Source organism: Triturus cristatus, chromosome 8 (assembly GCF_964204655.1).
Source record: "Triturus cristatus chromosome 8, aTriCri1.1, whole genome shotgun sequence".
Taxonomy (NCBI): domain Eukaryota; kingdom Metazoa; phylum Chordata; class Amphibia; order Caudata; family Salamandridae; genus Triturus; species Triturus cristatus.
In genome coordinates, this window is record NC_140591.1 from 1270229110 (window position 1) to 1270373288 (window position 144179).

Consider the following 144179-nt stretch of genomic DNA (forward strand, 5'->3'; position numbering starts at 1 on the left):
GTGAGCACATCGAGCTTGGCGTCAATTGCAGTCAGGCTGCCCTGCAGGCCCTTCTCCATCGCCACCAGCATCGCCTTGATGTCCGCGCCTGCCGAGGCCTCCTCATCTGCCTCGCCAACCGGAGTCTCCTTCGCCATGCCAGTACCAGCGGTACCCTTCGGTCTGCGCGGGTCAAAAGAGAGTTTGGGCTGCGTTTTGTCGCCTTTCCCCATGGCTACACCTCTCCAACGCCGCTCCGCCAGGTCCACGTCCACCAGTCAGGGCGCCGCTGCGCGACCCAGGCACCCCAGGACAGCTAAAGTAGAGGAAGGTCCCCAGACCCGGGGACCAGTTCGCCTCCGGTGCCGACCACACCAGCCGCTTCCGTATGCAGGGCAAGGCGCCTCCAAGTCTCTGCGCCGTGAGGCGCTCCACGCTCTCCACGTCGCTCCAGACGGCCCCCGAGGGCGCCGCAACTCGAGCCGGGCTCACCGGCACCTCAGGCCCAAGTAAGGCGTGGCACCACCACCATCCGTCCTGCAAGCGACCCCACGCCCGGTGACTGGCGCAGTCCCGCACTCCCAGGCTCCCTCGTCAGGGTAATCCTGTCCCCGGGAGGCACAGCAAAACACACAGTCCGATCTGCCGCCAGGACCTCCCAGGGCTCCTCCAGTCACGCTGGATGCCAGCAGGTCGTCACAAGGGCCGTTACCGGGAGCTCCGTAGCACGTAGCTGTCTCCGGCATCCAAAAGGTTCGCACACCACCGGGAGGGCGCAGGCCACCCGCACCACGCAGGGAAGGCCACTGTCTCCAGCGCTGCAAGGCACGGGGCAGGGGGGGGGTCAGGACGCCCACCGCTGCTCAAGAGGGGGCACCCCCGGGCCGTCCCCGCCTCCGCTGGTCGAGCCGCCGCCCCTCCGCTTAAGTCGCCGGGGGACCGGGCCCACGTCCCACGGTGCGGCCGCACGTCGGACCACGCAGCACGGGCAGCCTCCAACTCCAGCCCGGGGATCGAGGCCTGGCCTGGCGTGCGTCTCGCCGCTCCAAACCGGCACTCCGGCCGTCGCCACCGAAGCCTGCAGGGGGCCGCAACACCGGCCACAAGTATCGGTAGGGATTCCCCCACCTGCAAAGCACCACAGCTCGGCAGCAAAGGATAGTTGGGCGGATAATTCAAGGAGCGGGACGGAGAGCTCTGCGCTCACACGTCCGCCATCAACGCCAGCAAGCTCCCATAATTTTTAAACTAATAGGGAAGGGATCCATGGGCATTAATAGGGGGAGGAAAGGGAGTTACTATTTAATCCCAGTAGGGTTGTTTTCTTTGACATACACTGTGCATTGCATTGTTACTGAGTGTTAATGCTTGACTCAATGACCCGTTCTTACAATACTCTGTACTGATGTTTGCACACTTATACGCTGACGAAACCACCTGGAATGTGTTTGTATTATTTTAAATGTTAATAAAAAATTTTTTTTTTAAAAAGCAAGGAAGCTAGTCATGGCGAAACAAACCTTCGTAGCTTAGCCACCCTCGCGATGTTATCGAGAATGTGATGCTAACACATCTCAAACTCGCGTTTACATTTATACATTTGTTTCACATAGTCAATGAGTCTGAGTCACATGACAGAAAATGAAACTACTGATAAAAGGAGCTACAGCAGGTGCCCCTTGTTCTTATGAGAAACAGTCGAAAAGATACACAGCAGAAGCTTCTTTGCTGAGCTAATAAGAATCTAATTTTCTTGCTCACGAGTACCAAGGTTAAAACGTGTCATATTTATTTATTTATGTAGCGCCTGAATCGACCCCCGAAGGGGTATCTCTGCGCAGCGGACATGGTTACAGGGTTAGCTGAAGAGCAGGATCAAAACAGAATGGTCTTAAGGTGCTTCCTGAACTGAAGATGATCCGAACATAGTCTCAGGTCAATGGGAAGCTGATTCCAGTAGAGGGGGGCCAGGTGGGAGAAAGCTTTACCACCCAACCTGGCTCTTCTGACTCAGGGAACTATGAGCATGGATTGAGTTCCCGAGCGGAGGGATCTGGAGGGCACATAGAGAGTGAATTTCTCTGCAAGGTACGAAGGGCTGATATTATATAGGGCCTTATGTACAGTTCAGCAGATTTTTAATTTAACCCGCTTCCGAACTGGGAGCCAATGCAGTTGGCGAAGGAGGGGAAGGAAGGAAGTATTTGGGGGGGGGGGGCATTTAAGACCAGGCGTGCCGCAGTGTTCTGGACCACCTGCAATCTACATAACAAGGACTCATTGGCTGAGACCAGTAAGGCATTGCAGTAATCCAGGCGGCTCAGTATAAGTGTTTGCGTCAGAGTTTTATGGGTAGAATCCGGAAACAAGGAAAAGACCCAGCGCAAGCGCTAGCATAAGAGAAGACCTGCACATCTTGGTACCACATAGGAGTGCATTGCGAATGCGGTTTCTAAACAGCTGATGCAAGCAACATTTTAATACATTTAGTTCTAGTCTTTTACACTCCCTTTTCCGGTTTGCCCTGTTCCTATAGTAAACTGCTGATTATTACCGCATTAACAATGCCTTAACTAAAGTAGATGTATCACCCATCTGCTCACTTGAGCATAGAAGTGGATAGAGCACTCCTTCTGACGCCTGAGGACTGGGTAGAGCCTGGAGTAAAACCATGGGCGTAACCCAGGCCCCATTAACCCCTGCGGAACAGCCCCCCCGTCCCCAAACCTTAAGGGGACGTCATTGAGCACAAGACCAATGAATAGCCTTGAGTTAAACTGTTGAATGTTAAGTGCACTTCATTGGCTCTTTATCTTGTTATGGGTGTAGTAACGGATGACTCATTAAGCTTTCATAAGTGCAAGCACACTGTCAGTAGAAGCTTAAACCCCATTGCCTCCAGACAGATAACACATGTGGGTGATCTAAAAGTAGCTTCCCTGTTTTTGAAGTGATTACTGGTAAGAAATGTCACTTATGTAAAGAAATACACAGAATGTCCTAAAACAATGTCGAGCATGATTGTGGTAGGGTAAAAAGAAAAACATGATTTAGACACAGGAGCTCAGTAGCAAAGTGAGTAAAGATCTTCACGCCGGGACACTCTGCCGGGTATTTGGGCGCTCTATAAATTGATTTAACATAACATAACAATCTGTAGTGTGGTGAATCATCTAAAAAATATCTTAAGGAGGTACACAGTTTCTCCTGCAGAGCTGATCCTGCAACGAAGGAAGGGACATTCCCCATATTTAGCAGCACTAACCACATACCTACATGCCTCATGTACCATGTTCCTATGGCTTATTTATTGATTGTTTAAAAAGCTTTGTAAAGCTACCAAGTGTGCCTTACCGCCACTGCGGAGAGCATGGCTAGCCACTTGTGGTAAAGGACAACCGCATTATGGACGCCACAAAGAAGCACTGCCTATTGTCACAAGGCAGAATACCTGGCTGAAAATTGTTGTCTCCAGAAGTGTTCTGTTCCAAATTGTTAGGTCAGGCCTAGAGACTGCTTGAGTTGAGATATCTTACCAGTCTCCTGTATTAAAAAAGGTAACATAAAAAAAATCAAAAAACCACAAAGAACGGCATTTGGTCAGCCATCTTCACCCGTTGGTCTGTTCCACTGTGATTCGCATTTTGCTTCCACTTAAGTAAGTCAGCCCACTTCAGACATTGGACCTCTTGCACTGCGAATGAGTTGCATTTTGCTTGATCACACTCCAGGTGTTAAAAGTTGTTTAATGCTGAATAGCCTGCTCTCAGACATTGCATATTCTAAGAAGTATAATGCTCACCTTTCAAAAGGTGCTTCATTCTGATTGCTAGAACCGTTGAAAGATTTTGCATCAGATCTCACCTACAGCGTTATAAATATATATTTGAATGAGAGTGGTGTACCATAAAAACCTCCTTTTAAGCTCCCCAGCCATAGTTAATTTTATCTTCAATTTGGACAAGAAGACTTAATGAAATCATATCAAACCCCTGCTGTGTACAAACCCCTGGGCCTGCAATCATCCTACACTACTATGGACAGTAGCCTCATCTGCTCTGGCAGTGAAAATAGGGCACTTCCTGTTTCTATAAGAAAAAATAATTTAAATCCTTATAATTGGCCACTACACTGTTCTTGAATTCTGTATAGCAAGTGCTACAGTACAGCAAGTGCCAGTATTAAGTGTGTTTTAAGCCTCAAACACAATGATGTATTTGGGACTTTTTGGTGCTTTACTTCCATATAGAATATGCAGGATTCTACTTCTGATCTTGCTTTTATAGGGACAGGGGTAGATGACCTAGGTTCTAGAATGCTGCGTTTTGATCTCTGACAATGTGTTTTATCTTTATGAACCAATATAAGACACACAACCGTGGCAAGGGGGCTTTGACGCATGACAAACAAATGCTTTTTTTTTTGTAAAACCGCCCCATGGCGCGATTTCACTTTGATAACCTCCGCGCACCTTTCTATAGACGTGGCTTGTCTGGGGAAAGGGGTGCGGCCTCAAATAATGTGAAAGCACTGCATAGGCGCTAGTAAACAAAAAAAATCAATAAATAAGCCCGGACACTATTCTTAAAGCAGACCGCGCTGCTAAAATAAATAAAAACAGCTGTATAGCTAAAGCGGACTGCCATTAGTAATTAAAATAAAAGTGGGCAGCGTGCTGCGACGTAGTTGGTGTAATAGGGGCAAGTCATTGAACAAAATAGTGCTCACAGCCAAGATAAAGCAGACTGTGTAACAAGACAAGTAAAAGGCCACGTCGTTATGGGAGGTTACAAATGCAGACAAGGTGGTACCAAGACGGGACTAACAAGTCTATTCAGGAATGAAAAGCAATGATTTCGCAAGGACAGTAACAGGAGCCAATTGAAAAGATGCGCCGGATATGGGTGGAAATCAAGTCCTTACCTCAATACAGCTTGCCTCGCAGAGCAGCGCATGCACTGCCCAGGCTCGACCTAAAAAATTTACCAGGTGTTGCTATGGTCATCCTAACGAGGCAGCCGTCTTGAATAGTGACTCCAGTTATGTCTTGGATGTGCACAGAAACTACAAAGGTTTAGTTTGCCTTTTTGTTTCTTTTTTATCTGGTACTGGGGTGTGCCAGATCCACTTAGAAGTGGTGGGTGCTTTGTTGGCGACCCTTATCAGTGCCTAAAACAGTGGGCACATAATCTGTTTAGCCTGTCCTCAAAACTTTGCTTTCGAAGCTTTTGTCTACCGACAGCTGACAAATCTGTTACACTTGCAGGCAGTTGAGGGCAGGTCTAGTTTCTGTTTTTAGATCAGGCTGTAGGGTTTCTAAGTGGTCTTTAAAAAAAAATCAATGATATACTGCAAGATTTATTGGCCCATGGGTCGGCTCCATTTCGCCTTTGATTTTCATATGTTTTCATGGTTTGCTTCAACACCCCATTAGGGGCAACAAGAGCCATATAAATGCAAAACTTTTTTCCCCTCTTCTATCCCTCCGCTATCCTTCTCAATCCAAATAACTGACTAATATTCAACACTCAAATTACTTTCATATTTCACTATACTAATTCACCACTAATCCTTATAAATATATCTCTTTGCAGCGCATTCCATTGCAGTGCGTTATTGCAGCGCGAGCCGTTGCATCGCGGGTCTTTGCAGCGACTTGCTGTAGGGGGTGCGCTGGATTTAGGAATAGTATAATTTACTATTCCTACTCCAGTTTGTGCAACAGCAGGGAAGGTGTTGGGTTGTAAATCCAGCACCTTCTGCCCCCTAAAGCAAGTCGTTATGACGACTTGCGGTGTGCTGGTTCGTGTTGTGGCGGCGCAGTCGTTGCGTTGTGACGCATTCGTTGTAAACTATGTCTCCCATCCTTATGGGTTCCGGAGTAGCGTGGTACTCGCCAAGAAAGTGCTTCAACACCCTATTAGGGGTAACAAGCGCTATATAAATGCAAACCTTTTTTCCCTCTTCTATCCCTCCGCTATCCTTCTCAATCCAAATAACTGACTAACCTATCCACCACTCAAAATACTTTCATATTTCTCTATACTAATTCACCACTAACCGTTTATGGGTTCCGGAGTAGCGTGCTACTTGCCGAAAAAAGCGCTTTAACACCTCATCAGGGGTAACAAGCGCTATATAAATCAAAACCTTTTTCCCTCTTCTATCCCTCCGCTATCCTTCAGAATCCAAATAACTGACTAACCTATCCACCACTCAAAATACTTTCATATTTCGCTATACTAACTCAACACTAATCCATTATGGGTTCCAGAGTAGCGTGCTACTCGCCGAAAAAGTGCTTTGTCGCCTCATCAGGGGTAGTAAACGTTGTATAAATGCAATTACAATACAATACAGTACAAGGGTTTCTATCCTTTCATTTTGGTAATTGGGAAAAAGGCACATTTGAAAGGATTGGTGCCAGCGCATGTACACAGCATGCTGTAAGATGGATGTTTTTTGTCTTCTTCTTTCAGGAAATTGAGTGTTTTTTCTGCAGTCTGGTTTCATTATAACTAGCTTTTATAACGAAGCAGAATACCACACCCAAAGCATGCTTACTTATTGCAGTTTCTGCCATTGAGCACAATTCGGTCATGGCTTGCAACCTTAAGCCACAATTTCCTATTTTCACATCCATCTTGTGTGAGTAAAGAAAGTGGAGACAGACAAATAGACTAAGCAAAGGTTATGTTCAGGTAAAACGAAACAATGCAGTTCCCAGTGGCATTTGAACAGATCAGGAATGGACTAGGTATTACATTGAGAGGTAGGGTTATTGTCTCTGAAACACACTAGAACAGCCTAACTCAAAAGAAAATGTTGAGCTGTCTCAGTTTTAATCCATGCCGTTCCTGTGCACTGAGTAATCAGACCGTTACTTCCTACCCTACTTCTTGTATGTAAATCCATCTAATGCCAAATGTATGATGCGTTCACGTTATATAAAAGTGTTAAGTAAATAAAACTGCCCTCTTTACTTTTAAAGACTAGAAGCAAAATAGATTTTTTGGCAATCATGCATTTCCATTGAAAATCCTAAGTGGGTATGCAACGTGCATTCACACCACTGAATAACAAGTATTGGTAAAGCCAAACAGTTTAGCTTTGCCAGTGCTTGTTTGCTGCTATCCTGAAAGCACAGAAAGAAACATTCTGAGATTACTGCCCACTGCTATTGGCTTCGCCAATGCTGGCACAATTCCCCAAGCGTTAAAAATGCAATAGATTCCCACTGCTGTGGGCAGCAGCCGGCGAGTTTGTAGGGAAAGGAATAGGCCCTGAGTCGCAGCAGTCCTCACTATCAGTGGGAGAGAGGGTGTAACCAAGGATGACTTGGTATGGAGAGACCTGAAGATGGCAGGGGAGTTTGCGGTTGAAAGCGAGAGAAGGTGGAAGGAGCAGGACCTGCTCTCCCTTCCAGTACCACAGCTCAGATGGCATGGCAAAATGTAAATAGAAAAGTACTTCCCTGATAGCAATGGGAGAATACACTCAACCAGTCAAAAATCAGTGAGTAATCTAAATGTTTCAGAGATATGTCAAACACAAGACTAGAGAGGAAATCATAAAAATGCAATTGAAAAGGACAAGAAAACTATCCAGGCATGAGGATGGGGCATACCCAGAACCCACCCCACGAATATGCAAAAGTATCAGTTACAATGCTGTCTGTGATACCCACAAAACGCTTGCATTACTGGTTGCTGCTGTGAGGAAATGTACCCGGTATCTCCAAATGCCCCGGCTGTCCAGAAGTGTGCAGCCATCTCTTTTTAGGTCGAGCCTGGGCAGCACATGCGCTGCTCTGCGAGGCATGCTGTATTTGAGTATGGAGTTGAAGCTCCGCCCACTCTCTGCCCATAGTTATTATGGGCGTGTGTCATTGTCCTTTGTAAATGCTGGCTTCAGATTCGTTAATAGTCTTGTTAGTCCCTTCTTAGTACCTACCGGCTTGTCTTCATTTGTAACCTCCCATGAGGACTGGCCCTTTTACTCTGTTGTTACACAGAATGTCTTATTTTGTCTGTAGGCACTATTTTCTTTAATGAGTTTCTCCTACAGCAGGCATGACATGCTTTCCTGCAATATTCAGCGCGCCATGCGTGCTTTCACTTTCCAAGCAACCCGGGGTAATGGCGGCCGCCTCTTTGAAATGTAATAGGTCTTGCATTCACAAGAGTTTCAGCTATTGGCATTGTAAATTGGCATTGTAAATGACAATGCTTTTTATTTATGTGTTAATTATCAAAACAGATAAATTAAAGGCATTGTCATTTACAATGCCAATAGCTTAAACTCTCGCAAATGCAAGACCTATTGCATTGCAAATGCTTGTTTTGTGAGTAGTCCTGGTCCATAACCATATAGTGCATTTGTCCTTCAGATTGTCCCTTCAACATAATTTCTTACTCTCTGGCTTTTCACTAAAACACGGTCTACATATACTTTTTTTTAACAATTAGTACTCAGTGTGTGAAAAAGCCTTTTTTGCAACAGTGTGTGAAGGAAAAGCATTTGTTTCCCAAGATGTTGACGAGAGCAGGTCCTTCGAATTACACATGTGTAAAACATAATTGCTACACATTAGAAAAAACAAAGGTTAAAGTGACATTCTAGTTGGATATGTTAATAAGATTTGGGTTTACTTTAATACAACCCTAGAAATGAATTAAAAAAAATAAAGGTTTGAAGTGACTTAATAGTAAGGTGTTGAAATAACACAATAGCTTATTGTTTGACTTGACCCTTTTTGCAGGGTCATCCCAGAACTTGTTGCCTTCCTCCTGTATTTTTTCTGACCTGTTGTTGGTGGTTTTATGACTATGGGCACTTTACCACTGCTGATCAGTGCTAAAGTGCATATGCTCTCTTTTGTAAATTGTGTTATGGATTAGTGTTTCCATGATTGGCTATTTGATTTACCTGTCAGACCCTAGTACAGTGCACTATGTGTGCAGGGCCTGTAAATCAAATGCTGCTGGTGGGCTTGCAGCATTGATTGTGCCACTCACAGAAGCAGCTTGTAAAATGTGACTCAGGCCTGCCATTGCAGAGCCTGTGTGCAGTCTGGGACTGCCATGTCGACTTGGCAAGTGAACACACTTGCTAGTCCCTAAACCTTCCATTTCCTACATATTAGTCACCCCTAAGGTAGGCCCAAGGTACCCCTGTGGGCAGGGTGCATTGTATGTGAAAGGTAGTACATGCCCTGATGTGTCTGGCATGTCCTGATAGTGAAATACTGCCAATTTCGTTTTTCAAAATTGCAAGGCTATCTGTTCCCATAGGGCAGAATGGGGAATTTGTTTATAAAATCTTATAAACATAACTGACCCTAGGAATAAGATAGAAAATAAAGTTGAGTATGCCTGAACTCAGAATGTTAAAGCGCATCTTTTAGTGAGGGTGGTTTTTGCATTCTGTGTTTGAAAATACCACTTCTAGAAAGTAGGTATTTTCTTGCCTAACCATCGAGTGTGCCTCTGCTAGGTTTGTGTATTGCATGTCTGGCTTTTGGATGACAGGGGCTGGAGAGGGGCAGCGGCTTCAGAAGTCTGATGAGTCAGTCAGGGCTGGGCTGAATAGGCCTGGTCTGCATTTGGAGTGGTGGGAGGAGTAGCACCTTCACCTGAATAGGGCTGTGCCTTCCACAATGATGGCTCCGCCCTCCTGTGGTGTGTCTGGAGCCAGGGCTTACACTGACAATGGATGTTGTTGTGCTCTTGCAAAGTGCCCCACAGAACTGGTTTTGGCTGGGTAGAGACACTCTCTGCCTTCAGAGAACAAAGGATTTTTGTGTATAAAAAGGGGGGCCTAGACCCCAGACTTTTAGATCACTTCTGAGAATCAAGAGAAACCTTTGCCAAGGAGAAGAGCCGGAGAAGCGGAGGAGGAATACTGGCCTGAGCTGTTTGCTGTCTGGGGTTGGCCTGCAATGGATACTTGCTGCCAAGGAAAGGAGAAAATGACTTTGCTGTTTGCTGTGTCCCCTGCTTGAGGAAGATCTCCAAGGGCTTGAAACTGAGCTTTGCTCCTGTTCTGAAGTCTCAGGGACACAAAGACTTCACCACCAGCTCCCCTGGACGTCCTTGCTGGGAGTTCTGACCTGCAAAGAGGTGCCTGCTGGGTTTTTTTACCTCTAGAGACTGTTTTCCGCTGGGAGTTGGAAGAATCCACGCATCGTCCCGGAACGCCGCATCGATGTGCCAAGTTTGTCGCATCATTGGGGGACGCAGTAAGAAACTGATACATCAAATCCCCACGCAGTACGAAACCGGCGCATCACCTCCTCTCCGGTAAGGAACCGACGCATCACCTCCCCAGAGCAGCAGTAAGGAACTTACGCATCACCTCCCCCGGGGCAAGGAACCGATGCATCGCTTTCCCTGAGCGTATGGAACTGACGCATCACCTTCCCTGCGGCCCGTTTTGTTTGTTTGCGTGACGCATCCCAGGCACTTTGTGTGAAAAGTGTTGCATCTGCAATTTGCTTTGAACTGAACTAATTCTACCATCTGAAAGTCATATTTTTATTACTGTATTGTGGATTTTTGTAGTTTGGTCTTGTTTTGGTTTAGATAAAGATTACCTATTTTTCTAAACTGGTGTGGTGTCCATTTGGAGTGTTTTCACTGTATTACTGTATGTGTTCACAAATGCTTTACATACTGCCTCTGAGATAAGCCTGACTGCTCGTGCCAAGCTACCAAGGGGGGGAGCTGGGGTTATTTTAGGAGTGTATACCCCTTACCCTGACTAGAAGCAAGGGTCCCTGTTTGGACAAAGGTACCTACCTCTGCCAACTAGAGACCCTCATTTCTAACACTTATGTTAAAAAACCAAACAAACGCTGAAATCCACCAGTTATTGCTCACTTAGCTCCCTATAACTTGCGCCACTGTCATGTACCGCGTATGACCTCACATATTCCATCACTAATGACATGGCAAATAACATCATTGATGGCATGACTTTTGACATCGCAAACATCTCTGAAGCTTACACGGTCCCGTGGGACAACTCACAAGAGGGTCGCGCTGCGTCCCATGTGATGGAGGAGCGGCATCATGTCCTACCTGGTGCACCACGGCAGATGGTGCAATTGTAATTTGAAAACAATCGGCTGCTACCTGACCCATGATAGCTGCCGCATAAATACCTTCCCTACGTTACCCATGGCTGGAGTTCCACACACATGGGAGGCATACTAGAGATCCACAATGAGGGCTCCCCAAATGTGGGACACTTTTCTCCTGCTCAGTTTTCAAATGGGATGCCACTTTTAATTTGATGTCCTGGCCTCTTTTTCGCCCCAGTCTGACCCTGACTAACCACAATCAGTTCAAGAGCCAGAACGGAGAGTAACTAGTACTGACGTTGGAGTGCGATTCTGTGCCCCGTGGAGTGTGGCATCTGGATGAATTATTTGGCTGCAATGTAAAACTTTAAAATAGTGAGCTGAAAGATTCCTTTCAGATGGTAATGTGGAGGTTTTGACACATTGTATTGTTGAATTACTAATGCACTAAAATACATGTTTATTGTTTTGTAACTATGACTTATTTCCATGTTTAATGGTTTCAAAATTAAAATGCAAAGCAGGCATTCCTTATAATGTATTTATAGAAAATCTTACATTCCATAGTATTATCTCTCCAGTAACTGTTGCTGATCCGCTATGTGTAAGGGTTTTTCACTTGGGACTATTGAATACTTGCTATTTTGTCACCAGAGGCATACCGTAGACCCTCAACCCACGAGACTGTGATTAACTGGAGGTGTTGGAATGTGTGGGGATCTTCTTCCTGATGAGTTTAATACGGGTCTAAATGGTTAAACTCTGTCCAGTGTGTCTTTACACGACCAAGTGGACCTGGTCAGTGTGTGTTCGTAATTTCAATGTTAGATTTGTCGTCCTGCAGAATGCAAGGAAGTCTTTGAAATTCAGATCTGTAAAATAGCTATACTGTTTGCCATAGCCACTGAAAGATCTTTAATCCTTGAACTAAGGGTCATGGATTTCTGCGTGGGACTCCTGGCAGTGTGGAACCTGAGCGTGTTTGCTATCTGAAGAAGTGTCACTAGCAAAAATTGTACCTAGAGTTTACAGTGCATGAATGAATAATTACCTATGTGTGAATGCTGTTGACACAGAGGTGCTGACAAAGTGTTACCTCCTGACTTGCTTACAGCTTCTCTCTGCCAACTAATGTTAATAATTTACCACTTGGAATTTGGCTTGCACAACTCCACAGTACTGTGGGAAACTAAGGGCTAACTGGAAATACACTGATTATGCAAAAAGGGGAGAGGCATTCGTGCCAAAGTCAAATGATCGTGTAATACATTGCATTTTCTTTCGATATGTGCGTCTAACAGTAGGCAGAAGATTTGTTTTGCTAGGTTGCCAGTTTGGGGCTTTTCGGGGTGCATATCTGACTGTCCTAGTAAAACCCTATGAGGAATCTTTCTAAAACACTGGTGGAAGTGGCATAACGTGTGGTCTCGATTAAATCTAGCCAAAATAAAGGGTTTATGCATTTTGTTAATCTTTTCATTATCGCTATATGTGTGACATTATATTTCACCAAGTACTATTCTTTCAAACCATCGACAGCATATTGATATATATGGAGCCTGTCATGTCTGGCTCTGCACTGCTCAAGTTGGAGTCTTGGTGATTGAGAGTTGTACCACAGGGCACTGATGAACCAGAGCTCCACAGATGTTCTCCTATAGATGACACAGAAGTGTCTGGTAAGCGAGAAACAGGATTAGGGAGGGATGGGGACTCTTAAAGTTCATTGAAAGGTTCCACGCCATTCAGATTGCAACGAAAACACAAAGCAACAGGCCCGAGGCATAATCTGAGAAACCGGCCCTCGTTTGGGGACAGTTGAAGGGGTTTTCTAACTCACTGGGTGAATGTATTAATCTTTCCAAACACAATACTTTGTTTTAGATTTTTTTTACATAAAAGGGAAATACCTGGCAAACAGTCAAAATCGTGTTGTTGGAACTACTTCATGACTGTTTAAAAACGAATTGAAACATAGTATGTTAACAATATTGTTTCATACAGAGGTGGTAGTGTTTTTCATATTCTCAGTGTCAAAGAGCCTAATTACGAAATAGGTGGATTAAGGAGCAAGAATACAGTGGGTCAGAAATTCAGTTTTCAGACAGTGACCCTATACCTAAATCCTCTATTCCGAGTTAATTCCCACAGACTATTTTTTCCAGGGTCAGATTCTCCACGGATTTCGCATTTTTGTGGAGATTAACGTTCCCATTTACAACCTGCTCAAATCAGGTGGTAAATGAGAGCAGGAGATCTGTAGAGGGCGAGGATCTGGAACAGAGTCAGCGGCAGAAGATTCTGTGGACTGGCAAGAGGCGGCGTCATCAGCTCCTTCATGCTGCAGCAGGGATTTCAGGCGTGGCCAGAGCCCAGGGCGCTTGCCGCCCAAGCCTCATGTGATTTTTACCAGACAGATTTCATACCATGTAAAATCGGGGAATGTGCTCTTGTACCTGGGAAATCTCTGTGCGGGAACATTTGGCCAGGTATAACCAGGCAAAACATTATCCCACCCGGGGATACTCTTTCAACCAACCTTGGTTCCTAAGTGTGGTAGTCAATGTGTGCTATTGAAATCATAAGTGTTTTCGACTATGTAACAACTAGCAACCAGGCACCTGTTTCGTCCTGATAAGGGCTCATCAGCCAGGTATAGCTAGATTCCTGTGGCGCAGTGAGCACAGGACTCACATATGGGCCTACCCTTGCCTGTTAGGGCTGTACATCAAACAAAACCGTTCCTAGGTTGCCTGTGTTCTGGTTCAGTGAGGACCTGGCCTGGCAGTTTGGGCTGGACTGTGTCTATGAGGAGCACGGTCAAGGCTGATTTGCATATGGTTAGGTTACCTCAGAAGTACTATGGTGAGCAAAAGAATGATGGGTTGGGATGCTACCCTGAACAATTGCCAGTGGTTAGACATACTGCAAGTATTTCTCCCATCCCCTTTTGTGTGTTTGATGTTCTGCCCTAAGAGGCAGGGGTATGTCCAGACATTGGTCCCATGCTCACTATACCACTGGAGCCAACAGTGTAATACAGTCAAACAGACATGGAACACTGTTTTCTAGAAAAATAAGTGAATTGCATAGGAGTAAAAACCTGCAAATGAGAAGTCAGATTTACTATATATTTGTATACATTTACTTTATAGGAAATAGCTCGCCACCTGCGGCCTAAAACCCTGCGTGCTCGCTACGGAAAAAGCAAAGTTCGAAATGCTGTTCACTGTACAGATCTACCTGAAGATGGGCTTTTGGAGGTAAAGAGAATATTTTTGTTAGAATTCATTACAGTACTTTAAAGACATATATTTTTGCTGAGATCGTCGTGAACATTTTGTTAAGGTGTGAATCTGAGCCTAGCCATAATTACTTATTTCAAATTTTACAATTGCTCATTTATACCATCTGCACAGATGTAATTATTTTAAAGAGGTTTTTCTCACATATGTCTGCGGCTATTGAAGAGCTTTCTGGGTCTGCCGTAGATTTTCATTGCTGTATTTGCTGCACTCTCTTCCTTATAATTTTACATTGGATGCATACTTTGTAAATTCTAATCAATACTTCTAACCACAGAGTCCTCACCTTTAGAATATTCCCCAAGGGCCAGACTGGATCCATAAGTTTTCACAGCAGAGCTCCCACATGCCACTAGGTGGCGCAGTGTGGGTCTGCATTAGCCTCGCAGGAAGAGATGGAGCAGAGCCGCATTTAAGCGCCACCTCTGACTGTTGACATCAGTTCCTTTTGTTTCACCACATCGATTGTGGATCCTGAGCACCGATCAGTTTTTCATTGGTTGACGATTTTCTCCATGTTGCATTCCAGTGCACAAAGGCAACGATGCCCCCACACAGGGTTCAAACCATGTCATCACTGTCGGTAACCTACTTTCACAAGGTGTACTTTTGGTGTTGTGGCTTGTGGCATGACTCCAACTTGTGTGATGAATGTACCCTTATTCATCTGAAGGCAATCCAGGACCCTGAAGCGAATTGGTACGTCACCCAACATTGAAGTCGAGTACTTCACGTAACTCCCAACCCACGCATGAAGTCGAGAGCACAGACCCATTCCCGGTCTCAAGAGGGTTGGTAAGTCTCTGGTATATCAAAGTCCAAGTTGAAGAGGAAGCATAAGCCACCTAAGCGGGATTTGAGTGCAACCCGCCACTCTCATTCTAAAGAGCAGTTTTGGGGTCATGAAAGTGCCAATCAATATTGCTCCTGATACCCAGCTAATTAGCTTATTCTCCAACTAGTCCCAATGTGCCCTGCATTCCCCGGGTCATCGGTGACTCTGAAGCAGGTTAAGGCAGTTAAGGAGACCATGCTGCATATTTCTGGCTCTCTTCTTGCTCCCTCTTTTGTGCCTTTGGATCCCAAGGATCCACAGGGACCTGCAGTGGTGCTACCACAAGCAGGTCCGCCCTTTGCACTATCTGAGCCGTTCTGACCCACATTGGCTCCCGCACCAACTCTGCTTCGGCTTCCACTCTGGGTCTAAGACCTGCGTCTGTCATTGCTCATGTTCTTGATCGAGTCACACCTGACTCCTTCACAGAGTTTTCCTTTTATAGGAGCTTTCTTGGACACGGTGCAGCTCAGGGCCTTTCCTCCACCACAATGAACCAGGACATTCAGGCTATGATCCCCATGTTTCAGTTTCAGTCCTGGATCTTAGTGAAAGCAGCTCTGAGACTTCTTGGCAAGGAGGTGTCATGCATCCTGCTTGTTCACTTCTCCAGCTGACATTTGCAGACTCTGCAGGGGGGTCTGAAGTCTTAGTGGGCCCAGCAACAACGTAACCAGTCAGATGTCATCAATGTTTCAGAGGAGACTGCACAAGATCTGTAGTGGTGGCTGCACAACCACAACCTGACCAGCAGCAGACCCCTCACTCATCCCCATGTAGAGTTGACATATGCATTACTGCTGGGTTGGGGAGCTCACCTGCGACAATTGGGGATTAGAGGGATCTGGTCTCTGGCAGAAACCCGGCGACACACAAGAGTCTGTTGAGGTTGCAGTCCATTTGTCTGGAGCCGAAAGCCTTTTTGCCGTCCATCAAGGGAATGGTGGTCTAGGTTCTCACGGACAACACTACTGCCATGTGCTATTGCAACAAGCATGGTGGAGTGAGGTCCTGGGTCATATTTTCACAAGAGGCCCTCTGCCTCTGGAGTTGTTTGGAGAGTCAGGACATCTGCTGACTGGATCTTTGAATGCCAGGGCAGACAAACCCAGCTGGTAGCTCCTAGTCGATCACCAATGGTGATTGCACCTGAAGTGGTGCAGGGCATCTTCCGACAATGGGGAAAACCCTGGCTGGTCCTTTTCACTAACCGTGAGAATATGCTGTGTCAAAACGTCTACACATTGGAGTCCCAAGAAAGCTATCTCTCGGAGACTCATTCCAGGTAGGTTGGAGCACAGGACTCTTGTACACCTTTCAGGAACAACTGGGACCAAGCCATTCTAGTGGCTCTGGACTAAGCCAGGAGAGTATTGTAGGCGGACCATCTAGACATGAGCATTTGTCCTCCGTTCAGGCTATTGCTTCAGGAGGATTTTCTGTCACAGCAGCAGAACAGGGTTTTACACCAGAACCCCAGGAATCTACACCCCAATGCACAGAAAATGAGCAGCGCTAGTTGACTTAATTTGATCTACCACCTGAGGTTGTGGATGTTATACCTGTGTCCGGGCATCCCGCTACAAAGTCCATTCACGCTGAATGCTGGGACTAAATTTCTTAAATTCTCCCACTCATTCTTCCTTGCACTTAGATATCCATGCACATAGGTGCTCACCCATTCATTCTTCTATGTTCTCCCTCGTTCACCCCTCCATGCACTAACTCATTCATCTAGTCAAACATCCATCGACTCATTCTAGTATTCTCTAACTTACGCTTCTATTCAGACACGCACTCACACACACACACACACACACACACACACACTAAGAGAGACTCTCATATGTATAAAAAAGCTTGACTTGATGCTTTTGTTAATGCTTGTTTTTGTACCACGGCTAACCTATTTTTGAATTCACCCTCAAACTCTTCCTAGTCCGGTCACTACCACTCTCAACCTTGGCTTAAGCACAGCGGTTCCTTAGGAGTTATCCTTTGCTCCCATATGCCTCTCCTGTATCATTTTGGAGGTTGTAGCAACTACTAGAAAGTCCACCAAAAGCGTAACTTGCAAGAGATAATGGTTGTGGTTTTTCTACTGAATGTTGGCCAAAGGCATCATACTTCTCATCTGCTATGTGAACGAAGTCCTGTATTTTACCAAGCAGCTGTGTTGGACCAAGACATATTTAAATGCCACTGAAATGCGCTGGGCCAGTCTTTTATCATTGTCCATAATGTTATCAAACATCATCCGAATGGCCTCTTGCAACCTTTTTCCCCATCAGGAAGCCTATTGGGAGCCCGGATCTCTGCATTGTCTTATCTTGAATCATGAACAAACCTTGCAAACCAATGGCTTCTGTGAAAGTAAGCTGCTTTCCAGACTAAAATAATATCTACGAGATGTATTAGTGAGCAGGCAGTCTTGTGAACTTCCAAACCATGCAGTTGCCTAGGACATACCCCTCAAGCATTGTGACAAATGAATTTACAGGATTTTATTAAATTAGGCTTTTCCAGTCTTCTTTTTTCTCCCATGCTCCTCTTCATGTGAGCATGCGTTGCACAACTTTGCTGTTAAACAAGCTCTCAGATTTTCTCTTAACAGAAAAAGTGATATGCAATTTAATGACCGACTTACCTTTGGCTGCAAGGATGCAGAAAAAAATAATCTAATATCCCTTTTCCAGATGATTCATCAGCCAAATAAATGGTTTGAGAATTTTTGTTTTAAAATGAAAAGCACTTAATTTGAATAGCAATTGCTTTGAAAAATTAATTAGATTAAAACATTTGGTTAAAAAATATTTTGAAAACATTTAGTTTGAGAAAAAACAGTTTGACATTTGACCTTTGGTAATTAGCACAACTCGCCATTATCACGATTTGACCACTTGAAGTAATGGCAGGGTAACTTATTTTCCAAGAGGGAATTTGTGTCAAAATTGAGGTTGTGAAAAATAAAAACAGTTTTAAATCTTTGTTTTTTAAATTAAGAGTTCTGACCTAACTGTTCTCTCTAAATGTTTCTAACAAAATGTCTTCAGTTTCTCACTTCTCACCTTGTTTTTAGTACCATCTTAAGTATTACATGTATGACTTATTTTCGGCGAATCCAACCCTATTTGATGCCGAACAATATTAAATTATAGGCAAAACTTTCAAAACAGGGTAAAGCAAAGAAGACAAAAGATCAGGTTCCCCAGCCTTTGCCAGACAAATACTACCAAAAAGCTTGTCAAGCCAATTCTTTTCACACTGAGATCAGCGGCGGCTCCTCCACTATGGCGAAGGAGTGTCGCCTCCCCTGCCAGCACTCTCAAAAACGTGATTTTTTAAAATAATAAAACAGGTTTTTCTTGTGCCGAGTCTTGGAGGCAGGGCCATGGTGATGACAGGCTGGAGTGGGAGGGGGGGGGGAGAACTGCTTTCACTGTGCATCTGGGTTTGGCCGTCCGTCTCAGACTGGTCGAACCCACATGCATAGTGAAGCTCCCTCCAACCCCAGCTCCATTGCCAGTTTAGAGAGCTTAGGCACAGGGTCCCAGCCTGTCTGGGAGCGCAAATCATCGGCGCTCAGGCCAATACTGAAGCTGCTCTCATGCATAAGAGCAGGTTCATGATTGGCCGCAGGGCAGTCTGGGAGCTCTGCCTAATTGCATTGTAGAGGAGAGCAGCAGAAGAGCGTGATCCTGGAGGGCGTCCGGAAAGTTCTTTTTTATTTTACTTTTATTTGTCTCAGTCGTCCCCTCCCTGACTCCCTCCCCGCCTCTTTTCCAGACACGACCCACTCCTGACTGAGATATAGGGTTTTTTATGGGTCTTGCAGCAAGAATGTTTACTATGGAATTTAATGTCTAACCAGTCTGTGCCTCCCAGTGTAAGGGTGACGTCATGGATATTTAGGGAACTATTGGACAATATATTAAAATGAAATACATATACCCAGTGATTGAAACTGTAGCTTTGATTACCAGATATCCATAATCCACTTTCACAACTGGCACGCTTGCTGCACCAGGAAAACGGGGAAATCACAGCACTGAACTGTTCAATCCACCATTCCATCGGGTGAAATCTGATACTTTCTCCCTAGTTAATTTCCCTGTATTGTCCCTCCTTTCTTCTTTCAGTAAATATACTTCTCTGGTTAGGCAGTGCACTCTAGCTGTGCTCAGTAAGAGAAATCAGTGAAGATAGAATACAGGAGAAGAACATAGAGGTGACAAGAAAGTAGTATAGCGAGAGATGTAAACTAGAGAAAGAAAGGAGGTAGAGATAGGGATGAAATAGAGAGACAGACGATGTAGGGAAATATGTAATATAAAGAGAGAAAATGTGAGATAACCAGAAAGAAAATTACAGTGAGGTAGGTAGAAAGCAATAGTTAGACTGATATTTATGGTTTTAGAGTGAGGTAGAGAGAGCTAAACATCGGAAAGTTGAAATGTAGAGTGAGGAAGAGGGGTTTGGTATACTGAGGGGTGAGTTAGAGGGAGAGGCAGAGAGAGGTAGAAGGTGATAGAAAGAGGTGTCATAGAGGTAGCTACAGGAGAAGCATAAGTTAGAGAGTAGGGCAAGGATTTAGTGATTGAGGAGGTAGACAGATGAGATACAATAAGACGGAGATATGAGGTACGGAAAGGTGAAGGAGACAGAGAGGTACAGACCGAGAGAGGCAAGGTAGACAGATGTAGGTATGCGTAAGTCAGAGGGAGGTAGACAGAAGTCTATAGAGATGTAAATAGGGGTGATGCATAGCAAGATGGGGAGAGACATTATAGATGAGAGGTAGGTGTGGTAGAGAAAGAGGTAAATATAAAAGTAGAGAATGGTGAGACAGGGATAGGTGGGAGGAACTTAGTCAGAGGTTGATGGCGGCAAAGAGGGAGAAAGGTTGAGATCGAGAAAAACAGAGGTGGAGAGAGTCTTTTACTGTCTACCTTGGAAGGTGTGAATGCTGGGCAATTGCCCTCTTAGCCTATGCCTTAAAACCTGTCTGCTAGACTTGTTGATGACCACCTCATACATCTCCTATTATTTTGCCCAGCAAAGCAAATCTCTTCAATGAAATGCGTGTGTGCATTCTAGCAGAGCTACGGCACCATCACAGGTATTCTCCAGACGTGCTCCTATCAGAGATATTTGCACAGTAGCTTCATATGCACCACCTTTTCCAGAGGCAATGCGCTCGATGATCCTAAGGAACATCTGTACGTATTTCTCTGTCTCTCCAGTGCTGCTTTGTATACACCCAGTGCAAGACAGATGTGATAGGTCCTCATTACACAGTTAGATAATGTTGCTTCAAGTGCAAATGGGTTTTTGCACCTGATTCTGATTTAACATTTATGGAGAAATGTCACAGTGTTTATCTCCACACATGGAGACATTTTTGCATTTAAAATTGTGCGGTCAGCAATATGTAAGATGTGTAGTTATAGCATTTTCTGAAATATTTTATTTTATTCAGACATACAGCCTTACAGGAATGAGCACTAGACAATCAATACATTTACGAATCACATTCTGGAAAGAAAAGGTTTTAGAAACAAAACTAATGTAAAAAGTGTCACAATCAAGAAATGCATTAAACAAAACTAGTCCATACTTTATGAAATGTATCCAGCGTGTCCAATCTCTTGTTGGGAAACTTTGATAATTTTTACATACCAATTTTGAAATGCTGGTGCCCTAGGTGATTTCTATTGAGAGGTTATATTTGAATGACCACTCAACATAATAGCAAATACAAATATTTACGTTGAACTTCTAGAATCAAGAATGCCAACAATTATGATTTATGGGGTGGGAGTAATAGACATGGGTAATCTCAGAGCATATGTTGCCAACTGCTCACTTTCTTTTTTGGGCATCTAGGATAATGTCTCAGAATGTGTGGACAGATTTTGTTAGACTATACAGGTATATAATATAAAATCCATCTATTAAAAAACATAATCTGTTGAAAATTGGAACCTCTAACCACAGGGCAAGTAAGAGAGCTTACTTTACTCCGTTTGTCATCCTCAATCGCTAATCTCGCTTGGTCTGCCGATCTAACTTTTATTTGGGTATATTTTGTAGAAGAATATACCTCAAATGTTTTGTTAGTTGCATATATGAAAAATGGAACCAACTGATATTTGGCTGAAAATTTAAATGCATCCAATTTGTTTATAGGATCCCCAGCAATTAAATCACCAATATTAATGACAACTATTTCTTCCCACCAATGAGCTCAAATTGTATTGATTACCTCCAATACATCCTGCAGGGTTACCTGTGGTGTTTCATCATGAGCAGAGGGAATTTTAAATGTGTTATTCACAATGTTACAATTTTTTATTATATTTCGTAAGATATTTTTATTGGATTATTTTTTTCAAACTTTGATCCAGTTAACGAAACTATGTAAACCGGGAATTTGAGTCTTAAATCATTATGAGAAAAAAGGAATTATCATAGGTGGGAATACTTAGATGGGACTACAAGTTACCCATTTTCGAATTTGGATAAAAACTGCAGCTATATAATATCTAGATAGATCTGGTAGAGCTAAGCAGCTATTTACTTTTAATAGTTTTTGTTAACAACAAATTTTTATTTATTTTGCAAAGTACCATACAGGCAAAGCCCTGCAAAGATAATACAAATAGTGAGCGTGGCATACAATTTCTAGGTACATCATACAAAAACCATATGATCTGCTGAACACCAGATCCAGAAATACATCAAACAACACCGAACACACCCAGAGAGTATTACATGCACATTATAAACCGATATTCGACCACAGAAAGTCAAGGTCATCAGACTAAACAGGTGAGTTTCTAACCACCAATTGTTCAATAGGATCGTGGGAGGCGGACTGTAATAGTGGGGGCGAATCGATACCTCTCTTTGTGGCCCAGCGGGCCCAGATCTTCTTGTGTTTCTGCGGGCACCCTCTCACCTGAAAAACCACAATCTCCGCAATCATACATCTGTCCATCGCCTTTTTCCATCCAGCAACGCTAGGTGGGGATGAAGCCTTCCAATGTTGTGCGATATCCCGCTTGGCTAGGATAAGACCTAAGAATAGGAGGTGCTGCTTGTAGCGGTTCCCCCCTATATCATCCGTGCTATGTAGGAGCAACAATATGGGGTCGAGCGGGATGGTCCAGCTATACTGGTCAGGGTGAATAAGTTCCTGGATGCATGAACGGAGGCGGTCTGCCAGGACCCTTGCCAGGAGCTTGGGCTCGAAATTGAGCAATGAGATAGGACGATACGAGGCTGGGTCCTCAGGAGGACGGCCAGGCTTGAGGAACACTACGATCTCAGCATGCCGCCAGTCCATGGGCAAGATATGCTGCTCTAGGGCTTCATGTAGTGCCTCCAACAGATGCGGACCCAAGATCGTCATATGCGGACGCAGGAAATCGCTTGGAAAGCCATTCGGACCCGGGGCCCTACCTGGATGAATGCTCGCTAATGCCGCCTTCAATTCATCTATTGAAATAGGGCTATTCAACAAGTCCCGCACTGGATCAGATAGCTTACGAGGGGGAATATCTGATAGAAATTCACCTATGAGAGGCTCCGATATCAGCTCCCGCTGTTGATAGAGATCGGCATCAAAGGATGCAAAAGCTTGGACCACTGTTTCGGGGGAAGTGCAGAGCGTACCGTCTAGGTCCTTCAGGAGGGGTACCTGCACAGGGGTTAACCAAGCCTGACAGAGCCGATGAAGCATTTTGCTGGACTTATTGCCCCATTGGTAGATCCTATGCTGGGTCGCCAGCCACACTTCTTTTGCCTCATAAGTAAGGAGCTGATGAATTTGTTGTTGAGTAAGTAGAAGGTTTCGCCGAGAGCTTGGGTCCGACCCTCCTAGCATTTGCAGCTCCTCCAGTTCAAGTATCTGAGTCAGGTGTCTGCGTTTCTCGCCTGTATGGAAGCTTATGTCTGCCCCCCCAATCATTGGCTTTAGGGCCTCCCATAGTCTGATACGCAACTGGGATGAATCTACGTTAAACCAAAGATATTATTCAATGGCGAGTTGTAAAGCCTCCTGATACTGAGCATCCCGAAGGAGCCATGGGAACATACGCCAGCTGCATGGGGCCCGATGAACCTGCAGGTGTAACTTAATGTGAACGGACGAGTGGTCAGAGAGACCCCTAGGTAGGCTGGAGGTATACGCTAGTCTGTGCACGAAGCTGTGTGGAAGGAATATGTAGTCCAACCGCGATGATGTATGGTGCACGGCCGATGTATATGAGAACCCGGGCGTCATAGGGTGAAACGCGCGCCATGTGTCTGATCATCCCAATGTGTGTGCCAGGACATTCAGCTTGGATGTAGAGGGGGGTTTGTCCGGTCGCACTGCACGCCACCTATCTAAGGGAGTTATCACGCTGTTCCAGTCACTACCCTGGATCGTCAGACCGTCAGGAAAGTCACCCCAAAGTTGTGTCATTTTGTCTATGAATGTTTGTCCCAGTGGGGTAGGGACATAAATACTCCCAATCGTTATCTGTTCACCCGCGACTGTGCCAGAGACTTTGGTAAATCGCCCACCCGGGTCTTAACAATGTTTAGAAATGAGGATTGGCACGCGGCGGTGTATCAGGATTGCTGTGCCCCTTGCACCTCGTGTAAACCCGGATTCATAGACCGTGGCATAACCAAATCTACTAAGGCATGGAGTTTTATTGCCCAAGAGATGGGTCTCCTGCAACAGAAGAATGTCTGCATCATATCGTTTTGCTAAATGAAGAACCACCCCTCGCTTATTTAATTCAGTAGACCACGTACATTCCACAATATAATGTTCAGATCTTCCAACAAAGAGTTACTCGTTCGGTGTGTCATCATTCCGTGTCATAGTCCAGGTCTGTGATCCCCATATTGGTAGCATGAGATGTATCAGTGTTTTCGGTGCTAAAAACTGTGATAACAATTAAAAACCAGCAATACCCCACCCATTCACCCTCTCCCCAATACATCCAAAAACAAGGAGTACCTGTCGCAGTAAAGACGTTACTCGGGCCCCAAACCAGAAGTCCTAAGCAGTCCCACCAAAAGAACCCACCCAACCCCACATTATACAACATAACACTAAATGTCCAGGGGCGTGGACTGTCCATTCATCGCCTAGAGCCACAGGTGGGACCCCAGTATATAGTGTTCAAAGCCCAGCTAAGCGGTCAGCGGCTGCAACATCGGACCACATGTCTGGCTGAACAGGATCACTCGGTTGTCTTGGCCTGATCGTGAGCTCTCCAGTTGGAACAGGATCTGTGCCGCCGGCTTGACGTTCCTTACTTTTAATAGTTTTACATTTTTAATTTACTGGTTGGTAATGGATCAGATACATTCAGAAATTATAAAAAAACAATTCAGCAACAAAGCTTTAGTCAAAAACAGGGAAAAGTAAAAAACAAAAATTCCAAACTGACCAGGTCAAGCGCCCTCTTTGCATCCAACAGATTAACTGCTGCTGAGATCTTGGCTGCATTGAAAATCTAAGAGGCTTCTACTTGGTAACACATATTAGACAAACATTGTCTACCAGACAAGAACCCGTTTTGATTCTTGAAAATTAAAAATGGAGCTAAATGCAGCAAATGATTAGTTATTACGTGAGTAAGAGTTTTATAATCTCTGGTTAATACAGTAATTGGTGATAAGACTCCAGCTCTGATGCAATTTTCCGGGCTTTAAAAAGCTGAGCACTACCCCTTTACCAAAGAACCCAGATCAGCAGTTCTTAACCATTTGACTTTTGGGGATCTCTAATGAATGACAGCTGGGCACTCGGCACCCCCACCTAAGCAATTTCTATGATGTAAATGCAGCAATTGATTAGTTATTATGTGAGCCAATATTTTATCATCTGTGGGTAATAAATAAATTGCTGATAGGACCCCAGTTCTGATGTAACTTTTCCTGGGTTTATAAAGCTGAGTACTACCCCTTTACCAAAAAAAAAAAAAACATCAGTTCATACCCATTTGACTTTTGGGCGCCCCCACTGAATGACTACTGGGCACTGGGGACCCCCACCTAAGCAATTTCTAGGATTTGAACCTCAATACAATACACAAAACTACAGAAGCAAGTATACATTTAACAAGTACATAAATTATAAAATATTCTGTTTAATATACAGACAAAATATATCCAAAATTCAAAATGTAAATTTTATTGAGACGGTTGGAGTATTTCAAAATTTGGATTTATTTCTTAAACACAAAGCTACATGATAGGCTCTAGCATATTACTTTGTCTTTTTGCTCCTAATGTATGCTGTCTTTTTGTCTGTGTGTATTAGTGTTTAATTGATGTCAACAGTTGTCCATACTACTGCTTCCAATTTCAAATCCCTTCACATTTATAGAATATTTTTACATTTTCAAATTAATATTATTTTTTAAGTGTATATACTTTATTATTCCTCTAATATCATTTAGTATTTCAAACTGTTGCGGACCCCTTGGGTACATGTCACATACCGCCTGTGGTTCATGAGACCCCAGGTTAAGACCCACTGATTTAGACTGCAGTGAACCTTGCTCAAGCAGCTGGAGGTTCAAGCACATTAATGCAGATCACTCACTATGGGATCAGCCAATCTGAAAGTTTAAGTATGGTGTAGAATTGTCATGTGTACTTTTTATATGGTAAAAGACACACAATTGATGGACGGAATGCAGAACAAATCAAAACATTCACCCCCAGTCAAGAGATCTGTGTTAAATCCATCATTCTTTGGCTCACCATGCCACCCCAGTTTACACTTGGCCATATGCAAATCAGTCTTGACCCTGTGCCTCAAGGGAACAGTCCAGCTCGAACTGCCAGGCCAGGTCCTCCCTTTTTATTATGGTAACAGTGGTACAGAATGTGACTCAATTTGGCATTTTTCTGTTTGCTGTAAACCCAGATAAGAAGCCAACTCAAATATCTTTTGCAGGAGACAATAAATGAAAATAGTAATGACGCAATGGCATTGAACGCGGCACACTGATCACTTTTGAGGAAATAAATCGAATTGGTGGTAGCCATAGGCAGAAACACCATTGTTGCCTGGCACTGTTCTAGAGTTTCGAAAGGGTGTGTCTGAAAAGCTCTACGCTCCACACTTAGCCCCGCAGGCAGCCTGTACAATGAGATAACATATTATCAACTCAGCTGCTGAAAGAATTCAGCCCGAAACCTCACCAGCTGGACCGACCTATTTCAGAATCTGGTGACGCGCGTAAAAACATGGTCGCCAATGTTTGCCGGCAGGTGGCCTAACACCCAGCTGGTGTAACAGACCGCACACATTGTCTGCATTCATTTCATGTTTTGTATCAAAGAGAAACGCCACTCCTATGTACTCATAACATCTGTTTGTGGTGACCAATGCAACTTGGGGACACTGTAGTCAGAGATTTGCAAGTGTGACGCTGTACCCTTATCGCCAAAGACAAATATTATCCCCTCATGTTCATGCTGCTCATGTTGCAATCAGTTTGAAAGAATGTCTCAGTTGCTAACCCGCCTGGAGTACTGTTTTCATCTAATGAGTTTTTTTAAATGAAGTTTGGTTGGGAAGGTTCTTTTCATTTTTACCCACACTTTTTAGCAAGAAGCTGTCGGTTTTTTGAGTTATTCAAACATGCATTCATATTGAATTAGAATTTTTAATCGGCGGATTCCATCATAATGTCATACTATTAAATGGCATCTTGTATTCTAGCCAAAGACCTATACCATAGTTTGATTTAAGGTTGGCACAGTGCCATCTCTTAAATACATTTTCAAACAGTAATAGTACTTTACAGCTACGCTGTTTTCCAACATGAAGTCTGCGCATGTTTACATGTTAACCTGACAGCCATCCATCCATGGAACTTTAACCATCACTGATACTATTAATGCCAGTTAGATGGTGCCAGTTAGACATGACATCCTTGACGCGGTATTCCCCCAAACGCTTTGCCTTCACTCCCTTACTTTGCTGAATTAGTTCTTTTTTGTCATTAGGACTCTTAAACCTGCTAACCAGAGCTAAAGTGCTGGTGCTGTCGCCCTAAAATATGCTACTATAGGCCTGCACCTAATTGGCATATATAATTTACTTATAAATCCTTAGTAAATGGTACTACCCGTACCTAGGGCCTGTAAATCAAAATCTACTAGTAGGCCTGCAGTACTCATTGTGTCACCCACTACAGTAACCCCCTAAAACCTGCCTCTATAGGGCAGTTTTAAACTGCCATTTCGACCGGGCAAAATAAACCTTTTTAAAAGCTATAAAGTACCGCTAGGGTAGGCTCTTACCACTCATAGGGCAGGATGTGTGGTATTCAAGAAACAGGACATTTGAGTTTGTTTTACATGTGTTGACAATGAATAATTACTAAAGTCATTTGTAACGATTGTAAGGGCTATGTCACTCCTAGGCTAACACTCGGTTACCTTATTATATGTAATATGTGCTAACTTCAGATTAAAGCAGATGGAGATATGCTGCTTGCACTCAAATTATTATTATTTTTTTTTAAAGAAACCTTTATTACACAATAAAATACATACAAGGGCCTACAACCACCAAGGCCGGCCGCTACAGAGCCCGAGGGCCCGCAATGAAACGCCACACATTCAAATAAACCAGAAGCGAAGCTCCCGGCTGTTCGTGAGCACATGCAACAGGCCGTGGCCATAGGCCAAGAGCAATCGGAAAAAACAGTTTCATTTTCTGTTAAATGCAAAACACACTCAAGGCAATGAGAGTCCGAAATAGCAGCGTGCGCTTCCCAGGACGGGGGACAACGTAGAGTATCAGAAGCAGTTCTTGACAGGAAGTGGCAGCGGGGGGCAACGGGAAGACAAAACATGGAACACACTTCACACAATCCCGCAGAATGCGTGGCTAGGGGGACAAAGCAATATCGACCTCTAACGGCAGAGGCGGGGTGCAGATATGTCCACGATATGAATTCCATGGACCCCATACCTTCGTCCACTTCCCAGGCTTGCCTCTCGCCACATACACCGTCTTTTCCCTAAACATACACCAGTCCATATTCTCCTTCCATACCGCGATCGTGGGCGGCCTCAGGGAGCCCCACAGCTGTGCTATGTTACGCTTAGCCACCATGTACCCCAGAGTCACCCACTGCGTCTGTGCCACATTATAGTCATTCGGTTCCCAGACATTCAACAAACACCTCCTAGCCTCTGGCAACAGAGCAACGTGCGTGACCTCCTCCATTACGGCGTGGATACCGTTCCAAAATCGCACAACCTCCGAACATTCCCATAGGATATGAAGAAAGGTACCCGACAGGCCACATCCACGCTTGCACATTCCATCCCTCGAGTAACCCATACGTAGCAAACCGGGCCCCGTGACATACACTCTATGAAGGATCTTCAGCTGTACGAATCGTAAGCGGGCCGGGATCGCCACCTCTTTCGGGGAGGCCACTGCCGATACCCAGTCCTCATCGTCCAGTTCCAAGCCGTCGCCCGTCCATGCCTCCCGCAGACGGATCAGCAAGTCCGCGCGATCATTAATACGTTTTTTGTAGATCAGAGAAATAGTGCTGTCGGGCACATAGCCATCCAACACTCTATCCTCCAGCGGGGAATATTCAGGGATAGCAGCAACGTCCGGAAAGACCGAACACAGCGCATGGTAGACTTGTGCATACCGGAAGTACTCTCTATCATTTAATTTGTATTCAGTTTTAAGCATTTCAAACGTTTTGAAAGACCCCTTCGCCCACAGATCACCCACCTTACATATACCAATCATATCCCATTTCTCAAAGCCTTTCGTTTTCCACAAACAACCCAGCCGCCCGAGTCAAGCGATCCCTCCACCCCATCGCAGCATTTGCCGCATGCCACACACGTACCGCGACCTGCGTGGGTCCTGTCAACCGCGCATCCGGGGTCACCGAATACAGCGCCCTATTATAATCTTCTCCCGGGAGCAGTAATTTATCCATCTCGAAGGCCGGATTTAAGGCAGGACCGTATATCCCGTGGTTCACCGCCGCCAATTGAGACGCCCAATAGTATCTTTTAATATCGGGGAGGGCGACCCCCCCATCATACCAAGGGAGCGTCAACTTGGCGAGAGCGATCCGCGGCCGCCCGTCCCAAAACAGTTGGCGCTGAAGACCCTCCACCTCACGAAAATAACGGGCTGGCACGACATCTAGAGTGTTTTGCAAAGCGTACAAGAAGCGAGGTAGCGACATCATTTTAAACAATGCCGCCCGTCCGAGCGGCGAGAGCGGCAGTCGTCGCCACCTCGCGACGTCGGCCTTCAATCGCTGGAGGGGAGGGAGAAGGTTTCGCTCATAGCGGACCGCGGGATCCAGAGAGATAAAGATTCCCAAATATTTGAACCCCAGTGTAGCAATCTGGATAGGGCAATCCCGCGGCAGGAGGGGGGCCTCGCCCGAGAGGACGTAAACACATGACTTGGCCCAATTGATAACCAGGCCAGAGTTGCGACAAAAGGAATTCAATACATCCACCAATACAATTAGCGACTGTCGGGGAGAGGTAAGATACAGAAGGATGTCATCCGCGTAAAGGGAGACACGGTCCTCGAACTCCGGCGTCCATCTAATACCCCGCAGCGACGGCTCCCAACGCAACCAAGCGGCGAGCGGCTCCAAAGAAAGTGCAAAAAGAAGGGGTGATAACGGACAACCCTGCCGCGTACCTTTCCCCAGTGCGAAGGGAGCCGACACCCTACCATTCACCGCAACCAGAGCCAATGGGTCAGTATACAGTAATTTTACCCAACCAATAAACTCAGGGCCGAACCCGAATTTCGCCAACACGGCCCAAATATACGGCCACTCCAAAGTGTCGAACGCCATAGTAGCATCTAAAGATGCCAAGATGGCCGGCTCACGTATAAACTCCGCTCTAGCAAGCACGCCGTGCAACCGCCTCAAATTCAGGGCGGTATTCCGATGGGGTATAAAACCGGACTGATCCTGATGAATCAGGTCGCCCACGACCCGAACCAGCCGATTAGCCAATACCTTAGCCAGGATTTGGGGTTCTGCGTTCAACAGCGAAATGGGCCTATAGGAGGCGCAGCGATCTCGCGGCTTCCCCTCTTTGTGTATCACCACTATAGTGGCGAGACGTTGGTCAGGGGGAAGGAAACCCGCCGCACGTGCCGCGAAAAACATGTCCCGAAGATACGGCGCTATCTTATCGGGACGCAACTTATATAGTTCAATGGCAAGACCATTGGGACCCACAGCCTTACCAGACGCGATCAAGCGAGTGGCCAAAGCGATCTCATCTGACGACAACTTCGCCTCCATCAGTGTTGCATCAGCCTCCGATAGGGTTGGCAGTGCGATGTCTCTAAGCAACAGATGAGAATCCTCCTCCGAACGCACAAACCGGAGAGTATACCCCGCGGAAGTAATCCGCGAAGCAGTCAACAATCTCCACGGGGTCAGTCACACGGACTCCATCCATTCTCTCCACCACGGGCACCACCCTGCTCGCTCTCTCCTTCTTATCCAACCAAGCAATCAGCTTTCCGGCCTTATCCCCCACATCATACAGTCGTCCTTGCTGCTCTCTACTCATCCCTTTAGCGGCATCCGTGACTAACGCTCTATAATCTGATTGTTTGAGGCTGAGAACGTGCAATTTCTCGTCAGTGACCCCCCGCGCCAAGTCCTCCTCCATTTCAGCTATTTCAGTTTCCAGGCGAACCACCTCTGCTCTCCCGCACCTCTTAACATAGGAGATAAGTGACAAGGCCTGCCCTCTGACCACCGCTTTATAACCCTCCCATAGGGAGACAGCTGACGATACCGACCCCACATTATCGTGGAAGTAGTGGTCGGTGGATTTGACCATCTCCGCGCGGATCTTAGGGTTACGTAAATACCAGGGGTTAATGGGCACTACTCTCCCCTCTGTCTCAGGGACAACCTTCAGTTGCAACCATATAGGGGATTGGTCAGAAATACCTCAGGCCAAATGACGCACCTCCCCAATCATCCCAGCTTGGGTCGCCGGCATGAGCATGTAATCGAGTCTCGAGAGACTCCCATGGGCCCCCGAGACAAAGGTGTACTGCGCCTGTCCCGGGTGCATCAATCTCCAGCAATCCACAAGCCCCAAAGTGTCCAGAAAGCCACCCAACCAGGCCTGAGCCCTAGGGAGATCCCTGGGGGGGCGACGGTCCGGATACAACAGCGTTAAAGTCACCCCCCAACACCAGAACCCCCCCCCAGGGAGTCCCAGGACCAGACGCCCCAAATCAGCAAATGTAGCCGTCTGTAACCCTGGAGGCACATAAACAGCAACGAGCTAAACAGTCCTACCCTCCCATCTCCCCACCAGTGCCACATAACGCCCCCTATCATCGTGAAGCACCTCGTCCACCTCCAGTGGAAGAGAGGCCCTAACCAAAATGCCCACTCCCCTAGAGCCTTAAGTGAAACCAGAGTGAGCAGCAAGGCGATTGCCCCTCCTATTTAGGGCATGGAAGGAGTTCCCAATCAAATGTGTCTCCTGCAGGAAAACAATGTCGGGTGAAATCCATTTCAAAAACTGCAACACCACCCCGCGCTTGATCCTGTCCCCCAATCCATTCACATTCCACGAAAGGATTCTCAATCCCCTACCCCCCACCCCACTCCAGTGCATGATACCCACATCCCGGAGAGCACAACCCGGACAAGTCAGCAGAGAACTTCACATTGCCTTGCGAAACAAACAAACAGTCCCCAACAACCCCCCTCCCCCACAATCCCCAAACCACAACTCCCCCCTCCCTGCACCCCTGCTTGAGCCCAAACAGCCCCCCCAACTCGCAGTGTGCCTGTCGCCCTAACATATACCACGAAAAGAACCCCAGAAGGAGGAAAGGGCCCCAATAAGCTCCCCACAACCTCCAGGCATTTGAAGGGCATATTGTGTCTAACTAGTGTCCAGTTGAGCCAAGGTACAAAATGTCACCAGTCTAGTCCATCACCAGGAATCAAGTTCTAGTCCTGCTCCACCAAATCCTCTCCGCTCTCCGCCATCCGAGTGTCTCGATCCTGTCCCCGAGGCAGGGCATCCAACCAGTCTCCAACCGCCTCCGGCCGATCGAAGAAGTGTGAGCGACCCCGGAACTCAACCCGCAGCCTAGCCGGGAATAACATTGCGTATTTCAGCTCCATGTCCCTCAAGCGCCGTTTGACGCCCAAAAATCCCAGCCGTTGTTTTTGAACCGCTTGCGTGAAGTCCGGGTAAAAGCTGACATTAGAGTTCTCAAACTTCAGCGGCCCGGCCACCCTCGACGCCTGAAGGATAGCATCCCTATCCCGAAAGTTAAAGAGTCGGGCAATTATAGGCCGCGGGGGAGCACCCACATTGGGCGCACCACCCGGAATCCTGTGGGCCCGTTCCACCGCAAAGAACTTGCTCAGTCCCTTGGGCGCGAGACTATTGAGCACCAGATCCTCAACAAAAAGATCAGCAGCAGATTCCTCCGATCTTTCCGGCACCCCAATAATACGAACATTGTTCCGTCTAGCCCTGCTTTCGGAGTCCTCAAGTCGACGATCCGTCAGGTCACTGGCTAGCCGCAACCTACGGACCTCCGTCTGCAGGGCGGCCACATCCACAGTTAGGCCCGACGCCGCTTGAGTCAAGGAGTCGACCCGTTCGTTAGTTTTGGACAGGTCTGCCCTGACCAAATTCACATCGATCAGGACCGCGTCCAATTTATGAGCCAGGGTATCAAACTGCTGACCCACAGCAGCCTTCATCTCCTCAATGGCGCCCATGACGTCCTGCAAGGTCAATTCAGACGATGGGCCCGAGACCTCTTTGGACCTCTCAGGCGATTTATTCGAGCCACTAGGGGATCCCTTTGGCTGCGCATAACGATCCATGTTGTTAACCTGTGTATAGGCGCCCCTCCGGGTTGACTTAGGTTTCGACTTGTCTCCGTCTAGTCTCGCCGCCATCGTCCGGAGGCCACCAAGGCCGGCACCCGCCAGCACCAGGGACAAGGACCAGGTAGTTAATTCAATGGAACACAGCAGTCGCAGACAGGAAGCCCGTGTATAGTCTGAAAGTCATGCCAGACACGCCACCATCCGCGCTTCTCTGAAACACCAAAATCCCTCAGCCGGTATCAGAAGACAAACTTGAAAACTAAAGTGAAAGTGCGGGGTACGTGGCAGGTCAAGCCCAGCATGCCGCTGTTGTTCACTTCGTACCCGGGCACCTCACCAACTCGAGATCGGGACCAAGGCAATAGCAGGCCGCAAACTTCGGGGCGCAACCATTCGGGTTCCCGGCGTCCGATCTGAATTTGGAAAACGGGTGGCACCTCAGCGCAAGTTCATCAGCAAAAGCCCGTCAAATTAACCAGGATTTAGTCAGGATAGACGTGGGAGGTTGCGGAGGCCCTCGAGAGCCGTAAGCCGACGCGGCCATCTTGGTTGCGCGCTAGGCTCCTCCCCCTCAAAATATTTTTAATTTAAAATCTTCTTTAATAGTAAAGTCTGATTTTAAGTTATAATTCTGAAAATGCCACTTTTACAAAGTTTGCATTGTTTGTCTCAATCAACTGTGCCTTTCTGGCAGTGGTGTGTGTCACATGACTGTGACTGTCACTGATGTTGGTGTTTGTGTATTGCTTCTAGAGAGTGAGTCAAAGGGGGTTTAGGTGTTGACAGGAGGGTCCATCCTGGCAGCATGGCTGGGGAGAGGCTGTACCCAGCCCCACTTACACTTCAAAGGGCTTTGCATATAGCACACAAAAAGGTACAGGTAGAAAACAAGTTTTTTTGGCAATTGTCCATAAAACATTCTAAAAAACATAAAACAGTTACAGTGTAAAATTTATTTAAAACTCGTTTGGCCATCCCATCACCCCCCAACCCCCCCCCCCCCCACACTGTAATCCATCTATAAAACTCTGTTTGACAGAATGTAAAACCCCAGCAATTCCTACTGACACATCTAAATAATTCATTTCTGACCGCAACACTACAACCGTCATCCTTTGTATAATTCAATATTTAAAAAAACAAGGGTCTTAAAAACTAAATGCGACTTGAAAGGTAAAAATCACAGTCCATAAGTATTTGCAGTAAAAAGCATTTTACATTCAGGGGGCAGGGACAAAAACTGTTGTTATCCTGGACCCTGGCCCAACAAGAGCAAAATGAATGGATTGGATTACATACCACTCTTGTCCTTAAAATTTTATTCTGCAGGCCAGGATCAGGTACCTGCGTCAGGTAGGGAAAAACAATATCTTGGCCTAGAGTGGATATGGAAAAACTGATCAAAGGTTTCTGACTCAGGTATGCCAGGTCGAGAGTCCCAGGCACCTTTGCCACAGACTCTTTCAATACTTGTTTACCTGGAAAAGAGGACTAGAACGTATTGTACCACAATCAGAATGGAGCTTCTTGATACAACTTAATCCATTTCTTACTTCCCTTGCCCACCTTCTTTCACTTCCTTGAATCTCTTCCTAACAAAGTTTGTAGACCTTTATCACTTCATCGTCCTCCGAGAGTCTATTAAAGAATTTTAAAGCACGAGTAAATGCCAACAAATTCTAGGATGTAAGATTGAACTCCCTCCTTATGCCCAGGGCCATGGTGCCAAGTGGAAGCGACAAAAGTCTTGTAAGAACTGCCCCTTCTAATTGGTCCCATTCATAGGAGGAATCGAGGGAAAATACCTCTCCACCTTACAAGCCCAAGAGAGGTTTCTTCCCTTCATAGGCCCTCAATAAATGAATATGAGACAACCCTCCATATTTCCAATTAAAAATGACAAACAGCTGGCCTGCAGCAATGACTTCTGCTTAATACAATCCAGGTGTGTGTCCCATTTTAAGTTTCTTCTAAATGACAAACCTAAATATTTATAATGGTCAACTGACTCCACCTCCCGGGAGTTTAAATACCAGCTGGATTTTTTAATTGTTTTTACCAAAGACCAATACCTTGGTCTGCTCTAGATTAGTTTAAAGTTGGTTTTGCTTACTAAATGATTCGAGGGCATATAATTTCCTCTGCAGACCAGTTGGGGTACAATCTAACAATACCAGGTCATCTGTATAAAGAAATATGTTGTTTCCTGACTTTAGGGGAGAAGGACTTTGTTTGGGATATAAAAGAAGGGAGGTCGGCTAAAAATAAACTAAAAAGCAGGGGTGCTAAAACAGACCCCTGCCGAAGGCAGTTCTTAATGGGGACTCCCTGGGATAGCCTGCCTGATTTATCTAGCTCCACCTGAGCCCAATTTGTGGAGTGTAAGGATTGTAATGCACTAAGGACGTTCGGAGGGAGCTCCCAGGCGGCAGGTTTTCTCCATAGGGTGTCCCTGTCCACCGAATCAAAGGCTCTCCTGAAGTCAACAAAACAACAGCACAGCCTTTGATTCACTTCTAGAGCTTTCTGAATGATGGCCTATAGTGCGAAACAATGATCTATGGTGGAATGGCCCTGCCGGAAGTCCCCCTGCTCATTTGGGATTCTCTTGGACTCGAAGGCCCAGTCTTTCCATCTTAGATAGAATCATTTTGGAGAATATCTTAATGGAAATATCCAAAAGGCTTATTGACCTATAATGTGTAGGATCTGAACCATTCCCTTTTTTTAAGATAGGTGTAACTATAGACCCTTTCCACGATGGAGGCCAGTTGAAGCAATCCAGCTAAACAAGATTGAGTATACCGTTGCCCACCAATAGCTGTTCGCTTTAATTGTTACCGCTGGAATGTTGTTTGGGCCGGCGGCTCTTGAAAGCTTTATTCTGTCAGTAACTGCTCTTACCTCCTTTATTGAGAACCACGTGAGGGGGAGCTTTTTATCGAGAGTTCCCTGGGGTCTAGATGAAACAGAAGGGCCGCCATGAGAATCTGCCAGATAGGTTGCCCACATGTCTTCAGGAATACTAGAGTCCCCTAAGTTTGGCTACTGGACTCGTTGACCTCTGCCCAGAACTTTGGTTGATCCTCAGAGAGAATAATTTCCTGCATCTCATCCCACTTACTATGATAAAAGGATGCCTTTTTCTCCTTAACCAGCTGCTTATATTGCGACTTAAGCTAAACAAGCTCCTGGGATACTACAGTATCTGGGTATCTCCTAGCTCTCTTGGAGGCCCATCTCACCAAATCTTTCAATTCTTGACAGGCTAAATTAAAACAGCCCTTCCCCTTTGTGTGAAGGTCAGCTTGTGATCCCCACTCCCATACATGTATAAGAATGCAGCCCAGCATTTTGAGAACAATTTCATAGAACCACACAATTCTGTTCTCGGGAAAGCCTTGATATTTTCCTTTAATTGGAATGCAGCTGGGCGTTAGAGATAAATAGGGTCTAATTAAGTTGAGAGCCTCTGCAGATAGGATACTTTCAAGGGCAATACCCTCTCTACAGCCACCAGCTCACAGAGACTAAGAACCGCTGAGGTAGCCCAATGGTGGCTACCCTTGTATTTTGCCACTTCAAAATCTATAAAGAGACCAAAGTGCTAAACAGCTGTGAACTTATAATCAATCAGGCCTGTCGACAGGCCCTGCCGGAACATTGCAGCTGCAGGCGTATCACTTTTAAAACGGCCATTTAAAGAGATCAATCCATTATTCACCAACCATTGACTCAAGGCATTGTCCTCCTTTTTAATAGCACCAGGGGGAAATTTAGCTGGAGTGATGTTGCAAAAATCCAGGGCATCCTCCAACTATAAGCCAACCTGGGCAGGAAAAAGACGGGCATTGATGTCCCGGACCGTTATTATGATTGCTTCCGGAAATTTTGCGCCCAAATTCTGAAAGGTTTGCTGGAAGGATTCCAACCAGCCTTTTATTCTTCGGTACTCTTCTTTATGAATATATACATTTATAAGAAGAAAGAACCTACAAATAATATTACTCAGACCGATTTCAACCACTGAAAGCTGTAAACCACTGGACACATTCATAACATGTAATGATTTCTTAATCACTTTAGTAGATATTAAGGTTAGAACTCCTGCAGATGCTCTCCCCTTCCCTCGACTCTGGCCTTTACTATTCAGTACCATGAAGCCTTCTATGGTTTTTTCCTCTCTCAACCAAGACTCATGAAGGAACACCAAATGGTAGGGTTTCAATCTTCCTTCCAGTTTATAACTATTCCTGAGGCGCTGAAACGTGTGCATATTCCAACTCAGGACTCTCCGGTTTGGAGAGGAACCCTCGCTCACTGCAAAATTGAGCCAGGCGTCCTGACCACCGACATCCGAGAGTTGCAGCAGGGGAGTGAATCTGTTACCCTGCCCCCATACAGCGGCTTCAGTCTTCTAAGTTGGTCTGTCATTTACTAACCCCACCTTCAACCTTTTGGGCGGCTGACTATCTTGCCATGATCTTCCAGGCCTTGAGAGCGGCCTGTTATAGGAATAAGGTGTAAGTCGCTCACATTGGCTGACAGATAACCTATCATACACTTAAAAATGAGAATGGATAAACTCAGACTGGGGAGGCAAGCATGGTGAGTGGTGTCCTTATAGGGGAGGGCTGGAGGCTTGTAAGCCTTCATTGGCCAAATCCTTTACCGCCTTTAGTACTAACTGCGTAATGCAGGGGTAAATAAAAGAAACTCTGGACACTTCACTTCCTTGCTCCTCAGGCTGGAAACCACAATCCTTCATGGAAATTCTAGAAAGTGAAGGGATTTGATGAAATATATGATGAATTTTTTGAATGATTCAAGGGCCGTAATTTCTTTGTTTTTTTTCCCCCGGCGGGTAATATCTAGCAGTAGTTCTGAGGACCCCAGATCGAACTTAGGTGGAGATTCGGAACTGATGAAGGATTCTTTACAAGACTTATTGGAGCTCGCGGGCTTGGACACCTTACCCCTGACTAATGTTGAAGGCTTTTTACTTGACATGGAGCAAACACTTGAGGGTGGGGAAATGGTAACTTGTCAAGTTTTAACCCGAGTTTTTGTTTTAGCCTCAATACAAGTGTGCTAAAATGCTGCTAGGCGGCATGGGAGGCCTTAAATACTGGTCTGGACAGGGGACATCCTGAGAGGACCTTGCCTTCGTATTCAGCAATTGGATTGAGAGATCCTGCAAATCTACTCCGGGATTAAGCCCTCTGGGAAAGGTGAAAACTTGAGGAGAATTTAAGGGGGCCCAAAAAGTTTTTTCTTTTCCTCACAAGCATTGGGCGTTTAGAGAGGTAAACGGAACCTTCCAGGGCTGATTGGGCCTCACATTTTCCTGTTGTTCTACGACTTTTATCCCACTGCGACTCCGGGAAAGGGACTTTGGAACCTATAGCTTCACATACATTTAATACCTTACTATTAGAATTACAGTGTTCACACCAAATGTCTTTCAGAAGCTTTAATTTGTCCAGATGATTTGATCTCACAGACACAAAAGATTCTAAAATACAGTGCAAAGTCTTTTCCATAAGCACCATTACGTCCAATAGGGATGAAGAAGGGGTCGGCTGGATATTTATGGACCCTCCTAGGGATCCAAAGGTAGAGGTTAGCTCCCCGGTCAAGGAGGCCTTCTGATATGGTAAGATATTTTGATTCAGGAAGCCTTTGCTACAATCTAGCCGTGGGGACTCAAGTCATTCCGATAACAAAGAGGATAATGAGATATCAAGGCGAGGTGAAGAAGACAGTCTTGGACCTCTGCTTGGGGTCTAGCTCCTGGGTTGCAATTGGGCTTCTGAAGAATTGACTAATTGGGCGCAACCTGTTGCTGAACACGCTGCCTCTTTCACTGAACAGGAAGCACTGGCTAACTCACTGGGTATTTCGCACTCCCGATCTGATGAAATAAGGGAGCCTGTATTGAAGTGTTTGAAGGCAAAGTTCCTTATTGACGTGAGGAGGTGGGCGCTGTGCTTTCCCATTTGATTGGGAGCTTAAGTCAGGCTCAAAGGTTGCCTTTTTCCCTCCTGTCTTCCCTTTTTGCAGGCCCCCCTTGGATTCTTCCCTTTGAAACACCGGAAGGACTCTCTTATGGCGAAGCATGGGAGGAGAGACGCAAGAGGAAGTATCCATTGCTGGCAACATCAAGATCAAAAGAGAGCTCCAAACAGAGAGAACAAAAGTGACACCTCCTCCTTAAGCACGCCCCCAGGTTGCCGCTGCCACCACCGCCCCCTCCTCCGCACATACCAACCAAAAGCCACTTAGTACTACTTCTTAGACTATACAGCCGGGAAGAAGGGAAAATCAACTTCTCTCAATGAACTCCTGATTTAGGATGCTGATGGAGACCAGGGGAAGAAAGGGAGGGCAACAACACTGTTGAATGTGGGCACACAGGTCTTCACTGGGCTCACTAGGATTCAATGGGCTCCATGTGTTTGGCTGAGAACAAAAAACCCACCCTGGCGCACATCTAAGGCCCCCGGCTCCCCGATGGGGTAGGACGCGGTGGGGGAGGGGAGTCTATAGTAGCCAACTGCCCTGAAGCCCTTGTTACCTCTTGTTGCCCTCCTTCACATTCTGCCTGTGCCCGCATAGCCTCCTTAGGCTACCTTTAAGGAGGACGGGGCAAGCCAAACAGGTGGCCACACACCCAAAGGCATGACTTATCCTGATGCCGCAGGTCAGCAAACAGTCCTGGCATCATTGAGATGTCTAACCAAGCAGCCCAACTCATCCAGCTGCGGTGTTCCCCCCTTCAGCCAGGCGATGGTACGCTGCAGGGCCGGCCGACAGTAGAAGCATAAGTGAGAAGCAGAAAGTTGGTGGGCTGGCAGGCAGAGCGGAGCTGAGCGAGCAAGAAAGGGGTTCACAGAAAATTGGGCACTAGGCCTGCGCTGCCTTTTGTCACCCCTGACAGTTTGGAGGCAGGACCAGGGGAAGACCTTTCTAGAACCAGTTTTGAGGTAGGACAGGGAGTTCCCCGCACAAAGGCTGGCAGCAGGCACACATATTTGACCTTCAAAACCACCCATCAGAACATTTCTAGACCTGTGGAAGATTCATCAGGGTCAGATTCATTGAAGACTTGGCTTTTTAGCCAAAGCTAGAATCTTGGTAGTCCCGCTCTCCTGCTCGCCTGCTAAAGCGCCGGGCCACCTCTGTTTGAGGTAGCTGTTGCGCTCTATAAATGCTGATCATTATAATAATAATAAATTCAGACAAAGGACTGCCCTGCTGCTTAAACGATTACCTTTCTGTCTGATGGAGTTAGATTGGGCCTGCTTGTCTTGATCCCAGGCTACCCAGAATGATCCAAGAGTCAGTTGTCTGATCTGTGTGAGCTACAGGGGCAAACCAAGCTTCAGAGGCCTCCCGGCAACTGCCCAGCTGAACAGCTGCATCTGATACTGCCTTGTGGCTTTTGCTGGCCGAAGTCCTGATTGTTAAGAGGTGCCCCTCATGTCCTAGACCCTTGCCTGGCATCAGTGGAAGTTCCTTGAAGAAGAAAAGGCAAAAAGCCTGTAGTTTGGACAGCCGTGCACTATTTGCTCTTGGAGATCTCTCAATGGGTCCACAATGTACTCTGCCTTGTAGAATACTACTTAACATTCGTATATTATTTATAAAACCCCTGTACTCACCCAGAATAGTGGTATCTTTATATTTAAAGATTAATGTACTTATTAGGTGAGAACACGGAAAAGAAAAGATGCGCATGCCATCATATAGGCCGGTTATGTTGATGTAATTAAACAGTATAATTAAAGGTACATTGAAATTTGAAGGCATTTGAAAATCATGTTCTGCCTACAACTTGAGCAATTTGTCCAACAAATAATCCCCTAGAAAACGTATTTGTATGCACAAGTGAGATATGATAAACATTGCTCAAGGCTTTCATGGTTAACAAAAAAAAACATTTCCGTCCTTCTTTAATCAGTTGTTTAACGTAGGCTTATCCATAGAACACAATAAAAGGGAAACAGCTCCAAGCTGTTTGCACAAAATGTAACTTGAATATAGAATAACTTTGGACCACGGGCTTCATAAATGGTGAAAAATGATTGAACATTGAAGAAGCCAAGCCTGCAGTTTAAGCGTAACCGCCAGAGACGCTCTAAGGCATGGGCAAAGAGGGCAATGTCCCAGAGCCCCCACCTTCCAAGGGGCCCATGAGAAAGGGAACTCTCTCTCTGGCTCACTTCTTTGTATTTGTATCTTAACCTTTAAGCTATAATTCAATATTGTTGGCGAACATGTCGTCGAATTAGCACAAAATAGGTCATTAAATTAAAAGTTGCTCCAAACAGGGCCCCCCAAAATATTTCTTGCCTGGGGCCCCCATAATCCTTAATATGACACTGGTAACCGCTGCTCCATCGCTGCCCCGTCGGTGTCAGGTTGGGGTTGGATACTAGACTAAGCTAACCCCTGTCCCTGCATCTTAAACTGTTGCCAAACGGTTAGATTGATTCCTGCATTATTCCGGTAGGCAGTAAAATATCTTGCTAGAAAGGTAGAATACAATTTTATTCACAGTTTTTATTACTGAAATTCCAAAAAAGCGGCGGAATAGAAAGTATGGTTTAGTTTTGCGTGTGCCATTTTGGTCAGATTCACATAAACATTATTGTAATTCCCAGACATTACACACTCAAGAAGGGGAAACGTGAGGGCCCATTTTACTGAGAGCTGCAAATCATATGGGCCACCAGTTCAAAGATCTGTTTACCACATAAAGCACTTTTTAAAAACATTTGCATACGAATTAGCAGTAGATCGATGCTTCCTGCGTTAGTTCTACAGTGAATACACCACAGCTCTGCAAGGACTGCTTCATGTTCCATTCATACGGCATCACTGGCTGCGCATGTGCGCGCCCTGCGAGCTTAAAAAACTGGATCAATTCTAAGAAGGTTAAAATTGTATAAAGAAATTGTCAGCTCAACTAATTGCCATAAGGCACTATAAACTAAGCGCTATCAATATTAATGACAAGAACGATTGGCAAGTAATCAGAACAGGGGCTGCAGCGATCTGTGAGCGCCCAGTTGCAAGGCGAGCCCGTCCGCCATTTCCGGCCTGTTGTCATGGTGAATTTCCTGCATTCATACCTGGACTTTTGTTATTTGCTTCAATGCACTTTTAGATTAACGGCATCGGAAATGTTGACCGTGTTTCTGAACTCTAATTATAATAGAGTGGTGAATATTTGTTGGTGAAGTTTTCACGTGCCTTTCGCACCCACAATTCCCTTCCCCATCTACCATGTTTGCAAAAGGAGCAGAGGTGAGATAGGTTCCAAAAGTACATTTACAAACAGCCCTGATAACATTGCAAACCGGCCAGACCCTCGTTTTTTTTCCTAAAATGACAATGCACCCTTTGGCCCAAATGCTGAAAAAATGTTTTATATATCAAGAGTGACACTTGATGTGTGTGTTAAGAGGTTCTCCATCTGAAGTACAATATACTTCTCAGTCATACATAAATAAAGAGCAGGGCTGGACAGGCCTTTAATGCCACTGGGCATTTCCCCAGTGGGCTGGAACCCTGAAAGGCCATTTTAGACAGCACAGGTCCACTCCTGGTGACTCTGTCACTTTCCACAGCTCTCCAAGATTAATTGCAGCAGGCACGGGGAGGCTATACGTGAGAGAGAGAGAAAGAGAGGTAGAGAGAAAGTGATCAGAGAAGGAGGAGTGAAAAAAAAGGAGAGATAGAGATTGAGCGAGAAGACGAAGGAAGCAGGGACGGTTTGAGCATTTTTGCTGCGGCTGCTTTTGGTTCCCCAGTCCAACCCTTTAAAGACTCCTAAACATCTACCCCCAAATGGTTTACAAAAAACTTATGGTAGAGCTACGCAAGAGAAAGATGAATTGCCAGGTTCATAGTGTTCTTATTCCAGTTAATAAAGTTGGAAATTATGCGAGATAATTCACTAAAATGGTAAGTATAATCATGCACCCTTTGCACCTCCCTTGTCACACTATAGACCACTTGTCCCATGTTTATACCCTAAATGGCCTTCTATTTGCTTCTCAGAGACTGCAGTACAGGCAAAGAACAGAATAACAACAATGAAATGAAAACATGGACGTGACAGTCATGTCTACCTTCTGTTCCTGCTTCATAGACTCTGAGACCAGGGATACAAGGGCGTTGCCTAGAAGACTCCAGGCATAGCAGTTGATACCCACTGGTTACCCCTAATTGACGTCCATGCTGGGGTTCTGGCTAGTGCTGTCAGAAATAGCATTCTGATGGATACATCTGCCAGTGGATTCCTCACCTTGTGAATATCCCCTGCGCCAGCAACATTCGGAAATTTTTCGTAGCTCTCCACGCCGGCGAGAACAACATCACAATAGCATGGCTCCGCACGCGGCTCCGCTAACTTCACTGGAACCATAAGAGAGCCTTGTCGGCGTGATGACGTCAGTTCCCTTTTTTCCACGCCATCGACGCTAACGGTTTTCTGGGACTCTCCGTAGTTTCATTGTATTTCTGGATTGTGTTTCTGGTCTTCTCTTGCTTCTTTCCTGAAGATGTCGTCGATGACGTCGGGGTTCAAGCCCTGTAGAGAGTGCGGAGGACATATGTTCATCACGGATCCTCACGAAGATTGTGTCTGGTGCCTGTCGTCGGATCACGACGTCGAGGGGTGCTCTTGCTGCCGTAAGATGAACCCGAAGGCTTTAAAGGAGAGAGAGAGAGGCCAAGCTGTTCATCGCGAAGATGAGGAAGGAGAAGAGAGGTCGAAGGCGATCGAGGTCCAGGTCGAGGTCGGGTTTGAAGTCGACCTTGGGTCATGCTTCCAAATCAAAGAAGCATAAAAAGAAGAGGAGGCACGGCTCTCGATGCCGTTCAGATAAGGAGACGGCCCTGAAATCGACTTCTCCAGTTCCTCGGCGTCGTAAGGACTATGTTTCTCCTTCGGTTTCGAATCCAGCTTCACCTGTTCGTCCGGCTTCTCCTGCAGCCTCTCCGGAGCGTTCTCCAGCTCCGGCTCCATCTCCGACGCTGACGCATTCTCCGGCTCCGATGGAAGAGGCTCCGGTACCTGATGAGTCGTCGAATCCATTGGCTCCACCGTCGGCGCCAATTGGCCCGAGTCCAGTAATACCTCAGCCTGAGCCTTCATTGGGCCGTTACCCACCTTTCCCTGGCCAAGACCCATCACATTACTTAAATGCCATGTATGGTGTCTTTATGAGAGCAATGTACCCCTCTGGAGCACCTTCGGGTCCCATGGGTCCAATGGCCTTTAATTTGGGGGTTCCTCAGGCCTATGCTCAGGCTCCCTTTATTCCATTCCTTCCAGCGGCGCCATCCTGGCATTTCCCGGCGCCGAAGAGGTCGACGCCGTTCCCTTCATCTCCGGCTGCGCCAGCTCGACCTCGTTCGACTCAAGATGTGCCTCCGGATCCATGTTCGACGCCGGCTCCGGCTCCGTCGGAGTCGTGTGTGGCGCCGCCGACGCCGGTTCCAAGGATAAGATCCAGGCGGGAGGCGCAGAGGATTTTGGAGGAGCAGAGGTATCGGGCAGAAGAATTGGAGGAGGGTGAGCTTCAAGAGTCAGATGATTTATTTGAAGACTTAAGGGAGGCAAGTGGCCTTGACATGTCTCCAGAATGGGAGCTTTCTCCTCCTTCAGACGCTCCCTGTAAGGATGGGGTTGCTTACCACGCAGTTATAAGGAAGGCAGCGGAGCTCTTAGACTTGCTGCTCCCATCGGCTGAATGTAAGTCTAATATCTTGACGGAGGTTCTTAATTCTCCCTCCACTGTAGTAGAACCTTTGCTTCCTTTCAATTATGCCATCACTGAGCCAGTTATAGAAGTTTGGCGTAAGCCCTTTTCTGCTCCGGCAGTGTCAAAATCTGTTGCTAGGAGGTACAGGGCGGCTCCAGGAGATCCCGACTTCCTAACATCCCATCCTTCTCCTGAGAGTCTGGTGGTTCAAGCTGCATGTCCGAAGAAGTCTTCTGGAGCATTTCCTCAGGTTCCTGGTGATAGAGAGTAAAAAATGCTTGACCAGTCAGCCATTAAGGTGTTCTCCTCGGCAAGTATGGCCTTTAAGTCCACAAATTCCACCTGTCTTTTGGGCCGTTACATCCACATCCTAATGGACTCTGCAAAACAGCTGGCTCCTAAATTGCCTGAGGAGGACAGGCAGAATTTTAATGAGGACTTGTCGGATACTCAAGCAGCTGCACGTTAAGTTATTCAGAGTGGTTTGGACACTGCGGACTCTGTTGCCAGGATCATGGGCTCCTCGGTTGCCACGAGAAGAAGTGCTTGGCTTAAGTTGTCTGAGTTCTGTACAGGCAACACTTCTAGACCTACCCTTTGATGGTTCTGGACTGTTTGGGAAGAAAGCAGATGCAGCCTTGGAAAGGTTCAAGCACAGCAAAGCCACAGCTCAGTCTCTGGGTCTGCAGGCGCAGCCTAGAGGTTCCTCTTACAGAAGGTACAGAGGTTTTGGGAGGTCGTCCTTTTGGACCTACAGGCAGCCTCAGTAGCAGCAGCAGCAAAATACCCTGTATAAGGCCTACAGGGGCAAGAACAGAGGTCGTCCACGAGGTCGTCAGCCCTCCTCCTCCTCTTCCTCCCTCCCTCTTCCCACAGCAAAGCAGCCCTAGATCCACCATTCTGGATCATGTTGGTCCTTTGGGGGGTCGGCTTACCCATTTTCTACAAGATTGGGAATCGGTCACTACAGACCTTTGGGTTCTAAATCTTGTGGAAAATGGGTATGCTCTTCCCTTTCGGGAATTCCCTCCAAATTACCCTCCTTGCCAAGGTGCTTGCTCAGAGGCCCACCTTCTTCTCCTGCAGGAGGAAGTTCTGACATTACTGAAAAAAGGTGCAATAGAGGTGGTTCCAGAGCGGGAAAGGGGTCAGGGATGCTACTCCCGGTATTTCCTCATACCCAAGAAGGATGGCAGGCTACGTCCAATCCTGGATCTCAGGATCTGGAACCTTTTTCTGAAGCGGGAGAAGTTCAAGATGCTCACCCTTGCGCAAATTCTTCAAGTGCTGCAACAGGAGGACTGTAAGGTGTCGATCGACTTGCAGGATGCGTATTTTCATATTCCGATCCTGGAGTCGCACAGTAAGTATCTCCATTTTATGGTAGGGTCACAACATTATCAGTTTGCGGTTCTCCCGTTTGGTCTTACTACTGCACCTAGAGTCTTCACCAAGGTGATGGCAGTGGTGGCAGCCCATCTCAGAAGGTCGGGGATTCCAGTTTTCCCCGAATCGCCAGAGAAGGTGCTTCATCATCTGCAGGTTACAACTCAGCTGTTGTACAAATTGGGTTTCTCAATAAACGTGTCCAAATCTCACCTCGTGCCCTCTCAGTGCAACCTGTTCATAGTGGCGGTACTGGACACTACTGTGTGTCGAGCATTCCCGCCTCCACAAAGGATTCTCGACATACAGGAAATGATTCCCTTGTTTAACAATGGAGCGGTCGTTCCTGTCCTGAAGGTCCTTCGTCTGCTCGGTCTGTTTGCTTCCTGCATTCTGTTAGTCAACCATGCACGCTGGCACATGAGGGCGCTCCAGTGGTGCCTCCGCAGGCAGTGGTATCAGCACAGCGGAGATCTCAGGGAGTCTGTGAGGATCTCCAGAGAAGTTGCAGCTGATCTGTCTTGGTGGAGCGTGGAGGGCAATCTGTCTCAAGGAAAGCCCTTCCATCTACCTCCATCGGTGGCCACAGTGATAACGGATGCATCCACTTAAGGGTGGGGTGCGCATCTGGGGGATCTGGAGATCAAGGGTCTTTGGTCTCTGGAGGAAAGGTTGCTTCACATCAACCTTTTGGAGTTGCGGGCGATACGTTTGGCACTCAAGTCCTACCTCCCTTCCTTTCGCAGTCAGCCGGTTCAAGTCCTGACGGACAACACTACCGCGATGTGGTATGTCAACAAGCAGTGAGGAGTGGGGTCGCATTGTCTCTGAAGAGAGGCTCTGCGTCTCTGGCCCTGGGTTCAGGAACATCAGATTTGTCTGATGGCAAATCATCTGGCCGGAGTTCTGAACATGCGTGCAGACAGTCTCAGTCGGCAGTTCTCTGCTGACCACGAGTGGAGGCTCCATCCGGAGGTGGTTCGTCACGTCTTTCGGAGGTGGAGAACTCCTCGGGTGGACCTGTTTGCTACTCACGAGAATGCTCACTGCCCGTCATTCTGCAGTCTCCAGTATCCGATGCAGGGAGCTTTGGGGGACGCGTTTCAGTTGATATGGGACTCACATCTCCTTTACGTGTTTCCTCCCATACCCTTGATTCCTCAGGTTCTGAGGAAGATCGCCAAGACTGGGCCCAAGTCATATTGATCGCCCCGGATTGGCCAAGAAGGGTGTGGTATACAGATCTTCTCCACCTCTCCTCGTGCCCTCCGCTCCGTCTCCCTCTCAGGGCAAACTTCCTCTCGCAATCGCAGGGGCAGGTTTTACACCCCCTCCTCCAGAGCTTACACCTTCATGCCTGGAGATTGAACGGGGCAACCTGAATTCTTTTTCTCTCCCGCCTGACGTGGTGGACGTGATTTTGTCTGCCAGGCGTCTCTCCACCAAGTCTATCTATTCCTATAGGTGGTCCAAATTTGTCCATTGGTGTGGGGAGAAGTCTATTGACCCTTTGAGAGCTCGTTTATCCAACATCCTTCAGTTTGCTCTCTCTCTAGCTCAGCAAGGTTTTGCTGTAGCTACTGTGAAGGGTTATTTATCGGCTTTGTTGGCATTCCTTTGCTTGCCGGATCAGCCGTCCTTGTTTAAATCACCTATTGTGTTACCGTTCATTAAGGGTCTTACCAACAAATTTCCGCCCACTCTATTTATTGTACCTCAATGGGACTTAAATCTTGTCTTAACTTACTTGATGGGTTCTCCCTTTGAACCCTTGCACAAGTGTCCCTTAAGGCTTTTGTCTTTTAAACAGTTTTCTCATTGACATTACCTCGGCAAGGAGGGTAAGTGAGCTTCAAGCTCTGGGTTCGAAACCCCCGTGCTTGACCATTCATGCTGAAAGAATGGTACTCAGGACCAGGGCTGCTTTTCTGCCTAAGGTGGTAACTCCTTTCCATCTGGGGCAGTCCATTACCCTTCCTACCTTCTATCCTCCCCCTCACCCTTCCAAGGAGGAGGAGCGGCTTCACCGCTTGGACCCTAAAAGGGCGGCGAGTTTTTTCCTCGATAGAACTAAAGACTTTCGAGTGGATGACCAGCTCTTTGTGGGCTTCATTGGCTGCAGGAAAGGCAAAGCGGTGCACAAGCGCACCCTTTCCAGATGGATTATCTTGTGCATCAAGATCTGTTACTCTTTGGCCGGTAAGGAACCTCCAGAGGGTATAAGGGCTCACTCTACCAGGGCAAAGTCTTCTACGTCTGCCTTATCTAGAGGTGTTCCTGTGGAGGACATTTGTAGAGCGGCAACTTGGGCCTCCCTCCACACTTTCGCGAAGCATTATGCTTAGATTCCGAGGTGAGGAGGGATGGACACTTTGCGCGTTCCGTCCCTCAGGACTTTTTGGTATAGAAGGGTGGACACCCTCTTCCGGGAGTGGGGACTGCTGTGGGACTCTATTCACAAGGTGAGGAATCCACTGGCAGATGTATCCATCATAAGAACAAGTTACTTACCTTCGGTAACGCTTTTTCTGGTGGATACAGTATCTGCCTGTGGATTCCTCACTGACCCGCCCACCTCCCCGTTGTCCACCCTTGTATACCTACAATAGTGATAATGTGATAAAATCTATCTGTTACTGTTAAAGGAAGTGTTATTTCTTTTGCTTTTCTGCATTGACTTCACACTGTGTATACTGTATATATATTGGTGTCGGTCTGTCCGTGTGCCTCGAAGGCACGGGAAAAAAGGGCGGAACTGACGTCATCATGCCGACGAGGCTCTCTTATGGCTCCAGTGACGTCAGCGGAGCCGCGTGCGGAGTCATGCTATTGTGACGTCGTCCTCATCAGCGTGGAGAGCTACGAAAAATTTCCGAATGTTGCTGGCGCAGGGGATATTCACAAGGTGAGGAATCCACAGGCAGATACTGTATCCACCAGAAAAAGCGGGGTTCTGGCAAGTGTCTTGCTGTCAAGAATAGTGTTCTGGGTCATTTAAACCCATGTTTGTGTTCAGTGAACTAGTATATATGATTTAATTTTATTTATTGGTTTCAAGAGCAAACATACCGGGTATAACAATGAGTAATGAAGCATGTGCAATCTTGAGGCAATAATTACAGTCCTTCATAGTTACTGCAAGCATTGTAAAGATGGCACAACAGTGCCTTGCATTGTGCCCCACCTGGCCCCCATCTCTGGTGCTCCCCCACCTTTGGTTGGTCTAGGTAAGTGAATGTCCCTTTCAAGTATGAAGGCTCAGGTCCGGATCACCCCATACTTCAGTACTAGTGCTTAGTTCTCAAGTAAGTCTCTGCTTTTGTACAGTCTCACCCAGTGCTTAATTTGAGCCGGTGGCTGCTGATATGGTCCATCAGCACTCCGTTTTGGGGACCATCTCTTATTTTAACTCCTCAGACCTTTACTGAGAGCAAGAGAGGTGAAACACAGAAAGGAGAGAGAAGGAGGAAAAGAAGGAAAAAAGGTCACACAGGGAGAAAGCATGAACCTGCAAGAGTGAGATAAAGGGGCAGGCAAGTGTATGTCAGTGTATTAAAGAGGCATGTGGTGGATTCAAGACTATGTAGCCTTGGTACTCTGTGCAGCAAAGCTTAATAGCACTAAGCAGAGCTTTGAGCACTGGCACTCATTCTTTTACAAACTAAGCTCTCACCACAGCGCCAGTTTCAGAGTCCATTTCCCAGCATCTGCTGATGACCTACAGTACAAATGTTTGCTTCACTCTAACTTCTGCAAGGAGACGTGCTGCCCAGAGACTCGACCTGCAGTTTGGGAGAGGGAGGTAGCAGTACGACAGTGGGAGCCGGTGGCAGTATGGTGTGCCTAGGGACAACTTCTGGATGGTAGCACACTCCACCTCAGCACACGTGTTTCAGTGACGCACTCCACCTCAGGCACAAACTTCTCAGTGCACACTCCAGCTCAGCAGAAGCATCTCAGCGATACACTCAACCTCTGGCACAAACTTCTCTGTGGTGCACTCCCCCCTGAGACTCAAACTTCTTAAGAGCGGCAAGCTCGTCCTTGGACACAACTTTTCCCAAGGCAGTGGCAAAGACCCCTTACCCCATCTCCCTTGGAATTAATTTCACAGAGAGACTACTGCTCACAAGCACCAGGACACACAATTCATTCTCCCCAGTCCGCATACCCACGCAGAAATAGGGGTCAAGCTGCTCTGCTGGTTCAAGTCAACCACACCTCTGCAGGGTTGGCAGGCTCCTTCCCTCTCTCGACAGCAAGTTGGCTTCAAGCAAGAGACCCCACTTCTTTCCACCAAGGCCAGACTACAGGTGATGTTTCCTCATTACTGCGAAGCTGGCTATCAGGCAGACACCATCTCTGGTTACACAGTTGTCCTTTGAGTACTCGGTAGAGAACTGCTTTCCTTGGTTGGAGAGAACTTGAAACTGGAACAACCAATTTTTCAAGAACAAAACCAGTTCTGAAAATGCAGATAGGGCATCCTCATCCCTTGTTTGCTTAACCTATATTAAAATGTTATACAGGTTAAGCAAACAAAGGATGAGGATGCCCTATCTGCATTTTCAGAACTGGTTCCATGTGCCCTTTCGAGGCTGTTCTACAGACACATCCTTCGCACAGTGATGCACCTTACAGCTGAATAGTCTGCACCCAAATGTATCCACAACAGGCACACAAAGAGTTGAGCCTTCTGCGCCTCGCTTATCAACAGCCAAACTTACAGTGATCAGGAAAGAAACAAAAGACTCACCTAACCTAAAAGACCCATCTCATCCTGAACAACAAAGGCAGCAGTCCCATTTTTCACCCCTACTATCAATCAAATGGCAGTGATACAGAAAGGTTAATCAGCAGCTCTTCTCAGCAAAAGGACTGCATTGAATGTCTATAGAAGCTGTGTCTATTCTTTCCCCAGTTCAGAATGTAGATCTCCTTCCTTCACCTTCAAGAATACCACCAATACACTTCTACAGTCTGGGGAACAACCTTACCACCATCTTATGGACAGGAACAGACTATGGGCTTCACAAATGGAACGTGCAGGGCTCCATTACTGTGGTTTACTCCTACACAAGCTGTGTGCAACATACAAGCCACTTAGGTGTACATGGATAACACACACTTGAGATATTCACGCCTAGAGGTGCTACTTTACATGAATGGACTAGTAGGAGTCCACTTTAGTGACACAGATAAAAAGATTCTTGTCACAACTCCTGATTCACAAAACATGGCGGCCACCACCTCTCTACATGCTAAAGCCATGTCAGAGACAATAGTCCACTGTGAGCCTAATGAGAGCATGTTTGATGCGCCCCTCCAGTTCACAAGACCTCATTTATGTCAATGGACAGGCCTAGGTCTTCACGCACAGTAGATGGCCTGGTCCCCCACAATGTGAAAGTTTTCCTGCAAGTTTTGGTAGTACTGCTACCTTGAAGAAAACTCCTTATATCTTCATGACTGACTTCTGGGACTCCTGTCCTCTTTTCCCATTTACATACTGGTTCCCACAACTCTGCTTCCCGGTCCTCAAGAAATGTCCACTTCTACTACACTGGAAATTTTCCAGTTGGGCTACATCTTTCTCAGTGCCTCCTTTATGCTCTAGTCACAAGGGCGTAGTATACTGCAGAGGCAAGTAGGCTTCTCTGGCCCCTTTAGCCAGTTTGGTCTTCAGGAGATCGAAACCACAAGTTGTGGAGCAAAGTGCTGGAGTGGAAGTTAAAAACATAGCTGGAGGCAACGCTCTGCTATAACAGGAAGGAATGTTTCAGTGCAATAGACAATTAAGTCTTCTCCCCTCTTTTGTTCTGGATTCTCTCACTGGAGCGGTCAGGTATGGTATCGCCAAGGGTAAACCTGTCATTCATTGTTGGCGTTGCCTCTCAAATCATAATATAATCCCCAGGCTTCATTTCGGCAGTTTTTCAGCAAAGTGATACACTTACTTTCCTGAGTATTTGCTTTGTGGCAACATAACTCTCTCTAAGCTTCAGCACCCAACTTCCAAAATCGTTAATCCCTTTCTCAGTTGTTTGGCGCAGTCTCCTGCCTCGCGACTCCAGTGCTGGCCCTCCCAGTTCAGTAGACAAGAAAATAAATCTCCTCCCCTGAACTAACACTTGATCAACCCTGGTTCTGCTGGGCTTCGTGGGACCCTCTTTTGAATGGGGAAGATGCTACAAGAATCTGTAAGATGTCCTTCTGACAGCCTGTAGGAGTTTAACTTCCATTTGTTACCATTATTGTGCCCGTGGCATTCTGTTGAAACAGCAGTTTGCAATTTCAGGACTAATCTATTCCATCAATTTTATAAAGAAATAATGAATTTAATTTCACCACTTGTTCTGAGAGTACTTTCAAATCAACGGTTACATATTGTAGTTGTTATTACATTTTGTACAGCAGTAATATGTGCACCTGCAGGTGCATGGGAGTAAAAAAGTAAAGTACAAACAAATGGCACATATTAGAATTAAGCAATATAAATACTTCCTGCAAGCCTTCTCCTTCTCCTCATATCTGTGCTACAGGCAACTGTTTCAGGGCTGTACACAGCCATTTGCCTCACCACAGTAACAGTTATGGTGATTTGGAAATATATACACCAATCCTTTTAAACAGAACCGATCTTGATGGGACTTTTTACCAGCATCCATTACAGAGGCTAAACCATTAGATTTCCCTAGCTGGAATTTGATGAGAGGACAACAAAAAGCTAGATTTTTTTAAAGGAATTATACACTGTCATAATCTGGTCTCCATGTAAAAGCCTTCCTCGAGGCCTGTATGTAAGTAAAGACAATGTAATTACAGGTTATTCCGCATGCTCTGCTATTCATATTACACTAGACGTAAACATAATTAAATGTGTACGCAGTCGCAGGGTTTACAACTGCTGTGCATCACTGAAACTTCCATGCTACAAATAAAAGGTGATTATTTGGGCATCTTGGGTAATGGTGATGTCTGCCTTTTCATCCTTCCGCATCAATCAGCTCTGCTTTGTCCTGTTGATCAGAGGCCTGGGCTGCCCGTTTTCCCACAGGGCATTCCCCAGTGGGATGAACCCTTTTAGAGCAGGTTTTTCGTGCCGGGGGCGCAGCTTGTGCTTCTGTCACTTTCTCCAGCTTCCCCGGAAAATTAGAGCAGGCCCAGGAGTTGTGACCAAGGAAAGCGAGAGGCAAGAGAGCGAGGAGGAAAGGAGCAGGGCTGGTTTGAACATTTTTTGCCAAAGCTATTTTTGGTTCGCAGTCTGGTCCTGACTCATCACCAAACCGCTGTTAAGCATTCTCATAGAATGCATGGTAATGGATTGTACAGTCCTGAGCTAGTTTTGTTTTCTTTTTACCTAAATAATCTTATCCGGCTAACAAAATATAGGATACCATATATAAGCCATTTCTTGTAAACCAGGCTCGACCAGTGATCACTTCAGGCCCTGGCCTATTACATTAGTTCCCTTCTTAATCATTTGAAGATCTCTTAGCATGTGTATGCTGATGATACTCAGCTCTACCTGGAAGTGTTCTCCACCAAACATCTCACCGATGGTTCATATTATGGATGTTATACAAGCCTGGATGGCTGTTCACCACCTCAAATGTAAACGCCGAGAGCCCCTTTTGAGGGTGATTCATTGCGCCCAAGAAATATCAATAATAATAGTGAACCTCTACAATCAGTGCTACTGCTCTTCCAGTATCCATCCTCTTACTTTCCCTACTGGTTCCGTCTTGGCTGGACTTGCTCAAAATTCGAGACTCGAAAGCGGTCTTTTCTTGACTCCACCTTATCCCCCGCCCAAAAAAAAATCTTTAGAGAAATGCGCCCCCCCCACCAGCTCATTCTTGTGATTCGGTTATGATTAAAGACTACTTGGCAGAATCGGGCTTCAGTTTGGTAGTTCATACTCAGTCCTCTAGTCATGACTGAGGGAACTCTACTATCTGAGAATGCTCTATTTCACACTGTGCCCCTGAAAGCAGCATTACCCATTTCACACTGTGCCACTGAAAGCAGCATTACCCATTTCACACTGTGTCACTGAAAGCAGCATTACCCATTTTACACTGTGCCACTGAAAGCGGCATTACCCATTGCTGCTAGTCTGGTGCCAGGAACATTCTGAAAATATCAGATCCTCTCTCACCAGAGTTCAGTGGCTCCAATTACAGCCTGGAGTATTTTCGAGCCGGCTGTATGGTACGCTCATTTCCAGTTTGGGACACCTTAAAAAACCTGCCACAAAAGCTCGCAATCTCTGTGGGTCTTCATTCACAACCGAGTTGCTCCTTCTTGAAATACTGATCTTCAAAAAAACAATGCTTTCACGGCCTTTCTCCAGAAGTATCTGACGATCTGGAAAAGTATTTTTTCTAAGATCTGGATGAACCCCCTCACAGGGAGTGCCAAAAAAGATCTGAAATGCCTTAGTCCAGTTCAAGTTCCTCCATTTTTAGGGCGAGCCGAGAGTCAGAGCGCATGCGCTGCTCGGCTAGACCTGTTGTACTGGAGTATAGAATAAAAGCTCCACCCATATTGGTCATTGTCCTTTCGTAAATGCTGGCTTCTAATTTGTAAAGAGGTCTCTCCTTAGTACCGCCTTGTCTTCATCTGTTACCTCCCATGGCAACTTGCCGTTTTACTTCAGTTGTTACATGGCACGTGTTCTTAGGTCTGTAAGGACTATTTTCTTTATTGAGTTTCTCTTACTGCAGGCACTACGTGCTTTGCATACATTCAGCGTGCCATGCATCTTTTGAAGCAGCTGGGACAATGGTGGCCACTTCTTTCCAATGCCGTAGGTCTCACATTTAGATGCAAGACCTATTCAATTGCAAATATTTTTTTAATCTTTATTTACTTATGTTAAAATTGCTGCACTCGCGCTTTAACTGTAAACATCTTAAGCTAAAGCGCCGGTGCTTCGATGGCTTTAAAAGTAAAGAAATAGAAAAAAAATGTTTTTCAATTTCTTTTCTTTTGAAACAATCGTGTCATTGCGCTTTAGCTTAAAATATATAGTTAAAGTGCGAGTGCGGCAAGTGTAACCAAAGTAAATAAAGAGGGGGGAAAACGTGTGGTTGCCATTTTTTTCTCTTTATTTACTTTTGTTACAATCGCGGCATGCGTGCTTTGGCTGTAAACATCTGAAGCTAAAGCGCAGTGCCACGATTTTTCACAAGTAAAGAAATAGAAAAAAGTGGTTTTCTATATCCTTGCTTTTGAAGCAATCAGGGCACCCACGCTCTAGCTTAACCCCTTCGCCGCGGCACGAATTCCGCCGCGGCGCTGGGGGGGGTTGGGGTCAGCACGGCGCCGCCATGCTCATGACGGAACCACGCCGTCATGAGTCACCGGCGAGCTGTGCTCATGACGGCGTGGTTCCGTCATGACTCCGCCCACTTGCATTGATCGCCCGCACAGGCGGGGAATCAGTGCCGCGTGGGCGGAGCGGCCGCCAACGGTCGCAGCATGACGGAACCACTCCGTCATGAGCACACGACGCCCGTGGCTCATGACGGAGTGGTTCCGTCATGAGCAGGGAACGGGTTAAGATGCTTACAGCTAAGGCACAAGTGCCGCTATTGCATTCAAATGCTTGTATTATTGAGCACATAAGATCAAGCGTCACCTAAAAAGCCATACCCAGAGCACCTCGATTAGTGCATTAAAGCATACACAAAGGAAGAGGCACAGGAAGTCTAATGAGAAATTAAACATTAGTGCACAACAACAAAGATGTAAGAAAAATAATTAGGAAGTAAGATAACAGGTCAAGAAATTGGCACGGCAACATAAACGCTGTTGTGTATAGGTGCGTAAACTTGTCAAACCATATCGGGGGGGGGAAAAAACAAAGGCGGTGTTAAGAACTGTACTATACCCTGCATCAAGTCAATGACACAATATTTACATATTTCCAGTCCCAGCATGATAATAGTCCATTATCATGTCTGTCAGTTCGTAGCGCTTCCCGAAAGAATCCCTTTCTGCAGCTCGCAAAGTGACTTGGGGGATGCCCCGGAACAGACAGTCACAAACCACTCAACTAGTGCAGATGGAATACTGCAGTGCCGCAAATGCAGCAGATTTAATCCAAAACAAATGCAAGATGGGACCGACAGGGAGCAGCCGAGCCTGCACAGCAACAACCCAGGTGCATCATGTTCAAGTCTCCGGGGGAACCATTAAGTCATTTACGTCCCCATTCATGTCAGAAGGAGTTCTGTCATGCACCAGTTGCCTGTGATCAGTTGTGCACGAGATGCCCTGCTGACTGAATTACCATACGTATGTGCAATTATTTACTTGTGTGAGAATGTTAACGTGTCTACTGTAATCCCCTAATAATTGGAATGGACAGCAGGGTATAAAACCACGCACGTACCTTTGTGCCTAGAAAGCTGAATACGGACACCTCCATTCAGAGAGAGGTGGCATAGTTCAACGTACCTTTGACAGACCTTGATCAAATTCATTTTTAACAGGAGGAATAGATTACCATTATTAACAACTCAAAACAACAAGCTTCCAATAGCACTACTGAACTAGCTCAACACCGAATTGCTTGATACAGCAAGACGTTAAGCTAGTGACAGATTACAGTAAATGATACAGAACTCCCTGGGTGTAGGAGGGTTATTGCGTAATATATGATGTAGCCGACATTGCTGCCCTTAGGGATAGGCAAGGCAAGGATTTTTTTTTTTATTTACTTTTTGAAACTGCACTTTTTTAAACATTAAGGGGCAGATTTACAAGCCCCTTGCGCCACTTTTGCGTCACTTTTCCCCATGTTAAAAGTGACGTAAAATTGGCGCAAGGGGCTTGTAAATCTGCCCCTAAATCTTTAAAAATGTACTTTTTAAATTATTGCTATGCTGATGTGTTGGAGCTGACGCTGGCATTGCTGTGCCTACTGGATCCAAGCTATTGCGCTAATGTTAAAACCTCTGACCTATTTCTATACGTGATTGTTAGAAATGGGGGTCTCTAGTTGGCAGAGGTAGGTACCTTTGTCCAAGTAGGGACCCTTCTTCCTGGTAAGGGGGATACACTTATAAAATAACCCCTGCTCATCCCCTTGGTAGTTTGGCATGAGCAGACAGGCTTATCTCAGAGGCAGTGCGTAAAGCATTTGTGCACGCATACAGTAACAGTGAAAACATTACAAATGAACACCACACCAGTTTAGAAAAATAAGCAAAACTTTATCTAAACCAACAAGACCAAAAACGACATAAAATCCAACATGCAATACTGTAAAAATAGTTATTGTGCAAAATAACCTTTAAAAATTGCAGGAATAATGTGAAAACATAGGGGCATATTATCAAGCCAGGCGATAAAATTATCGCCGTTTTAGCGGCAGAAAACTGCTGCTAAAACGGCGATAATGAGCTTGATAATATGCTCTATGGAATTCCAATTGAAGCTCAGGTTAGATGTCCTTCACATCTAACATGGGCTTCAATTGGAATTCCTTAGAGCATATTATCAAGCCCCTTATCACCGTTTTAGCTGCAGTTGGCTGCCGCTAAAGCAGCGATAATATGCCACACAGTTCCTCTGACTCGGTAGCCCTGTTCGGGGCTACTGTGATACTGAACATGACAGAGTAACAATTCCAGCTAACCTCGTTGGTACGGGTCAGCTAAAGCGCGACAGACTTGGACTTGGAGACAGTACCTTTCTTGTTGTGGCCGCCGATGCGAGTCGGTCGGGGCAACCATTGCGGTTGCGATCTGCGATGGAAGCGTTGCAGCGTGCGGTGTCCTCAAGACTCAGTGCAGGCAGCGGCTCGTTGACGGAGTCGGGTTGACCAAGGCTTGCGTTGCAGGGTGAGGCAGTGCTAGCAGGTCATGGTGCGGCGATGGAGCCGGTTGATGTTTTAGTCAGGCAGCGACGGAGTCGGTGAGGTCTGTGTAGCGAAGCAGTGGGGAGTGCGGTGCCCACAGGACGCCGTGCAAGCAGCGGCTCGTTGACTTGAGTCGGTGAGACCAGGGTTGCGTTGCAAAGCAAGGTGGTGCCTTCAGGACAGAGTCTACGACAGACTCGGTGACAGAGGTGGCTGCTCTTTTCTACTGCGGCGACTGGAACCAGAGACAGTGCCCAGAAGGATGGGGAGGTCTTAGCTGTTCCTGGGATCTCTTGAACAGGGGGCAAGCTCCACTTCAAGCCCTTGGAGATACATTCTCAAGCAGAATGCACACATTTCCTCTCCTTGGCAGAAACAGCCACTGCAGCCAACCCCAGACAGCACACAGCAAAGGTTTCTCCAGCTCTTCTCCGTGTCAGAGGTTTCTCTTGAAGTCCAAAAGTGATCTGTAAAGTATTTTCTATCCCTTAGACTTCCAACAGGAGGCAAGCTCTACTTCAAGCCTTTGGAGAAAACTCCAACAGCAGGATGATGAAAGCACAGTCCAGTCCTTTCCCTGCCAAGGAAGAAGCAAGCGCAGCACACAGTTCAGGGGCAGCACTCCTTCTCCAGCTTTCCCAGTTCTTCTTCCTGGCAGGTTCCTTAGTTTAGCAGTGGTCTAAATTTCATGGGTCTGGGCCCACTCTTTATAGTACAAAGTCCTTTGTTCTCTGGTGGCTTTGAAGCTCTTTGCCTAGCCAAAATCAGTTCTGTCCTCTCTGGTGCAGCTGCTCAGAAGGAGGTGGAGACAGCATTGTGTAAGGCAGACAGGGCATATACAGGTGCAAGGGAAATCTCCTCCCACCACTCTAAATTCAGATTGGGCCTATTCAGGTGCTAGTGAGAAATCCTCCTCTGAATGCAGCCCAGGTCTATTCAGCCGAGCCCTGACTCATTCAGGAAAGGGCGGACACACACATCACCCCCGTGGCTGTCTGAGAGAATGCTTATCCCCAGCCCCTGTCACTCCAAAGCCAGACAGTCAATACACAAACCAGCAGAGGCACACAGGATGGCTAAGCAAGAAAATACCCACTTTCTAAAATTGGTATTTTCAAACACACAATATAATTGAGGGAATCTGAGGGGCACTACGTGCTATTACTTTAATTTTAGGAAAACAGTTCCCCTACTTTTTGTCAAAAGTCAACCGTCTGGAGATGAAAAGCTTCAGCTGAAGTGTCATTCAGGGAGCCTCATGATCTGTGAAACCGAGGGAGGGGCAGAGAGCGCTAAACAAGCCTTCTTGGCAGGGTGCCAGATTGCTTGAAAGAAGTGTAAATGTAAAGGGTGCCTGGAAGCTGGTATTGGCTTTAACTAATGTAGTCACTTGGAAGCTTCCGGATGACGCACATTTATTCTTTTTTAGAGGTATTGTAAGGGAGCTACAAGTTAAGCTCTGAAGTTTGTGCTTTTAAAAGAGTTGTTTAAAAAAAAAAAATAACCTTCATTATATACAGCCTGCAAAAAAATCTACATTTTGGAAACACTTTATCTTAAACCTTTTTGTGAACTCTGTAGCAGCCTATCTTATACTGTGTGTAATGCAAGTTTAAATTAATGACTTGCATGTTCACAGTGCTTTTGGTCACAGACTGGGACCGTGTAGCACTAAACATACACAAGTCACTATTCTCCACTGCACCAACCAGGATTTGGTGTGGTGCATTAACGAATAGTGATTTCATAATGTACTATAGTGTATTTACCACTGATTAACATTAATTTTCATTTAAGCTGTGTGTTAATTTACATGTAGTTACCAGAAGGTGAGAGACTGAAAAAAGTTACAGAACATGGTTTTTTAGCCACGCACTTCAATGGCAATGCCTTGTCGATTCTTAGAGCCTCTGTTCCTGTCGGGAAAGGGGCAAGTGTTGCAACTTTGTGACTCTAGCAGTACAGAACAGCCTTGATGGATATGTCATGTAAGAACAAAAAGACCGGATGTTTCAGTGGCTCGCAGGGTCTTGATCCCAGAAATGGTAGGACTGCAGGGTAGCATGGTGATCTGCATCCCATAATCACATTAATTTAATTTTGCTCATATCCACACCCCACTAGCCACACAAAATATGCTGGAAGGTGGGTGATCGGCGCCTTGATTATTCGGTTATTACTGGTCATTACCATAGCTTAGCAATTTGAGTAAATTGGCCATTTTCACATAAAGCTTTCCACAGTAGGTTACAGCAGTATTAATATGTTGCACTGCACAAAATATCTTTACATTAAAAAAAAGTTTGCAGTCTTTTCTTCTATCTTACTGAGGTAGCGCTTTATGGTTATGTATAGTATACTAGTCTCATTTAAGTTTCAGTTGCTATGGAATGGCTCCGTTTCCACCAGAAAGGTCTTCCTCACCTCTCGGATACGTGGGATATAGTATCCTCTGGTGTACTGTATAAGGATATTGCAAGTCAATGAGGAGTTGTGTGACCATTTAGAGGAGTGAGGCCCAAGGCTTTGTTCCTATACAAAGTCATGGAACTCCAAGGGGACAAGCAATATCCGTTTAAAACATGTTGGAGGGCATTTTATGCCTTATAATACATGCTTACTCGATCACTTATCCCACAATCTGCTTAACTTCATGGGATCTCTCTCGTACATATGAAGGAAATAATATTGTTGAGACATGAATAATAAAAGTAGAACCAGAATCCTAGTCAGGGAAAGTCACAAAACACCCTAAATTATCCTGTGCTCACCCTCTGGTAGCTTGGCACAGACCAGTCAGGCTTAACTTCAGAGGCAATGCGTGAAGTATTTGTGCAACACAAACAGTAACAGCGAAAACGCCACAAAAAGACTCCACACCAGTTTAGAGAAATGGAGAATAATTTTATAAATAAAACAAGACCAAAACGACAAAAGTCCAATTAGTAGAAGTAAAGAAATGCATTTCAAAGATCAAATGTAAAAATTGCTCTTAGAAGCAGCTCGCGCTTAAAGAGGTAATTGATCACGCTGGACCGGAACAAAGTAAAGAGCTCAGGCCAGCATGATGGGAGCAGGGGTTGGATACAGGACCCACGCAGGGCCTGCCGAGCTAAAGTACTTTGATCCTGGTCGCACCGAGATGTACGGTGCAGCTGAGCAATGCATTGGCGAACCCCACACAGTTGGGGTGATGGGCTTGGATTTCCCCATGCAACGCCGGTGATGCATCGGTTCCACAAGCGATAAGCCAGCTTTGGGGTGCGACAGTTCCCAAATGCGATGTGCCGGGCTTCTCCATGCTGTACAGGTGATATGTCAATCTTCTCTACACAGTGGCAGTGATGCTTTGGTTCCGAAGCGGCGGTTCTGAAGGTGAAGGGTTGGTTCCAAGTGCGATACATCAATCTGGTTCCCACAATGGCTCAATGCGTCGGTACCGATCGGCACAACTATGTCGATGCGTGGGTTCAGGCAGATGCAGCACTTCATACTCCCTTCCAAGGGCCTAGGACTGGGTTGTCACCACTTAGCAGAGCAAGACTTGCAGCAAGCAAAGTCCAGGTGCTGTTTGTAGGCTTAAGAGAAATCTTTGAAATCCCAGAGACTTCAGAACAGGAGGCAAGCCAACAAGCCCTTGGAGATACTTTAGTTCTGGGATGTAGAGATGCAGATCAACTTCTCACTCCCAGGCAAGAGGGCAGCAGGCCAGTACAACAAAGCAGTCCAGCAGTGTGGAAGTCCCTCCAGCAGCACCCCAGTCCTTCTTCCTGGTAGAATGTCCTAAGTTGCACAGTTTCAAAAATTGATGCAACCCTGTATTCAGGACCCAACTAATGATACTTAGTATTATAAAGTCAACCGAAAAACATGTGGACGTTTCGCCCCCAAAAGTGCAACTTAAATGGAGTCTTCATCAAGACAATGCAAGTACACACCTTTTTGAGGTTGACTTTACAATACTATGTGCCATTTGGTGGGCTCCGAATTCAGGACTACATCAATGTTTGAAACTGCAATTATAAGTCAACTGTATATGCTTTTTATCTCACAGCGCATTCCTTGTTCACTGTATTTCTTACTAGCCACTACACTACGCCGTTTACCAAGAGCACCTACGTTCTTGTGTTTCACACTGTTCTGTGAAGTATTTGAAGAATTGTGCAAAATACTTTTAATATGTTAACATTCTGCACAGGATTGTGCCGAACTGGATAGTTGGGTATCCAATAAACCGATGGTCTAATTCAAATCAAACTCATGACGACACCTCTCTTTGCCTAGGAAGCACAGGCTTCGCCCAAGAGAACCATTGTTTTTGTCGAGACAAATTTTCTAAAAGTGGCATTTTCAGAATTGCAATTTAAAATCTAACTTCACCATAGGTTGCGTTTTAAAATTGTGATTCTAGGGACACCAAATTGGGGGGTCCCATCTCTTCCCAATTGAAAATTACACTTAAAAAATGTAACAAGGCAATCCCAAACTGATCCTATGAAAGAGATAGGACTTGCAGCAGTGAAAAACAAATGTAAGAGTATTTCACTAGCAGGACATGTAAAACTTAAAAAGTGCATGTCCTACTTTTTAAATACACTGCACCCTGCCCATGGGATGTCCAGGGCCTATTTTAGGGGTAACTTATATGTAATAAAAGGGAAGGTACGAGACTGACAAGTGAGTTAACTTGCCAGGACGACACTGCAGTTTAAGATGCACACACAGGCTCTGCAGTGGCAGACCTGATACTTGTTTAAAGGGCTACTTAAGTGTGTGACAACAAGTACTGCAGGCCCACTAGTAGCATTTGATTTACAGGCCCTGGGCACATGTAGTGCACTTTACTAGGAACATAAGTAAATTAAATATGCCAATTGGGGATAAGCCAATGTTACTATGTTTAAAGTGTAGAACAAATGCACTTTAGCACTGGTTAGCAGTGGTAAAATGCCCAGAGTCCTAAAGCCAACAAAACAAATTCAGCAAAAAGGGGAGGAGGAAGGCAAGAAGCTTGGAGGTGACCTTGCAGAAAGCCATTTCCAACATGTATAAGAATCCGTTTAATGCAAGTTTGATTTTTAAAAAAAAGCTGTAGTTCAATGTGTAAAGGCATGTTAAATATAGTCTGAATTTCCTGTAATGACTTGTAGCACCCAAACTAATCATGTTGCCATAAGTATCTCATTTCTGCTGCCTACTGTTCATTTTAGAAAAACAGATCAGAAGGAAATACAGTTTTTATTTTCATTAAAGCTGGGGCTGTATTTATATTATGTGTTCTGCCTTTCTTCTTGGCTTCTGACTTAGGCGGTAGGGATGTTGATGTCAGAACTCAACTGTAAATACTTATTAAGGTTGAGCAGGTATATAGTTACATTATTACAGGTGACAATAGACATCACAACTCAATTAGAGATGTGATTTTATACAAGGATTTTAAGCTTCCTTGTATTATAATAATCTTCATTAAAGATTGATATTTACCCTTTCATAGTTTAAAGCAGGGTTGTCCAATGCAGGACCATAAGGCAGATTCAATGCCAGATTTTCATGGGGACCGGTGACTTTTTAAATGATTTCCAACCGAATTAATTGGATGTAAAAGAGAATATTTGAAGTCTTGGTCTGGATATGGCCCTCCTGAATCTACATTAAACTGATTTATTTTGTAACAAGTTTTTTTCTCTTTTTTTAGGAGCTCTGGATCTCTGAAATGAGATAAACAGTTGTATTGCTTTATGCCCATGTTGTGCCCTTTTTCAATTTAACCAGCATGAAAGATGAACTACCATTCTAAAACAATATACATTTTCTTCTTTTGCAGGTCCAGTACTTTTTCAAGATCCTTGACAATTAAAAACCTAAGACTTAACTGAAGTGTGTTGCCATTTCCTACTCAGTCGGGAGAATAACAGACAAACGAAAGGCCTTAACTGTGTTCATTCATTTATTGTCCAATGTCTTAACCTGACTGGAAACAAGACAGAGCACGGTACTCCTGGCAAATATTACAGATGTTTTAACATTGAGTTTGCACACTAGACAACATTTAACGCCATCCTATGGGGTACTGCATTGCTTTTGTAAAGTTCAAAATAAAGATTTATTTTTAACAAGTGACTTTGGTTTTTTCATACATTACACTTTCTTGCAGAAAAAAATAAAAATTGTACAACTGCATAAATATAAAATTCTTCCACCATGAAAATGTTTAAAAACATTCATAAAGACAGCACCAGAGTGTGATGCCTCCAGGAACAAAATATATAAAGAAAAGCGATTAGCCCTATCACTGACATTCTGACTCAGACCTCAAACAACTTCGGAACATACAGAAGGACTAGGAGCAGAAATGTGATGCAAAAAGCGCAACCCGTCACCACTTGCATTTTAGTGAATCTAAAAATAAAATAAAAGCCCCTCTCCGTAAAGGAAACTAACACCACGGGATAAGGGGCTTTGTGGAGTGTTAAGATATCAATTAGTGGGCTATAAACTTTAAAAGAGCAACAAAACGAACAAAAAAATAGGTACCTTGCCAGTTTTATTCCCATTACTGAGTATTTACACCTTAGACTGCAATCCTTGAACTAAGTAGAAAACAGATACAATAAAACATGGCTTGAAAAAAAATGACCGGAGTAAGCACCTATGGTACTGTACACTAAAACATAAAAATACACAAGGCAGCAATACTTGGGGGCCGGCAACACTGCTTACTACAAGTCAGTCATGGAATCATAATTTACAGTAGAACTGGGCGTGTCCCAAGGCTCAAGTAATTTAGTTCTTTTTTAATTTACAATAGAATAAATATTTGTTGCTATTGCTACACTTTAAATTTACATTCTAATCTAGTAAATGCAGGAAGCTAGTGTAAAGCATATAGATTAAGTGTAGGTCCCATACGTATGACAGTTTGTTCAAGACTAGTAGTTTATTTTAGGTGGGTTGTGCTTCTGATCAGCTCTTTATCTCGAATTTCACATCAAAACGTCCCATAAAGCGGTCCTTGTCGTCGTAGTGAATGTTATCGCCATACGCTTTGCACTCAATGCGTACTTCGATTTCGCGGGTGATATTAGTGAATTGCACGGCCAAAAGGGGTTGAAGATATTTGGGCTGTAGAAGCACTCCATAGTATGGATAGTACTGCAGTGGGAATCCGACGTAGTTGCCCATACCAAAGTATTCCACATTTCCAATTTTATCAGCATCTTCAGGTTTCTGATTAAAGAAAAAACACATAATTATTAATATTCTGTCAAGTACGTTTAATAGTTGTCAACTCGGGGGTCATAACAGAAACTTGTAGGCAACTCAAAAGGGTGCCGCATTTAAATAAGTATTTGAATTCACAACTTAATACACATAGTAAAATTCATTGGTTTTTGTACAGTACACTTGGACCAATATCAGCAACATAGGCAGCCAAATGATATTGCTTAATAGAGTACATGAGGACCATATGTCTCTTTAGGGAGTTATGGTATGATGGGACAAAAGCAACACGTAACATTGAATTTGCATTTCAGGAGAGAATTAATAATTCATCCCAGGTAAGCGCATTGAACTTTGTTGGTCTGTTCTTGGTTACATATGCTGCCACACACGCAGGCCGCAGAAGAAGCACTGGCGCTGGTTTAGTAGGTCATTAGCTCATTAGTCATGGACCACTGTCATAATGATATACCTAAATATTAGAAGCGCCAACTCCCTCTTACACGCGTCACACAATTTACAATACTTTAGGCAAGCACTGGCAAACTGATTTAATTGTGCTAAGGCCAGGTTTTAAAGATAACCACTGGCAAGGTTAAGGATTCCTTTTAAATTAATGGTCTGTTCTTGTATACCACATGGACATCCTGAAAATCTGGCATGGATATGACCATCAAGAAGCGTTGTATAACACCCAAGCATTCGACCCATTACCCTCCTCGTATTTCTATATGCAAAGGCTCTCCAGTGGTGCCATCTTTCATCCCACTGTTCCAGAACATTAATTTGATTATTGGACGTTTAAGGTAATCCACATGCACCAAATAAACACACTCACAGCTGAGCCCCTCGCCTCAATTTTCTCATGGTTTTATTTTTTACAGTTCAATGGACAAAATCTTTCAGCATTCTATACCTGCCTAAACATACTCAAACTGGATCAAACGCTTAGCCAAAACTCGTTCCAAAATGTTATTTCACTTTTATTAGACTCACGATGGCCCTGTCCTTTCCACTACAGGGCTAACCAAAAGATGCGGGAAATTTATCCACTGCAAGGTAGCAATGACTTGTATTTTTAGTTGGACGTGTGGAGTTCTGTTCGGACATGAATTTAACGAAAAATTATTTACAGTTTTCAAATCATGCTTTGCAGGAGTTTTAGTGGTCACTTCATCAAGCAAGACAAGGATGGGTATTTATGCGCAGGATTTCTTTTCATAAAAGTATTCCTTTAATAACTTGGCCTACAGTGTCAAACAGCACACATTCTTTCAAGCAGGATTGGCAAATAGTTAACAGATTTTAAAACCACCAGGCTTATTTACAAAGAAATGACGCAGCGCTGCAAGCAATTTAGTAGCGCCTCATTTAAAAAACGCAGGTATACACAATTTCACATGAATGACGCACCCCCTGTTTTCTCTCTTTCGCCGCCGGTATAAAAGCTGCCTAGCACCAAAGCAGACACTTGCGCCATGATGCCACTGTTGCAGGGATGATGGTTTATGTGCAGGAAGGCACACCTTCCTGCACATAAACAATCTTTAATTGTGATTTGCTCCTTCTGTGTGTGCTGCAGGATTCAGCTCACATAAAAGGTGCAAAAAATATGGATAAATAAAAATATTTCTCCTTATTGCGCATTCGAACGCCACCCTTTCAATGGTGTTAGTTTTTGCAGATGTGTTAGATTTACCATATCTTTTAAATCTGGGGCAGTGTCAAAAGGCAATGGGTGTTGCGTGGGTTCGCCCACAGCAACACCCCTCTCCCACCCCACTTTGAGGCAGAAAACTGCATCAATGGGTAGGATATTTACAAGATGGCGCTAGGCTATGCAAAGTGGGTTAGTGCCACCTTGTAAATATGGAGAAGGGCATTGTGCGAGCAGAGCGTCGTAAAAAGTGACGCTATGGCGGTGCAATTCCCTTGTAAACCTATCCCCGTGTGTGTAGAGGGGTAAATGTGGAGCGCTGGGAGACGTGCTATACAAACGGCCTCGGCATATAGTTATTAGGTTCAGAAAATGGCATAAAGCAGTCATTTCCTGGCAACCAATGCCTGCACACCTGAGATTGCAACCACAAGAGTCCACTAAAGTTCCAAAGTTCTTCTTTCACACTGACTGAAAAATACAGGATTGCTAGTTGGAAATGTCACTGAGGAATGTTCTCTTTATAGAACACCACGGCAGTATAATCGTCCAAAGCACTACTGCATCATTACCCTAGTAAAGATAGATATACAGGGCCTCATGCACTATTATTCCATTCGCAAAAAGTGGTCACAAATCGTGCAATGACTTTGGTAATGGAACAGAATTTTGCACACTGATCTATGTACAAATAAGTGGGTTCTGAAAAGCAGGTCGCAGAATGACCTACCTAATTAATATACATTAGGCAGGGACCACTGCGATGGGCCGCAATTGCAGGGAAGGTGCTCTGTAAGGGTCAGCAGACCACTATGTCTGTGATTGCATTTGAATAAAGATTTTTTTATTTAAATGCAGTCAGTTTTCTGTAAAGGAAACGGGACTGCTCAAAGAATATATATATATTTTTATGTTTCACTGAGTTGGTACTGGTCCCGTGGTCGGCTGTCAACTCTCCCTGAAAGTTTTTTTCATGATTCAAAAAGAGAAATTGGTCCAAAGGGCTCCTCCAACCCCTTTGTTAATTAGATACCAATCTTTTTGAGGTATTGATTTCTGATCAATTGTTTGCGACTGCCATTGCCGTCACAAACCAATGATCCATTCCTCTCGGACTCAAATAGGAGGGGAACTTCTTTCACGCCCCCTCAAATTGGTGATTCAGACAGGGTCGCAAAAGCCCTTTTACGAGTCAGAAGAATTTACCAACTCCTAAAAGGGCTTTTGTACATTTTAAAGAAAGCACTTTTACTGTTGCAACCCCTGTGATTTTATAAATTGCACGGTTTGCGATCTCAAAAGGGCTTGTGTATGAGGCTCCTAAGAAATCCATCACCAGCTTTTTCAGTTCTCAACACACTGCTCTTCTACCATCTATTAGAAACTCCAAGATAGTGAGGCTGGCTTTGAGTTTAGGCAGGTCATAGGTGCTAAGCCTGCTCTCTAAACCTCTGTTTATGGCCAAACGTGGCTCCATTTACTTCGATCAGGTATCCACAATAGAATACCTGGTAGATGTAACTTTTCTTGCCATTGTGGAACTGTATGCCCCAGCCATGTAGAATTTGGCAGTAGTAAACCCCACACAGGGAGTGGGAGGATGAAAGCTTGTGAACCACCACCTACAAAAACTTGAGTTTGGTGGCAGCCATAAACTCCTTTCCAACCCTGGGATTGGCGGGAGATTTACCCCAGCAAAGGGCTGGAGTAACTTACTTCTCAGGTGGGAAAGGCAGCTATAGACAACCAAAAACTTCCTAGGGGGTGTAGAGGAAGTGATTTCGCAAAAGGAAAAAGGATTTGTCCATGGAGAGAATATATGGGGTGCGAGGGTGCATTTTGCCCATATGTTGCCTTTCCTCGATGTGGAGTTGTACTGTGCTGTGGGTGTTAATTGGGAGTTCACATTCAGCTACCCAGGGTTATTCATGCAAAGCCATATCGACTGCTAACATTTGCATATTTAGCTTAGCACCAAAAAATGACACTTCCTTGAATCCGACACAAAGAAGGAGAAGAGTTTTGTTTTCTTCAAACACTGTCCAGCTTTGCAGGTGTATTTTACATTAGAGCCCACATACAAAGTGGGAAATGTTTAAAAGTAACTTGAAGCATAGTATTTTGTACTGGAAGAGAAATCGTGCTGTAGAAAAAATAGGCAAGACTCACACAGACACCTTTGCAATATGTTGCAAAGGCATGTGCGAGGTGCTTCAGAAGATAGGTGCAGAATCATAAATTCAGTGATAGCGTCTTTACGGAGATTGCCAGTGTGCAGAAATGTCCTCTCAGCCTCTCCAGGCTCCACCGCCAATGACGCAAGACCGGGCCCTGAAGGGCTGAAACACAATCCATCTAGTGATGTTTAAAATCAAGGTAATCTGTAGGTGGATGGTTGGATTGGCATCTGCGAGGGCATACTTCAGGTACATCCCAGCTCGCAGGCACAATATTATTTAGCAGATATGCTGCTCATGCCTCGGGCAACACATCATATCAGATACAACTGAGTTGTCGAGGCACTTATCTATGCATCCATGTGCCCATTCAGGAGCCACACAGAGCAGTAGGGGCGGGATCTCAAGCCCTGTCCCAGCTTTGCACAGAGCTGTACCGCTAGCCCCCTCATAAGCTGGGAGAGGGCTCGAGGTAGGTCTCTCTTGTTTATTCTGCCCGGCTTCCTTGCCTGGCTCCTCGTTACAGCATGGGATTCCTGCCTTGCTGTTGCTCAGTGCGTTGTGTGAGTGGGACTGAATGTGTGACTGACAGAGGGAGGAGTGCAAGTGAGAACCGAGTGATTGTGAATGTGTAGGTTAGGCTTGGGAGGCTGCTGCGGGGGGGGGGGGGGGGGGGGGATACGCCAACTCCTGGGGAATATCAGACTTCGACATGCCATGAAACTACTTAAACATGTCATGAGTGCTGTTAGTATCCAGTGGATTTCAAATGGTTTTCCAGCTAAATTGTTTATGCTTTGACTTGGGTCTGTAGTACTGCCGAGGCTCCTGCAGTGATGCTACATCCTTCAAAGGACCACTATTTGCACAAGGCCTTTGTATATCTGAGAGGCAGTCAGACTAAGTAATGTCGCAGTCTCTGTAAGCACTTAACCAGAGACAACCTTGTGAACCCTGGCTAAAGTTAAGTAGTATATTTCTCATAGGATCAAACGCAGTCAATGAGGAATACAACTTTAAGGTTACGTAGTACATTTCTCATGAGAACGCACTCAGCCACTGAGGAATAAACCTTTTGTTACATCAACAAATGTAAACACTGGCAAAGCCAATAGGTCTCACTTTTTTTATAAGTGATTGGCGAATTTGTGTGAATGAGTACATGAATTTGGGAAGGAGTCATAGATCAAGGGGAAGTGAAGAACTCTATTTCAAGGGGAAGTGAAGAACTCTATTGAAGAGTGACTAAACAGATTTCATAGAGAGCAAGTAACCTCCTCCCTAAAAATGAACCGCCTCTCACCCCGATCAGGTCCACTGTTGGAACGGTCTCACATGGCTTGGGGAGAAGGGGGTTTCCCTCCTTGCCTGTCTGTTGGAGTACATTTTGAGTGCATCCACAATGTGTCCCACTAATGAGCCAATTCTCGAGTGGACCCTAAGATGCAAGCCACCGGAGTACACAAACACAATCAGATGATGAATACCACATAAAGGGTGCAAGGTGGCATAGCAGAAAGCACAATCAGGAACTTACATCCTTCTACTCTTCCATCTCCAGATCCTGAAGGTCAATGGAAACTCTGAAAGACTTGTAGGTAAAAGTGTCAATGAATGAATCAAATGACTGACAAGGAATTGCATAAGGTGTCAAAGCCTGCCTGCCTTTTACCAAATTTCCCTCTACAGACCTCCCCCAAAGTTCCCTCTGTGTTACTCAGCAGGTTCTCTAGCAATATTGGCTCCATCACCCTAAACCCTATACCGCAGTGACGACTTCGGTGCTTCTGGTTGGCAAAGGAGATCTCCCAGAAGTTAGAAAATGGGTGTCAGTGTACTGGAAGTCTGAGTGTACTGGATGTAGGAGTGTAGGGACGGAAAAGTACTCTGCATGGTTACGGACTTGTGCCCCTGCCAGAGTGCCCAAATGTACTGTTGTCTGGATCCCTAGTGCTTATTTTTGTTGTCATAGGTAAAAACAGATCATGTGTGTGCACCAGGACATTGGCCTGTCTCCAGAATTGCAGTCTTGTTGAACCAGAAGAGACGCCCAAAGCACTATCCTCATAGTGGTGGAAGGATCCTGCCATCACCTGGAGTTAAGCAGCACAAGCGTGATGGTGGCACACTGTGTACTGACCGTCCGTCTCTGGAGAGAGGCATATGGCTCACTCACCTTTTTAAAGTTTCCCTGCTGTGTGTTAAATCACCCATTGGCCTACATCAGTTAGATGCAAAGTGCCGTGCAGCGCAGGAGTTGTGACTGTGCTGAATGCGTGTATGCCTGGGATGGGTACAGTACAGGGAAAGAACAGTGATGTGCAGTGCATGCATGGCGAGTGCGTGTATGTATACCAGAGAAGAATACTTTACGTGAGAGATGTAGTGTTGTGCAGCGTGTGCAAAGCAAAAGTATGTGCTGGGTGTATATTTGCTTACGAAAAGTACAATTTATTAAGTGTGTGGTGCATGCATGGTGTGTATGTTGTAGCAGAGTATGTGTTAGCAAGTAGCACACACTGGCATAATACAGAAAGGCTACAGTACTGAGCAGTGTGCGCAGAGTGAATGTGTGTGCTGAATGTATGTGTGCCTGGGGTAGGTAGGACAATATATGGAAGTAACACCACTGGTTAGCGTGTGTGCATACACTGAGTGCCAGTGTGCCTGTAACGGTACATCACATGGAAGACACTTGGTTCCATTTTGGAAGCCTAGGCCTGCATGGTGAAGACATGAAGAGTAGAACTCAAACATAAAACTTTAAACTTCCAGATCTTAAATCACATTTGGCGTCTGGAAATTGACTATAAGAAGGGGAGGTTGAGACCCTTAAAATTAGGCATCTTCAAACAGCCAGTCAGGCTCTGTGAGGAGAAGCTCTGCAAGATGTATGCCTGATCAGGACTGAGGACAAAGGCCTGCTGGGTGGGGGCATATCACCCTGGGGTCGAAGGCCATCTGCCCTGGAACACCAGCGCCTGCCTGCTTGCCAAGACCAGTGTGCCCTGTGTGGCATTGGAGGGAGCATGGTCAAGTTGGGAATTCTGTAGAGTGGACTCCCTAAGCGAAGTGTGAGGAATGGCTGCTGCACCTATCGGTCACTGCCTGTGTGCAGTTTCTAGTCGGCGCCCCCCATATGCCAGGAGAGTGCCACCATAAAGATAGCCATGAGTGGAGTGCTGTGAAAGGCCAGTGAATCCTGCACAGTGCTCGTTCCGGCGCCTGTAGGCCAGGAAGGGCCGATGTGAAAGTATTGCTGGGTACAAGAGGTGAGGCCTGTGCGGAGTCTAGGAGTGACACCATTTGCCAGAAGGCGCCACCATGGTATGGACTACTGTGTGGTGAGAATGAGACAAAATGTCGGGTATACAATTGCTTTGTCGTTGTTGAATAAGAAGCAAGGGTAAATAAACAAATGCGGGACAGCAATTAATGCAAATCATTTTTGGGGAGGGAGAAAAAACACAAAGACACACCAATCATGATTCAATCAAAAGGTTTTTTTGTATTAAAGAGAAAGAATCACTTATTATACTCTTAACATTGTGTACATGACACTAAGGGGCTGTCACAAACAAAAAGCGGCGCAAGTTTTGAAGTGACAAAGTGCAACGAAGTGCTGGTGTTGAACAAAATATATACAGTGCAGTATTGCTGGGTAAAAAGGGTCAATCAAATGGCATCCATCCCTAGGTGAATCTCTGATCCGCTGGGAAGTTAAAACTCCTTTTTGACGTGGAGCAGAGAGAATAGGGTCAGGATTTAGACTAGCACGTCGACGTTTCAACCCCAAAGATGTGCTGATTGTTGGTAGTCACCGGGGGTCTTTCTCAGGACGAAATGCACAAAGGGACAGCCTGTACAATTAAAATGGGGGGGGGGGGGGGAATTTAGAATGATGTGTTGGATAAATGGAAGTACCATTAAGGTAGGTAGAAAGAAACCTACCCGGACAAGGATTAATTGAGAATGGGGGATGTCTTCAAAGTCCACTGGGAGTCGGATTCAAACAGGAAATGAATCATGTGGGGTCCTGGTGTTGGTGATTCTGGAACCAAGATGGGGTTGTATGCAAATGTGCATAGTCAAAACGAATTGCGGCACGGGGGCAAGCTGCAGAATAAAAATCAGCAAAAATGGAAAATGCCTTAAAAATTTAATCCATCTACCCAAAGCGAAGATGCTCATTCGCCCGGGTGAAGGTATGTGACGGCAACCCCCGTATGCCAGGAGGAGCTGCCATGATCAAGGATTGCTGAGGATCGGTCCGTCACCCAAGAACTGTGAATTGCATGACCCGTGGGTCACCACTGAGCATCAAGGAATGTGCTAGACTCCCCTGTGAGCTGAGGAGGATACCATGAGTGGAAAGAGGGGACCTCCTAAGAGTGCTGCAGTGCCTCCCCCATGCAGCCGACTCTTCCACCAGGATCGAAGCAGTGTGTGTGGCCCTGACTAGCTGCTAAGCCTAGATACTTTTGACTACTTTGCTAAGAGTTGGAGTGGACTCTTGCCTATTCGTAATCATTCCTTGAATGCAGCCATCAGTGAATGGAAAACGACTCCTACCACACCAAGAAGAACGGGTGGGACAGGGATTTGTCAGCAGAACATTAGAGCCCCAGCCTCAAGAGGAATGTGTCATTGTTCATGTATGTCGTAATTCTACTTTGTGTACAGTTAGAAATAAAGTACTTATGTAATATAAAAGATAAGTATTTGACTGGACATCAATTTATTGACACTGTTGCACACTCCAGAGTTATGAGTTGTGTTCACTAACCTGTATTCACTCCCCTGAGGGGGGTCTTGGACTACTCAATCATAGCTACCACTCAGAGTAAAGTGTAGAAGGGGTACTTGGCCCAGTTGCTCATGATCCAGAATAGGTCGGGCCCCGGGACATCAGGAGTAAATGACCTCAACCCCTACGGTTGGGCCTAGTAACCCCTGCATGCAATGTGGCCCTCTGAAAGGGGTTTTGGCAAGTCCAAGCAACAAAATCAGTGTTTCACAGGTCAAGGATTCCGGTACAGGGTTGCCAAAGGAAGCGTTATCTTGCAGCACGCAAACAAGTGTTTATTCATTTTAGGACCTGCACATTGGCTTCCATTAGCCATAGTCCAGATTTTGCCATGCCCCAGAATTTTAAGGGCACGCTTGAGTACAAGTACAGTGAGGATGCGCAAGGCCTTTTTCTGGGATCCATAACAGTCCAGAATTACTGGATATTATCTGTGGTGGTACCATCATTTACTACGGGCGTACCTGGACTTACCAACTTTCAGTACTGCCAAGGAAACCTAACGCATAAGGACCTTAAAGTCTGCATGATGTTCTATAATAACAGGAGTCTGAGGAGGCAGGCACGTAATAAAGGGACGTTTTCTTCATAGGTTCTGTTTCTCAGAGGACAGGTAGATATCAGAGCAATGTAAGTGAGACTGCTGCATGCTGTTGAATGCTGCAAAGAGCAAGAGAAGGGCAAAGAGCAGCAGCTGCAGTACAGTGAAGTTGAATGTTGCAGAGCGTGGGACACAGATAAGGAAGCGGGATGCTGTAGAAAGTAGGAAAAAAACTAAAAGGGATGAGTAGCGCTGTGTGCCTAGGTTCGGCCCCTAGGTCAAGGGAGGTTCAGGGATTGCCTTTTGCTTCTTATGGATCTCTAAATCGGCGACGTCAACACCATTCTTTTTCCGCAGATATCAAAGATCTGCATGTTATTTTGCTTAGGAACAACCAAGCAATATGCATGGGAGAACTGAGCTCTACGACTGAGGAAATGACATGTAGTCCCTCAAACCTCGCCCTTTCAATCTAATCTGTGGCACCCTCATCTTTTTTAATTTCCTAAACATACCTATGCATACATCTATATTTACCAGGATACGGATGGTGGGGTAGCCTAAAGGCAAGTCTGGGACCATGTATGATAGCACTTGAAAATAGATCCTGGACAACTATTTCTAGCTTAATGCTAGGAAAACTCTGGTCCACTTACCATGAGGAGACCCACAGCTAAGAACCAACTTCCTCAGTATTATTATTCACATCTGACCACCAGTGGGCTCATGAACAACTGGGACTCCACTGTGTATCCTACTCTAATGTGGCTAGATCCCTCTAATCAAGTACTTGTACCATCTGTGGTATCTCATTATGCATTCACGAAGGATTAATGTAACCCCAGGACTAGAGACGACAACCCATGTGTTGAAGCAGAAGATTTAGCTCTTCCCATGTTGCCATCAGGGAACAATTCTTGTTTATTTATGGATTTACTGGTTAACTATGGTAATTGAAAGGACATTAGAAGGGTTGTCATTTCAATCGCCTCGAGCACCTCGCTAACCATTCGGGCTTACTTAGAACGTTCAGTTAGATCGAAGCCTCGCCACAATCGGGATATTTCTTATGCTTCTGATTATTAGTATTGGATACCTACACATTGTACTGATGATACAATATGTATACAGGTTAAAATGTGGAAACTATGAATGTATGAATCATCTTGAAAACCCAATAAAAATATATTTAAAAACAAAAATCCAATCTGTTCAGCAGTTTTACTTCCACAACAGTGTTGATTCAGGAGGAAAGACCTTATGGTGTGGATCTGGCAGAAATCTGCCCTGTAAGAGCAAACTAATGCCGACTCCTTACAGACAAAACAAATAAAAAAAAATAAGTGGGAGCAATGATTGGCATCCAATTGGGCAACTGTAATACAAATCATGCTGGGTTGTCTCAAAGTCTCATGCACGGACTCCGGACAGCTTAAAATGCTGCAATGAATTTTGCCAGAGGAAGAAGCGAGAACCAAGACTACGGACTATAGGCACCTATATCAAGGACCTCTTCCATCCTACCCAAGACTTGAAATCTAGATTACTCAATTAGCACAACTTTAACAAAAGTCATTTGAACAGTCTAGCCTACATGCAACGTTTGGACTAAGCAGTGACCTACGCGTCCTTCCAGTCTGAACCTGCAGAGCAGCTCCTAATCCGAAGCCTTGTTGTGGGGCTTACCTTTGCAGCACAGTGAACAGGAATGATGTTCTGATTGTGTCTTGCCCATACTTCTGGTGGAACAGCTTCTTTACTGTCATTAGTAGGAGGCTGAAAGAAAAATGTACATTGTTACTACACAAAAAGCACATTTAGCACACTAAATTCACAAGTATGCTCCATAATCGGGGAGAGGAGTTGGTCTAACGGCTAGGGTGCTTGACCTCGGACCTGAGGAACTGGGTTCCTGTGATTCTGGGCAAATCACTTAATCTCCCCGTGCCTAACAAAAGAAAAAAAAAATGAATGTGTGTCCTCATGGTACGTAACTGGTGCTATGTAAAGCGCTCTGATACCCGATTGGATTCGGGTCAAGTTCGCGCTATATAAAACTCTGCCAAAAATAAATAAATAAGTCTATACTCTAAAAGTTCATCATATTGTTGCAACAGCAACATTGGACGCAATAAATATTCAACTGCAATTGCTGTGCTGTGTGAAAGGGCAGGAATGCGCCGTATTTAACATTATACAACCCATTCCTGTCCTTTCCTAGTAACGGCACACTTTTGGCTACCTGCGTTGTAGGAAGGATTGTTTTTGTGCAGGAAGGGAAACTTTACTGCACAAAAACAATCCTGAGAAGCATTTTCCTCTTTGTGTGCACTGCAGAATGCAGCACACACATAGAAAGCGGAAAATACAACAAGAAATAAAGATATTCCTCCTTGTTACGCCTCACCTGGGTAGGTGTAGCATTTTGATGCATTTGAGGTCTACTACTAATCTGGGAATTCGCCAAAATCCAGGGATGGATGCGTGGGAACACCCACGCTCCACCCATGGAACACCTTCCTAGGCCGGAGTAACGCAATGCAGCGATTTGTGCTGCCTTGCGTTACTCTGGCTTAATAAATCTATTCAGGGCCACGCAAGGTGGCCCTTCGTGGCTTGATAACTCACTTAGGTTTTGTGTTGCCCTCGTGATCTCTAGCAAGGCGCAAGGGCGACGCAAAACCTTGATAATTCTGGGCCTAGATTTCTGAGATGCAAAACTATCCTTGTTTTGGTCATCCTACACAGCCATATTCAAGGAAAGAGCAGGAAAAACAATTCATCTCACCCACACAATAAAGTGTTTGACCACGTGGGAAATGAAAAGGTGCAATTCTTATATAATGTGCCCATGGGGAAACTTCTGAACTCCCTATTCAAGGCTAATAAAAGCACCGTATTTTAGTAACAGATGTGAATGCCTTCACTGAAAGAGTGCTAATAAGGTGGTGGAAGAAATCAGGCTATTGTGATCTTTGACAGATAGGGTAGCCTAACAATTTTGGGGCATTCCAATTTCCATTAGTTTTTTCCTATTCAAGCACATAAACTGTCACCACATGTGGGGTGAATTTTTTCACACTTAAGTGTACTAACTGGTAATGTACATGAACCCTGAACGGCCAAGTCTGCACTCTTACATCAGCTCCCTGCTTTTAGCCAATGCTACAGCGTGACCGCACCCCAGGCAAAGCAACTTTATTCTTATATGCCAAATTCTCTCCACCCATAGAACTTGCCATCAAATACTCCGGAATCATTCTCACAGATTGCGATAGACCAAAAAGAAGCCTGTGGGCCACCTACCCAAGGAAGGTAGCTCCTGCCTAGTTTGATACGAGAAATAAGCACTATAATCTTCTACAGAAGCATGAACAAATGACAAAGAAATAGTCTACAGTGGAACATTTATTCTCCTAGACTACCAGTCAACTAATATAATAGCAAAACAAGTGGCAAGGTACCATACCACTGAGGAAGACTCAAAAGATTTCTATGACCACCTTGAATTTCTTCAGATATTCAGGGGCTCATCGCTCAAGCTCTGCATAGGCGAATATTTGCCTCTGGACTTCACAGGGTCATAACATCTGCAACCCTTTAATACTGTCCAGTCAATATCATGTTTGTATGACTGCCCAGTTAGTGACCAGGCCTTTGCCTATTCCACTGTGAAGATGTGATAGGGCCCACTGTTATTGGTTCTCCCAGTCCATTTTTGATCAATGTAACAGTAGGTAGTGAGAAGGCAAGAGCCCAGGGTCCCCAATGTTTATTTTAGTTACACAGAAGGGTTTGGCCATAGGCAATGCACTCAAATTGTTCGCACTTCCCCCACCTCAGAACAAGGTCAAGAAGCAGTCTGGTTTTAGAAACTCGTTCTCCTCCTGCACTATCATTGGTACCATGACGTCTCACAACTCATCCACTGACCTCACTGTTGAAGTGCAATGACAAAAAAAGAGAGTATGAAGGGCTTGTGAAGCCTACCAGTACAAAAGCCTATCTCAGCCCATTAAATACACTCCAAAGTGGCAGAACCAGGGTTGGTATTGGCTCCACAGTTATGAGCTCAAAGGACACCTCTTACCCCAAAACCAAGCACAAAAGGTGGTTACTGAGGAAGCTGAAAATGTTTGCGAAAATTTCACCACACAATAATATAATGCACTAAATATTAACATGGCAAATGCATAACAAGTAAACGTTAGAACATGTGCCTCTGTTTAACGTACAGACTTAAACATGTTTATTTTCTGCAGAAAGCTTTCATTTCTATCAATCTCCACTTACTAGGCTGCACTATTCATGTATTCTATTCTATCACATTAAGAAAATAAAGGCTTTTCATAAAATAGTGATTGAACAATATAATCGAACTCTTAAGTCTTGACTTTGTGAAATGTCCGGTTTCCAGAAAAATGTATTCCTTCTTTCCTCACACCATGACTTCACTGTATTTAGATGAACAAGTGTATTCATGAAAAGACAATGCGTGCTGGAGCTTACAGTTTGTGATCTAACCAGGACGTACCAGAATTTGAAGGTTTCATTTCATAGAGTAGCTCATTGTGATACAATGGGACACCAGGCAGCTAACAGAGTAGGCTTGCAAAAGGTTCTCGTGAGAACCTTCGTAGATGTAACACGTTGTAGCCATTTCTAACTGACTTTATGACCTGAACGTTTACCGCGGGAATCAAGGACGAAGACGACGGATCATTCAAAGATCCCTCACCATTGGAAGCCGGTGACACATTCACCTGTTTTTGCAACATGTTTAGCTGCTTTCTATATAGTACTTGTTACTAGCTAGTGAGTCTCATTCCATGCAACCCTACCCTGCTATGTCCCTTGACACGTTGCTGTGCTAGCCTGACTTGCCTTAAGCAACTGCTTACAGTGATTTCTGTTTTCCTTAATCTTTGGGAGATTTTCAGTTTTATATGGATGATAGCTACAACTGTGATTTTCTCCTTCTCACCTGCATAGACGGTTGCTACTGCAATTGTCCAGAGAACTCGGCCGAGTCTCCAGAACTACAGTTTATGGGGAGTTCGATCTCCCTCTTAGTTATTTGACTTGGCTCCAAAATCTATTTGCTCTTTTCCAGAAGGAACTCTTTATGGTCCTTCAGTCTAGAATAGGGACTATACTCTGAATCGAACACGCCGTTTATTTCTCTATGCTTGTTCTAACCAATCTTATTTCTAAACATTTCTGAAATCAATTTGCCACTAATTTGAATAAAAAGAACAAAAATACGGACTAAGATGAGAAAATACATTTTTAAAACATCACCATCCCCCTCTTTAATAACTGAAAGTCAAATGTAATTATTAATGTTATTGTTGTGTAAAGCTCAATTCTAAAATGGTGGCAAAGATTCATCAGCTGAGAAAAGTGCGGAACTTCCAGGTTCCCCAAGTGAGTTTTATGGGGACATATTTTAGAAGATTTCCATGCTCGCATTACCAACAATTTTGCCTTAAGATTTCTTCTCATTAACTTCAAGCTTCAATCCCCAATGCTACCAGCATCAGGATTTTATTTTTTCCATCACATCACCAAAGGCAAAGAAAGCTCCACATCCCCAACTAGGAGGAAGGCAAAACGGCCTTTGTGTCGATTTTTGACCAAAAACACTACACTCAGGTTCTGTCTTATATCCCGGACCCTCCCTCCATGCATCCCCAGAGGACTCACCCAAGCGATTTCCTTTCCCAACTTTGGAAAACAGTCACTTAAATTTGTAGATGTCTGGACAGAGATTAATTTTTATGCAACCCCTCTTCCTAAATGTAAATGAAGAATAATGCTTCCTGATTTTTGACGGCAACGTGGCTGGTAAGCAGCAGTTTCAGGAGGATAAGGAACTTTATGGCAGCGGAGGCACTTGCCTCGATTTCTGTACATTAAATAATCCTGCGAGATTTACAGATGGTTTGCACATTTGTTGGCCATTCTTATACAAATGGATTTTAATATTAGATGGCTCTAACAGGCCCAGCCCTACTTTAAGTAGTAAGAGCTCTACAACGAGACCAACTCCAATTAATTTTATTGAGTACATTTTGCAGTTTCAAAATCTAGTGGATTTACAGGTGGTAAATAACTGGGATGGAGAAGAAAATCTCTAGCTGGTGCAGTAAACAGCTACTCTGATCATTAGACATGGTAGTGCATTTTCTTGTGACCCAGAATGGCGATGAGCCTTCTTCAGAGCCACCACCGATCTACAAGCCACAAGTATTATATAGTATGCAGTTAATAAAGGTTTCAGATTGTGAACCAAAATCTGGGACTTACTCATACCAGATTTAAGGTCGACACCAAATACACCATGTAATATTTATGGCCTTTCCATAAACTGTTATAAAGTGCATTTGATTATTCAATGGTACTCTATTCATTTCATCTATATTTTCTTTGTATGGTGCTCAAGCTTCCCTAAAGATGCCACTATATAATGAGAGGGAGCGATTTATTGCTTTATGCTCAATACGGTGTCGTCGTGCTTTAAGTCACGACGCAAATTCATGTTTTAGATGAGCTTTAGTGGTTTTTAAAGAGAGATATTACTTGAGCTTACTCGTGAAAAGTGCAGTCTCTCCACACCACCAAAATACTTAGAAATACCTGGCTGCATTCCAAAGCAATGCAGTCTGAGGGGTGGGCCTCCACATTCTCCTCAAATGCACTCTACCGCCTTCAATTCCTGTTCTCACTGAATGGCAGCTGCAGCATGAGTCATGCACGGAGTGTCCCCCCTGCAGCTGCTATTTAATAACAGAAGCCCAAGGAGAAAGGAGGGGGGGGGGGGGGAGGGAGTTATGCGCAGTGGGCTGAAGGGAGTTTTACGCACCTAACAGCTCAAGTTCAATGGTGAGCCAGTTGGCTCCATTTGCCCTTGTTCTGGCTGTAGCCACTTATGGTATCCTGTGTTCTGTTCGAGGCTGGTGTATCTTCTGTTCTAGCCTGGTGTGGAATGTTGCGTCACGAAGAATGGGTGATGTCATTTGCGAGATTGTTCTATTCCTGCCTGAACTGGTTATATTGTAGCTCCTGGCGGGGTTTCCTTACTTGTAACTTTGACCTTAATAAAGTACTTGTTTCTGTGCCAACCTGTCACCTGTATCTTCGAAATGCAACGCTCTCAGGGCCACATTTGTAAATATTTGACAACTTGCTGCGGTGCATCAAATGGAAAGGGCAGGAATGCACCATATTTACTAATATATGGTGCATTCCTTCTCTCTGCGCTGGCGCACTGTGAGCTGCCAAGCGCCAACGCAGGCACCCTTGCACCATGGTACAAGGCTGCCTTTATTGCACGCAGGCTTGTTTTTGTGAAGGAAGGGACACCTTCCTGCACAAAAACACCCCTTAGTTGTGCTTTACTCTTTTTAAGTGTGCTGCAAAATGCAGCACACTTGGACGAAAAAACGGTGAGCAATAAAGCTATTCTTCCTCGTTGTGCCTCTATCAGGAAGGCATACAATTTTGATGCATTCCCTGGTTTATTTGTTTTGGTTAATCAGGGAATGCGCCGAAATACATGGGTGGATGCATAGGAATACCCAGGCTCCACCCATGTATTGCCTTCCCAGTGCAGAACACCAAAAGGCAGCGAGTTGTGCTGCCTTGTGCTACTCTAGATTTACCAAGCAAGGTGGCTTGGTAAATCAGACTAAAAGGATTGCATTGGCTTTGCTTTGGCAACATAATCCTTTGATAAATCCGGCCCCAAGTGAATGACAGTTATAGCAGTGTCTGAAAAGTTTCCACGCTCCGTCCATCATCTCCCTGTGTTTGCATAGCAGAAGCTGTGCCAGCCACTATCAGCATTGGCAATAGTGCAGGCATTATTCAGTAGGGAGAGAGAAAGGAGAAATGTACTATAAGCATCGAGGGTAAAGTATGCTCCTTACACCTTCTGGCAAGAGCTAAGCTGACGAACCCTGCCTCCTGTGGTGGCCGACACTGCTGCAATTCATCGAATGCCTGGCTGCTGATCCGACTGCTATTCAGCGCCGGCAAGCACATATGGAGAAGGAGACCATAACATGGTCATAGAGGTCTGGAATAGCCTCGAGATTCATGAGCTTCCTCTAATTGTATTCATTCTTCCACTGGGCATTACCATGTAGGTCACTATCCTTCCCTTTGTTAATGTCCCCCTAACCCAGGTGGCAGACACTTCCCTAATGACAGTGTCCGCTGTAATGGTCACTAGTGCATGGCCTACAAAGCTTCTTGTGCAAGGCTGGAATCTGTCATACTTGGTTTTAAGAACAATTTAACATGGATTACAGGTAAACACTAAAGGACAATAATATACCTTAGGCTTAAATCCCAAAACTCTGTTGAGCTTAATAATGACGCATGGGTTGCCATCTTTGTAGCCATATGTGGGGTCATCTAGGCCTGAGCAGTTCCCCAACCATCTACGCTTGAAGGTGCAGGCTTTCTTTTTTCCATTATCATCATTCAGTTCTTGTCGGTCCGTGTAAGTCCTTGGTTCAGCTGCAAAGAGCAAGTACAATATAGTTAGACCATCTATGGCTATTCTTCCAATACAGTAACACATCTGTGGTTATTTGCTTTGGCCTGGGTTTCCATCTAAGCACTTGCAAGCCTATGGGAGATACACATTATGATATATGGGGGTGTTAGTTCTTCCTGCCTAATGTGTAATTTGCACCATTTTCTGTATGGCATACAATTATAATCATAATGCTATCCTGGGTTGTTGTTTCCAAATAACTAGTGTTACTAAGAAGCCAAAATGTAAAACATTTTCCGCAAAAACTAGTCAGTATTTTTTTGGGCACATCCTCATAAAATTTGACATCAGAACTTTGGCATCAAGCTTTACGAATTAAGTGGCATTAATCAAAAACAACAACTGACATATTTTGCAGATTGAGTAACAATACCATAAAATGTCCTAAAAAGATACATAAAAATAGAATTTATTATTCAGGTTGTCAGATGTGGGCTGCGCCCTTTCCCCTGCCATTATTTCACTTCTACCCTCCCCTGTAGTAACCCCACGAGGGAGACTGTTGCTGCTGTTGTATGGGCAAGGATGTGGACACCTCGGGTGCCATCATTTTAGCTCCACTCCGATTCTGTGAGTGGCGTAAGGAGTCACGGGCAGATGAGGTCTGGAGGGTGCCCATGGGTTTGGTGGTTTCAATGACCTTCCTAAACGTTTCCAACATTTCCTCTACTTGCTAAAGAGGTGCTCCTCATCGAAAGGCATGTCGAGGAGATATTTTTGCACCTCTGGCTTAAACCTCGAAACTTGCAGCCAGGTGTGCCTATGAAGAAGGACACTGGCGTAAAGGTCCCGAGAAGCAGAGTACGCTGCGTCCATGGCACACTTAATGTTGAAAATGATCTTTCCTCCGGTGACCAACTGCTGACCCTGTTTCTTATATTTGTCTAGGAGGTGTTGGAAGAGGTTTCCATCTAATCCCAGTGGCCACGGTTGTACTGGGAGAATAGGCCTATAGAATTGGTGATACACCAATGTGTGGCAGACCGTGCGGCGTCACATTTGCCTCCTGCATGAATGTTTTTACTCTCCCGGTCCGACGGGTGCACTTAAGCAGGAAGAACTAACGCCCCCGATAATATACAGGGGGGGAGTATTGCTTAGAGCTTACACAAACACACCAAATATCCTGCTCACATGGACTCTCCCCGGAACATCACCGTCTGGTCCAAGAGGAGATGCATGCACTACTGACCAAATGGGCTCTAGAACCCGTACTGCCACAACACTGTGGCAAACGGGTGTACTCCCCGTTTTTTTCTAGTCCCCAAGGACTGGTCCCTTAGGCACATCCTCAACATCTGGCCCCCCTCAACAAGTACAACCTGTCAGAGCACTTCCACATGGTGACTCCAGGATGTCATTCCTCTCCTCTAACAAGGCGGCTTCATGACTGCCCTAGTTTTGAAGGACGCCTACTTACATATACCCATCCACCCTGCTGGACAGTTTTGAGCTAGGCATTGCTGTAGCATTGCACTCATGATCAGCCACCATACATCTGCTTCAGAGCCTGGGTTTAACCATCAATGCAACGAAATCCCACATCCAGGCCCTGTGAGCGCAGTCCTTCCTCTGGGTCAGCAAGGGTACATGTACAAACACTACTACCTCTTTCAGTCAGATCATCAGGTAACGGTCAGAAAGGTTATGGGCTGACTTGGCATGATCCTATCCTGCATCGCCATAGTTCCTCATGGCAGGTTGCACATGCGCCCGTTGCAGCAGTGCCTAGCAGCACAATGACCCCAAGCAGAGGGTCAATGTGACGATTTAGTGTTGATCTGGGGCCGTACGGATCACTCTACAGTAGTGGAATGCCAATCTATTGCAGGGATGATCCTTTCGACTCAGTTTCGCAAGAGACCATCACCACAGATGCCTCTCTACTCGGATGGGGAGCACATCTGCAGAACCTCACTATTGAAGATCTAGGGACACCTGCCCAACAGGGTCACCACATCAACCACCTGGAGTTGCTAGCTATACTGCTAGCCCTCAAAGCTTTCCTTCATCGCATTCAACATAAAGTTGTACAGACAACACCACTGACATGTTTTACCTACAAAAACAGGGTGTGCGCACTCACTGCAGTTGGCTGCTTTAGCCCAAAACATACTGTGGTGGGTGACACTTCGCAAAGCCCTTCTCCTCATGCAGTACATTCCCAGGATGGACGACGACTTGGCAGACCTGCTCATCAGGATGCATCAACAAGTCCATAGAAAGGATATCCACCAAGAAGTCCTAATCCCATACCACTGTTGGGGGATCCCAGAAATACCTGCTCGCCACCGCTGTAAACGCATAATGCCCAAGCTTAGCCTCCATGCTCCCACATTCACAGTCCATGGGGAATGCACTATTGATTAATTGATCAGGAAAATTTGCTTACACTGCTTTGCCTCTCCCACTCCTTCCATTTGTGGTTCGGAAACTCAGGCAAATAATTCTCACTCTCATTCTAGTAGCCACAACATGGGCAGGCCAGCCCTGGTTCACCACCCTCAACCTCTCTAGTGCCTCCCAAGAAGCTTCCCAATCGACCGGATCATCACTCCCAGAATCAAGGCACTCTAAAGCATCCCAACCCCCAACAGCTCAATCTTGCAATTTGGCTCCTGAGATCTTACACTTTGGAGATCTCAGTCTCCTGGCTGAATGCATGACCATTTTGAAAGGAGCATGCAGTCCTACAACTAGAGCTTGTTATGCAGCCAGGTGAAATGGTTTGTACTCTATTGTCTCCCTAAACACATTGACCCGCTCACAGCCTCAGTGCAGGATAATATGTTACTTTCTTAATCTGTAGAAGTCAGGTCTTGCCTAGAACTCTATCAGACTTAGTTTAGCTGCTGTGGCAAAACAACCTAACAATGGAACTGATGCCCATGCACATTACCAGAAATAGTTGGCGTCACTATACCTCAGGATTAAAAAAGACTGCTTCGAATAAAAACACATGCACATGTTCAAGCCCAATACTAAATGGCAGGAGTATGCACAGCATGTGAATCTACAGCATTACATGCCACAAACCAATGCTTACAGGGTAAGTAACATTTTTATTTTCCAAAGAGATAGCAATAAGGCATCTTAAAGAACCCAGGCAGTTTGGCACGGTTTTTATACTCCGAATGCTCTTGTTAAGCCTCTTGTTCACTGAGAAATGTTCTATCTTTCCATGTTCACACAATCATGCAGGTTAAGTTTTACACTTGTGTGGGTAAACATCTGGATGGGAAAAAAAAGCCAAAGCTACAAGTAGAGTTACCATGATTTTCTAGAGGATTTTGAATACAATTTTTTGCAAAGCAGAGTCTCTATTCTTGACTTCAGCCAATGAAGGCTCAATTGCTACCCAACTACAAATTCCTTAGTTGGGAGTTTAGTGTAAGGTACACACACCCCTCTCATCTGATTGGGTTAATATTAAAGTGATAAATACAATAACACCAAACCTTTCTCGATAAACAGAATAACACTGTCAACTGTATCTTTCTGCAGGGAATAAACACCCTTTATTAGATACACCACACTTGCCTTTGCAATGGTATGCAACTAAAGAGGAAGCCACCTTTGTCCAATTGTGATAAATGCTAGCATCCAAACCATAATTAGCTTGCGGTAAAGTTGATGGGCATAGAGGACGGATGAGGTGTTGCTTAAGCATCAACTGGCAGAAATCAACCTTTTCCCTTTGTTCCTATGTTATCCAGAAAGAGGAGGTCCACAATGCAGAAAAGGAGTCCGAATAATTTTTGCAAGGGTCACAAATCAGTACAGCAAACAGGATTATCGTTATTTCAATAGTCACTGTCCAGTTTAAATCTATATTGAAGTGAGGAAACAAGCATGTGTAAGACTATCCTATTTTTTAGAGCATCCCGAATATGTAGCCTTAACTGACTAGATTGAATCTTGTCGCAGTTTACACAAAGCATTACAAATTCTGTGGCTTGGATTCACCAGTCTTCATGGAAATACCACCATCTTATGTTCTATTTAGAACTCTTTACTCTTTTTTTTATATATATTTTTATTGTTTTACTACAAACAAAACAATATATATATATATATATATATATATATATATATATATATATATATACACACACACACACACACGATCCATAAAGAAATATGCACCCAGGGAAGTATGTGATGAGGCATGGTATAAACAAAGACAGTTATTAGCAGCAGTCGAAGTCGCATAGTACTATAATTATAGTCTGAAGAAGCTTCTATGCACATATCTCCGTTGCCCAATCTGGTTAATAAATGTAGGTATATCTACCCAGGTATAACTAAAATATAAAACACCAACCTCCCCCTTCATTCTTCCCCTCCCTCCCCCCAGTGGCGCAACAAGTACATACATTGATTTGTAGTCACATGTGCTAGGTAGATCGACATTAGGTAGCATCACAACATCAAGCATGGACATCGCTTATGGCTGTCAGAGGCAGCCCCAAGCAAGACAACAGAGCTTCAATCCTCCCCGGGTGGTGCAAACCCTCAAGGCGGCCCATCTAAAGCGGACTCATCGGAATCCATGCTAGAGTCAGAGTCTGGGATTTTCAATAACATCACCAGTGCCTCCTATGCCCTCGCCAACTCCTGTGCTTTTTAGGTCTCGGGACCATCCGGTCGGCAGACCGGAAGTCCGGAGATTTAATGTCATTGAGAAGAGGGGCTTGCACCCGCCCCTCTTCTATCCTGTTCTCCATTGGCTGGCCTCTTAAATGCTGGCCAGCCACTGGAGAAGAGGTCCAGTCACTCCGTTGAAGCCCCGTCTTTTTCGGATCGGGGGGCGTGTTTTTTGCGAGAAGTCTCAGGGAGGAGACAACAGCAAAACACGCCCCCCAATCCGAAAATGACGCTGCGTTTCTCCGAGGCAGTTCTTCTCAGCCTCGGAGAAAGGCGGTGGTGTCTTCCGGTGCCCTCTGCTTCTTTATGTTACTTGGGAGTTCCGCCCGTCCGGAGTAGGAAAAGTAGCGCATCCAAGCCAGGGAAACCGAGGAAGTCACATCCAGGTACCGGTCGCGTAACGCGCCGCCCGAACATTTGGTCACTAGAATCTCCCCGACAACTTCATCACAATGCAACGCAGCAACTCTGGAACCCCTTAAAGAGAACTTCCCGGCTCGGGTTTCACTGGGCGACGTGCCCTGGCGGAGGGAGCGCTGCACGTCGAAACTCGAGAACTGAGGCCCCCCACTCACTCTTCACACCGAGCTGTCTCCGAAGACAGACGCACGTGGGTCCTGGAGACACTCCCGGCTTGCAAGGCGGAGAGCGGAAACCTGCTGTTAACCAGTCTGTCTTCCGGATTGACCGCCGCCGGCTGCCGTAGCGAGGGGACGTTCAGGACGAGTGGGTTTCCGTCCTGTCAACAGGCGCTGCTGCGGTTCATGAACTGCAGTCCCTTTACAATCAGCTCAGCGGGAGGATCGTTGCAGATGTGTGTTGAAATAAATCGATGTTCGTCTCCCCTCCCCCCCGCAATCAACAGTTAATAGGATTATAGGTAGTGCTGCAGAAATTGTTGCATAGGTAATAATTGCAGCCGCTTCTGTTTTGGAGACACAAGTTACATGAAACAAGTTTGGATTGATTTTTTTAGGCGGTCAGTCCCTAAGAAACGGAGGTCTGGCTGGTTAATGCACCTGCTGCTCGTGACAGGTGTGTAGCCAGTGCCTCAACTTGGCCCGTTAAGGGAATGATTATTATTGACTTAAGGAATCATAGCTTTTGTTCTGTGTGCCACGTTAGCCGTGGGCTTGTTTATAAATTCACTTAAAGTTCTGTTAATTTTTTAATTTTTGCTTTTCAAACTTCCCCTTTAACTGACTTCTAATTCTAGTGTCTATCTAGTGGACTATACTCGGGCCACCTTTTTCCTGCACAAACATGATTTTTCCTCAGTTTCTGCATATTCAGCCACCCGCGGCGTAATTTGCAGATGTTAACAAAAGTAATTGTAGTTCAAAGTCATCAAAGTGCTGCACAAGGGGTGCAGCGCCACACCTGACCCATTACACATTTTAACTGGTCACCTCTCCGTTGGTGTACACCTTATTCAGGCATTTAAGGAGTTAACAATGCTGTTCAGATTCCTCAAATATCCACACTTTTCTGGGCTGAAGTGAGGAATTTAACATGCAGCAGGAATACAAAACATATGGTAGTTCAATATAGTTCAAAGAGAATGGAAAGAAATTATTTTTCATGAACATGTTTTTTGCACAATTTGCACATTCATGTTGAGATCACAAGCTTTGCACTGGAAGCAGCACATCTTCCAGGAGGGCAATCCGTATTTAGAAGAATTCCAGACATATTGTATTGTATTGTAATTGCATTTATATAGCGCTTACTACCCCTGACAATGCGTCAAAGCGCTTTTTCGGCGAGTAGCGCGCTACTCAGGGACCCATAAAGGATTAGTGTTGAATTAGTATTGTGAAATAAGAAGTCATTTTAAGTGGTGGATAAGTTAGTCAGTTATTTGGATTCGGAAGGACAGAAGAGGAAACAAGCATTTACAATGCAACGGTCTCGGCATTGTTAAAGTTAGAGCTATTGGCATTGCTCATGACAATGCAGTTTCTTTAAATGTTTTAAAAACAAAAACATAAACAAAAATAATGTCATGAGCAATGCCAATAGCTCTAACTTTACCAATGCCGAGACCATTGCATTGTAAATGCTTGTTTGCTGTGGGTGCGGGTCGCCAGCTGCAATCTTGTAGTCCTTTCACATTCTGCCTACTTAAGAAATTCTGCGTGCCATCTCCGGTAACTAGGACCCTTCTTGGCCTTCCAATGCGTTGTTATTTCCCTCTTCTCTAGTAAAAGCCCCAAATCTATGAATTTGCTCGTCACCTTGTTCCTAGCGGTGCGTGGGAACCACTGTAACAAACAGAGGCCTATGGTGGGTTCTATGGCTCTAGCCGTGACATCCTGCAGAAGTGTTAACACCTCCTCCCAATATGTCCCCATTTGAGGGCACCCCCACATCATGTGGGAGAAGTCCGCTCCCACTGTACTACAGCGCGGGCACATTGCCGAATCGACCTCAAAATGCTGGTTAATTTTAGCTGGTGTAAGAGAAGCCCTGTGGAGCGTAAAAAAGTATCAATTGGAAGCGTGCATTCCTCGTGCTTTTCCACGCTTGCTCTAATAGTCTTGCCCATGTCTTCTCAGGGAGTTCCACACCTAAATCTTCCTCCCATTTTTGCCGAAGTGAGTCCAGAGGGGTAAGGTTCTCATGGGTCATTCGACGGTACAGGCACGTAACTGCCTTAATGGTGCCGGCTGCCATAACTACGTATTGGCATGCCATTGAGGTTGAAGGTTCCCTCAGCCACTCCTTCCAATGCGCTTGAATGGCCGTCGTGAGCACCATATGCAATAAATAGTCCCCCCAGGCCAATTCAAACCGGTCTTGAAGTGTCTCATAGGGAAGTACAATACCATCCTCGTAAAGATCCCCCATGGTAGTCAGGCCCTTCGTCGCCCAGTCAGTTAGCGCCCCCCCAATCCCCCCCGTGTTGTAGGACCTCGCACACAGCTAGTGGGATCTCGGGAGCATATGGCCGCGCAATGTGTTCTCGAACTCTTTACTCTGTTGACCAGCGTTTGCTCAACTGTCTGTTTCCTTTGGAGGAACAGATTTTTGTTCAGAACCCAGTTTTTATAGCGTAAACTTATTGCTTTCAATTCGTTCAATTGTTTTTTAAACCAAGCTACTCTTTACAAACTGCTCGCCAAGCAGGAATTGTCAGATCTACTTTACTGAGGAGCAATTATCCATTCACCACCCGTCACCTAGTGCTTGCAGACCGTTCAGTTTGTGGTACATACTGCAAAGAAGTTATTTAATAATTTTATGGATATACTGAGAAAATTGTAATAATAATAATAATAAGTAGTGGATTTACTTAGTTAACCAGAAACATCAGCTTCCAATAACACTCATCCCTTCTTCACATCTGAAACAGGTCTCCTGCTTTGGATTGGTTAGCACAGTGGCAAATAACTCTAGACGCAATATTTTACAGTCAGTTCTATAGAGCGCAGTACTTTAAAGTATCCTTGTAGATCTGTTGCAGACGTGACCGACTCACCAAGGCTTTCAAGTTTTTACTTTTAGGCTGGCCATCTTATGGATTAGTAGGTCTACTTTGTGGCCTTTAGTTTGGGGTGTCCCGTTTGTTCACAGGCTGTGTGGTGTTGCCTGTTCCTCCTGCTTTTCAGGTCTCCCAGGGTTGTAGTATTTTATTTTTGTGGTATTTTATTTTTTTCACTGTACATGGAGATGTGAAAAGAGTTCTTTGGCTGAACCCTCTGCTGATCACCCCCACCTCCCTTCCACCCAACCCCCACCCAGTGCACTCAGCAGCTCACCATCCTTCCTATTAAACATGCACTCTTCGTTCACACCTCATGGTCTGTGACCAAAAGAGAGACTGATAAGGAGATGGAAGTCATGTCCTCCCAAGAAAAAGGCTCCCGGTATATCACAAGGCACAGGCCTGCTGTTGGAAGATAGCAGCTTGCATACAGTCTGTGAGAAACTATCCGTTCCAGATGTGCACTGTGTACATTGTTAACACAGCATTCTGCCTTCACTTACTGTACTTTAAAAATAAATACGTGGGACTCACTAAAATAACCACGGCTTGCCTACCTTAAGAAGACATAAGCGCCGCCCCCTGAATAACCTTTTCAGGTGTTGACAAATTGTATTGACCCAATATCAAGCTATCTACATAAAATATAACATTATAAAGCGGCTGCCAGTCGTACATGGATCACGTTAGCGGAGGAGCTTTTCAAGTCATTATTTTCTCCAATCTGAACATTTAATGTACTCGGACTTTCCACTATATGGAGGATTTATATTTTTTAACCCAACATTTTGACATGTTATGCAATCTTATATTTTAGAGCCATCTCTGTATTTTCCTAGCTGCGAGAAACAAGTCCGGATGAGACCCCGACTGCTCACGGAAGCATCGCTATTCAGAGTGGTTGGTAATAGGACGGGGAGGAAATTTAATTACACTTTTCTGCATACAACAGCAGCCTATTCGCTCAGATAATACCATGCCAAGACTTTTTGCTCCACCCAGTCTCCTGCGAGTACACTGCAAGACTTTAAAAAAAACACAAATTCACAACAGATACCTGCAAACATTCGACTCAAAAAGCAGTTGGAGTAAAAAAGACAATTTCACCCACCCTTTGATGGTACCTTGTAAAGCATCATACACAATCTCTTATGAAGGGATCACATCACAAAACATGAAGATGACACCAGCTTACCAGAGCAATCCTCATACACCATTGGATCAGTTTGTTCTGTCTCATTGTAGAGCTTCAAGAATTTTGATATACTGTTAACGTACACATCGTAGCTATCCGGCTGGCTCACAGTATATGAAATTTCGGTTTTTATTGCTTTGGGCACCTGCGTCAGTCCTAGTATATAGCAATGGGAAGAAAATACATCTATTAATGAAAAATAGCATGTTTTAACATAGGTGTACTTTCAATAATGTACAGTTTGCGCAATATCAATTAATCACTTAAACGTTAAGGAGTGACAAGTACCCACGAATGGTTAAATGTTCACTCAAACCCACCCTACTCCGCTACCACGGATGATGCAGGACTTAAAATACAGGTGCAAAGTAAAATATAGAAATGACAACTTTTCTACCCACATCACCTCTTATGATTTGAAAGCCTTTCTACTACTGGAGGGGTTAGCAAGCATTGTACATACCAAAAAGTTACTTGAATGGAAAATTGTTTGTATGTTTGCTTTCAAAATAGACTTTTGAATGTATATTAACTCTACCCCTTACGCATCCACGACCCAGGAACCGGACCGAATCCAGCAATTTTTGTAATGCTGTTCTCCATCACTGGTGTGATGTGGCACCGCTTGCAAAAAAAGAGTCTACTTCCGCCAGAAGGGATGAAGTGTCAAGCGCCATATATAAAACACCAGGTACACTGGGGACACCCGTTCCTTTTTAACATGCCTCCAAGAGAAGCCGGATCTGGAGCTGCGGATTACTCTAATGATTTTTTTGTCCCTTTTACAAAATTTATATTTTGGACAGCAGGGCTCTCCCCCAATACCACGGTGCCAATTATTCCGTGGAAGACTTGTAAGAAACATGTCAGTTATGGACCCTCAAGTGTCTTGCGTCTGTAATACAGGAAATGGACAAAATTCTGAATTATGCGACTCATGCCAAAAGATGCATTACATAGCTTTTTGGAAGAGGCATGCCAAGATTTATGGCCTCAAAGCAGAAGCCCAAGGTAGAGAGGGAGGGATTATTTTTCTCTCAGAGCTGGCGCCCATTCTCTAGCCTATCACTCCCAATGAAACTAGGGAAGCTCGTCAAGCCTGGGGCTTGAATTGAGCAAATTGGGGCACTCAAAAAGGTTAGTCCTCAGATCCTCACTGCCCCCTCTAAAGAGGAGGCTCTGGTGCCTTTGTCTTCCAGCGATCAACTGTTATACTAGCGGTTTTGGTGCGGATGCAGACTTTGGCCTTGACTTCCTAGTCTTCGATTCTGACAGTCTGAAGTAGGTACTGAAGCTGTTTTCAGGCAATGCTGCAAAACGGCTCTGGCTACCTCGTCAAAGGCGGAGACAGTGAGACAAACATCTACTTAGGTCAGAGTTACCTTTTGGCCACTGATTTGCTCCGTTCCTTCACACCGGTTATGGCTGTGGTGCTGGCCTATCTCAGAAGGGTTTCAGTTAAGTTCATCCTTATCTGGATGAGCAGTTTATCAGTGTGACTTTTCCAGCCTTGGTGGCAGCAAATTTGCTGGTTAGAACCACTCTTGTTAAAAGGTGGGCCCGCTCTGTAAATTGAAAGAAATCTTTGACCCAGTATCAGTCCATTAATCTTATGCACCCTAAGAGAAGGGCGTTCAGCATTCGGGATATATGACCGTTTTTTGAGAAATGTCTTAATCAGCTGGCAAGAGAGGCTTTGTCTTTTAAGCCTCATGGTTTCATGTGTCATACCGGTCCCTCAGGCAGGCATGAGAATAGGTTGCCTTCAGTGGGATTTGCATCATCAATGGAATCGGCTCCACATCTCCACAGGGACTTTAAGGACAAGTCTGGCCTTCACTCAGGTGGTTAAGACGTTGCTGTGTGGAAGAATGTGGATCATCTTTGAAAGGGAAAAGCTTCACAGGTGACGGGGAATAAATGAGAAATTCATAGCAATATTTTGGGGTCGAGTGAGACCAGATTGACCTTAAAGGTTTGCCTTCCCCCAGCTACAGGGCATTCGTGTGCAGGTACTGATGGGTAAAATGAATTCCATGTGATATCTGAACAAGGAGAGGGGAAGCTATGTTCTTGTTCAATGCTTGGAGACTCTAGCTCTGGCAATGGTCCGTAGTCTGTGAAATAGGTCTGTCAGCAGTTCCTTTACAAATGACTGACAAAGCCACAACCCTTGGGAGCAGGCTATAGTCAGTCCTTGAGGGCAAGTGGCATCTTCAGGAAGGGTTTTGCAAGATATTCCAATAATTGAGATTTTTCGAAATAGATCTCTTTGCAACCAATGACAAACTATGCCATCTGTTTTGTTCAAAGCAGTATCAACCGAGTGAATTCAGAGGTGACATTCTGAATTGGGTCCTTCCGTTACAGTAACATTTACTGTAGCCGAAGAACCCTGACGTATAAGGAGGATTCAAAACATTCTACACAAGGCTCACATTCCAGTTTGGGCTAGTCTGGTTGTCCTCCTCAGTTGTGTTCTCTCTTGACCTTTAAGGGAAGACAGGGCAGATGTAGGTTGTTCTAGCCACATCTTAAGGTTTTCAATGTTTCAGCTTGGACCTAGAGGTTATACCCATCTATTTAATATTTTCCTCTGGAAAATAATGGGTGTTTTTGTAGGTCCTCGTAGTTCTTCGACAAGGGCGCTCTGTTCTTGACAATGTTAATTTTTTTTGCAGCTTTGATTTCTACGCATTCTATTGAGCCATTGAATACTCAGTCAGCACAGATTTAGTAACTAGCCATTTCCCTCCTGGAAAAATAACTTAAAATTGGTAATATTGAGATTTATTCAACTGTTATCTTGGCTGGTTTGTTTTTGCCTGAGCAGTTCATTTCACTCAAATTACTGGTAGTTTTGCAAAATGAGTTAACTCCAAAGACCCTTTCTCTTGAGATTTGAATTTGGGGTTATGCTTTCTAATGGGTTCTCCTTTTGAAACCATGCATTCTTGCCATCTGAAATTTGGTGGATTTCTAGTAGCTATCTCGTTTCCTAAAACAATGAGTAAGATTAAATCTTTCTCTGCTTCTCTTTAGTTTGTTTTTCAAAAGGGTAAAATAGTCCGTTGAGTAAAGCCTTTTTCCTACCAACAAGCCGGTAGCAAGCAGTGCCAGCATTCTAGCCTGGGTCTCATCCTTCCAAAGAGAAAGAGGCTATATAGGTTAGATCCTTGAAGGACTCCAAATGTTTATATTCCTCCAAGGAATTTAGAGAGTGAAGGCGGGTTGTGTTAATTGGCATTAGGACTCGCTGTTCAATCTTAGTGAACTATTCTTATGAGTTGGCTAGGAAGTTTCAAAGTAAATAGTTCAGGTCTCATTCCGTGAGGTGTTCGACGTTGCTAAAAGGGGTTTCTATGCAGTCTACTTTTAAAAGCTTGAAATTGGTGTGCTCTCTACCCCTTTTCAAAGCATGAGTGTGTATTCATGGGGAGAGGTGCTTAATCTCAGGTTGCTAGGGCAGCATTGCAGTCTTTTCTCTTATGAAGGGAAGTAATATCCTCAATCATTACTCCTGCTTTTGGGTATTGCTTTAGGAGTAGTCAAGTAAGTAATCCGCAAGGCTCAGTATCCATTATAAAAAAAAGTTACTTGGGAAGCGTGCTTTCCGATTGAGATTCCATATGCCCTCATCCTTCTTGGGTGGCGCCTTTGAGTCAGGTGGGAGCATACAAATGGACTGAGCAGACACCTATGTACCCTATATGGCAGTTGACATACCAATTTCAGGTGGAGCCGCAAGGCACGGTGGTCAATGCAGAGGAGCCCCAACGTGAAGTCAGTGATGAAGACGAGCTAAAAAGTTTCTGGGTTCAGTCTGCGGTCTTGGAAACTGTATAAGAAAGGAATCTGCTGGATCTTCATATGATAAAGAACATTAGCAAAAGGTAAGTAACTTTTTTCAGTTTTCGCCTGGCGTTGCAGCGCGCATGCGCTGCACGCTCTGCGAGACATATTGTAGTAGAGGAGATTTCAGAAGGGCACTTGAAGCCCCGCTCATCATTTTCATTGGCTGATGTCATTGTTTATGCTAAACAGTGGCCTCCGATTGAAAATGAGGCTTCTTTGTAACCGCCCTGTCTCCTTTTGGGGACGGCCCATCCGGACTGGATCGTTTGCTTAACGGCTGTCGTGAGGGTATTTCCGAAGTCTGGTTTTTTTTCTTCTAAATTGTGATTATGTCTGCCAGTGACGACATTACAAAACAGCACCGCTCACTCTACACCGAAATAAAACGTTCACGCTACTGTATTTTTCCTCACCCTAAATCTAATGTTTACTTTAAACAGATTTCTGTGCTGATATATATACACCTATCTGTCCCCTCTGCCTCCAGAGCATATGTGTGCACCATCTCCCCCCTCTGCCAGCCGCCGAGGCTCTCTTCAACCAGTCACTGCTCAACACCAGAGTCCAGCCTTCCTTTGTTGTTCATTGAGGTCTCAAGACGCCCCTTCACGCCCAAGGGGCTCCTTTCGCTTGGCCTTGCTGTAGTGGTGTGCTAACAGTAAAAGGGTGTGAGATCACCATCCTCTGCAGATATAGGAGCGAGACCACCGTCACTGCAGATCTAGGTGGGAGACCACCGTCACTGCAGATCTAGGTGGGAGACCACCGTCACTGCAGATCTAGGTGGGAGACCACCGTCACTGCAGATCTAGGTGGGAGACCACCGTCACTGCAGATCTAGGTGGGAGACCACCGTCACTGCAGATCTAGGTGGGAGATCACTATCACTGTAGATATAGGTGAGCGGCACATGTCCTGTGAGGCCAAGAGACAACATGCTGAAAGTCAATGTGCAACAGCACTGAACACACAAGCTTAATTCACATGGCTGAGTCAAGAATATGTACAACTGCCCTCTGACGTCACCTAGGACCCCTTAGTACTATATTATCGAGAGCACCAATAATCGGTCCGGATTACATAAAAAGAAAAGTTTGGACACTTATGATTTGATATACCAACTAAGCGGCACAGTAGTCTAATAGGGTACATTAATCGTATATCGTATGTCCCTTCTTTTGTGATGATTCTTTGTATATTAAGTTAAGAATGTCCCTTTTTCTTCTTTGTAGTATGTACTCATGATTTGTCTTATTATTCTATTGGTGTTTTGACTTGATTAATGTATTATCTTTGATGTAAACACAATGGTGTATGTTTTGTTCCATGTAAATGTCTCTCTCAAGATAAATTACCTGCTTTTTTGAGTAAATTAATTACATGAGCTTGACATATTAATGCGAGAAACGTAAAACATTTATCATCTTTTTCTTAAAGATTCCTTAAATAACCACAGCTCATTAAGTGAGCATGTGTGGAGAAAACGTTGGTAGTTCTCCATTGTTAAAAGATTCTACGATCTATGGTCCGAGAGGTACCCCATGTTACAATGTATTCATGATTTCAACCTCTCGTGCACTAAACTGAATCACTCCCCAACAACAGACCAATAGTTTTTTAGGAGTGCATCGCTCGTGCACAAATTCTCGTGTGACATCGTTGGAGTTCAAGTACACATTTACAACGGAGACAACACTCGCCACCAAGCAATACAATGCTCACTAGAAGCGACTGGCCCTTTTGGTGTTAAAGGAGTGCTCCAAGTCAGGGGACAAATCTCTGCTATAGTAACGCCCAACTTGGGTGTTGACGTGTCCAATAAAAAAAATTAAAAAAATCTCTCCATTTCCAAAGCAATGCTATATCTGCAGTTACACAACACCAAGGCACCAGCAGCCCTTTCCTAAAATAGCCCACATTGGTGATTTGTAGAATCAGTTTACCCCGTCAAAAATACTTCATCCTCACCTCCTCTGAACCTCATTATCCAATTTTCTTGTGGCCTACAGCCATCCTGCAAAGGAACCTACCAGTGTAAAGTCTAGCACCACCCATACTGATAGCGGTGGCAAAATAGCTTCCACTGAATAGACATCCTCTCACCAGCTAGTTAACGAAACACAAGACATCTCGCTCATGCAGATCTTCATCAGGTGGCGCTACAGTGAAAGACTGCGATGGTGGAGAAAATATATCTGGTATTTTTTACCTTAGCCCCTCCAGACAAATGAAAGTTGACCCCATATGGAAGATGGAGACTTTACTGTGTTAGCTTGACAATCAAAATACTTCTCAGTCTTCATGGGCCATTATGACTTGTTTGATGGAATCCATGCAAGTTAAGGCAGCTACTGGGGCCACGGAAAATATCAATTAAGAATCACTGGCTTCAATTCAAGCCATTAGAGCATTAGTGACAAATACCTACGTAGTAGTAATGGATATAGGTTCTGAGAAAAAATCCAAACACTAAGGTCCGGGATAAAGAATAAGAGTTGGAGAAAATGCCTTTTAAATGATTCCATAATTTTCTAAAGCTCGCTCACAAGTGGTGAAGAGTAAACAGGAAGTAGATCCTACAAAACCTCCAGGGTAATTTGCCAATTGAGGAAAGACTGCATCCAAACAGCCGTTATGTACTAACACCACAGGACTCCATATTCATACAGATCAAGAGGACCTAAACAACCAAGAGGGAGCAGAGGCAGGAAGCAGGCCATAACATCTAGGGTCAGATTTATCATGGCTCTGCGACAAAACCCAAGTCAGATTTATCAAGCCACGCATGGTAGTGGCCACCTTGCATGGCCCTGCAAGGCTTGATAAATCTGGAGTAACGCAAAGCAGCGCAAATCGCTGCATTGTGTTACTCTGCCCCAGGGAGGCGTTCCATGGGTGGAGCGTGTGTGTTCCCACGTATCCACCCATGGATCTTGGCGCATTCAAATATTTACCATAAGTGATAGACCTGGGAATGCGTCATAATGCTAAGTTCACCCGAGGTGAGACATTACATGGATAAATATATTTATTCTGCAGCACACATAGAAGAAAAAAAGGTCTCTGGTGATGGTTATGTGCAGGAGGGTAACCCTTCCTGCACAAAAATAATCCTGCCTGCAATGCAGGCACCCTTGCACCATGGCGCATGAGTGCCTGTATTGGCGGTAGGCTGCCGATTGTGCGCCAGAGCAGATAGAGAACAGTAATGCACCATTTCTTGATAGATATGGGGCATTACTGTCCGAGCTCTCACGCAGCAAGGTGTCTTGTGCGGAATGAAAGTTTGATAAATATGGCCCCTAGTTTAGTAAGTATTTATCCTACAGTACATCAGGATCTGCAGAGAAGAGCAAAGATTTAAGCTTAGAAGTAATCACCTCTGAAAATGCGAGGGTTACAGTCTGTCAACCTATGGTCAATCACTAATTCAAAGAAGCAAGACATTAATCACACACTACAAACTTCACCAGATGCTGCCGGGCATCTGAAACAAAAGATTACTTTCCTGGTGTGAAAACAAACAAATCCAAGCAAGCTAGAGTCTAATCAGGATAGCTCCTGGTACCTAAAGAGTGAAATGGGCAGTTCTTGCTTCACCTGAAGAGTCTTTAAACTAAATCACAGCAAACAAGTCAAGATACAATTCCTGCAGATGCCTGGCCCATTCAACCAACAACAAACTGACCAAAATAGACATGCAAAGGTTTTACTTCCACACTTGTGAGAGAAAAGGAAAGCAGGGAGAACTTGTGGGCTCACAGACTGTATGTGCCCACTGGCCACATATATGTGCAATTTCCATGGCACAGGTTTGAATCCTGACAGGGCTGACTTGGTATTTTATCTTTGCACAATACTGGACAGTCATAGTTGCTCACCTTTAAAGCAGAAGAGTTGATGTTTATCCCAACCTGGATAAGTAACTTATCAGGCCAAATAAAATGAACAAGTTTCTGATGGCACCATCCAGCTTCTAAACATTGTGAGAACTTTGTCTACTGAAACCTTTCACTTGTTCTTGGATTCAGAATTAAATTTGTGGTGGGTGCCTGTAACACTCGGAAGTCTCTACTCATCTCACAGGTGAGTAACGGCATGCATCCAAAAGGTGGCAGCCACATCCAGCCTGTAGCAAGCGGACTTGCGAGTATTTTCAAGACTCTGCCCTGTTTTAGGTTTGTTGTACCTACCCAGCAGCCCCCCACTGCTAATCCCAAGTTGAGACATTTTCAAAAACATCTTCAATCCTCCAGGACAGTTGCTACCAATATACTGCAGTCTACACGCCCTGCCCCCTCTGGACCATCTGGCCTTAAATTGTGACCCTCCTTCCTCCTCCAGTTGACTGGCCTTAAACAATAGTGGCAACAGAGGACTCCCTCTTAGGCTTCAGGAGCCCAGGACTTGCATTCACAACAAATGCCAAACCAACCCAAAGATTTTCTACAATCAGGACTGCCAACTCACCCTGCAGAGCTTCAGAACAAGTTCCTTCTAATGAAGGCCCGACGCAGTGTTCCATCATGAACAAGAAATGCAAATGCACACTAAGCTACCAGATCCCAGATATAATGGCATTCAGGTGGCAGATTCCCAAAGGGCACCTACAAAGACTAGTCACACTCTAAGGTGTAGAAAATGCCAGTGAGTAGATGCTACAGCAAAAAGGAGGTTCCATTATTCAGGGTCTGGGGCAGATTCTTTAATGTTTTGGTTTCCAAAAATAAAAAAGACAATTTGTTTTACAAAAAACAAAAAAAAAAAACAAAAAAAAAGTTTACGGTTTTTATGCAAGTAGCCAGAAGGGACCTCCTTTAAAACTGATCTATGCTTTTCCTCATCACTTTGGCCAATTCAAAATCTCCAGGTCCAGCAGCACAGAGTACACAAATATAATATTCAAACCATGGGAAGTTGGGAAAAGTACTATGATAAAATCCGCAATCGCCAGAAATTGGAAGGAATCCATCAGTATCTATGAATTAGGAGGCACACCATTGGCCAGCATTGCAAATAAAGGCCTTGTTACCATTTGGTCTTCAGGGTTGCAGCTGTCTATAACCTGCTGGCACATTTAACTAGAAACTTATTTCAGGTAATGCATCATTTTTTCCCTTGCACAAGTTTTATTCAATATTCAACCACAAGGAGGCCTAAACTGTAGCTTTTTCTTCCATTGCTGCTGCTCGACAGGTCCAATAAAGTAACCGGGCATAACAGAAAAGACCATGAAACAGCAGCCCCGAGCTCTCTGCACAGGTGTGCCCAATGCACAAGGCCTGCTGGTCCCAGAGGCCATCTTGTCCCAGTATGCCAGCGCCATTACACGAGTCTCTGCCAAATATGCATACTGTGAATCCGGAGTTCCCTTCCCCTCTTCCTGCATCAATTTCCTTTAAATAAGTTGGCACCCTTCTAACTGCAAGGCTCAAATATTTTTTAAAGATATCTCGCAAACTAGACCCGAAGATATCAGGTATCAAAGCGCTTTACATGAGCACCTTTTGCGTTACAGACGGACACATTCATTTTTGTTGGGCACGGGGAGATCAAATGATTTGCCCAGAATCACCGGATGTTGAGCGTCCCTGCCGAGACTCGAACTTGGTTTTCCAGCTTCAAAGTCGACCTATCTAGCCGCGAGGCCACATCCTCTCCCCTAAATGTTGTGATGTTTAGTGTTCTATTTCATGAGTTGCAGGTGGCGTACAGGGTGATCCAAAGGACTTTGCTTGTACACCATGATATAAAGCTCTAAATTGCACTATTGTAATGGAAGAATGATAAAGACACAAGATGGCTCTCTCATAATCTATGAGCAATACCGATGTCCGTGTGCTATTGTTAAAGGAATTAACTGTCATTGATAGGTCCTAAAAAAATGAATAAAAAATACAATTTCAAAAAAGCGAGTTGCAGACAAAACAAAAATAAAAAAATGAAAATAAATAATACTTCTATATATGCATTGTGGAGCTTTGGGTCACGCATCTTCATCCACTGTTTAAGTGTCAATGGGTCAGCCCATTCCAGCCATTGGCTCTCTTGCACAGAGTGATGCATGGTTTTCCTGATTACAAGTGCACTCGCACCTAAAAAGAAGCGCTCTTCAGTGCCAGGTACAGTTAGTGGTTACTGTACTTTCCAATTATCTTTCACATTCTTTGTTTAAGTCATCCATGTGTGTTTAAAAAAAGTGTTCAGGTTACACCAATTCAGAAAAAGTACCTTTTCTGTGTGCATATAAATCAGATTTTCCTGCTATGAGCAGCAAACCTGAAAAGGGATTCATTTCTTTTTTTTATAGTACACTTGCCGGCTAGGAAGCACTTGAACAGTTTTATTAAAATATTGTTCTTTTATTTATGATTTGTATTGCAAGTGGAAGGCCGCCACGTTTGGCAGGTGACATGTTTTCTTTTTCTTTTCACTTTGTTTGGCATGTGTGCTGTAAAAACTATAATTACACCAGCTTGACAAGGCCAGACCCATGAGCTTTGCCTGTGCTTGTTTGTCTAAAGCTTCCCACACCGCGGAAATTAATTGGACGAATAAAAAGAAAAACAAAACCAGCTTCACCAAGGACAAAATGCTCGATATCGAATGAGCATGGCCAACATGGTTACACTTATTGATATTGCGGAAAAGAAATCCACGTCCTCCCTAGAGATCATACAAACAGTGTAAGCCGTCGCTGTCAACCATAACCGCTGTCATAAGAGGCGAAGAGCAGCGGCTCTCAAACGCATCCTCTGCATTGTTCTTTCAACGCCTCCCATTTCCTCTCTGCCGCAATTTGAGGTATAGTGCTTTTCCTGTCAGACTGATCGGATGGATTATTTAAAAACAAACAAACTAGGGGGCTTATTTACAAGACACTTGCACCGCCAGTACGTCACTTTTTCCCATATTAAACATGTCTGGTAGTAGCACATATTTACCAACACACTTATGCTCACAGAAACGAAGATGCACCGACACAACACTCTCTCCTGCGGCACCCACTAAAGATGCACATTTATCTTCAGTAGTACTGAAGGCCGCGGTACTCCCCGGATCTGGGGAAACCGCAGCTACTCCAGCCTAGCAAGACAATACCCTGGCATTAGCCCTCCAAGAGGCGCGCGCGCACCATTAACATTATGGGTTTTAATAATTTAAGCGCTCTCTTTTCTTGCTGCTTTTTACTGAGCATGACTCAGTCTACTCTATTCCCCCTCTGCCTGAAAAAGAAAGCATGTATAGGAAACGCATTCAGGCATGTGCATCAATGTCACATAAATTAGGATAATTTACCTGAAGAGCTAAGCACAGCGCCTTAAAAGAAAGCGGGTTAGCTCTGCTCAGACTATTGTTAAGAAACTACTCAAGCCACCACGGAAAACTTGGCTGCCCGCGTTGCAACAATTTAGTGGGCAACAACTTAGGGCTACATTCCCATGCCGATCTACACATCTTTTTTTGGCCCAAATCCAGATATCCGGGTGAGGATGGAGGCTAGCCGCCCGCCTCTCATTTTAGATCACTTTTGGGGAGGGCAGGGTCCTTCGTATACCTCAGCCCTCCATTGCCTCTTTTTTGACTAATTTATCCTGTGGAACTCATCCTACCACAGACTCCTTATGGACAGATTTAGTGATTATCGATATAACTCAATTTTTTTTTGCTTTTTCAGAGTTTTTTTTATAGCGCAAACGTTGCCCAAAGGTATCAGAGTGCTTTACATGAGCGCCAGTTGCGTTACAGATCGACACAATCATTTTTGTTGGGCACAGGAAGATTAAGTGATTTGCCCAGAATCACAGGATGTTGAGAGTCCCTGCCAAGACTGGTTTTCCAGCTTCAAGGTTGACCGCTCTAGCCGTGAGGCCACATCCTCTCCCCTTAACGTAGTGATGTTTAGTGTTGTATTTCATGTGCTGCAGGTGGCGTTACAGGGTGATTCAAAGGACTTTGCTGAAAAATGCAACCACAAGAAAGAGCAGGAGCTCTTGCACCAGGAGCTGCAATGCAATACCCAAGCCAGTGCTTAATGTGTAAAAGAACATAAGTGCCACGGTCCATGTTGTTTCTTGGGAGGCCACTGCAGCTTGTACACCATGCCTCTGCAGCCACATGCAGTGTATATTGACGTTTTAAAAGATATGCTGATGCGCTCTTCTAAAAGATAGACAGACAGCCCCACCATGTGGTGGACTGTCAGAAATAAGTGCAGGTGCTGAACACCACCAAACACCAGCACAAATTAAGTACCGACCACCCCCAGCAATCCTTACAACAGGGCCCCGGGATTAAAGTGACAGGACTCCATTATTCCCCAGGGCAGTTGTAAGCCTGAGCAACTTGGGACTTCCTGATAACGCTCCACCCTGTGGGTGGGTTCATTTTTCCAAACGACATATGGGGAATTCCAAAGGTTAGCAACATATGTGATGTTTTCCTAGAGATTATTGGATAATCAAGGAAGCCAGCAAGATTAGGTCTTCTTGGTGCCGGCTGTCCCATAAGCTGACCCATGACCATGCCTAATAAACCTGCAACACGAGTTTCTTAATTCAAAACTGGTGTGGTCTCAGTCATTGTCCATGTATTCACTTTATTCAGTGCAGGTTTCACTACGGGATTTCAGTGTTCCGCTTCTACTACACCAGCCATTTCAGGTAATGATGCCCCCCAGACATTTGCTTCACTTCTCCCTGGCAGGCACAGATGGATTTGTAACGCTTTTAAAGCAGATGCCAAACTGGGGCAAAAGGCCAACAAGACCAGAAGAACGCCGTTTACACCTTAGCCCTAAGCATCTACCACCGTTTTCCACTCCATCAACTCTGGGAGTGACTGAACAATCCAGCTACTGCCAGGCAGCTTTGCCCTGTAGGCCTATGACGCTCTCTCCAAGTCTGGCACTTTTACCTGGGAACACATATGACCCCGGCACAACCAGTATAGACAAGCCTATGCTAATATTTAATGCAACCTGTAGTTCAACATTTGCACAAGTGCCTCTGAATGTTTACCAATTCATGAGCTGAATCATTCGGAAGAGCTGCACATCTCCAAGACGAATTACAGCCCAGGGTCTGGGACTTAAAGGCAGGCATGACTGCCATCTAGACTGCCAGTGGAGAAGTGTGGCTCAGTGATTAGAGCGGCAGACCCTGATGCAGAGGTCTAGCCCGGGACCAGGGTTCAATTCCCCGCCTCGGCGGGTCTTGGGCTCAAAAATTCCACGGACCCGATAATTCTTGCCTCGGTGCCATTCCAATCATGGAGTCCCACTCTGCAACTCTGGGCAATAGCTTGCTTAATATCCCCCCCCACACACACAATCGACTGATGTTTATTTGCAAATATTTTGGTGATCGAATGTACTCATCCACCTGTAATGAGTCATTATTCTACATCAAAACTCTTTGTTCAAGCCTTTGCTTATACACAGTGCTTTATTTGTTAAAAAAATTACATAAAAGTGCTAGGGGCCAAATTTTTTGCAAGTTTTTTCATCCCTACTTTCCACGTCTCTTGCTCTGGGCCAAACTATAATGATGAAAAATACGTTCCATTCACCATTAATGAGTGCCAATGTACACAACCTGCACAAATTAAGCACTGCTTATATAGACACCTTTAATAGAGTCAGGCAGAGAAAAGTGTCGAGTGAAAAAAACAATTGTTGACGCTTGTCCACATCCAACCTGGTAAGTCAGTGCTACTGAACCCAAGCTTCAGGTGGGAGGCGGATAACATGCACCTGGGCATGAAGATGCCATATGGGCTCCCAGAATGGGAGGGACAATGGTTGACAGAGAACCAACATGTGAGAGTGTTGTGAAAGAGGTGGTTCATGTGGGTCTTCAAAGTATTACTCAGAAGACCGTTGCCCTTAAGTCACACAAGGCAATGCAAGCCCTTAGGTCAAATTCACCAATGTACAGCCAGCCACCTTGTGGGGCTCCGCTTGGTATAGTAAATCAGGAGTAACGCAAGGCAGCGCCTTTTGTTACTCTGCGTTGGGAAGGCATTCCATTGTTGAAGCATGGGTATTATGCATCCACCCTGTGTTTTGGCGCATTTTCAGATTTACTATGACTTGTAAACCTGGGAATGCTTCAAAATATGTTTATTTCTCCTTGTTATTTCCTCTTTCTACGTGTGCAGGGGAAAATGCCTCTGAGGATTGTTCTTGTGCAGGAAGGTGTCCCTTCCTGCAGAAAATCAGTCCTTTCTACAAAGCAGGCACCCTTGCATCATGGGTTCCTGCGTTGGCAGCCACAAGTGCGCCACAGCAAAGCGAGAGCAGGAATGCGCCATATGTTAGTAATTATGGTGCATTCCTACCCCCTCATCTTGACGCAGCAAGAAGCGTAGCAACAAATGTTGATAAATCTGGTCCGACGTGTTTGCCACAGTGGGGTAGAAAGAACAACAGATGCATTGTCAGGGAAACCTGAGAGACCGGTGATGCTGTCGGCTGAGCAGAGCAGTAGTACTGTGAAGTCTTTTTGTGTGTGGGTGGGGGGGGGGGGGGGGGGGGGGAGAAATTGGAATAAATAAAAAAAATTACATTTTGGCATTCCTTAAGACGCAGGATATGTTAAGTCGTAGATTCAAAAATCCATCCAAGCGAACATGTAAGCATTATCGTGTAATGTCTTCCTTATGACGTGCGAGGCTATATGCTGGGCAGCAACCCTTTATGAAAACGGGACCACGTGGCGTCTCCAGCGCCCCGTCTACAAAAAGAAAGTCTGCCGTACTTGTTTTGTGTATTGGAATAAAGTCTGTCAGAAAGGATCAAGAAAAAAAAATTATCATTGCCGTATTCTTCCGAGAATTTAAGGGAGTTCACAAAAGGGGAAAAACCATTAAGGGTATTTCACTAGCTCGAATATTACACAATGGAGCAACACTGCCAGCGTTAAGGAAAAGATGGCTGTCAGCTTGTTTTACGGGGCTGTAAGCAAAGACAGTTGTCATAACAACCATGGCGTGTTTAAACTGCATGGCAGTTGAGCCCGAGGCGCAGTAGGAGGCAGAATATTTAAAAGTGGCGCGCGGAAGGACATTCCCCAAACATTACAAAGAGGTTTCCATGCTGCCCTTGCGGAGGACATGCGACGCAACCAGAAACTCAGAGGGTGCAAGTGCGTCTGAAAAGTCCACAAAGCCACCTAGCCGCTGGAAATGGAGGTGCTTCAGCACCCCAAAAAAGAAAATGCTGGAGTTCAGAAGGTGGATGCGCAATAAATATGCCTTTAAATGTTGAGGTTTACTTGACAGTTGCCGTGCTTTCAAGGACAGGTGAAATCTCAGGCTCTGTCTGCTGACAAGTTACTTCTTTTAACATGCACGCTGGTGTTCTGACTGCAAACAGAAGTTTTGCAGCGTGAACTATGCAACAATATTTCTGGGGTACAGGCCGTCGTGTGAACGGAAACTGCAGGGTGTCAATTTGTTTCTAATATACAAACAGTAAATACCTGTAAATATCCGGTACAAATATTTCAAAATGTAGCACACTTTTCCTGTATTTCTGAAGTGTGATAGAAACAAAGATTTTAATAGGATCGAAACAAAGACACTTGGTGGTGAGCTAATCAAATATTCGCTTAAACTAGAATCCCATGCATTATGTTTGTGCACGATACAGTTTTACCAGTAAAACTACGTGTTTGCCAATTTAGTGCTCATTCCGATGTGCTGTTTGTAAATGACTGCTCTACCACACCATACTTTAGTGATATATTAGCGACTTGTGTGCTCCCCAAAAATGTGCCATCGGCTACATGCCACACCTTCACCACTCTCCTGCTGAACGGGCGTGGCTCTATTGCTACATTTTGTCTTTGTGCGATTCCTGGATTTTTCACAATCTCAATGACTACAGTGATGTAACATTGACGGCAGGCATGGGCACAGTGCCATTAGGGCACACTCACTGATAAAATCACCACCTGCCACATTCACCTACAAAATCAATGGAGAGGCAAGTTGCCCCCCTCATATCATCCTGGATAGAACCACCATCAGTTTGCCACTTTGCAACTACAGGTAGTGCCTCAGTACACATTTTACCAGCCTCTTCCCTGGATTATTGCTCATACTGATGCAGCCTGTGGATCAGATTTGAACTGTATGAATAATTTTTGCCGCTTTAACCAAGGAACTACAATAGTGGTCCTACACTGCAAAAATACCCATAAAAATGGACTCTTTATTCTGTTTATTTTAGGTTTTTCATACAGGGCCAGCGTTTCATCTTTCAGATCATCGATGAGACCTGCAAGAGCTGCAGAGATAAAGTATATGTGGTGTGAGAAGTAAAAGGGAGGGAGAAACAACGAGGAGGAGAGGACATGAAAGGTGTAGTCTGGAGCAAAAGGAGGAAAGGGAGGAAAGGTGGTAAGAAGGAGATAGGGCAATGTGAAGGAAAAGGAGTCAAGATGGGCCTGAAAGAAAGTAGTGGGGGGGGGGAAAAAAAAAAATCAAAACTGAGTAGACATTGAAAGAAAGTGAAGTTAATGGGAAAATAAGTCAATCTGGGGTGAATGGGAATTCTACGTGAAAAAAGGTACAGATTGGAGGAGTTACAGAGGAGGAATGGGGCTACAATGAGAGTAAGCGCAAAAAGAGGGTAAAGAGATGGTAGGAGAATGGTGTAAAAGGCAAGAAAGGAGGAAAAATAGACAGAAGGGAGGAAAAATAAGAAAAGGGCTGCAAGGGGAAAAAAGCAAAGATGGGAAAAGTGGATACGGAGCAGAGGAGAATGTAAAGATATATTTACACTCACAAATACTATAGATATATAGTATTCTGTACCCTACAGTAGGATATACATTAATATATTTATTCATTTCGGTTTTATTTATTAATCCGTTTTTTGGTGGGAGTGGGAGTAAAGACCTCCAATCACCGGTTACCTTTTTTACATGTATATTGTGAATATATGCCATGCTAGTGAAATAAATGTGGCCTAACACTACAGTATTATTCCAATAAATGCACAAACAAACATTTATTACAGTGCACTACATAAAACCAATACGAAGAAAACTGTTTATCGCCTCATAGATTGTATATAATAAAGACTTTGCATATAGGAGCCTAAGACATATCTGGAAAATCAGCAGAACCAAAGTGAAATATGGCTTTACTCTACCCCAACAGAAAAAAAACAGAGACTGAGAGATCAGAACCTAAAAGACATGCATAAGGATCACGGTGAGGATGTGGGTGCCATTTTGGTTTTACCCGGCCTAGAAACCACCCCAGCACTCCTAGCCACATACAAACCAGTCTCTTGGGGGGGGGGGGGGTCGATATTGTAGCACAGAGAAACACATATTCAAAGACACCGTATCATCAATAGGTTACATAACTAAATCAACTATCAATTTACATCTACATTTAATGTATAGCACAGGTACCTGGTGGAGCTACGCGGTCCTGATACTTGGGCTCAAATTTACTGATGGTTAGCAGCATCACTTGAATGGTCCCAATAAAGATGCCCGCCAAGCACCCATAGAAGATGATGTAGAACAGAAAGATCTTAACTGTGGATAGAAAAAAGAAAGACCATTTAAAAAACGTTTTTTTAAAAAAAGGATCCATGGCACCCTTACACGTCACAAAGTGCCCTACGGATTGGAATTAGAAAGTGGTAAACAATTCACTTTTGACAGTATGTGTAGGTTGCTAACATTTCACAAGGGGGTGGGAGGCATGAAAGGTAGCCAATTGATTTTTCAGAGCTCAGATACACACAATAAAAGACAGTTTTAAACCATTCTCTGTGTAGCCCCTGTATAGTGTTAGAATCTTCTCTTGGATGAGTAAGTACAGTCATATTTCTAACAACAAGTTTCCACGTTCAAAAAAAACCTGTTTCCCTCTACCCCATGACCTGCTTTGTAAGAGGATTTGGATACATTCCATTTCAGAGATTCGAACAGCTCTGGTATGTTGTTTCCTTAAGTGGATATGGCCTCCTTACACCAACAGAAGGTACCAGCACACGCCAAATGCTCTTGCCTGAATTCTGACCTTTACACACATGCACGTCTCCATCTCCGAGAAGAGATGGTGGGTCTCATCACCTTCACTACGCTGATAGAAGAAGAGGATTTACATCTAACAGGAAACAGCTCCTTGAAACTGGCAAATACGTGTGCATTACACAGACGCATCATCGACTTCTATAAAACGGTAGCCATGCTCACTGGCTGGCAGCAAGGGCAGCCTCTGTCAAAAGGTTGCTGAGCTGTGTTATGTGGAGATGATGGGCCTCTTGACAGGCAACATATGGGGGGGGGGGGGCTTTCATATAATGTTAGCACTGCAAAAGTGTGGTGTAGTATGCTGCCATTAGCTAGGGGTTAAAACAGATGTGATTGGAGTTCATTAAAAATTAAGAGTAAATGTAGTGGACTATTTCCTGGGAGTTACTAAGGATCCCATACATGCCTACTTCAGTAACTTTATGCGTTGCACTTTTTTTTTTAAAATAGCGCTGAACAAACAACAAGTGGCACTATTGTGCATAGCCTAAACAATGCCATTAGTTTTCGGGGCAGAGAGTGGTAAAGGTGTGGTGTTTAGGGTGGTGTGGCGTTTGGAAAAGTGTAGGAGGTAACTCAGTGAAAGCAGGGAGTTAGATACAGCTTTCACTGGGGAATCGAGAGCTGTGTGAAAACTTGCCCCAGTGTTAAACAAAGTCACAAAATAATTTAAGGATTATTAGCACGCCTATATAATTTCACATAGAGACTGGATACAAACTGCACAATCTTATCCCCCCCAACTTCTGTGTCCGTCTTATCATACTGTGAGTATCTCACTAGAGCACAATATTCAGTGACTCGCCCTGGCCTATACACCGGTCACCTCTTGATAATGTATGTTCCTGGTACTGTCCCCAGACACAGACATCGCTTATTGAACCTCTCTTCCCTGCTTGCTACAAGCCACTGATTCTGAGCTTCAAGAATCCACTTTCCACGCATCTGCTACCTTGTCATTTTTACACTTGTTCCATCACGTCTGCACTCAAACACAGCTGGGCTAGGTCCCACCTACTGTGCAGCTAGTGTACCGGCCACTGCCTCCCTATGCCTGATCACAACCGCTTCCAGCCAGTTGACTAGCTCTGGAAGCCATCTAACAATTGATCTAATCAGTTTTTCTTGCAAATCTGTAATCAAAACCCAACCTGTGTTCATCTGCTTTCTATAATTCTCCAGGTAATCGCTTTCCACTTCATCACGCTGCTGTCCTGCCCCACAATTTATCAAGTCAGTATCACAGGTCATGGTTTGGTACTTATTTACAGGAAGTGAAGGGTACAGAGTGCAATTATGCAAGGTCTGCACTCTGTCTCCAGCAGAAAGTGCATTTTCTCCTTTCTTATATATGGGCACAAAGGCATGCATGCGCGCTTAAGGACTCCGCTACTGAGCGGAAGCCATTCTGCAAACTTGCCCTTTGAGTCACCTTGAAAAAAAAACAAGAAAAAGCTTTTAGGAGCGGCAAGTCCACATATCACATAACAAGTCCAACTCATGACGAGGCCGAATGACTGATAATGCATGGTGCCATTGCAAATTCCTGCTAGGACACTGTCCCTGCCTGTGACCTTGAGCAAATCTGATGAACAAAAACTCCTTCTTGGCACTTGTACAGAAAACGTCTGGTGTGAAAAACACTGGAAGCATTTTTCATGTCTAAATCCAAGAACTGTAAAGAAGAGAATGGACTACAACTCCTGAATGAATCCAGATATCACATTAGGTTTATTTGAAACGTAAAAAAAAAAAAGAAAACTGCAAAAAATGTAGGATTTAAAATATTTTCATATGCCCACTACAGCGTCTACACCTGATGCACCAGAAGGCAACCTCAGTGTTCAGTTGCAACATCCACACCAGTGCGTTCCACTCCAGGACAGCCATCAACTCTGCCATCTCGGGTTGCAGATATAACAGTTGTATCCCATGACACATTGGCACTGCCAGGGGTCCAACATTCTTCAGAAAAGCATGAAAAAAGAGCCACGAGCTAGCTTCTCAGCAAGGAATGCCAAGGGACTCCTCATTTAATCTCGATGTACGGCCATATCAGTGGTCGAACGTAAGCCTCATGAATAAGTATAGCGTAACATTTGATCTGCAGTTTCAGGTAAACCTCATTGGTGGAAATAGTAAATGGCTCCAGAGCCATGGTAGCCTTACAGAGAGGGGAGCTCAAAGTATACCGCGCACATCTGGTGTGTAGGCCAAACTACTAGCTTGCTCTTCGTCTTTAAACATAGCCGACACAACCGAAGGGTCTGAGAGACTGCTCCAAGAGACGTAGAAACCTGAAAACTCCACCTAAGGAATTGCTTCCGCCACATTTAGTATACGTTTGGAACTAAAGATACACAGAATGTCTTATAGGAACTGGTTCTATTCAATAGGCTATTTGCCAAAAAGCAGTATGGCATGTACATCACCTTTCTGCTAGGCCTCTACTAGGACACTTGACCGTCTAATCAAACCCATTATAACATGCCTAGATCTATGTTTATACATTAAGATCGTATGTCACTGTAGGTTTTTAAATCCCTCTGCTCCGGTTTACGGTTAAGCCCAAGGTTCGACTGGGCCAGAAAATAGGCCAGGGCACCAAATTAAAAGTGGTCCCCATTAGCTGAAACGGTTACCCACATTTGCGAATCAGAGCAGTTTAAAACTTGTATGGACAAGTTGTATAGCTGTTCTGAAAGGTATAGGCGACTCATGCATTTGTGTTTGCCGCAGGCAATGTTTGTGATAATATCAGGGAAGCCACCAGACCATAAGACAGGCCCAAAAACAGCCCAGAACCTGATCTGTCCGTTTGCCCTATACGCCAGTCCGACCCTACGTCCGCCCAATAAGCAGCACAGCATCAAGTATTTATTTACGTGAGGTAACTTTGTTACAATTGCCCCGCCCTCTGCAGCACAAGCCAACAATGGCTGAACTGGTGTTTCCATAACAAGCTTTGAACTGGGCTTCAGGGCACGTGGCGTATTTTACTTGTAGAAACGCTGACCAACAGGTGCCACTGAAGGCAGGTTGCGGCGCGCGCCAAAGAAAGACTACAATTTCCTACCCGTCTCTTTAGACTGGGTAACTGAAATAATGCCAATAAATACAGCACGCGATGTATCCGCAATTCTGATTCGTCGAGCGCCTCGGCGTTCATACTTTGCAGGCACAGCATGAATATTTGACATAGTGCTGCAGTCGAAGCCGGGTGCTAACAGGTCACCTTTCAATAGACAAACAAGCCGGCGGTTAGCGGCACACACGGGGTTAATGTTTGTAACCGAGCAAGTGGCAGTGACGTCAGCGTGAGCTGGAAAAATACTTTTCCACAGCCAGCTCGTGAGATGCGAAGGAGGTGTCGCAATCAGCCAAACAAAAGGTTGCCAGTTATCTGCTGCCTTCCGCAGCTCCGAGCCTGGCCTGAACTTCAGCCCCGCCGGCGGGCGCTGGCTTCCGTGGAGTGTGTAAAAGGGGGCAGTCGGCAGCTTCCGGCCAGGAGAAGAAGTACACGTGCGCATGCATACGGAGACACCCGCAGAACTGGCGGGGGGGGGGGGGCATAGGGTTGGGTGGCACCCGGCTTCAGAACACACGCAGCCGGAAGCGCTGTGTCACAGCCTCTCGGAAGGAACCTCACATGATTGCTGACCTCGGAGGGATACGAAGTCATGAGTGAGGAGGCCAATTGCAAACAATGCGCATTGTGTAGCAGCATTTATATAGCGCTTACTGCTCCTATTTGGGTCACTGATGCGCTTGGCTGCGTGGGTAGCATGCTAAGTTGTGTAGGGGGCGTGGTTGGAACACTGGTCATTGCTTTGATTCAATGTGGCAAGTGTTTGCACAAAACATTTTACCCAGTCAAAACGGATTTGGGTAACCAGAGTGGAGCTTCGAGTATCCCCTGGAGTTCATTCATCTTTTCAGTGTTTCTGTAACTTTTGACCTCCTTTGAGACCCTCTTAATCATTGCTAGAACCCAGGGACTCCCACAGAATCATAACTGGAAACCGAGGACCCCCACCGAGTCAATACTGGAACCGGCCGAAGCGCTTTTGATGATATGAACCGCAAAATACACACACAAAACCGCAAAATACACACACAAAAAACAAACATTCAACCAAATACATCAATGTTGAAACAAATAAACAATTATAAAAAAAACGGAATATTAATTGTAATGGGAAGGTTGGAGCTTTTCTAAATTCAGTTTAGGGTATTCCTCGTCCACATCATATTCAGTTTGAGGTTTTTGCACTGCCCCATGAATCAAGCTGGAGATTCTAACCTAATTTCCAGCCTCCGAATTTTAATTCCTTCTTACATCATGTTTTAAAAAGTGTTCAACTTTAAATTTTGCTTCTTTGTTTCACAACAATGCATTAATCTATTATTTAATTGTATAAGCAGTCACAGACTCCCGGGGTAATCTTGGTGGACAACCAGGATCACAGGCTAAAAACCACTGCGTTTAATCTGTGCAAAGCCTGGAAATAAACACATTCTATGGTAATTAATATATGTATGCTATAACATGATTACATAGCAATCATTTAAGGATATATATATATATATATATATATATATAGATATATATACATACATACATACATACATACATACACACACACACTTCAAAGGCCATTACTCGAGAAATGACCGTATGGTGGAATTTTTCCCATTAAGGAATGTGCTTAAGGGGTTAATAATATGGTGGATGTGGAGGGTATGAGGCGCTATACGAAATGGTCAGGGGAAGGTAGAAAGTGGACATAAATAAGGACTTTCAACCACAATGCACGAAATAAAGCAATGCATGTCTGCGTGTGCAAAAGGCTCGGAGATCTGCCTTGCAATTACGTGACCTTAGTTCACCCAAGGTCACGGCCTCCTTCAGGCACTGCGAGCTGTCGTGCGTTTAGAGAGGGAGAGTCGTGAGGCTTTAAGAGGATTTCGGAGACATTATATCTGGTATGAACAACAGTACACGCTTCCTTCTGAAGAGTATGGGTGAACAGACGGCCATGCTAGCTGGCACTGTCTCCTTTACAACTGCAGCTGTACGTTATCTATGCGGACTAAGACACCGGGTCACGTGGACTTCAGCTGCAGGGTTCCCTGTATTACTACACTTGTACTGTGACACGAGACAGATAAGGCCCGATATGTTTTCATGCTCAAGGCTGGGGCATATCTGAAAATCTGAGTAAGTAAAATGGGGCAGTTGACTTTCACAACAGCAGCACTTTGAAGCTAAGTGCTCTTTGGTACAATCGGCCGGCACCTCCAGGCCTCTCACAGGGCGCAGTGACAGGCGGCTGGCTGCACGGTTGAACAACATTAATACATCAGGCAATTTTTCAGTCATAAAATTCTGCAGATAGTTATAACTGGGGGCATAGTCTCCTGATAAGGAGTGTATTCCATGTTTTAGAAGCAGTTGGTGCGAAGAGGGAGCTATGTCCTGTGAGAGGGCTTCGCATCTTAAATTCAACACACATGGCTAAAACATTAAAAAACGTAAGTATTCTGGTTTCTAGACTGACAAGACCAAATTACCCCGCCTCAAAGAGCTCTGCCTATCCATACAATTACAAAAAGAACAGGTGATGGGTGGAATGCTGAATGAATCAAACATTCATTATCTGTGTATCTTTTGCTTTCTTGCCCTAAGCGCGCCAGTTATGCCCAGAGGTGGGGCCAGGGCTCACTGTGTCACTGGATTTAAGCTAGCCTGGCTGATGAGGGGCGATACCCCGAAACCGGTCCCAGGATGCGCGATTATGGTCCAAGAAGGACCTGGCTTGGCAGTTCGGGCTAGACAGTTCCCATGGGGCACAGGGTCAAGACTGATTTGCATATGGCCAGATCTAAACTGGGGTGACGTAGTGAGCAAAAGAACGATGGATTTAACCCAAATCTATTACCTGGGGGGTAATGTTTGATTTGCTCTGCATTCTGTCCATCATGTGTGTGTCTTTTGTACCCACACAGTTAAGCAACACATAAAAACACAAATGCAATGCCCATCAACACCATTTTATGTTTCAGCTGACAATTTATCATACTACACCCAGAACCATTTCCCCCGATTCGGCTGTACACAGCAAAGGTAAATCTATGTGGACAGCGTGGTCTGTGTTTGCATCAAGCGCCCTGGCATGACACTTCAAGGGTGACCTTTTGATGGAGAACTGGTCAGATAGGGTGGGCACGTTCCCGCTCCGCCAGGAGACATCAACTAACAAGTCACTGGAAAGTAAAACAACACTTTCCCAATTATGGAAGCATGGACCCTGACATACATCACACCCATTTGGGGGCACCACTCCCATTCATTCAGTGATAATTACAGAAACTTCAAACAGCCAAGAAAACCGATGTATGAAAGGAAGCGCTATGGTGCCATTCAACATGCACTGTACAACGCACATCACATCAAATTAAACCTCTAGTGAACCGCACATCCTGGATTTCAATACCAAAGCTGGCATATTCTTGTCTGTTGGGGTCAATATGGAGAGAGGGTGGCAGCCGCGTCTAGAAGCAGATCAGTTTTCAGTGTATGCGCTATCCAAAGTCATTCACAACATAATGGTCTTTCAGTAGCCGTAGCAACCCAGACTATTGCGAGAGGGAAAATTGCTGTACAGAGGGGCCTAGTTCGACGTCCGCCCCACTCCTCGTCGAAGTGAACCGGTTTTTCTGTCGTCGCCCACCACCTATGACCCGCTACCTTCATTTCCAGTGTCCCTTAGATTGTTGTGACTTAAAACCGAGAGGCCTGGTTCCGCGCTCAGACCCCATCACAGGGTGAATCGGGTGTTGCGGCCTACAAGGCTAGGCTTTCCACACAAGGACAACCAGCGGTTCCAATAAATCATTATGCAGATGGAGGCAAGGAGTGTTACTGTATCGGTACGCCCTCCTCAAATGGAGGGTTTGTACAGGTGCCCTGGAGTTTTAAATAACACCCCCAGATTGTATCTGCACAGGGAGTGCGCGTCAAGGAGCTAGATGCCCGAAGCCACATTGATGATTTCAGCATCCTAAGCCTTGGGCAGTGGTGCTGTCGGAAGCAACATTCTGACATCTCTCAGCCACTCGGTGTCAGGTGCTTCTGAACTGTCATTGGTGGCTCGGTGCGGGTTGAAGGTGGGGTGGAGGAGGCCCGGATTTGCATGAAATGCCTGCTCCGCGGCACAGGGAGTCCTCGCTCAAGTTACAGTCAGTTGCTAGGCTACGGCCCTTGAAGGAACTGAGCACTCCCAGCGCCTCTGCATCGGATTATCTACATTGCAAGCCGCTGTCATCCCCAGAAAAGGTGCCTACTATGTGTGGGTTCACCTCCAGGAGGCCGCCGTGGTGGCTGCCGCAGCGCGCTGCCCCGAGGCCTTCCGTACCCTTGAGGGCCTGCTGTCACCTTGACTAACCTTGAGCTCTGATGCATTATTTAACCCATTATTTTCGGAAATACATCCATCCCAGGTTGGAAAACAGCTTTCTGATGAATTCCAGAAGGCTACTGCGGATGGAGACTGTGAGCCCGGGTATTCTTAATGTAAGAGCCGGGCTCCAGTGACCCGGGCAGTGGAAACGGGGCCAGGGGGGGCCGATGGAGCGCAGAGGGTGTGCGTGGATCGGAGGCTACTGTATCCGTGTCCTTCGCCGTGACCTTCACTGCGGCCGGCAGTCCTCCAGCCGGGCAAAAACTACTGCTCTGAGAAAAAAAAAACAATTCCAGAGGCCAAGCAGCAGGACTGCGGCGCGCCAGCAGCCTCCGCGCCGCGCGGCGCCCGGCATCCGCGGATCCTGGAAGCCGTCCATCCTCCCCTGTCTTTAGAACACTGCCACTTCTTTTTGGTTATATTTATAAAACAAACAACAACAACAAAAAACACTTCCGGGCGTTTCACCACTTTCCACTCGGACCCAAAGCGTAGCAGATACTTACACCAGCTGCCCCCGGTCCTGCCCAGAAACTCTTTTTTTTCCGAATTCCACACGAATTTCTTCCAGTCGCCATCGCCCTCTTTTGACTTCCCCTTGGCCATGTTGGTGTCCTTGTGCGGCGGGTCCCGGGTTCCCTGCTGATGCTGCTGTGCCTAGGCGCGCGATATATCCGGCCCTCGTGTAACGCCCCTTTTTTTTTTATTATTATTTCACTGTACTATGTGGGGGAGGGGAGGGTCAGGCCGGCTCTCGTGGGGATGTAGGGGGCACACAGGGGGCGCTTACTGGCACAGCAGCAGCACAGAGAGCGAAGTAGGAACCGGCGAGATCCCCGCAGCCGACCCCCTTCAGCCTTTATCCTAGCCGTGCCGGCGCCGGGCCCCGCCCACCGGTAGGCGCTACTCCAATGAGCGAGGCTGGGGGGCGGTGCCAGGGGGCGGGCCGCAGATGCCGGTAAAGCCAAAGGCGGCCGCCGCTGCTGATGGTGACTCAAGTCTGCGGTAGCTGCTTCTCCCGCCTCCCTCGTCTCTGCAACTCCACACACACCGACTGCCTTCCCTTCTTCCTCCCTGCAAGCCCCAACCAACCCCCTGTCAGAGAAACGGGCACACACAACCTGTCACGTGCACTGGAAAGATACAGCGTCCCTCCCTTTCAAGCATGACAGCACACACTGCCTCCAAAGTGGACACAAACATTGTCCGGAGAGGGTGTACAGTCCCTTCTCCTGCCCTCTGGTTATAATTTACACTTTCACTGAAGCTTGACTTAGGAGAGATTGCGTTATGGGCGGATTCATCGCGCAGCCCCGACGGGCTTCCTGATGAGAACGCCCTGTGTACTCTGTCACCATCACGGCTCCGTGTGGCGTGTTTTATAACGTGCATCATTATGTTTCGCTACTTCATGCCTCCTAGCCGTTCTGCTGGTGTTTTTGCTGCACGCATGAGCACTCAGCTGTCTGGTCCTCAGTGGCAGCAGGTGCGACTGCAGGTGGTGAAGTCTGAGCAGCAGCACGTCCAAGGTGACTGCGTCTGCCTGGCTGCCTGCTTCCTCCCTCCCCAAGTCCCCGTGTCATCAATACCGGGATCCCTCGCCTCCCACTCTTCACTTCCCAGCTGCATCCTTCTGTTTTTCCCCTCTCCTCATGCGTTGAAGGTAAAAAGGTCACGGCCCCCGCCTCCCCGCGCGGGGTGGTGTTACTGCCCTCCTTTCTGAAGGCGAGTACACCCTCGGAGGGGGTGGGATGCGTACACTACGCATCTTCCTCCTCCCGAAGCCCCCTCTCGGTTGGGTGATGTGCATGCGTCGTGCGGGCGGGGCAGGTGGCGCAGAAGAGGTCTGCCGCGAGGACATCGTGTTCCCGCAGCACCTGACCGGCGTCTGCGGGCACAATTTGGTTCCTTGGGCATGGGCGGGGCATAAAAATCATAGGGAGTGAAAGTGGGGTGGAGGTGGCAAAAAATATCGCAATACAGCCAACGTCAAGGTGAGAGAACATGTGAAATCAGCCCACAGCGCTCCGGGAGGGGGCCAGCTGCAGCAGCGACGCCAGAGCCGGGGTTTGTTATAGAAATACAGCGCACGACGATAATAACTCCCCCCCCCCCCCCCCCTCAACGATTGTGAAAGACACAGGGAGGGCCAGCAGTGCCACCCACTCAGCCCAATCAACTTTTCTTGCTCATAGCATTAAAAGGTGAAACGGGAGGAGGCGATCACAGACCGCAGCAGGTTTTTATAAAATGGCGAAGTGCCGTGAGGAGGTAGAGGCAGTGAAGTTGTGTCGCCCTTCGATAGCTGCCACGATGTCCTTCCTTCCCCTGTTTGTCCTTCAGGAACCCGTGAGGCATTTTCTCTCGCTGCAACCACACGGGACGCGTTTCTCCCAGGGAGGAAACGCAAAGCTGTAAATGCAAGTGCTCCGGCGACCCGCCCCCAGCCAGATATTTTTAATTATATTTCCTGCCATGGCTCCAGCGCTCCCGGCTCCATCACACAGCTATAGAGGGGGAACTGGATTCAGCCCAGTACAGCCAGTGCTGCCCGACTGCAGCCGCCAGCACCGTCGCCACACCGAGACAGGGTCTCTCCAGAGTCCAGACACAACGGCAGGAGCCTCAAGGACAAGCAAACACACGCCGAGATGTTATGTCTCAGTTGCTCTATCTGTGGCAATGCCCTTAAATTTCATAATTTCCCCCGAGACAGACATACAGTATCTCGCTCACACACAAACACACTTTCTCTCGATGTATTTTAATTTAACTGCGTTGCAAAACGCCACAATCTCTCTCTCTCTCTGGGCATGACTTAGTAGTGCTTCATGAAACAAGTCAATACATCGTTATTCTTTTTGAATGTTTGGCTTTGGTTGTCAGTATGTGTAGTAGAAGTCTGCGTTCGAACACCACGATAATAGTGCCTTTTTGTGGCATGCACACTCACAGACCCACGTGATGGGGCGTTTACATTGGCTTACAGTCTGGTAAATTTGATCCGGCATTCGAAACAGGCTGCCGAGTGGCATTTAACCATGTTGCTGACAAGGCTTTGATAGGCAGCTGGAAGGGTTCAAAGGCAATGCACAGAGAGAAACAAGAGATAGGAATTGAACGTGAAGATAGGAGGTTTTGATTGAATATTGATAAATCTTATGTAACCCGAAAAGAAAATGACGCTTTTGTAGAAGAATTGCTAGATGCACAACCTCAACCTCCGTATGCCCAGCAGAGGGAATATCCCGCTCTCCCCCCACAGGCCCAGCTGCCCGGTTTTTCTGTATCTGCTGTTTCTTCTTCGGTTACTTTTGATCAGACTGCCTTGGCCACGGCACCTCCTATCCTTTCTTTGTCTTCGCCGTCTGTGTCAACTACGACTGTTAGCAATCCTGTAACGCCTATTGCTTCGGCATCCCTTTTGCCAGCCCTTACACCCACAACCCAGCCAGCAGTGACGTTATTGCCCACTACCTCTGTTATCAACCCCACTGTGTTCCTCCATTCCCTGACATTACAGAGTGGTGGGGCACCAGTACGTGGCCCGGAGGATAGAGACAGGACGAAATTTAAGGAACGCTTGGGGCGAACGCTGGTAAGATATGATATGGCAGATGAAGAGAAACAGGTAGTGGCTAACCAGGCCACACAGTGGGCCCGAAACCCCACTTATAGTGTGGAAGATGAGTGGAGTGTAATGAAAGAAAATGAGCCTTTTGTACAACAGCACATATCCGCCACTTTGATTGGACTTTGGGAGCAGAGTTTCAATGATGCAGCACCGCAGATGATCTATGATATTAAGGATCATGTATACGTTGCTGATATGGCGCCTGGTCAAGTCTTTGGTAATGTCACGACGCTGGTTGCTTATCGGAGTAGGCTGCTCGAGAAGAGCCTGACAACAGTGTCTCAGTTTACGACGAGGTAGGTTTACAACATATATCACCCTGAAGTACCAGAGTTACGGGATCAGCACAATGTTGTTACAAGACATGGGGTAGCGTCCCGTTTCCAGGAACAGTGGGTTTATACCCCATGGAAAAGGAGTGAGGTCTTGTCCCTTAAAACTCAGTTACCTGACCCTAGGAAAAATCTTACTGCATATTATAAAGAATTGACAGTGGCAGCTTCTTCGACAGTAATGACGTCTGCGGATATCAAAATGCTCTTTGGTTTGTTGGTTCCTGTTGATATCTGGAGACAGGTACACACACAGGGCCACGTCGTTGAATTGGGTGGTACCTGGGATCAAATTAGAGTATGGGACCAGGAAAGGAAGCCTGGTGAGAAACCTAAGGCAGAGATACTTGCTTTGCCTGGCCAAATTATTACTTATATGCATTCCCTTATTCCACCCTGAAAGGTTGATTGGGACAAGCTATCGGCTTGTTGTTGGAAGAAAGATGAGACTGGGACAGATTTTTTCACCCGGTTTGAAGACTATAGTGGTCAGGATTTGTCGATCGAAGGTGGTGTGCGGCTGTTTGTTAATAGATTCGTTTCCAATTTGCTTCCTGAGATTTCGACCTGATTGCAGGCTTCCCAGTGCACTTGGTCCACCTCTTCCCCTTCCGTTATCTTAAATATGGCACAGTATTATGAGCACAGGGAAACTGAGGATAAAGAGAAGACAGTATAGAAGCACAAAGGTTTGAGAAGATGAAGGTGTTGTTATAGCAGGCTTCTGGAGGGAATGGTAGAGGACGAGGTGGTATGGCCCGACAATTTCCATGCACTAGTAGACCCGGTAATACCGCGCCTTTGGGGGTGAATCAGTGTGCATACTGTAAAGAGGAGGGACACTGGTGCAGCGAGTGTCCGGTGCTTTTGCAGAAGGTGGCGGTCCCAAGAGGGCGAAGGTCTCGAGGACGGGGCAGTGAAGATGGTGTCTGGGACAGGGCTCACTGTGGCATCTCAGGGTCGTACTGATCAAAGCTACTTTGATGACCCTCGGGGCAAACAATTTCATCATGATGACTATGATACGGATGACCTGACTGGGATATCTTACAGCTAGGGCAGCCAGGGACAGGGTGAGGGAACAGTTTTGATACCTGTAGACCAACGAGGTCCGTACGTTAGTGCGGATGTGCATGGTTCAACTAATGAGTTTTTGGTGGATACAGGTGCAACAAACAGCTCTATTTCTCGTTTCTTGGTCCCTGGGATGGCTTTGCCTAGCCATTATATTGTTAAGGTAGGATTTTCTGGTGTACTGGTTGTGAGCCCCATTTCAAAGCATCTTGCGTTTACTATTGGTCCTTCCACTGTGGATTCGCCATTTCTGTTGACATGTAATTGTGTAAAAAATGTGATGGGTTTGGAGTTGTTGAAAAAATTGCATGCTACAATGTATTGCTCTCCAGCCGGCGTCTATATGACGATAGATCCTGATGTGGTGTGAGCTAAGCAGTGTCTGTCCAAAGATGCACCCGTCCCTGCTGAATTTAAAGATGTGCCATCCACACTGTGGGGAACGGGCAACACAGATGTGGATTTGTTGCAGATATCGCCTGTTTTGATTAGTGTCAAGGAAGGTGCTATTTTACCCCATATTCCTCAGTATAAGATACCGCAGGGAGGTGAGCGAGCTCTGATGCAAATTGTTCAGGATTTGATTGAGAAGGGAGTGGTTGAGGAGACAACTGCTAATGTTTGTAATAGCCCTATTCTTCCTATTCTCAAAAGGGCACCTTTGGGTTTGACTTGCGTGAAGTTAACAAAATAGTGATTCCCCAGTTTCCGGTGGTCCCTTACATTACAACACTCTTGACAATGATTCCTTCTTCTGCTAAATTATTTTCTGTCATTGACTTGAAAAATGCCTTCTTCAGCATCCCCATCCATCCTGACAGCAGGTATTTGTTCGGGTTCACCCTAGCTGATAGAAGCTTTCGATTCTGTCATGCTCCTCAAGGCTATACAGAGAGTCAGAATATTTATAGTCAGGCATTGAATAGTCAGCTACATTCCTTGTCCCTCCCGCACAGGTAATGTATTGCTCCAATATGTCGACGACCTGCTCATCGCCTCAGACACTGAACAAGGTTGCAGAGATAGTACAATTCAATTGCTACTCCATTTAGCTGACCGTGGTCATAAGTTATCCTTTTCCAAATTTCAGTATTGTCGACAGGAGGTCACCTTTTTAGGTCACCTACTGTTGAAGGAGGGTCGGAGATTGACCCCTGAATGCATCAGTACCCTTATTAAAATGTCTGTTCAGCAAACTCAGAAAGATGTGCATGCATTCATAGGTATCACTTCATATTGCAGGCAGTCGATACCTGGCTACTCATTGCTTATTAAGCCCCTGCTTGTGCTAACACTAAAAGATGTGCATGAACCCCTGCCGTGGCCGCCAGAGTGTCCGCAGTCTTTTGAGCAATTGAAAACTGCACTTTGCTCGGCTCCAGTGTTTGGTACCCCTAATTATGCCAAATGCTCCGTGTTGTATGTCCATGAGCTGGGTGGTTGTGCGCTCTCTGTTCTAATACAAAAATTTGTGGATAAGCAACGACCGTGTGCTTTTTTCTCTGCTGTACTTGACCCTGTCGCCCAAGCCCCCCCCAAGCTGTCTAAGAGCGGTCGCGGCTGTGGCCATCTCAATAAGACAATCGGCGGGACTCGTACTTGATACTGATACTGACCTCACAGTTATGGTACCCCATGCTGTGGATACACTTTTGAATAAGACAAGGACACAGCACCTCACCAGTGCACGTCTGACAGATTACGAGCTAATGCTCTTTCAAAAGCACATTACAATCAAACGCTGTGCTACTCTGAATCTAGCCACATTACTACCCCTCCCTTCTGAGGATAAGGAAATTGACATACATGATTGTATCCTCCAGACTGAAGAGGAGAAGAAAGGACGGGTAGACCTGACTGATGTTCCCTTATCTGACCCCCAAGGGGAACTATATGCAGATGGCTCTTGTTTCAAATTACCAGATGGCACCACCACTTCAGCATACGCAATTACTACACTGCACACGGTAGTTGAGACATCACGAGTTCCTTATCAGTACGCCCAGGCAGCTGAGTTAGTCGCTCTTATTCAAGCTTGGGAATTGAGCGAGGGACTGGTTGTTAATATTTACACTGACAGCCAGTACGCCTTTGGGGTCGCCCGTATATCGCCACAACGCCACTTTGTCCTTATATGTATATAACAGCAAAATTAAGAAGTATAATATGATTACATCCATGTTAGCATATGTAGCTCAACTATGCTGCCTCATGCCTGAAAGAGTCTATGTTCCAGTCTATAATGTTTTAAAAAAAAGCAGCTGTCATCATTACATGCGAAGTCCAATCTATAACAAAATTATAAAGATATTCGATTAGTTCAAAGAAAGCAATTCATTTCAATTTTATCATATAACCCGTGGGGTATAAAAGTGCTCAAAAATTTAATCCAGATTGTTTCTCTCTGCGCTAGCTGTTGATTGGTATCTCTATGTGGTGTCGAGAATATCTTGTCTAAAATTGTAATCCTTAGTTGCGGTATGGTGTGTTATTTCTGCAACCAGTGTACAGCTAGACATTAATTTTTATTTGCTCTTCTAATCATGTTTTTGTGTTAAGTGCTTAAACCGTAGACTTCAATTGGTTCAATGTCAAGTAGCTAGGCTGCTGCTCCATCAACCTCGTAATTGTCACATCACCCCCTTACTGAGGAATCTGCACTGGCTGCCCATAGAACAGCGCTCCATCTTTAAGGCAGAGTGCCTTATTTTTAAATCACTCCAGTCTGGTAGTCCAACTTTTGTTCTGCCCATAGACAAAAACATATCCCCATGCATAACCTGATGTCTTTGCATGCTGATCTTTTTTCAACCCCTACCGTAAAAAAAAGACACTCAGTGGCTCCAGGTTTGCAGTACTGGCTCCCCGCATCTGGAATGCTTTTCCTTCAGAAATCAGGTTCATCTCCTGTTATACTGCATTTAGGGAACTCCTAAAGACGTGGCTCTTTAGGCTGGCATATGAGTAACGATCTGTTGCATGCAATGTTCAAGTTACCTAGCTCCATGAAACCGATCGGTAAACCTGCATTCTAGAAATATTTATAACATAACATAACATTTCCATCTCCAGAGGATTCAGGTGGTAGGGGACAGGACCCTGGAATCTTTTGGTTTATATAAAAGGATCCTCTCTTACTAGTACCACCAGTGGCATGCTTCGTTATTGGATCCTCACCATCTACACGTAATGTGAGTGGGTGGGCTCCATATGATTTGTAAGTGGAGTTTTTACTATTGCAGTTTCTGTTGGACTGAAAATGCACCTGGTCGACTCCTAGCATTGTACCATTTAAGTTAGCATTTGCGGCACCGTTTTGTTTGAGTTCTTTGTCTACATGGTACCATTTTGGTTTGTATTTGGTGAGGTCTGAGGACCAACTGTGGTAAGATATTTGCAAATATCTGCTTGGCATACATGGTGAGCTAGTTCCCTTGCAGAAAATTCACTGTTTTAGCAAGCTGTGTTGTGTGGGTTGTCGTTGTTGTTCCACTGAAGCTCGTTTGGAAGAAAGTCAGTTTGCGCCTCCAGAAGGCACACTCAACTTTGAGATGTATGTCAAGGACGGCCTTGGCCCTATTATGTTTAGTACATTATTGCACAAATATATGAGGGACAATGCCGAGTTGCAGTGGCATTTGACGGACACTTTCGATTAACAAAATTTTCTGCAGGATACATTTTTTGCAAAAAAAAGTAGGCAATCAATGTTTGATTCCCTTAGAACATGGTAGAAGGAGGCTAAACAGAGACGAATTAAGGCAGAGAAGGAGACCAGTAAGGGAAGGATGCAGACAGTGACTCAGAAAGCTGTAGCGTATGATAGGGAGAAAATAGAGAAAGGAATAGAATGTGGAGAAATCTTTTTCTGATTGCAGTATGAAAAGTGTCCTACGTTGCTCGAGATGATATTGATCAGTTTGTGGAGGAATTGTTAGATGTCTGACCCCCACCTCCATGTGCCCCACAGAGGGTATACCCTGTACTCCCCCCCCCCCCCCCCCCCCCCTCCATCGCCTCAGTCACCCGATTCTTCTGTTTCTGTTGCCTCTGATGCTTCATCTGCTTTGGCCACAGCACCTCCTGCCCTTTCTTTGCCTTCACTGTCTGTGGCAACTACGTCTGTTGGCGTTCCGGTAACACCTACTGCTTCGGCATCCCTCTTGCCAGCTCTTACGCCTACAACACAGCCAGTAGCGACAATATTGCCTGGCAACTCTGTTTTCACCCCTATTGTTTTCCCCTATTCCCCGGTGTCGCAAAATATTGACACACCAGCACGTGGCCATGAGGATAAGGACTGGACGAAACTCAAGAACCGGTTAGGACGGACGTTGAAACCATCCGATGTGGGGGAGGCCGAGAAAAAGGTGGTGGCTAATCAGGCAGCTCAGTGGGCTCATAACTCCATTTCCAGTGTGGAGGATGTGTGGGAGGTGATGAAAGACTATAAGCCTTTGTCCAGCAGCATGCCCTTAAGCACATGTCGGCTACTTTGATGGGGCTTTGGGAACAGTGTTTTAATGAGGCAGCGCCACAGATTATCTATGATATTAAGGATCATATCTATGTAGCTGACATGGTGCCTGGTCAGGTGTTTGGTAATGTTGAGACGATGGTTACCTCCCGGAGTAGACTGCTTGATAAGAGCCCGAAGATGGTATCTCAGTTTTCGATGAGGGAGGTGCACCCCATATATCACCCAGAAATACCAGAGCAGCGAGACCAGCATGATGTCGTTCTCAGACCAAGGGGAGAGGCCCAGTTCCAACAGCAATGGGTTTATACTCCATGGAAGAGGAGTGAGGTGTTATCCCTTAAGACTCAGTTACCCGACCCTAGAAAAAATCTTACTGCATACTATAAGGAATTGACGGAGGCCGCTTCATTGACAGTGATGACGCTTGCGGATTTTGAAATGTTCTTTGGTTTACTGGTACCGGGGTATGGCCTGTCGCATCATTGACAGCAGTTGCTGCATGTACATTCCAGATCACGCCCCTAATGTGTATGCTGCTATACAGAAGTTGCATAGGCTCGCATCTGATATCCACCAAAAGAATGGCACTTGGACTCTTTCTGGTTGGTTCTGGGGTCTACTAACATCCTGGGGTGGAAGGTCCTTATCTTTCTGGTAGTGATTGCGGGTATAATTTTCACATGCTGCTTGTGTGTACATTGCCTTCCTACTTGCTGTGCTTACTGTCTTGGAGAATTGACACCCCCACCGAAGACCCCAGTACATGATACTTAGCCTACAGCTATGATGATGCAGGCTGTCCAAGACCTAATGTCAATAATTGAAGGTATTTTTGAATATTGATAATGTGTGTATTAACATGTAATCGTAGTCTTCCTACTTTGCAAGAAGTTATTCATTTCCTAACAATAGACATAATTGTTAGCAAATGCTAAAAGGAGGGTCTGTTGGACTGAAAATGCATCTGGCCGACTCCTAGCATTGTACGATTTAAGTTAGCATTTGCGGCTCCATTTTGTATGAGCCTCCATTCTGGGTAATGATCGGAACTAACGTCTGTCTCATCTAGTGTCTGTCTTATTGAAAAGCAGCTGCAAATGTACCCTCTATACGTGTATTTCTTCAAGGTTGAGTTTGCTGTGTTAATGAATAAACTGCCTATATCACTGCATACCTTTCTGTCTAAATAGGCCTGCTCCCACAGCTCAGAATGGTGTGGGCAGGCAGAGTAACCTTGAATGCAAGATAATGTGTGCCCGGTCCCAGGATCGTAGCTCATCCTTCTGTACCTCCTTCGTTCATCAGCTTCCAGACTGGAAAATTCCTGTCTGGGCGTGTCTTCAGGGGTATTGGAAATGTACTTTATGCTTTACAATGTTGTCTAAGGTCAGTCCCTCTGCAGCAATCTAAGGAGGCTGGTCAGACCGGACTCCGCTCAAGCGCATACTAATAAATAGCTTTGGTTTGTATTCTCTACTGTCTGACCGACTCTTCATTTGTATGGAAGGCTGAGAGGTGGTCGTGAGTGACCCGGGTGGCTCTAATTGGGTCACTTCCTTCAGTTCTCTGGTTAAAATTGCCTGCAGGTTTTTTCAGTTACAGTTAGGTTAATTGGTTTACTGTGGATACCTTTGCCAATGTTAAAAACACTTAAGAAAGAATGTTGTTTAGGGTATATTATGAACCCAAACATCTAAGGTCGAGATGTTCCAGCCTTATTAACTGCCCAGAATTGGCACTAGGCTTTCCCCAGGACTGAGTTTCCTCTAGATCTCTAGGTTCAGAGTAAGGATTTATCCTTGGGGCATGTTGGGGGAACTGAATCATTTCCTCTCTTCGAACAGAATGATTTTGATTTCCAGCCGCTCTGTTTTTTTTTTTTTACTACAGTTTTGGGGGCTCCATCATACTGAGCCTGCTACTCTGTGGGCCTTACCTTTGCTCTCCAGCCTGCTACAGCTGCACACCTTTCCAGAGCCCTGCAGCTACTGTTTTCTCCGATCCTGCTGTGAGGCAAAGTTTGGCTTGAAAGTTCAAAGCAGTTCCAGCTACAAAACCTAAGTAGATGCTGAATGTTTACCGTTGGACTGCCTCTGCCTGCCATTCTCGTTAAGATGCTGCCAGTTCTGGGCAAGTGAAGACCCTGGTGACCTATTTGAACCAATAGTGGTGCTGGTGAACAGTATTTCCCCAAGACAGTAAACATTGCGCTGGGATTATTGCCTCTTGAATATACTTATCTGAATGTACTAACCGAGAAATGCATGGCCTGTACATCGTGGCGGACCTTCCAAAATACAGGATCAAAATACACAGTGGGTAGTGAAGGACTTGGAACTTTGATAGGATTCTCGCTACGTATTTACAGCCTTACTACTGGAACTGGATTTTGGAAGCCCTTGTCTAGGGCGAAAAGATTTGGTTGCGTCTGTTCGTAAACATCTCAAGACCGAAAAAAGAAGAAATAAAAAAGTACACTTTAAAAATATTGGCGTTTACCCATAATTTTGGAAATGTTTTTGACAGTGAGTTTTATGCTAAATATCTTGTGTTAGCTTGTGTGTTGCCTCTCATTCTCTGTGTTTGAGGATTTATCACTACTGAAATATGTTATTAAGTTGTGACATTCTCAGAAACAGAAAACCATGCACATAACCACAAACCATTCAAAGGAAATTTTCCAATTTTAACCTAGAACGAGATATAGAAAAAAAAACATGCAGACTAGCTATCATTCTCATTATCAATGTACACACTCATGTATAGTTGCACGTTGTCCATTACCTGGCAGATACAGTGTGCATGCAAAATGTTACATCGATTGGTAAACACCCTTATTTAACCAGACGAAGCAGTGGGAACACTCTTGTTTTTTAGAAAAAAAATGTTCTATTTGTGAAGTGCAAATCGTATGTAGACATTCTCATGCAAGGTGGATAAGTATCTAGACCTACGCTGCCCATGTGTATTTATAGCTCCATAGGGTCACAGGGGTAGGTGGACTCTGTAGTCAAATATTTGTCAAGAGTTCTCGCCTGTCTGAATACCTGGTCGTGCACCCGAACCCTGCATATTGACGGGCTCTTGTGTACATTCGAGTGTTGTTCCCTTGGGCACGCAGATACACGTCATTGTGCCGCCCCATGCAATATTGGAAATGTAGTTCCAGAGGTTACAAGCCAATGTGAAGGCTTTCCCTCTAGCATCGCACATACGGGCATCCTCGCGCCACCCTGTGTATACCTGGGAATTGAGGTCCGAGGTAGTCACACTTGGCGTTGGTTTTGTTCTCCCTGGGTCACACAAATGTTTGTTGCTGTGCAGTCCAGGGCTTTATGGGAAATGTAGTTCCATACCATAAATGCGTTCACCACTCACCGATGACTTTATGCAGGGTTTCGTGGGACAGGTGATACAAGTTTTCATCCCACAAAACTGGGGCTATGTGGTCCCTTCTCACTAAATGACCAGGAGACGCTCATATGGGTCAGTGCATAGCCGTAGACATCTAGGACAAAACGTTCCAAATCCAACATTTATTATAAACTGTCGTGATCTAGCCTGAATTTTATCCATTCATCCTTTCATCCATCCATCATTTCACCCACCCTTTCACTCATCCATCCTTACATCCATTCTGTCACCCATCCATCCACCACCCATCCATCCTTTCATTCATCCATCCTTTCATTCATCCATCCACCCTCCCTTTCACTAATCCATCCATTGCTCCAGCCATTGCTCCATCCATCCAGCCATCCATTCACTCACTCACCCACCCATGCACACCCACCCGCCCTTTCTCGTTGATTATGAGCCTTTGTCTCCTGAGTTGCAGACAGAAGAGGCCCATCAAGAACTCCACCCTGCTGTAGCTGCTAAAGTGGGAGGTTTACAACGCCACTGCTTTTAGGGGATGGAAGAGGAAGTAAAACATGTGAAATATAAACAGGAACTGAATCGCTGACTTGAATTACCTTAATGTGTTTTACATTCATTGTTCAGAAAACTATCAGTGTTTTTGTCTTTAAAGTTAAGTACATGATTATAGAGCCCAATAAAGTTTTGTGGACATTTGTCAAACAGCCCCAAAGGGATTAGCAAAAAAGTGCTGTTTCAATTTAGAGTAGGGCATACTTTTATCTATTTTAACTACATGGGCTCTATCTTCACGTGCGTAGAAAAAAAGTCTGGTGTGCTGTGAGAAACATGTACTTCTAACAACAACAGCGGCCTGGCAGTGTCACCACACAGTTTTAATGAACAACTATAGTGCTAACATTTGGTATTTATGACAAAAGTGTGGCACACCTAGACGCCATCTTGATGCAAGCAAAGATGTAAAACTGAAAGGAATTTCCCACAGACAGTACTGCAGTAAATGAACAAAATGAGGGTCTCTTTTTGCCATAGAAGTTATGGTCAGTGCTGTAGAAAACTAGAATAAGGACACATTTTTCATGAGCTCTCAAATATCTTCCTCATCCATCTCAATAAAACATTCTGACAGGCAGAGAGAAATTTGTGCTTCCAACACCAGCAGCAGTCTGACATCTAATACCCTAGTAACCAACTACAGTGTCACCACAAAGTTCTAATGAACAACTAGAGCGGTAACATTTTGTATTTCAGACAAAATGAGGCATTCCTGAGCACCAATTTGTTAGAATAGTAGCTGTTGAATTTAAAGCCTTTTCTGAGGAGCAGACTGAAGTAAATGAGCATTGAGCTGTTAATGAAGGTATGAAATCAGTGGATTAAAATATGAAGGGAGGCATGGGTTTTTAGTAGTTATTGAAGGGGCTAAAATAGATATAGAGAGAGACATCAGCATTACAGCTTCCCCTTTCTATATCTTTTTACTCACCCTACCAATTTTCTCAGTCGCCTAACAGCTCCCTATTTTTAAAATAGTAACATTTTGATAGACAAATCTATCTATCTATCTATCTGATGAAAACAAAGGTTAAAGTGACATTATAGGTTGGTATGATTATATAATCTCAGCTTACTTTAAAAACTGTATAAATTAGGGGCAAAGCTTGCCGAGCTTGAAAATGGCTGCCTAATCAGAGCGCTCGGAGCTGATAGTCTATCCATAATGATCCTGGAGCCTAAAACGAATTGATCACATTGCAATCTCCTCTAATTCCTGATCTCACGGATAACCATGATACTTGCCCCTACAAAAGGACTTTTTAACTTCTGGAGAACAACAGGGCAGGCTGCAACCTACCTTGCTGAATCCGCAATAGATTGGGGCGGTGCTGCTGTAGAGACGATGAGGGACCTGGAGCCAGGCTCCGCTGGCAGCCGGAGGTGACACCCAGTGCAGCAGGGATTGCTGGACAGCGTTGACGGAGGCTGTTGCGGCCCATGGAGCCTTGGCTTCCTGGACTTCCTGGTCTTGCAGATCCACTGGTGAATTATCCTCGTTGGGAACCGGAGTTGCGGAGGTGAGCAGCTGGCTTGCTGACGCAGAGCAGACCTTCCCTGAAGTGAGTGCAGAGGGACTCTTGCACGGGGAGTCCTGAGGGAGTGAGGAGGCTCCCCACACATTGCTGTGAAGCAGCCCGGTACCTCTCAGCTTGCTGCCACCACATAGGGAGGTGTGCAGGGTGTTGGCTGCCTGCCTGCATGGATATTACGCTGCTCAGTGTGGATTAGTTTGCCTGCAGGGGCACTTGCTCGCAGTGACTCTGCCCAGGGCACAGCCTATCTTGGTGTGTTCCACTACCCCCTGCAGGCACCTGTGCCTGAGTGCACTTCTTTACCCCCAGGGATGCTGCTGACACCTACGACCAACACAATGAAGAGGTGGTAAAACGGGCTGAGCGGGAGCAGGGGAGTGCAGGAGGGGTATTAATTAATTTAAAAAAACACTTACCTGAGGTTGACGGCCGCATCACTCCTCACGCCTCGGTGGTCTGCTGTGCTGCTTCCTGGTCCAAACAAGCACTGGGGCAGCATCGGACTCCATGTGTAATCCCCACCCTTCTCTCATTCTATGAAAGCAGCACAGGAATTGGCCTGAGTGGGCTGAAGAGACGCTCCGCTCGGAACAGGGAGTCTGTGCTATTTCTCCAGCCCGGGTGTTCAATACACCTGGGTTGGAGAAACCTAAGTGAGGCCTTAGACAGCCGGCCAAACATACATTGCCACTTATAAGTGCACATAGCACTCCTCCACCCTCCTCCCATGGCCTGGCCTGCACAAGCTGGCTCAGAGCCAGCAAATGAAAAATAAAACGATTATTGTATATTGTTTAATTTTTCACTTGCTGGCTCTGAACCAGTGGGGCGACGCTCCTCCGCCATTGTGGAGGAGCCACCCTTGGCTGCTGAGGGCTGTACATGCCAATACTAGTAACCTGGATTGCCACAGAGCAGCGCGCTCACGGATGGTTAATCAGTGGCTTACGAGTGTATGTTGACCCCTCCATGAGCTGGCCTTTGCATGGCTGCTCACCTCCCGGGTGGGTGCTACCACCGTCTCTGCTGGCAACCATACCCCCCTATTGAGACTCCCACTGGCGGTGACGCTGAGCATCTACATAGCTGAGACAGTCCTGGGCTCTGACTTGGTGGCTAGAACAGTGGCAGGACTATCTGGCATTACTATATTCACCCCCCTCTAGTCATGAGGGTTGGTGTCAATTGGATGTTGTAGACTCGATTGTGTCACAAGACGCCTTGCCCCTGCAAAGAAGTGTGCAGAATGAGCTACTGAGGGATCGAGGCATCGACAAAATTGGTTTGGGGCACTGCAACAACTACACATGAACATGGGGAAGGCAGACAAGCATCAGCCCAAGCTGCAATTCGGCCTTCGTAAGACCCCTAAAGGCAGGGACGATGGTGCAACGGTGCCTGATCCTGTGGCTGATGAGAACGGCACTGAGGCTGATTTTGTTGCGAAAGAGAATCTCAGTTCTAAGCAACACAGCCTCACGAAAACTGATGGGAAAATAGATGCCCTGACCTTTCGAATGGACCATATGTTGGAACAGCTTGATAAGCATGTAGAGTGCCTTGACATGATGGAACGCTGTGTCTCGGAGGCAGAAGAAGAGCAAGCCACACTGTCAACATCTCAAAAGAAGATGGGCGAATTGCTCCTTGCACTATAAACCAAGACCTAAGATCTTGAAGTTCGCTCACGAAGGAACAACCTCCACATTGCAGGTGTTGCGAAATCCACCCACATTGACAACATGGAACGCTATGTGGACAATTGTTGGCAGATCTACCGGGGAGAGAGACTTTATCTTCAATGTTTGTGGTGTAACATGCACATTGATAGCTTGCTCTGCGTCCAATCCCAGGGGCCCAGCCATGCCCTATTGTGCGACATTTTAACTATAGGGATCATGATGCGGTGCTCCTGAGGGCTTGTGAATTGAAGGTCCTGTGCCATGGGGGCTCTGAACTGTCGCTCTATCCAGATTTCACTCAGCAGGTGAAGAAGGAGAGAAGACTGTTTTTGCATGCCCAGTGTCGACTGCTGCAACTCCGGTTGAAGTACAATGTACTTTACATAGAGAGACTGCGTGTGATGATTGATGATAAAGGGATGCTATTCCCCAACCCCAAAGAACTGCTTTCACTTTCTCAAGCGACGGGTGGCCAATGGACAACAGAGCGCCCATTCTGGACAGGGCAATGCGGAGGCAGATGATGAACAGGTTGAGGAGAAGTAGTGCAGGTCCTTGCTGTGTAGGGGGGTGGTATCTCCTTCCGGGGTGCTTCTGCGCTGGTCAGACCTGTGAGGAGTCACCTGATCATGGGTGTCTTCCGGGGTCTTTACTTGGAATTTTTGTGCCTCACGGTTTGGCTTGAATAGAAGTGGTCATTGTCTCTGATCTTGTTCCGGACCATTCGAAGATGCGCCAAAGACATGTATGATAAGGGATGCAGGCATCCAATTTGTATGGTGTGCCTGATTTGAACTCTTCTTTGACTCCGCAAGGTACTATGTGGCAATTCAATATGCTATAGGTTGCGGCTGGTTCACCACTCCAGATGCAATATTTGATATTTTGTGAATGGTGCATACCATGTTGGTCATTTGGCTCCTGGTGGCTACCAGAGTCCCGGATGCGGGCTGGGCAACAGCTGTCCCCATGTGTGCACCACTCAGTTCTAATCTAAAAATGGTGGAGATTGGGATAGGTGGGCATTGGGAGGGTGCTGAGTCACATTGTTTGTTGTTGGGTTGCACTGTGTGGGGGGGGGGTGGGATTTATTATTTACAGCTGATTCTATGTGAGATGGCAGTTGTTAGGTTTGCTGAGCGAGGTATGACTGGGGTGATTATGAGATGTGATGCTGAAAGTTAGTGGCGGTTGACATGCAGGCTGCTTCGACAAGTCCTTCGGGTACCTCCCTGCTGTGTCTGGCCACATGGAATTTCCAGGGGCTCAATGATTGTAGGAAGCTGTGCTAGGTGGTGGTTTATTTGCAGAGGCATACGGTTGATGTCGCAATTTTACAGGAGGCAGACTTGGCACCTGGTTGCGGTGTTTTGACACAGCGCAGAATGCAGGGTAGTTGCTGCATGGCTGGCTTCACATTGGGAGCCAGGGGCATGCTAATATGGGCTCACAGAGGCTCGTGTTAGGCTCCAGGAGGTTTGTGTGGATCAGGGTGGCAGATATGTGGTGGCTTGATGTCGCAAGGATGACCTGGTGGTCCTGTTAGTTGGTGTCTACAGGCCCAATCACGATGACCCTCAATTCTATCACAGTCAGTACTAGGCTATTACAGTGGGGCGATTTATAACAGATATTGGGAGGTGATTTTAATTGTGTGCTTGATCCTGACAGGGAATGCTCACGGGGCCCGTCCTGGTGGCCTTTGGGGGCAGTGCAAGCAATTACTGAGAAGCAGCACGTGAGGGCTTAGTGGATGTCTGGTTACATAGCTTCCCCACAGGCTTGGTGTACACGCATTACTCATCTGTGCATGATATACATACTTGTAGTGACTTGGTTGGTCTCGCATCTGCTGATTCAGCGTGTACCTGGCTGCGTACCCCTGCCGCACACATATTCTGATCACTCACCAGTCCTGCTGGACCTTGAGCTACATAAACCACACCCACCTATATTCTCATGTCGGTTTCCCCCTGGATTCGGTACTGGACACTGCATTTCGGGAGGAGCTAGGTCTGGCCCAAGATGAATACTTCACCATGAATTTTGGGATCAGTGGATACATTCTCTACGGTATGGGAGGCCTTCAAGGCCTACATACGGGATGTCATGTTATCTAAGTATGCTGGAGTGCTTAGATCCATACGAGGGCGCCTCCAACGCTTAGAGGCCAAAATTGCAGATATAGAGTGACAGCATAGTGTGGCGGCAGACCATACTGTCCAAGGCAAAATCAGAACAAAAATGGAGGAATTTCAGGCACAGAGTGAGGTGAACCATATGGGGAAAAATGCAGTGGCTCATGTGTATGGTGAAGCAGAGCACTCCAGGGTGACTTTGGCAGCATTGCTGGGTTTTGGAGTGAGGATGATATAATTTTAGAGGTGCAGGATGAACATGGGCAGTTGCTCTCCGTGCCTGATCAGGTCACGGAGTGTTTCCATAGATACTATACCGACATATGCAAGTCACAGTTAATGTTTGACAAAGACGCTGTTACAGACTATCTTACACATATACAAATGGCATGGCGCACAATGGAGCACAGGGAGTGCCTTATGGCCGTTGCGCCCAGGGGAAATATGTGGTGTGCTTAAAGACATGTTATCGGGAAAGTCACCGGGAACGGATGGGTTCACGGTGGCCTTCTATAAAACTTACCAGGACTGGCTCATACCACCCTTGGTCACGTTGTATGAGGGAATGGCTAAAGATGGCTGCATGCCCACCACCATGCGAGAAGCTTTACTGGTGGTCCTTCTGAAACCGGGTAAACCAGCAGATCGATGCTCTTCATATTGTCCATTGTCACTAATGAACGTGGACACTAAAATCTAAGTGAAGATCCTGGCTAATCGTTTCGCACTGTTGCTACCACTAGTGGTGGATCCTAAACAGGCCAGCTTCATCCCAGGGTGGAACTTGCCATTCAATCTCAGGACGCTCTTTGGAACGATACAATCTTTGGACCCCGATACAAGGGTCGCAGCGATATTTCATGACGCAGAAAACTTGTTTGATTCGGTGGAGTGGGAGTTCATGCATGTGTTCTTGCGTCGTGTTGGTGATGTGCTCCTCCAATAGGTCAGGGTACTGTATACACAACCGAAGGCTCAGATTAGGGTTAATGGCTTAGTCACCTCTCCCATGCATATTACTAGGGGTAACAGACAGCGGTGCCCCCTTTCTCCCCTACTGTATGCTTTAGGTGCTGAGCCTCTGGCTTGTGCACTCTGAGAATATCACTCACATAGGGGACTGAGGTTTCCTTGTTATAACTTGATCATATCGGCCTACGTTGATACCACCTTGCTTTATATATGTGACCCCGAGAGTAATCTAACACCGGTGCTATGGGAGGTGACATTGTTCGGGGGCTATGCTGGGCTCCGTGTGAACTGGGGCAAATCTATTATATTTCCACTCTCCCCCTCCACTAAACCAATCCCTTTGGATTACCCTTTGCAGTGGTCAACTGACTCCGTGCTTTACCTAGGAATACAGGTCCACATGGACCCAGAGGTGACTATGCTGGAAATTTATCGCAGGGCAGTGCAGTGCAGCACCTTTCTGAAGAGGTGGACTGTTGGATCTGTTTGCTCTTGTCGCTTGCCGGGCGCGTAGCCATCATGAAAATGGTAGTCCTACCTCAGTCTCTATTCTCCTGGAATATTCCGCTTCCTCTGACTCGATCGGTGTTTGACTAATTCTGGGCCTTAATGGTCCGTCTAGCGTGAACAGGCAAACAGCCGCGAGTAGGGTGGACCACCTTTACCTTGTGTTATGAGGGTGTTCAACGCCACAGACTTGGAACTGTATTATTGGACAGCACAGTCGCAACACGTGCACTATTGGGTGTGGTTAGAACAAAGGACAGTGACCCCGTACAGTCTATCCCAGACCCTTCTTAGATGACTGGTGCGTCGTTATGGCATGTTGGACTCATCGACCATGACTCTCTGTGCCTGGCTTTGACTCCTAGAGAGGCAAGCGGGGTGATTGTTATATTCATCCTTGGTGCCACTGGACTGGTGCCTTTGGTTCCCGCTTGCTCAGGAACGCAGAGCCGCAATGGCTCTAAAAGACTAAGGCATCTGTACTATGGGGGATTTGTTTTGTAGATGGCAAGATGTGTACTTGGGCAGAGGTTCAGGAATGCAACAATGGGTCATCACCCTTAATACGCTTTTACTATCACAGAGCATGATATTCAATGTGGGGTCTCTTGGGTGAGGAGGTCCTGGAGCAGCTGGAGATGCCGGCTTTGTATTTACTATTGCGCACGACAGCCCCACTTCATATAGTATTTAAACTATATGCATGTGCGAAGGAAGCACGTAGACCAGGGTTGTCTAACGTCTGCCTGGAATGACAGAGGGACCTAGCGATCACAATCAGTGATGATTAATGGAAATCCTGCTGCTCAGTTGTGAAGACCGTTTCCTTGAACAGTAGGCATAGGCTTTTGCATTTTAAATACGTTAACAGGGTCTACTATACATACCAGCCACACTTCATAGGTACTAGCTACTCGACAGTGCCAGTTGACCGATATTCACTCAGGCAGAAGCTGGATTGTACACCTGGAGTGGTATTGCCCTGGCATACAAAGCTTTTGGCGAGCGGTGTTTGGAGAGCTGGGTGCGATAGTTGGGGGAGCCGCTTTTGCTGTTACTAGGATATGATAAAGGATGATGCAGCACTATTCAACAATGGTTGGTATAGGCTTACTGCTTGCAAAGCATTGGGTGGCAATGTGTGGGATCCGAGACCCTCCTCCAAATATAGATGAATGGCACAAGGATATGACTTATTGTAATACGCAGACAGATACTTACCGGGAGCTGCTCCCAATCTCTAGTCGCTCTTTGAACATTGGGGGGCAATACCAGGCTTACCTGGCTGGGATTGAGGCAGAGGCATTATCTGGAGAGGGTAGAGAGAATGACCCTGCATCCTAAACGAGACACTCACTGTGTGGGACTGTGTTACGTTCACACTGCTTGTATCCACAATTACACTCTCTGGCTGCATAGTTTGTGATCTTCCCTGTGGGGTCGCATGTGGGCTGTGTTCCCTGCTGGAGCACCTGTGGCTGATATACACCGAGAGAGGGATTGTCTTTGTATTCTATATTCACTCTGCTCAGGGTGAGATGACTCTTGTCGTCCTGTCTGTCTGCACTGTACTCCTATGATGATTGTAAGCCATGCTTGCTCGGATTCCTACCAATGCCAATGTCATATGGTTTCTATAATAATCTGTACGTTTGAATGGGAATGAAACTAAAAATAAAGTTAAAAAAAAACCTGTATAAATTCACTGAAGAAAAGAAAGGTGAAAATTACATTCTAGTTAGATGTTGAAACATCACAAAAACTAATGGAAACTAATGTTTAAAAAAAAAACGAAATTCATCAGTTATAGTTTACTGAACTAACTATAACTCGTGCCCCCCTCATGCACTTCTTACACCTCGCATACTACATCACTTATGACATGTTAAATTACATAATTGATGACATCACTGATGCCATCTCAAATGACATCATTGATGACGTCACTGATAACACCAAGTCTTTGTTACAGAGTTCTATTTGTTTTGTGGGCTTCAAGTTATTCACCATGCTTGCCGCAGAGATGTTTGGGTAGGCAGTGCACCCAACACTCCATGGGTATCCAACTGCAGATGCACATGCCTTCTACTGTGCTGTGCTCCTATAGTCCCTCTTATGCTCCACCAGTGCTGTGCTTGTTCCTGCAGTCTTTCCTGTGCCCCTGCAGTCTGTGCTGTGCTCGTGTCTGTGGCCCGCTCTTGGAGTGTCTTATGTGCTCATATTCTCTCCCACCGTCCCTGTAGTGCTGTAACAGCCTGTGCTGTTCTCCTGCAGCTGCGCGGTACGCTTGCAGTCCTTGCTGTGCTCCAACAGTCTCTTGTGTGTTCATGCACTCAGTGCTGAACCAGTGAGGTCGGTGTTCTTATAGTCCCTGCGACATTCATCGTGCTCCTTTCGTCTAGGTTTTGCTGGCGCAGCCTTTGCTACGTTGCGGTCTCTGCTGGGTTCTGCAGTTTCTTTTGTGCTCCCTTACGTCTGCACTGTGCTCCTGCCATCTGTGCTGCGCTGATGTATTCTCTGCTTTGGTCCTGTATTCTCCTGCAGCTGCTGTTATGCTGTAGTAGCCTTTGCTGTGAACCAGGAGATTCTCCTATGGTCCTGAAGCCAGTGCCATGCTCGTACAATGTCTGCTGTGCTCATGTAGTCTTGGTTGTGCTCCAACAGTCTGTACTGTTCTCTTGCCGTCTGTGCTATTCTGTAGTCTGTACTGTGCTCCTGCAGCCTCTGATGTGCACAACAGCTTGTGCTGCCCCTGCAGATTCTGCTGTGCTCCTGCAATCTTTCTGTGCTTCAGCAGTCTCTGCTATGCTCCAGCAATTTGTGCTCCTACAGTCTGTGCTCTGCTCAGGTGGTCTTTGCTGTGTTTTAGCAGTCTGTGCAGCATGGCGGTCTCTGCCGTGCTCCTACATCTGCCTTCTGCCTTACCGACTATGCTGTAGCCTAGCAGTTTCTGCTGTGCTCCTGCAGTCCTTCTGTGCTCCAGCAATTTGTGCTCCTACTGTCTGTGCTCTGCTCATGTGGTCTCTGCTGTGTTTCAGCAGTCTGTGCAGCACGACAGAGGCCTCTGCCGTGCTCCTACATCTGGCTTCTGCCTTACAGTCTATGCTGTAGCTAGCAGTTTCTGCTGTGCTCCTGCAGTCCTTCTGTGCTCCAGAAATGTGTGCTCCTACTGTCTGTGCTCTGCTCATGTGGTCTCTGCTGTGTTTCAGCAGTCTGTGCAGCACCACAGAGGTCTCTGATGTGCTCCTACATCTGGCTTCTGCCTTACAGTCTATGCTGTAGCCTAGCAGTTTCTTCGGTGCCCCTGCAGCCTTTCTGTGCTCCAGCAGTCTCTGCTATGCTCCAGCAGTTTGTGCCCCTACTGGCTCTGCAGTGTCTCAGCAATCTGTGCAGCACGACAGCCGTCTCTGCTGTGCTCCTACTGGCTTCTGCCTTACAGTCTATGCTGTAAGCCAGTGGTATATGGTGTGTTGTTCCTGCAGTTTCTACTTTAGTAGTTTGTTCTGTGCACCATCTGCCGCTTTTGTGCTTCAGCAGTTGTAAGGTGCTCCTACACTCTGTAATGGAAGCACTATTAGACAGAATAGCTCAAGTCCTGGACAATCAAATGGTAACTGATGAAAAAACGGGCAGAGCCAGAGACTCTCTTGGTGTGGTGTGTGTTTCTCTTTTTTTGCTGTGACATGAGCTCAGGTAAACAGCTAAAGCTGCCTCTAACCCGACCTTGAAAATGGCAGGAAATTAATTCATGATCTTGAAGCATATCAATGTTGAGACTGCCATTCGTTTCCCAGGCACCCCTTAGTTTTGGTAAACGTTTGCTTTTGGTAGGGAAACATGAAGTGAGACTGCTTAACTATTCAGCTTCTAGTTTGCATTTCCCTAACCCGCAGACACAAGGGGAAATTTCTGATGTCACCTCTTTTTTTTTAGGTCTGGCTTAGAGTAAGCTTGGGTAATTAGAATAGAAGATATGCCTGGAAGCAATGTCAGGCGAGAAGTGACATCATTATGTCAACACAACATACTAGCCTGATACCACAGTGTCATCGCTGCTGACCTCTCCTGCTGAAGGGCGGGACAGTTATTTTTGTATGTGCCTACTTCAGATTACATGGCACAGGCACACACAGCGTTGCGCATGACACACAATACACAGCCCGGATTCTTTCCACTGAGGGTGTCTGTCAGAAAAAGGCCGTGAGAGGAAGACTTGATATGTCACCGGTAAACACTGAACCCAAAGTTTGAAAAAACACCAGTCAAAGATGCTGAAACATTTACAAAAATATGACTTCTTCATCCTATTCCTGTGTCTCAACTACCCAATACGACTCTATGTTATACCAATCTGTAAGATCACACACATCATATTAGCTGGCACCATGCCATGCTTCCATCACCCGTTTCTTCGATTCACAAGAAAAATTAAACCTATTGTCCTGCCACACTCCTCCAGCCCCCTAACAACCATTGACACGCCCCTAATGAAACAAGCCTTGGCATAGCTAATAGGTCTCGCCTTTGGGACCTTATGTGTTTAGCCAGAACTTTTGGCTATGTTGTAGAGCATTGTGGCTGCTGTGCATCATGCTGAAAAGTTAAAATAAAAAGTGTTAAGCATTTTTGATACTTTTATACAAACCAAGACGACATTATATACAACTGAACAACCTGATTAAAAAATGATTTTAACATAAAAAATGTCTTCTAGTTTTTTTGTACTTGCACTGCTGACAACTTCTTCCTGCCTGTTCTCATGCTTGTTTGTTATAATTTTATTTGTTATGGGGGAGCGGGACATAAATAACGGGGGAGTGGAGGTTGGAAAACAGTAATTTAATTAGAACACGAGCAGTGGACGGACACTAGGGGAGAATCAACAGATGCCAGATTCCGAGGGCAGACTGCCGTGATGCTTAGGTGATGTTTAGGTGATGCTTAGGTGTGTGTAATTATGTGGCGCTATTATATGAAGTGTATTTATGCTGCATTGAATATAGTAATTGTGACGTGTGATTATGTGGTACTGAGTGGTATTATGTAAATGTTGTAGACTTGTAAAGCGCACAGCTACCCCAGCAACGGGGCGTCCCGGCGCTGTAGACCGCTGGGGAACCCGTCCTGGCTATCCCTGTGAGATGCTCCCTTTCTGGGTATCTCCAAGGTGAAACCAGTCATCCCCGGCGTCTGTGGGGGGCCGTTGTAGAGATGAGGCAAGCTTAATGCCCAGAGTTGCCGAGTGTGTTCCTGGTTAGAGTAGGTACCGAGGCGAGAATTATCGAGTCCGTTTTGACCCTGGTCCACGACCCTGCCGCGTCGGGAATTGAACCCTGGTCCCTGGCCGATTCTCTGCTTACGGGTCTGCCGCCTCTAACTAGTGAGCCACACCTCTCCATGTGGAGTGTATTTATCTTGCATTGAGTTGAGTGTAATCACGTGGTGTGTAATTATGTGTTACAAAGTGGTATTATGTGGAGTTTATTTATATTGCATTGAGTAGAGTGTAATTATGTGGCGTGTTATTACGTGGCACTGAGTGGTATTATGTGGAGTGTATGTTGCCTTCAGTAGAGTATAATTATGTGGCGTGCAATTATGTGGCACTAAGTGGTATTATGTGGAGTGTATTTATGTTGCATTTAGTAGAGTATAATTATGTCGCTTGTAATTATGTGGTACTTAGTGGTATGTGGGGTGTATTTATGTTGCATTGAGTAGATAATAATTATGTGGCATGTAACTATGTCACACCGAGTGGTATTATGTTGAGTGTATTTGTTGCATTGAGTAGAGTGTAATTATGTGGCGTGTAATTATGTGGCACCATTTTATTATGTGGAGTGTATTTATGTTGCATAGAATAGAGTGTAATCATGTGACGTGTAATTATGTGGTACTGACTGCTATTATGTTGAGTGTATTTATGTTGCATTGAGTAGAGTGGAATAAAGTGGTGTGTAATTATGTGACACTGAGATGCAGTGGTGATGATGAGAGATGCTGTGGTTGTGCTGAGTGATGCTGTGGTTGCACTGAG

General features: G+C 45.4%; 1 protein-coding gene across 1 annotated transcript; it reads right to left on the bottom strand.

The window, feature by feature from the left end:
* Nucleotides 1-64099: 64099 nt before the first annotated feature.
* ATP1B1 (ATPase Na+/K+ transporting subunit beta 1) lies at nucleotides 64100-120378 on the bottom strand. The gene is made up of 6 exons (XM_085622990.1): nucleotides 118356-120378; nucleotides 109754-109882; nucleotides 92469-92624; nucleotides 82915-83099; nucleotides 76260-76349; nucleotides 64100-65397 (listed from the first exon to the last, which is right to left on the bottom strand). Exons 1-6 carry the CDS (start codon nucleotides 118453-118455, stop codon nucleotides 65134-65136), a joined length of 924 nt encoding a protein of 307 aa, XP_085479116.1. The 5' UTR covers nucleotides 118456-120378; the 3' UTR covers nucleotides 64100-65133.
* Nucleotides 120379-144179: the final 23801 nt, after the last annotated feature.

What these genes read in the sequence shown, in the direction of transcription:
- ATP1B1 (XM_085622990.1), bottom strand. Translation starts at nt 118,455, where the DNA reads ATGGCCAAGGGGAAGTCAAAAGAGGGCGATGGCGACTGGAAGAAATTC. An exon ending in CAGGACCGGGGGCAGCTGGT is followed by an intron (nt 109,883 to 118,355) that starts GTAAGTATCTGC and finishes TTCTATCCACAG; the next exon opens with TTAAGATCTTTCTGTTCTAC. An exon ending in CTGTTCACTGTGCTGCAAAG is followed by an intron (nt 65,398 to 76,259) that starts GTAAGCCCCACA and finishes TTCTTTAATCAG; the next exon opens with AAACCTGAAGATGCTGATAA.